The sequence below is a fragment of the Pyrgilauda ruficollis genome, unplaced genomic scaffold (assembly GCF_017590135.1).
Source record: "Pyrgilauda ruficollis isolate IOZ18807 unplaced genomic scaffold, ASM1759013v1 scaffold25, whole genome shotgun sequence".
Classification (NCBI taxonomy): Eukaryota; Metazoa; Chordata; class Aves; order Passeriformes; family Passeridae; genus Pyrgilauda; species Pyrgilauda ruficollis.
The window spans coordinates 16,416,878-16,536,332 of record NW_024523822.1 but is presented as its reverse complement, the minus strand read 5'-3'; the positions used below and the strand labels follow the sequence as shown (position 1 = coordinate 16,536,332).

At 40.8% G+C, this 119,455-nt stretch overlaps 1 protein-coding gene across 1 annotated transcript; it reads left to right on the top strand.

The window, feature by feature from the left end:
* The first annotated feature begins 21,754 nt into the window (after nt 1-21,754).
* On the top strand, nt 21,755-93,983 carry ENPP2 (ectonucleotide pyrophosphatase/phosphodiesterase 2). The gene is given in 26 exon segments (XM_041470860.1): nt 21,755-21,886; nt 21,889-21,972; nt 37,710-37,812; nt 43,564-43,719; nt 45,739-45,864; nt 47,895-47,955; nt 49,186-49,283; nt 50,306-50,385; nt 51,596-51,715; nt 60,158-60,213; nt 62,391-62,456; nt 63,212-63,284; nt 71,348-71,459; nt 72,808-72,933; nt 76,498-76,529; nt 77,329-77,456; nt 79,408-79,495; nt 79,605-79,692; nt 80,616-80,788; nt 81,060-81,111; nt 83,513-83,649; nt 84,144-84,279; nt 85,040-85,117; nt 87,701-87,833; nt 88,434-88,590; nt 93,370-93,983. Coding segments are annotated over 26 exon segments (2,766 nt in total). The 3' UTR covers nt 93,541-93,983.
* Nucleotides 93,984-119,455: the final 25,472 nt, after the last annotated feature.

The window sequence follows — 119,455 nt, the reverse complement described above, 5'->3', positions numbered from 1 at the left end:
GCAAACAAATTCAGAAGGAATGAATGTGAAATACTGAGCTCCAGGGAAAAGGAGGTGCATGAAAGCAAGCCATCCTCGGCATCTAGTATGGTGCAGTGAAAAAAAAAGTATCTGCTTGCACAGAGGTGAGCAGTTTGATACTATTGCAAAGTAAAAGCCACTTAAGGATTAACAGGAATTTTTCAATATAAGTTGTGAAAGTAATTATTCTATGACAGTGATTTGGGGCAAAATATTTTTTAAGAAATAAGTGGGCAGATGGAAACGAGGTAACATTGCATATGAGAAAATACATAAATGGAACTGAGTCTTCCTGGTCTAGAATAAATGAAGTCTGAGGGAGGAACTTGCCCTTCACATACCTAAAATATTGCTACAACAGAAAATGTTTATCAGTTGTTATATTTCCTTTGGGAATGGAGGCATTAGCTTTATTCACAAGAAAAAATATTTTTGTTAAATATTAAGATTAAAAGCATTCCAACAGGCACACAATGATGATGTGAAAACTCATTTCTTGTAGGCTTTTAAGCAGCAGATTGGCTCACATCTGGAGGGGATGTTTATGGGCTGCTCCACCCCCCCACAGTGCAGGGACCTCACTGCTGTGGCTGCTTTCGTGGTTTCTTTAATCTTCCGTTTTTGTCAGTGAAGTTCTTGTGGTGCCTCCCTGGATGTGACCAGCACTTGCAGAAGGTTTAGGAAACTGAGGTCTTTGCCTGCCAGAGATCTCACCAATTGTGGTTTAGCTTGAGTTTTTCTTCTGCTGAAAAACTGGTGACTATTTCAAAGTTATAAACTGACATTGATTCAAGTTAAAATTTGATATTTGGATGGTGGATTAATCTCTCTGTTCTCTCCACCTTCAGACCTCATAGGTTGCCTGTAACCTGTGCAGTTGCTTTTGATCTGGGTTCTCAGTTTTGGTTAAAACTCCTGCTTTATAGTGCACTCTTCTTAAAACAAAAAAAAATATTTTGAGTGGGGTGTTAACCAAACACTGCAAGAATGCACATTACACGTATAAGTAGAAATTAATGTGTTGTTGAAAATAAGCAAAGCAGTCAAAGTCTGGAGAATTTATTTCAGTATATCAGCTTTTAGCATGAATTCTTTTATTTTGTTCAGTATAAACATTAGAATGCACGTAAGTGTAGGACAAATATGTAATTCTAAAATACCTGTATGTGTTTCTAATGCAGACTTTTCATGAGTTTTTTTCTTTATCTCTCAGTATAATTATAGAATAAAATGTCCAAAAGTAAATACTGCATCTTTTAAATTTGTAGGCATGCTGAAGCATGTAATGAGGACATAGCTCCTGTCCTTAGGTGTCCAAGTAAACAGGAGTTTCAGGAGTGTCCCAGTGCTGTGGAGGGAGGGACAGCAGGATGCACCTTCACGGAGTCCTTGGGTGAGCCTGTAGCATCTCTGTATCAATAAGCTCTGCTGTCCACAAAGTGCTCAGGCTGACACGGGGGCTCCTGTCAATGAAAATTAGTGTCTTACACTGTTCACCTTTTGGGAATATAAGAGCTTCTTAGTTTTAGTTGATTTCATATTCATAAAAATAAAATTTTTACAAATTCTAATACAAGAAATTTTGAGTCCTTATTTTCAGGTCTTTATGATTATTCTCAGAACTTAAGAACCCAGATTTTAATGGAGCATTGTTATTAAACAACAGCCCTTAAAATAGACAAGGCATGTAAAAATGTTTTAGATGAGATTTAAATACTTTTGCGTTTCAGTTTTTATATATTCATTAAAATATATATTCTAAAATATATATTTACTTTCTGATGTTATAATTTTAAGTGACAATAATATATGAGTGTCTGCATATGAATTAAGTCACAGCAGCTAATATTTAAAGTCTGCATTATTCCTTAGTCATCTGATACCATAAATACAGATATTCTAAACACATTTCTAAGGCTTTATTTTACTATTATTTTTGTTGTGATAAATCTACAATGTAGATGTTGAAGAGTCAGGATTTCATTTGAAAGACTTTGCATTTTACTGAAAAATCCTTCAGTTAGTGTGGTGCTTAAGTCATGGTAACCACCATAAAGTGGTGGACAGAGCAAATGAAAGCATATTTAGCTGGATTTCCTTAATCTCTGAATGAAAGTGAATCTCTGTGGGCATGCTTTGGGCTGGTTTAACAGCCTGTCCCTCCTGCAGCAAGCAGCTCTCTTTCCCCCACAGCTCCTGACCCCACAGTTGCATGTAGGATTTTTTTGCTAACTGGGCTCTTCTGTGGCCTGATACAACTCTCTAACCCATGAATAAAATTGGGGTTATTCTTGCACTGTTAGTGAGCTGAAACTTTTGGGCACAGGCTGAGTAGGCAGCAAGGCTCATGCCTGGCTTGTGAAGTCAAGGGTGGAGTGGGAAGAGGGAGGGAGGGAGGGAGGGAGGCGTGAGCAGGAACAAAACCCTCTTTGGCAGCAGCAGCCAGTTCATTTGGCTCCACTGCTTCTTGGGACTTTGCTCCGAGAAAATCATACAATAGGGAGAATTCAAGTTTTCACATCTGCGCCTCTTTGGGAGTCTTAATTTTGTTGTGAATTGGTTGAGTGATTGTTTTGAATCAGATTCATTTTGGAGATTTTGGAATGTTGGAGTGAGATGAGCTTCCTTCAAAAATTTCAGTTACTTTTTTTCAGTTACTTTTTTTTATTTGCTGTGTTAAAAAAAAAAAAATTGGTCTCAATTATAGAGTGGAAAAGAAACTCACTTCAGAAATTACTCCAAAAGTCATTTCAGGTCAAATAGAGTTTTATTAATTACTTTTGTTGTTATTATTATTATTAGTAGTAGTAGTAGTAGTAGTAGTAATAATAATAATAATAATAATGTATTTTTCTTTTATCCACAGAATTGAATTTCACAAGAGTTAATCTGAAGCAATTCGCTCTGAAAATGCACTTTTCATTTTCTAAATATTCCTATATTTTGTAAATAAAGCACACTGTGAATTGTAAGTAACTGGTTAAATCTCTAAATTTAAAAATTCCCTTAAAAAAGGCAGAGTTTGAAAGCAGAGTACAAATGAAAGTATATTACAAGACCTGATGGATTCTTCCCCTTTTCAAAACCATATTTCTAGAGAAAAGAAGTCTCTTTTGAAACTTGCATGTTTTGTAGCTCATTCCCCACCCAGGAGCTGAATCAAAGCATATGGGGAAAGAATATTTCTTAGAAGTTTTGAAACTATTTAACTACAACTTTTCAAGCTGATGCAGAGGTCATGGAAGTTTTTCACAATGCATTATCTCTTGCTAGTTTTAGTCGCTTAATTCCTAGTTTTTCTGTACAGTGAAAGACTTGAGATAGGGAGGAAGAGAAGGGTCTGGGATGGTCGGTTGCCTCAGGGAAGAGAGACTTGGAGAGATTAAAGGTCTCCCATCAGCTCTGTCACTCATTCTCCTAAGGCAGCTGCTGCTGCTTTTAGGTATCACAGAGCTGCTGCTGTCATCACTTGTTCTCCTCTACTGTTTCTTTGCCTTCAAGTCTTCTTCCAGTTTATAGATGTAATAGATGTCAGAGGGATGTCCAGGCTTCCAGAAAGACAAATCACTCAAAGACATCCGCTAAAGCAGAGGGTTTAAGCTGCTTAGGAGCAGGCTGATACCCTACACTTGGGGATTTGAGTCTCGTCGTGGCTTTTCATGGTCTGTTCCCAGCTCTGTGGCCAGCAGGTTGCTACAGCTTATTTCTCCTCTCTGAGAGGCAAACACAGACATTCCTTGTCCCTCGTGGACATTTTACAGTTCCAGAGTCTGTGCAACCATCTTGCTTGTGTTTGGAGCAGTATGTATAAAAATGCTTTTCCATCTCAAATGTCATTTTATAATGCTGGAATTCTTACATTTGTTACTGAGTAGTTGACTAATTTCAAAATTCTGAACACTTTCTCTTGCTTTTGTTTTGAGAGTCAGATTTTTACAGAGACATATTTTTTATAGGACTGAAAATCTTCCAGGTGCTCTATGAAACACTCAGCACTTAATATGTAGGATTAAGACACAAAGGAGGAGAGAGAACAAAAGCTTTTTGTACATCTCTTCATAGAAGAGAAATACAGTTACACTGTAGAAGAACTGATAAAGGACTTCAAGGAATTGGTTGTTAACTACTGCTATGATGAGGAGATCTGAAAATCTCAGAGTAAAATACTGTGGAGAGGGCAGCTGATAACAGTACTCTTCTTGCAAAAAAAGTTTTAAAATTTAATTGGAGATAAAATCATTTGTGAAATGAAAACAAGAAAGTGGTAATGTATGTAATGTACAACAGCTGCTTAATTTTTGACCATTGTCCTTGAGTGCTGTATTCCTTAACTGAGAACCTAGCAAGAGCCCCATTTCTTTTTCAGAGTCAAGCAGTGTATCATGACTGAATATCTGTCATCCAACAGAAACAAACAGCTTGGATGTTCACTTTTCATTTTCCTTTAGTGATTTGTGCTATCAGGAATAGAGAAAGCTTCTAAATATGTAATTTACAACTGTTTTACAAAAATCAAATATACTTTGAACCTGATTTATCTGTTCTGTAATAATGTATGTAATGTATACTTGGGCTGCACAGAAGCACAGCTGGGAATTAGCCTTTGAGCTGTATTTTTATCAGTATGTATTTCTGATTGTGGCTGTGAGTTGAGGCAATGACTTGTATCTTTCCCTAGAGTCTGAGATGATTTTGGGTAATCGGTGCCACCATTTGAAGCAGATATTACAATGCCATTGAGAGCCCCTTCCAGCTTCTTCAGTTTGAGTGCCAGTTTTTCTCATTCATCTACCTTTCTTGTACTTAAATATGATGGAGGCTTCACCCAAGGATGATGGGAGGACTCAGTCTGGGCAGATTTTCAGGCTGAGGTGATCTTGCTCCATGTGCTGGGTTCCTGAAGCAACTCCTGGCAGTTACTTCTGTGCTACAGAAAAGAGGGAAGCTGTAAATCCTAGAGGTTTTTTTGGTAACTGATATTTAATGTAAAGATGAATTAGTATAAGGCAACCACAATCCTATTACTGTTACAAGAAGGTCCAGGTGGTGTGTGAAATACTCAATATTCTCAGGCCTTTGACATTCATTGGAGGGACATGACCATCCCAGCTTTTTGGATCCTGGTATAATTCAGAATTTTTTTGTTTCTTTTTGTATCTGCAGAGTTCATCTCTGTGAAGGCAGCATCTCCCTCTCCCTTCAAATTACTGCTCAAGTCCTCTATTTACATACTAATTAATTCTCTGCCCTTTCAGGGGGGCAAAAAAGCATTTGCAGGCCCCCGAGCTGCAGTCACAAGTGCCAGGACTTTTTCTCCAGCCCACCTTCTGCATTGTGACTGAAATGTTCATCAGCCACACAAATGAGCTGTTTTGGACATTTCATGTGGCAGCAGGTGCTGTACCAGTACCTTGCCAGGCAGAGGAGGGGATGGGCTGGAAGGTGAGTGTACCTCTCTGTGTATCTGTCTACCTCTCACGAGCTGAATACACTGCACAGACAAGGCCACCTCGCACCCCATCAGCTCTCAAGCTCCTCTTCTCCCCAGCTCCATGCCCTTGCTCTTCTGTCTCCCATCTTCCTTCTCTCAATTTTCTTTTCTTCTACTATTATTTCACAATTCCCCAGCTCAGACATGATTTCAAACCTCATTGAGATGAAAAGCTGAACCAGAAGATGGAAGTATGTTTATGCATAGGCCATCAGTACATGCCACCAAATAGTCCCCATGGCCTTGAGACCCTTACGGAGGTGGTGAAAGCTGCATATGCAGTGTGCAGGTGAGGGCACCCTGCTCATTTGCTGCTGTCTACTCCCCAGACTTGTTGTTTTGCTTTTACAGAAGTTTTGACTGTCTCTAGTGTTTTCTACGGCCCAGATGGATGCAGTGCTCTGCCCTTGGCACGGCTCTGGGGTGCTGGAGTGCCTGGGGATGGGGAGCAGCACCAGTGCCTGGCATGTCTCTGCTTTCTGGACTGGGGGTCATGCTGGTGCTCCAGCAGCAATCAGAGATCTGTTTGATCAAAATACAGGCAGCAATTCACCTCCACACATTGCTCATGTCCAGCACTTTTTACAGGCTGGCCTGGGAACAGGTGACTGAGCAGCATTTTCAGCCTAGAGGAAAATAGGTAGTTTTGTTTAGGATTGGGTATTTTTTCCTTTTTGGAAGGCTACTCTGTTAAACATCTTAAGCATATGAAAATGACCTAATCATGTACTATGTCCTTTCCATTCAGAGACTGTAGATTTCCTTCTATATATGTAAATAAATACAATTTATTCTGAATAATTGCAGGATTTCTATATAAATTGACTTTATATGGCACCAATCATGCCCCTCTGGGTTAATAATGCTCATACTAAAGTTTGGTTCTGAAATATAGCCAAACCTTAGAAAGGCATAGGGAAATGAGAGGCCCCATTGTGAGCTAATGACCTCTGTGAAGGAACCAACATGTCAGCACTGTAAAATGAGATACACTTAATAGCTTTTCACAATGGATGCTTGTATACGGTACACATCAGCGTACTGTGAAGTGGCTTGTTATGATAAGACCATAATATAGAACTTTTCTGTTGAAATGGTTCTCTCTCCCTACTTCTTGGGAAATATTTGTTCAAATAAATATGTGGGTTAGTGAGGCAACAGATAGTTATTTGTCTCTCAAGTGTGAGTAATGTAATATGAACAAGCATTAATGACCTAACTTTTAATTCAACAGGAGATCCTTATTTTTCTTACACGCTAGCTTATTTCTTAATATTTTGGAATCCATTGCTCAGTGTGTGTTGTGTGTTCCCAGGGGAGCTGAGAGCAAGTTACAAGCTTTGGATTAACTCTCAGTTTTGGTCAACTTTATAATCTCTTGACTCTCTCTGGGGCTTCTTCAACTCAGTGGCTGGCAACCATGTGTATCTGCTCCCTGAATCATCCACTAACATCTGCGTGAAATACTGAAAGACTCACATTTTTCAGTGGACGTGAGAGGTAAAACTGGTCAAACCATTCACGTGATTTAGAAGTCCTTGCCTGATTTCCAGAAGAGACTCCAGCATGGTGAAACCAAAGCCCTGTGAATTTCTGTGAGTTAGCACCTTGATACAAGGCTGGAGCAGTTCATATAACCACTACCACAAGGGCAGAGGCAGAAGAAGTGAGGGAGCTAAGTGAATGGATCAAAAACTGTGAAAGGGAACCAGTGACAGGCCATAAAGTCAAAGGAAAATCTGAGAGACAATAGCAACAAGGAAGAAAAGCTGGGCATCAAGGAACAATGGGAAAAGATGACTAGACAGAATAATTTAGAGCCACGATCCACTGGGCTGTAGCCAGAGGTTCAGAAGTCTCACTGCTCCTGGCCAGCAAGTTTCATATCCATTTTCTTAAAATACGTGTTTTATTCCTCTGTAGGTACGAGTTACCAAAGGGATGACAGCCTCCAAGAGCAGTGGTTGCCAATCTCTTAGCTCATGCGAGCCAGACATGTTCCAGTACTGCTCTTGAACCATGAAGGAGGCAGCGCATCATCAGCACATTAGGAATTGCTCTTCTTTGAATTCAGTCTTTTAAAATAATTTTTAAAAAAAAACAAGCCACAAAGCACTCTCTTTGGAGATATGAATAAGGTCCATTTGGGCAACTTTACACAGTACCTTGTACCTCATTCAAGTACGATGAGACAATCTCAACACAGTGTCTGGAGTGGGGAATGGGGCTGCAGGAGAAATCTGGTCATGCTCAAATCAGCTTAATCTTTTTCTGGAGAGCTGGATCCTATTTGTGTGTCCTCAGACACAATTGTTATGAGATGCTGCTAGGTCTTTTCAGCTATAATTTTTAGAAAAAGTTGGTTTTTAACTTCTCTGTTCAGCATGCAGCAGAGCCCAGCTCTGACTGGGAAAACTGCTGAGTCTTGATGGGTTTGTGTGAAAGTAACAAGTCTGTGCTGCACACATCCACTATGGCCAGTCTCTGGTAGTGCCTATTCCAGACTGTGGTAGTAGTGCTTTATAAAGCTGTGCATTCTTGAAATTGGCATTCTTGAAGTCTTAAGATAGGCTCTTAAATGTAGCCTATGTAGAAATAGTTTCTTAATGTCCCTGTCTCTCATCTGCAAGTGATGCTGCCTTTACCTCAAAGGAATGCTGTCAAGATATTTTGGTAGCTGCTTGGACACCACTGCAAGGACATTTCTTGATCATCTTATCTATAGAGAAGCTTTGAATGGTGCTCCACTGTTGAGGACTCCCTGTGTGTGGAGACACGAGGTTTGACTCCATTTCAGAAGACTGGTTTATTATATTATGAGATATATTATATTAAAATACTACGTGAAAACTGTACTAAAAGAACAGAGAGAAAAGATGATCAGAAGGCTACAAAGAACAAGAATAGAACAGAATGAATAACAAAAATCTCGTGACTGCTCACAGCCTCGACACAGGTGGCTGTGATTGGTCATCAATTGAAAACAATATACATAAACTAACAGAAGATGCACTTGTTGCATTCCACAGCAGCAGATAGTTATTGTTTACATTTCTTTCTTGAGGCCCTCAGCTCCTTCAGGAGGGAAAAATCCTAGCAAAGGATTTTTCATAAAATATCATAGCTACACTCCACAATAAAGAAGCCAGGAATTTGTATGCAGTGACTGTGCTGAGCTGCTGTGCTGCTGTCAGTATCACTGGCAGCACTGGGAAGATTCAGCTGGTCCTACAGCCCTGATGTCCAGCTCTGCAGCATTTGAACAGCAAGAGTGTGTTCCGTGCCTCTTTCTTCTCTGCAGCATTGAGCATTGCTAAATGGATGTGTCTGAGAGCAAGCTGGTTCAACATTTGTGATCTGGAACAGGTCTCTGCCTGGGTTTGCTGAGCGGTGTTCATATGGGAAGCAGATGAAGCAAGGGTGTAAGAACATCTGTTTGTTGCTGTGGTTGATGTTGCCTTAAGCAAGGGTCTATAGCACCAAGACCTGTACAGAAAGCACCTGAACAGGACATATATGAGCCAGAGCAACAGTCATGGATTCAGTGTCTGACCATAGGCCAGACTGAGTGGCAGTGGAAATCTGTCCTAGTCTGAGTGACCTGGAGTACAGTTTGGGTGACATATTTCAAATCTAGGTAATAATGCTGATACCCTAAGAGCATGTTAAAGCTGGTTGTTGCAGAGATATAAATATACTAAAAAGTGCAGGAGAATTTTTGGCCTACATTGGATGTCTTCTACAACACAGAATTGGCTGCCATCTTGATCAGGTCCTTGGAAGCAGAGAAGCACAAAACCAGCTGGGAGCTCCTTCTGCATTAGGCAGGAGGTTTTCCCTCAGCCACACTTCAAGTTCCCTTCAGCCTCGTGCTGCTTGTTGAACACCGTGTGGCTTCTCAGTACTTTATCACTGTTTGTATTTGCCAGATGACTTTCGAGCCAAGTCAGTGGCTAGTTGCCATCCCTTGTTAAACCTGCCCATTTTAGGGTCATTGTAAAACATTAGATGGACTTTTAGTGAATATAATTGGTTTTCTTTTTGGACAACATTCCAAATTTAGCACATCTTCTCCAAAGCTTAGCATAGCACTTTCCTGGAGCTGCATCAAACCCCACCACTCAGTGTTTAAAACTCAGTGTTAATGCCTATTGGAGATGATGTTGTAATAGCCTCTGTCACACTTTGAGTGATGGTCTTGTTTTCTTTAAATCCCTCTTACCATCTTGGAGATATCAAAATTTGGAATCAAACACTGATTTTAATGCAGGAATGTTCCCCCGGACCCTGATGTTTTATCCAAGAGTCCCAAACTTTGTATACAATTGCTGCTGTTCATTTCCAGTCTAGGGGACTGTCTCAAATTCCCTCCTAAGTTTGGGGTCAACAAAAAAGCTCACATCTCTTTGCAGGTAATCAGAAAGAAGGGCTGGGCATTAGGAGATCATCTGAGTTTGTAGACACTGAAAGAACCCTTGATTAGTAGCTCTTGAGCTGAAGATTTATTAAGTGATTTTATATATTATATTCCTTTTCGAGTGACTCAATGCATCTCTTGACAAAATGAGACATCCCTCTTTTGCTTCTCTCCATTCTGCACAGTTCATGCTCCCTAGGGATGGGAGGAGTTCCTTCGATGAAATGCAAACAAAAAAGTCAAGATTCAGTTGCTACATGGGAATAGCAATTAGTATTTCCAATGTTTTAAACTTTTAATATGCTTTAACCCTCTCATTCTTGTTTTCTAGGCGAGGAAATTGTTTTGGCTTAAAATTCCTCAGAAAGGCCTGGGTAATCCTGTTGCTGAAATATACAATTTCTTTGTGTAATGGAAAGTGCATGAGCTGGGGAGACAGAAAGTGCCAGCTCACGGATTTTTTTCTCAAACATTTGCAATGGATATGGATTAATTCAGGGAACCTCTTGTTTCTGTCATGAAGGGTGAGTTGGCAATCATGTTGTTCCACCTCCAGCTCAGAAGTATTTTGATGGAAGTGAATTTTTGATATAAAGTTCATATCCAAGCTGCTTTATGGGCCCATGTGGAGGGTAGGGTTTAGTTTCAGGTAAAGGAAGGAATCTCCCTCTGAATGAACACAGCCCAGCTGTGTGTTACTGTTGGGCCTGTTGCTAATGTTATTTCTGATGAGGCATGTTTACTTACTTTCACCACGACTGTCTGGAAATCCCATGGCAAGAAATGTCAGAACATTTGCCAAATCACTACTTCACCCATCAAGCTGATTGTTGCGTGTTACTCGGTCTGGTTCACATTAAGGGTTTGCTCCATCCCTGCCTTTGCTCTTTTGGGGTATATTGATTACTTGTGGTGGGTTTTATAACAAACAGCCCTTTTTGAGGGATTACTCCCCCCTTTTCTTCCTGAGCCTGTGGCATGTTAGTAAATACAGGACTTATCTTTTCTACTTCAGACACAGTCTATCTAAGGCAGTTCATCCAAAGCAATCAAAAGCAAAATCCTTCCAGTGGTTGATTATTATATTTTAATGTCTTTTGCAAAGCAAACAAAAAAGAAAAAGCCTAACTATAAAGTAGAAGGAATGCAATAAAACTGAAAGAGGCTTAATTTCTCCTCCTGACAAGTATCTTATTTTTCTGTATATCAAAAACTTTTTCAAGAATCAGAAGTCCTGCAAGCAGAAGTAGGCTGGTGCTGCTTGAGAGCTGGCCTGTGTAAAGGGAAAGTTTGGCAGCCTGGGGTCTGGTTGGCTGGGGGTGCACACAGCCAAGCCCCCTTGCACCAGCACAACCTGGGGGCTGAAGTCTCTCCAGGGGTTCCTCCAGAGCACAAGAGCAGATTTGACTGATAAAGAGAGGCCTGAAAGGCTGTCTTAGATCTGCTTGCTGTCTGCAGTCCGTGTGAAACTCTGCAATGGACAGAGGGGGCCTTTCACAGCCTGGGTTTGGAAGTCTGGCATCCTCCCCAGCCTCTGATTTAACAATTTCATCTTACATCCAACCTGAGATGAATGGCAAAAGCATAAGGGATCAGACAGAGCAAACTGTTGCTTTGCAAGAGAGAGGCAGCACTCTTGGAACCCTCTTGATGTTGTATTATTGCTGTTATTTATTTGCATAGTTCCACATTCATCCCGCTGGTTTTTACCTACTGGTAAAGTATGAGCTGAATTAATAGATGGGTGAAACTCTGCTGGAGAGTACGTGCTCCAATAATTAAATGTTTAAAATTATTACTTGTTTTATTTCTACTATGTATGTATTGCATTTGTACCTAAATTGGATTTTTGTTGTGCATCAAGAATTCCTGCATGTCTTGCAGGTAACTTGGGAAGGAAACAAGATGGGATTGTGCTCTACAAATCCTTTAAAATGGAGGAAGACACCTTAAAAAGTCATCTCTTAAAGTATACTTGGGCTTAATTTTACTTTTGAAATTCTTATTGGTCCCCTGGAAGATGTGTGAAGACTGACAGTTCAAACAGCAAAATTCCATTTCAGTAGTAATTATGTGTTTTCTGGAGGTGCTACCTTGTAAAAGGTAAAATATGTTTTTTTGCAGAAAGACATTTATACGCTAAAAATTATGCCGAAATTACTGTCAATGAGGCAAGAAGAGAAAGTGGAAGAAGGACAGGTGCTGTCACCTGTTAATTTTTGCCAGTCTCCTCTAGGCTTGTTCTATTAAATGTCTTTCTCTGAGGCAATGGATGTAGGGGTAGGATGATAACAAGAGGCATAGCAGGTGATTCTGGAGGTGTTTTCACCTTTCGAGCCAAAAGTGGTGATAAGAATCAGCAATGGTACTGAGAATAATGGATCTGGGACTTTGAGATGAAGCAAAAAAAGTCTGAAACCTGAAATTAGGCTGTGATGAAGAGCTTTTTGGAGTTTTTTAAGCTCAACAGCTCTTCATTAATGAAGTCTGACATATGTTTATTTCAATACTGTGATCCATAACAGCTAACTCCAAATGGAAGCAAGAAACTCAGCTGAACACAACTTGGCAAGTTGCTGAGGTGTCTGAGTTTTATATGCTCTTCTGGCTGCATGGAAGAGGTTGCAACAACTTAAACTGGAAATGCTCAAAGCCCTAATGAAAAGTTTCATATTTGAAATGTGGAGCAAGATTATGCTCTGGGCATGAGCCAGAAAATGAGAGGGAGTTGCTGACATCACCTTAGCTAGATTTGAGCTTTTGTTGGCTGAAAAAAGGTCTGAGGAAAAAGTACATCTCTATAACAGCAAATTGTGTTGCTTAGGCCACCTACAGGGACTCCTTGCTGTGCTGTTCATTCCCTGGCATCCATGTCATGAAAGCAGCTGAGAGCTGTCAAGAAATACAGTGCTAGGAGATGTAAAGAAAATAGAGGTGTTCATCTCTCACCTACCCCCGGCCTCTTCCTTGGCATCCCCTCACAAGTGCATTGCCTCTCTCTGTTCCAGTCTCACAGACCCCTGCCCCATGCATGTGCACTGCCAAAATCAAAAAAGGAACCAAAATCAAAACAAAACAAATCAACCCTGGAGAAATGGCTTTTAAATTCTTTGTTTAGGGAAAGGTGGCTAAGCAAGTGATCACCACCTTAAATCTACTGTATGGGTCCTTGTCTCTGCTGGGATGTTTGGGAGTCCAGTTGGAAACAAATTAGTAGCGTTCATGGTAAGAGATCCTGCAAGAACTAAAGCAAAACCTCAGGACATGCGAATAAATATCCTTTTCTTGGTATTCCTATACCCTAACTTGCTGCTGCTTGTGAGCAGCATGGTGCAGCTAAAAAATCTGATCTCATTATTCAGGTCCTGCTTACCCTTTGCAGGGATGGGAAGGGATACAGTGCCATTGACTAGCTTCCTTCATCTAGGCCACTTTTCTCTAGTATTTAATCTCATCATACAGCTAATTAAATATGCAAACACTTCTTATAAATTGTAATAGCTATCGCTGGGGATATTCAGCAAAGATGAGTCTCCAAATTTTCTGCTGTAAATCTTGATGCATTGGCTCGCTGACACATGGTTAAAACACAGCTGTAAATCTCTTTGTGAGACATACTGTGAGGAACGAAACACACAGAGTTTTTCAGCACAGTAGTTACAAGGAAAAAGCTCGGAGCTCCTTGCTGCTGCCAATACAATGCCACCGGTGTCCGAAGTAATTAATGAATTCCTGGCTTTTTACCAAGGCTGGAAAGTGATAAAAAGAAACAATAAAGTTGCTTTTACCTTGATTCCTGTCACTGAAAATTTCAAACACCCACAAAAGCCTTCAGATGTTTTCACTTGAGTTCAAGTCAAACATTGTGAAGTTTGTGGTTCCCACTCCCCACTTTTTGACCTGGAGAACAATATAATCAAACTGTTGGAATCTTTACCTTAAAAGTAGGTGTATAGCTAACATGCCATCTTTGAAATGCATTTAGGTACTGCTAAAAATCTGTCCAGGTCCAAAAACTGCCATTGTTCTCAGGAAATCTGCACTAAAATATTTTCTTACACTTTTGTATTGTAAAATGCAGAAAAAAAGGAGAAGGTGTCTGGAGATATGCAGCCAGAAGGATAGATAGAGCTGTGTCTTTCTCTTCCCTAATTCATGTATGATTCTACAATTAGTTAATACAGGACTTCTGAATGTGGTGGTCCTCTCCTCCTCCCATTCCACTACTGGGAATTCCTGAGAATCAGCCCAGAGGCTCAGCTGGATCTGGTGAGTCAGTTTGCTAAACAGCCAGAAACCAGATCCAACCAAAATCAGGGGGAAAGAAGAATCTTGTGCTTTTTTTAAAAACTAAATTAAATCCCCTGGGAGCCAAGTGGGAGCCATAGATGGTACAAGAAGGAGGTAGTGGTGCCAGCCGGGGGCTGCCAGCTTCCAGACCTGCAGGGCTGCAGGTGAGACCCTGCTCTTGGGCACTAGAAGGGAACAAACCCAAGGGGAGTTGAAGCACTTGGTGTGGAGCGCTGGCAGAACTCAGCAAAAAGCAATTCCATTGTGTAAAGTACATGGGCATGAGCTGCAAGCTGGAGGCAGCCATGACGCAGTGGATTTTGTGAGCAGATTTGGAAGAGAAAGGCAGCACGTTTGGCCACTACAAGTGGGAGGCTGTTCCCCGTGTGCAGTGTGGGGACACAGCTCTATGAATGGAGGCATTAACTGGGAGCACGGCTGCAGCACCAGCTCAGGAAAGCTGCTTGGTTCTTGCTTGTGTCCCTTCCATTCCATCAAAGCTCGAGTACTTCATGGAATAAAGGCATATGGGACCAATAAAGCAGATTTAAGGAGATGGAGTCCAGGTGGCAAAAGTGTATAATGGGAAGTGACTTATGGGAAAATGTTGCATTCAAAACTCCTCTGTTGGTTTAGGTGACCCTGTAAATCCAGGCCCGGCTTTTAGTCAATGGGACTACTCATGAGAGCTAAATTACTTATGTTGCAGGATTGAACATACTGAAAGGAAGACTTTTCAAGGAGGTCCAAATAAATGTTCTAACTCATGCTTACAGTGTTCTTAGCTTTTAGCATGAGCCCAGTTGTGAACACAGACAACCAATTTGCTGTAATTTGTATATTTGGTTGGCATGTGTTTACAGAGGGGAGATCTGGATTTATTTAAAGAACTACTTTGCCCCTGGTTTCCGTATACTTCCCTTAATCTCTCTCCACAAAAGAAGCTCAAACAAAACCCCCATACCCTCCTTCCCCCCACTTAATGGAAAACTTGAAAGCAAACCCTGCACAGTGTACCTTTCATATGCACATAGGTACCTTGCAGTGAAATGAGAAACAGCAGAAGAGCTCTGCAATAACCATGACTGAATGTGCAAGGAAAAAATCAAGCCTTCAGCAGAATACTCCTTCGTTAGATCTTAAAAGCAGAAAAAAGTCCCCTACAAATAAATCCTCAACATGATTCTCATATGAAAGAGAATCTTTCCACGTTGAAACCAAATGTTCAAAAGCTCTGTGCTTTGTTGTATTAATGCCCATAATTTATTCTTCTTAGAAACTATCCCTCACAGGCTGTTATAGCACTCAGTGTGGTACATCATAATAAAAACAACTTAGAAGGCAAAAACATTAGAACAAAAACAAAACTCTGAAAGCTTTAGTGAATAAAGACTTGCAGGGGGGTCTGGAAAAAGGACACAAACGTTGTGAGAAATCAAAAACAGAAGTATAACTTGTAAGCAGAAATATAAACTAAGCTTTGTGAACAAACAAGTCCTTTTAGAATTCTCAAGCAGTTGTATGTAAAATTGATTTGTGCAGCACAAAAACCTTCACTGCACAGTCATTCCTCTCTGCAGCATCCAAAGCTAAATAAGCCAGTTCACTCTTGGGGTTTTTTTTTCCCAGAATCAAGTACATTTCAGTGCAGGAGCAGCTGTCACTGTGATTGATACCTGCTCAGTCTAGCACTTGTAATGCCCTAATCCATGTTGCAGTTGGGCTTGTAGCTTCACACAACAAGGATGAGTTGTTCAATCATTTGAAACAGCTTTTACACCCCAACTGGAGATGATAAGAAATAAGAAAACTTTATTTTTATTATTATTTTTTCTTCTTAAAAATTTATCCAATTTCCCCTGCCCTAAAAAGACCGTTGTTTATGTTTATGTTCTCTGGAGATTCAACTTTCTTTTTAGGAAGATGAAAATCCAAGCACCATAGTAACGGTGGCCAACCCACTGATCTTGAATTACAAATGCTGCATCTACAACCCAGGTCATGTCACAGCTTGGACCAACAGCTTCTTGCTGGCACAGTAGATGGTGCATGGTCAAAATTCCTGACTGTGCTTCAAAGGCTGCTCTTGGTGTATCACCTGCAAATCCATGTGTGTTTTCTACCCCTGCCCTGTAGTGGGACCCTTGGAAGTCATCAGTCCTTCCTCTGTAAGCCTTGTCTGGAGCTTCTTTACTTCTCTGTTCTTTAGGGCATGTTGACTGTATTTGTTGCTTATGTTTATTGGCTACTGTCACCTATGGATTGGTGTTAGCATCTGGGAGTGTGTAATCAACATATTATTTTTTATTTAACCTTCATGATCCTCATTCCTAATGAAGCATCTCTTGTCAGGCCTTAATAGGTTTCAACACTGGATTTTCTGTAGCAGGTAAGAGCAGCCTTGTGAAATTTGTTGCGTTCCCTTCTTTAAGGATTTTACTAACTTGGTCCCTAGTTACAATTTGTGAGTTACTGTTTGATTTAAGAAATTTGTACATCTTGTTCAGGATGTAGACTTTGACTTCACTTGTACATACGGTGCAAGACTAGGAATTCAAAATTAGGTGGAGCTGTAATTGTGTTAGATTAAAGAGATATTGTTTGGGATAGGGCATAAGGTATTGTCTTTGGGACAAGAAAACCAGTAGAAGAGAAGGATTGAAGGTGTAGAGAGCAATGTCTTAGTGATAAGACAGGTAGATAAGGAGCCATGGTATCAGCCCTCAAGCTACGGAACAGGATCTTGGCTGGTGCTGGTAATGTTCTGTTCTTCCCTGTGGCTCTTTGCTGGCCTTATCCAGGGCTTGGAGTGCCCTGCATGATGGCCAAAGTGTTAAAGCTGTGAGCTATCTCAGCTAATTCTAGCTCGCTCTCTCAGAGGAAAACTGCAGCCCATGCAGAGTCTTCTCATGTTGGTCAGGGAGAACTAAGCCTTAGTTTACAATCTTTATGATTCTTCACCCATACAAACTTCATCTCCTCAGACACATTTACCCCTGGCTACAGTTTATGGCCATTTCTTTTCCATCCTAAACTCCCCATGGCAGACACCCTCACAGAGGTGGATCCCGCTGGTGCACGTTTGTAAAGCTGTGATATTTAATAACTGCTTGTAGCCTGGTATACTATGGTTAACAGAGCCCAGGAAAAGAGGATTAATATTTTGTCAGATGATTTTTAGAAGCTCTGAGTATGATGACTTTTCAGAGGGAAGACATGTTTTTGTTTTAACTGAGGATAAAGGATACTGTAACATCCCCACTGGTGGGCAAAGTCTAGTGGAAATAAAAATTTAATAGAAAAACATTGTTTAACAGAAGTGGTAAACCTTTGGAGTTTGAACAAAGCTTTTACGTAGGTGTAATACTGCCAATGAAGGGTTAAGAACAAGAAAATATGCCAAAGCAGAGTCAGAGACACAAGACCACATAATCCATTCAGATTGCAGACGAAGTAACTCCAGCCATGCCTAGAAGGTAACTGGACAAAGTATGTTTTTTCCATTAGCTCAGCTCGCAAAATTATGCTGGTACAGAATTACATATTTCTGCACAGTTCTGGCCACAGAAGCTATTTCTTCATGCTCAGACCTGTTTGCTGGAGGTGAAACTGAGCTGGGTCATTGGAGCTGCAGAGAAACTCATAATGAAACTAAATCGCATGAGGTTGTGCTTTGCAGGGGGTGGATGGCTGGATTAGGCAGCACACTAAGTAGTCCCCCAGGATATTTTTCAATTGCAAGCTCAGTGATCAAATATGGAACAGATTAACAGGAGGAGGGGTTGTATATTTCTTGTAAATCACAATCTTCTTTTATTCATGACTATCTGCAGCACAATTTTTTTGAAGCACTGGTTTTTATGGTTTAGCGCTGTAATACCCATGGCATATCAAGCTACCAGTATAATTTTCTCATGAATTTATTTGCATCAATACTATTTAAATGAGTGCAGTAAGTGTAGGGATTAAAATAAGTTATGTTTAAAAGGTCTTTATTTCTAACCGTCTGGCTTATCTGTAAACACAGCTTTTAAAAACAGGATCTTAATGTTAGCTCCAGAAATCCATATATAGTTGCTCAATGTGTGGTCTGATTTAATTATATAGCTACTCCCTCTGATTGCACGAGATCAAGAGATGTTCAGATTTCTGATTCTGATGAGAACAACTGCTTTAAAGCTGAGCTTGTACAATCTTTTCTCCTATGTGTTCTGAATATTGAAAAAGAAGTAATATTTTTTATCCTTTTCATTAAGCCTTAGCTACACATGAAAGCATGAGCCTATGCCCCTTACAGTGAGTACTCTCCTCAGTGCATTTGTTGTAAAATCAAATTCCTGAATACTGATATCCGAACCCAGTGTACCAGGGAAGTTACCACTTTTGTTTTCATTACTTTGGATGTTTTGCATGATCAAAATAGGACCTTGGTGTCTGAAACGTCTTACTTGCAGCTATAACTGTGTAAGTGCAGCCCTGCCCTGATCTGAGCTACTTGTGCCTTGCTGCTGCCTAAAGCCAAGTCCAGAAAACAGATCCAACATCTCTGATCACAGCTCACTGAGGATATGCTGCAGGGTGAGGCTCTTTGATATTTTCACAAGGGCATGTAGTGATAGGGCAAGGAGAAATGGTTTCAAACTGAAAGAGGTCAGGTGCAGATTGGATATTAGGAAGAAATTTCTCACTAGATGAGTTTTAAAGTCCCTTCTGACCTAAACCATTCTATGATTCTGTAAAAAAGCAGTGATGGCCACAGCCTGTAAAAGAGTGGTTGTGGCACTGCACAGATCACCTTTTAAGTATCCTAAATAACTTCTTATACATACACATTTCAAAACTATGTGGGTTTGGGTAGAAATCCATTCCCAAAGTCCTTCAGGAGTGGCACTGGCTTCCACTTACAACACTGTGTATCCTTCTGCCCCAGGGCACTGCTCCTGCTTGAACTGAGGCAGTTAATTCTGAGCAAGCATTACCTAAAGCAATACCCACTGCTCCCCATGACACCTAGGGACAGCAGCATCTGTTTTGCTAAATAGCCTGAATGTGTTTATACAGAGTGAGAGTTGCCTAAGATTTATTTTAATTGAGTATGACTCAAAAGTGAGTAGCTGAATGACCGAGAATGTTGTGGTGTTAAACTGATGTAAAGATTGACCAAAATATTTTTAGAGTGCAATGAATATATTGGGAAATGCTAAATCTTGCCAGTTCCTGCAAACCATGCTGAAGTGAGACTAAGTAGGGAAACTTGTGCTTGTCTGCAAATACAGGTATATATTAACTCTGTAAATGTGGAGAAATCATTTAACTTATAATGTAGACATGTCCTTATTCAGCAGAGCACTTGTAACAGTAAGTTTAAACCCCTCTGCTGTAGAATAGATTCTTTTTCATGGTGTAACAAATAATTAAAAGTGATAAGATAAAATCAAAGGAGAAAAAAAGAGGAAAATTATATTTAAGTGAGACGGGACTAAAAGGTTGTCAATAGCATGGCAGGGTGCACACTATCTTCTAAGGCAAGTGAGATGCATCTTTTTTCACATGGAATTCAAGCAAGTATTAGGGAGCACGGTGTTGGGAACAGCCTGCTATGAGGTAGAGATCTGTATGTTTGCTAGTTTGTTTCTTCTTCTCTGGTACTTTTTTGCTCCTTTTGCTCAGATATTTTGTGTTTAGATATTGCAGAATATATGTATATTTTAATTTCTTTGCATTCATTACTTGTAGTACTCTAACTGGATTTGTATCAAAAATTCTTTGAAATTTTAATATTCCTCAAACACTTGAAATCTGTCTGCTTCTGTGTTCTCTAAGAATTATCAGGTGCTCTGTGCTGTCTTTCCAACAGAAGCCCTGTTTCATTTATGACAGGACCTATGCAATACTCCTCAAAGCTTTGATTTTATCCTCCTTTTCAATGTTCCCTCTCTTGAAAGACTGATGTTGAAAGAAGGGGCTGTAGGGAACAGGGAGGATGGCTGGGGAGATTTCACAGTGGGGTTTGGGTTTTTTTGGGGGGGTGGGCTGAGATTTATTTCAGCACAAGAAATTTGCTTTCCCAGCACGCTCAACACCACACTTTTTATGGGAGAGATGCAGGCTGTGTGCGCAACTGCGCTGAGGGACTGGGGTACGACAGACAGCCATGACCACACTCCTGGACCTGGCTAGGACTGTGAGCACCTTTTAAAACTCCTTTCCTTTGAAATAAACCTGCAGATTGACCCATGGTCAGTGAGGGCCTCAAAGACACCCAGAGAAGACGATCTCCAGAGAGCTCAGGCGTTAAGTGTGAGCAAGTTGCTCACACACAGTGCTCAGCATACACATAGATCTCTTAAAGATTTATAACTTGAGAAAATTTGTATGGAATTTGGTAGCAATGAATGAATGTATTCATTTGACACAGACCATTCTTCTCTGGTCCCCAAAATCTGGTGCGTTGCTCCAGGGTATGTAAGCCTGAGATCTATTTATGGAAAGGACAGATAATTTTGGTTAACATTTGTATAGAAAGGAACACATTCTTTGTTTTAATCTCAAAAATGTTCAGTGTATTTTGCTGCAAACTAAAAATAGATTAAAAACTCCCAACTCTTTTCAGCACAAAAAAGTCAGTGCAAATATAAGTTTGTCAGAGCAATAAACAGCAAAAATCAAGGTCTTATAAAGGAAAATTTGGCTAACCTGAGAGTCACACTGCTATTAACTTTCCCTGTAACCTAATAAATAATCATTCTGAGGGCCCATCACTTCACCTGCAGCATTCATTGCCATGTCCCAAGGTAAAGGTGACAAATTCTGTCTTCACCCCTCGACCTCCAGCCCAACTAGCAAGATATCTGCACATCATGCATGCTGTGTATTGACAGCCACTATTTTACCCATTCAAGTAAGAAGCTTTCAAAATACTTAAAAATCACAGCTAAAATAATAAATTTAAAAATAAATTTGTTTATAATAAATTTATTTAATACATTTAATTTAATAAAAGCCACTCCGATACATTAAAAATCCAAAGGCCCTGCTGTTGTTATCTAGATGCACAAATTTAAAACTATATGCACTCTAGCAAAGGTGGCCCGAGCTTGGATGTGTTTGGAAGTGCTAGTCAGTGGAGACTGGCTTAAGGCATGGGATTGGAAATCGGGGTGCTCTGATTTTGGGGTACTCAGTAGTTAAATTCCTAAAAGCTGAAAAAGCACTCCAGATAGCAGACCCTGGTGAATGATCTTTGCTTTGCAAAGTGAAGAAAGTAATCTTATCCATTACTGAATAGCTCTATTAAATGATGAGAAAACGCTCAGCACCACCTTGTTTTCTGCACACGACCTCTCCTGAGGCATCTGTGGCACAAAATAAAATAGGAAAAAAGGACAGATTAAACAAGCGCCCGAGAGTTCTGCATTTGAAAGCAGAGCTTCGGGACAGGGACACTTTCCAAAGAACCATTTCAGGCAAAGGTCACATGTATGCATATAAAATCATTCCTGAAAGCAGCGCCTTTGTCCCGCAGCTATCTCCCAATGGAGCCATTGTCCTGCCGGGGCAGCTGGCACCCTGACTTCAGCCGCGCCGCAGCGGGGCCGGGGCGCGGGGCAGCCCCCGAGCCGGCCCGGGGCCGGGGCAGCCCGCGACCTCCCCGGGACATCCCGGCCCTGCGCATCTGCCCGCGCCGCTCCAGCGCCAGCGCCAAGCGCAGCTTCCACGCCGAGCTTCAGACATGGAGAAAAAAGACCCGCTGGTACGGTAGGAGCATCTGCACTCCCCTTCTGCCCTTCTTGCCAAAGTAGCCTTAAATAAATATCATTACAAGCAAAGTCAGCTAATGGAGTAGCATGAATGTGGTTTTGCAGAATGCAACTCGGATTGGGATTTGGCAAGTAGGAAGTCCTTCCAAAATGCATTCAGGGGTGATGTTGAAAGTCCCTTGATTAATAATAAAAGAGAAAATATTATTTAATGCACAGAGAAGAAAATGTATTTTAGAAACCATAGTAGTTCTTGTACAGCTTGTTTTGCCTCCTGAAGAGATCTCCTCTCTTAACCTAGTTAATATAAACTGCTTTTCATATATATTCTTACCTTATAGCAATATCAAAATTGGCATCCAGCACAGACATGAGCAAAGTATCTTGTGTTTTGTTTATATTTACCTCCTACAGTATTAATATTATGCAAGTACATAAATATGAGTTTAGAACTCCTACATCACTTGGCTTTTGATTTATATTAAAATTTCCAGTGTCTGGAGCTTCACTGGTAAAGTTCTGGGCTTGAAGGCAATCTGTGCCCATAAAGTTCCTGCTACAGATACCTCTCCCTAAGCCTTTTTCTCCAGGGGAACTACATGGATCTCTTTAATCAGGGTAGCAGCACTTCAAGTATCTGTATTTTTCCCCATAACTCTCTATGCCACAACTGTAAAGTGCTGATTAGAGAGACAAGTTGTATAAGGAGCAATGAAACACTGCGTGCCTCATAGTTCCTCTACTCATAATGGACTCATCATGATTTTGATTATTCTGATTTTGAAGTATTAGTCTTGAGTCCTTCTTTCAAGTTTCTTTGGCTTCTGATTTGCTTAGATTTTGATTGTGATTTGCTTCTAATTTCTGTTGATCTATGCAAGCTTCCTGACAGCATGTGTCAGTGCTGTGCACACTGTTCCTTATTGCCACCACATCTGTGATGGAAACTCTGAGCTCTGCAAGTGGAATTGGGACACTGACTTGTCCATGAAAAACAGAACAGGGATTAGGGCATTTCAGGGTGTCGGTTCTGCCTGAGGTTTACACGAGTGCTCCAGCCCTCCCCACTGGACCTGTGGAGAGGTGGGCGCGGGCTGCCAGAGAGCAGTGGCTGTGCCTGGTGGATAGGGAGAGACACTGGGGGGTTGCCTGTACCTAAAAAAAGCAAAGGTGACTGTGCCCCTAAGATTGGCTGCCCACAGAGGACCTGCTGTACTTGTTCAGGGTCAGATAGAGACACTTGTAGATTAAGAGCTTCTCATGAAGTGCAAGGCTGGGGAAATGTTTCCTCCTGGCATGTTAAGAAAACAAAATAGTGCTCCATTTGTGTAGTAATATTTATTCTACAAAATCTTATTTCAGAGGTTGTAATATGAAGGTTAAACTATAAGTTTAATGTCACTGCAGCAAGGAGGTTTCCAATTATTCATCAAAGATGCCAGCTGAGTTTGAATGCCAGAAAGCTAAAGATATGTTAGCATCATTCTTGAAAGCTGGAGCTGTTCATAGCAGTGCCTGCACTGCAACCTTTACCAAAGGATGCCAAATGAATCCTTTGACATTAGCTGAACTGGAAGTGGAGGTAATGAATATTTGTGAGAGATGAATATTTGTGAGAGAGCATGAGACTGCTCCTGGCAGTGCTAAGGCTAGCAGCAGCTTGCCCAAATGCCCGTGTGCTATTGGAAGTGCTCATTTATGGCACTTCTCCAGATTAATGGACCACTTATGGAAACACATCAAACCTCATATTGCTGACACCAGCAACACAAACTGATTTTCAGGTGCTCACAAATCTGACAGTGTGCCTGACCCATGCCACACCTTGCTGGATGAGGGGTTTTGAGCCTCCCAGCACAGGTCTCCCCATGCCACCCACACCAGCCCAGCTGGGATGCACCCTCCCCTGTGCTCATCACCGGGTGAGATGACAACTGTGTTTGTAGGGAGCCAGACCAAATGATCTCACAGGCTTTCTTTGTCTCAAAACCCAGGAAACTGTGTGCTCCACGCAGTTAGAATAAAAGAGAACAGGGTCACTGTTGCTTTGGTACACAAAAAACACCATCAATATAGAAATAAATACATATTGGCTCTCTCACTTTTGGGGAACTATTTTCCTATTGTGTACAGTTGTTTAAATGCCATGAGATTCATGGTAAATGGTCTTTTGTCCTAGGAGGCTTCATGTTTCAAAACACTGACATAATTAATTGTTTAGAAGTGCTAGTTGATAGTGTTGTATGTGAAAAATTGGATAAAAAGAGATTAAAAATACAAGACAATAGCAGGTATGCTCAGCTCCTGTCCTCTTGCCCTAAGCCAGACAGAACTGTTCTCCTATTGCAGCTGGATTACATCCATGGCTGGGGGATTGTGTCCTCAGATACCTGCTCTTCTAATCCAGTTCTCAGCCAGCCATTTTCTTTTCATTTCTTTGTGGGGCTTAATGCCCTCCTTCCATGCTGATTTTCTTGTGAAGTAATTCAGAAGTCTTGTCCCAAAGCTTTTCCCTTTGTTTTTCTAACTTCATATTTTCTTGTAGAGTTTTTTACTAGGAAGCTGTGTTGGGCTGGCTTTGTCTGGCCTCCAGATGCCTTCTCTCATTCCCCCTCCTCAAGAGGGCAGGGGGAGAAAATAGGATGGAAAGGCTCATGGACTGAGATAAAGACAGGGAGATCACTTACCAAATTAGTGTCATGGGCAAAACAGACTCAACTTGGTAAAAATTATTTCAATTTGTTGCCATATAAAATAGATTTAGGTAGTGGGACGCAAATTAAAAAATTGAAACAGGACCTTTCTTTCCCCTTTTCCCAGTTCTTCATTCCCGGTTCCTCCACCTCTCTCCACTATCCCAGGCAGCACTGAGGGGATGACCAGTCCATAGGAGCCCCTCTCTGCTGCTCCCTCCTGCGCACACATCTCCCTGCCCCGCTCTGGGGCCTTTCGTGGGCCAGGGTCTTTCAGGACAAACCAGCTTCTCTAAGGTATTTTCTGGTGGCTGCAGGGGAATCCCTGCTCTGGTGCCTGGAGCACCTCCTCCCCTCCTTCCTCAGTGACCTTGGTGCCCGCAGAGCTGTTTCTCTTACTTTCCCCCTCACTCACCACAACCTGCGCAGAGCTTTTTAACCTCTTCCGTTTCTTTCTACCAGAGGCGCCGCCATCTTGGCCTCGTGAGGGGCTCGTGAGGGCCTGAGCCCGGCCTGTGTGGGACAGGCTGGGTGTGGTCCATGGCAGCCCCGGCCTCTCCACATAATGCACATGTTTCTGCATTCTCACCCTCTGTTCTTCTCTTTCCATGTATTTTTTTGGTTAGTTAAAGATTTTAACCTGAAAGCCTTCTAGTTTTGAAGACCTCTCTGGTTTTGCTGTTACTTGGCTCTTCACCAGTTTTATCTTCCTTTTTTTATTTTGAACAGTTCTTGGAAACCCATCCTTGTCCATAACCTAATTGTTTTCTTTCCATGTCATCTGATGTAGAAACCTGCAGAAACACCACTGCTGGGACATGGCCAGGGCTGTTCCTGAAGTCCTCCCTCCTGCAGCATCCACCTCTCATCCCCCTCACTGAAATGTCACATTTTATTCCCTTCACAGATTTCTGTTCCCTGCTGTAAATGGCATGTTCAGCTGAGGTCCTGCCTCTCATACCTGTGGTGCTCAAAGAACTTGGGATATATGGATTGTCCTGGGTAATAATGCTTTGTTTCATGCAGGCTTCTTGCTCTACACCAAGTTTCAAGCTTCTGGCTCTACACTGGCACATGTGGCAGTGGAGGTGGCTGCCAGGACATGGCAGGATGAGCTGCTGAGGCTGCCATGCTACTCATGCACTCAGCCAGCACTAACCCACTAGTTCCCAGACACATCCATCCAGGCAATCACTCCAGGTTTTATAGAGAGCCCTGTGCAAACCTGGGACAGGACTGGAACACTTCCCTCAGCTGTTTTGTAAACAGCATAACAAAGCAGAGGGGAGGAATACAGCCCAGGGACACCTCATCCCACACCCTGAATTTTCAATTAGTTGACTACAGCAACTGGGCTCTGCAGAATTGTCCAGACTGCCTAATTTAGTCCTTGAGGCAGGAGATTTTGGTGCAGCAGGATGCACCAGCACTCATGATAAATAGCAGTAAAAAGGGCAAAGACACTGAAGTGAATTCTAAGGTAGGACTTACTACCCACAGGACATTTGTGGATTTGAACCTATTGCTGTGTATCTCACCCTGCTGAAAAATATTTTACGTAGCATTAGCTGTATGTTCCTGGTGCTGTTGATGCATGTGACAGCTTGAAAACCTTTTCTGTGACAGGAGAAAGGGGGAATGGGACAAGGGTTTTTGGAGCTGCAACAGGATGGTGGTAAGGAACCTGTGTTGTGGCAGCAGCAAAGGGGGACCAGCCCTGCACCAAATTCAGTGCTGGAGCTACCAAAGGAGACAGGGAAACTGAGACTGCAACTGCAAGGACTGTAACAAATCAGTGCCCCTCCAGCTGCACCAGCCCATGGTTTGGTGTGTCAACACTGGCCTCAGATGTGAGTAGGATGGTGGGAACTGCCACTCATCTGTATTAAGACCAGTGAAGGATGGTCAGTGCAATACTTAAAGACTTCACAGGCTGTATAAAGGGAAAATACGGCTTGGTTCAGCTATCTTTGGAGAAAGAAGAGTATGAGTTTGTGGCTGCAATCTGGTACCTGCACCAGGTGACACTATAAGAGAGGAACGGCTTCCTCAGTCATTTCAGGCATTCCTCAAAGGCTCTTTGCACACCCACAATGAATTTTGGCAGGGACAACCACAAACATCCATAAACATGAACATGAACATAAACTTGTCCATAAACTGGATATCCAGTGGATGAAAATATGGTCATTATGAGGGTGGAGAAAATGTACTGATGAAACAATATTTTGTAAATAATTAAGTTGCCACCACCCATAAATGCCTGGTTTTATTTCTTTCCATGCTGAGGCTGAGCAGCTAAAATGGCAGTGAAGACAATAGGCAAACCCCAGAAAAGGTCACCCCTCCAGCTTGGACAGAGTGAATGCTGTAAGATGGGGTGAAATTCCCTTTGAGCTGATGACCCTTCATCTGGGAGAAATGTAAGAAGCCCTTAAGTGCCTTTGGGATATCCAGAATAATAGGATCCCTTTCCCCCCTCAGGAGAACAGCATTTCTTTGTATATTGCTTGTAAATGACAGGATTGTACCAGAGAATCTGAGTCCTTGCTTACAGGAAACAACCTGAAGGGTCCCAGTCTCAGCTGGCTGCCAAGTCCAAAAGCACTGACCCAGGTCATTTGTGGGTGATTACAGAAATTCAGTGCACCTAAAGATGCTCCACTGTTTGGACATTCTCTAACATATAATTGTGCAGTAGAGTACAACTGAAAGAGCATTAGCAATAGGGCAGAGATCACAAGCATGTTTTTCTCCTTCCAGTCCCCACAACAGCAGGAAGAAGGAGATTCCCTTTTGGAGTCTCCAAAGCGCTCTTCTCCTAATATATTTTGTCTCTTTTCACCCTCAACATTAAGATGTCTTTTTCTGCCCTCCCATTGCTCTACCAAGCCAGCCCAGCATGCCCCAAAGACGGCAGGAGATGGCTGTGACAGCCATGGGATATTGGGTACCCTTCATTTACTGTGCTGTCCTGGCAGTTGCTGTTGGCAGCATTGAGCCTGGTTTGTTTGTTGAATCTGCCACTTCTCCAAAAGTTTCTCTCCTGTGCCTTCTGTCCTGCAGTCTGACTCTACTTCTACCTGCACTTATACAATGGGCTTTGGAGTTTGGCTTATTTGTTTTATTCATAATGTATCAGAGTAGGAAGCAACAAAAGTTTTCTTAGTGGGTTTTTTTTTTTTTTTTTACTTCACTACCTTCCAAAACCATGCTGGAATTATCTGCAGAATCAAGCAGATTTTTCAGCAGGCTTAGACTCCCAGCAAGCAGGGGTATGAACGTGAGATTATGGTCCCATACCCATTTTCAAACCAGTTTTCACAGCTTAAGCTACTACAGAGGCAGTTTGTGCTCCTGCTCTGTCTGTGTGCAAAGGGAACTCAGTTCGCAAAGGGGTAGGGGTGTTCTTTCTCTGATGACTTCAGCTGTCACCTGAACATATTGCTGCTGCTTGCCTCTTTCCATCATCCATCCTGGCTTCTTTGCCCAGAGTGTGTTGGGGTTTTTTTTGTTGTTGTTGTTGTTTTAAAGGTTATTTAATCATAGTGTTCCTCCTCTCCCAAAAGACTGAAATGTTGAGTTTGCACACCTGAGCAGGGACAGCAGGCACTGGAGGCCTTCCCTGCAGCTGGCAAAGGAGATGTTTCTGCTCTCTTCACCAGAGTAGTAGTTTACTCAAGTCTTTTTTACATGGGTTAGATCATGTGTTGCCATCAAAGTTGTTTGGTTTCAGTGTCTTGGAAAAGGGTTAGCCATGGACAGTGAAAAGATAATAAATTAAATCGTTTTGCAGGCTGTGCCCAGGAACATCTGTCTCTGCCATGGAAATCTTTGACAAGTATAATTTTAGGCTGTTTTCAGCCTTGTCTGCTGTGAAAAGGACATTCACCGGGGTGCGGAGCCTTCTCTGAAGGCTGAGCAGAGCTCAGAACTGCTGTTGGTCTACAGCAGTCAGCAATCACTAAACCAATGAATTGTTTCTTTCTGAAAGTCTTGTTTTGCTAAACAGAAAAACAAAATATGAGTTAAACAAAGCATAACTCAGTAAGATTATTTGCTTTAAAATAATGAAGCAATCTATTAATATTTAAGTGACCTGAGTTTCCCTGCAGTTCACTTGTTTAATCCATTAGAAAAAAATAGTTTATTCCTTTCCAAAGTTTTATGCTGAGAAAGTGAAAAAAGTATTTGCCTAAAACCCCCTGATAATCCTTATGCAAACCAATGCAGAGTTGCATATTTTTGATTACTAGCATTTTTCTTCATTATTTTTATATTGCATTCCTCCAGACTTTGAAATTTATTCAGTTACACATTATGATATGGGTTTTTAAAACAATCATTCAGCAATGGATCGCATTATTTAGTTGTTGAAATGTTGCCTATACTTTTTTCACCCATGGAAAACAGGGAGTACTGTTCCAACAGGATGTTTTTCCCTTTGTACTTACATTTGTCATCTTTGCACTGGGCTGAAATCAGAAAAAAAAAGTGCCCTTCAACTGAACTCGTGGTGACATGTTTCAACTCAAGAAAATTTGTGATGCTTGGAAAGTGGCCCATCTGTCCGAAATGACCCAAAAAGCAAGATGTGATTGTTTTACGCTTTTGTGCTTTGCCATTACGACAGGCAGCAGCAGATGCCTATTAAGAAATGCAGGGTGTTTAGTGAATGCTGAGGTGACAGCACTCCCCTGGGAGCAGGAGTGGGGAGACAGCAGGGCTTGTCCCTGCCCCCTCCCTCAGCAGATGCCTATTAAGAAATGCAGGGTGTTTAGTGAATGCTGAGGTGACAGCACTCCCCTGGGAGCAGAAGGAGTGGGGAGACAGCAGAGCTTGTCCCTGCCCCCTCCCCGCTCCCCTGCCCACGGATGCTTCTCAGTTACCAGGCGGCTTGGGGCTCAGAAGCAGCAGCAGTTTGAAGCTCACTGTGTCTCACTGCTGAGGGCTGAGGACTTGGGCAGGAATCTCATCCAACTGTAAAACCTGCCAAAGGAAGGGAAGTTTTTAACCTGTTTTGATTTGCAGTGTATCTCTAGAAATGGTTGGGGTGAGAGGATGGAAGAGACAGCAAGGATTTGCCAGTCTGCTAGGACTGGAGGTAGACATTAGGTATCTGGATTCTACTTTCTGGGTTTATTTCTGTTCTGAAGGAAAAGGCCACAAAAGCCAGTTATTTCTAAGGTATTGAAATATCTCACCCCTCTCAACAGCTAGGGATAACTTAAAAAGATGTGTCTTTCAACTATGAGATAAATCTGTACACCCAGAAAAGGGATGCAGATGGGATTAAGTTTATTAACATGTTATCTGTGTCCCCATTTTATGTAATTGTCTATGAACAAAAGCCTGGACAGTTCCTGTTGTATCTTCTGCCACATAAATGGTCATGTGGCCAGTGAATCAGATCAGGCAGTTTAGGCAGCATTTAATAATTGTTGTTTTTCTCTTTAAGAGGACATCTCTTCTTCATCAGCTGTCCTAATTTCTTCAGGATTTCCTTTCTCTTTGTGTTGGACTGATTGCATTTAGTGGTGTAGACCTGTAGTCTTATGCAAATAAAATAGATTTGCTTGAGTCGGGCTCATGCTCATGTGAAGTAGGTTCAAGCCCCAGAAGGCCTTCAGCGTTTTTTTGGGTTTTTTTTGTTTTTTTTTTTTTTTAATTGTCTTAACTGCAACACTACCAAGGTCTGTTCTATGTTCATGCATTTATTGACCATGCCAAAAAAAAAAAAAAAAAGCTTTAGGTGGAAAAACACATCATCACAACAGCAGCCAATTCTTCAGCCTTAGATGCCTCTTATACATAGAACCAGGAGGAAAATGTGCCCACCAGAAGGCATGTCCCTACTTCTGTGGGAATCCTCTGTTTCCAGCCTGACCCTACTTTGATCTTTCTGCAGAAGTACTGATGCTGCAAAAAAAGCCTCAGCTGCAGGCAAGTTAAGAACAATATTCCGAGTGACATATCTCTTTAAACTGGAATCAAACAGGATTTTGCTGTTTTGAAAATACCAGTAGGTTTTTGTTTTGTTTTGTTTTGTTTTGTTTTTTAGATTAGCTAGCAGAAAGAAACATATTAATTAAAATATTTCTTTTTTGATCCAAGTGCTGAAAACATAAAAAAAAAAGTATTTCAAACAAACAGAAACTCTTGTTTGCAAAGAAAACAAAGTAAACAGTATTAATTATATCCACATTTTACTTGTAGGGGAGAGACTAGCACTTGGAAATTTTTTAATCATATCCAAACCTTGACCTTGAAAATGTGCCAAAATAGAGTTTGAGCTGAGAGTAAATGTAATCAAGTCAGAGAGATATGTTACAGGGTTATTGTAGAAGTCCCCACAAGAAGTTTTATGTACCCAGGAGATTCAAAGCTAATATTATACTGAGAAAGGTTTGAACATGGGAAAGGATGTACATAGAAATTAGAAAAAGAAACTGGAAAGATTATTTGAAGTCTAGAAAACCTGCTTTTTACATCTTTAAGTAGCTTTCCCATCCTTGTGGGTTTTTTTGGGTTTTTTTTTTAGCTTTTTTCACAGTTGTTTGTTAGTTTTTGTTTTTGTTGGATTTTTTTCTCATTTAGCTTTAATTAATTATTTTAAAGAGGCTATGGTTTTTGTGGGATGTAATAGGTTATATCACTTGTAAAATTAAAATAAATTAACAGTGATTGTGTGTGGCATATACAAGGTACTATGCAAGGCCCTTGAAACCTCCAGATTGCTGTCTGGGGGGTAGACGGGTGGATTTCACACCACTGAAATCTACAGCTCTTTGAAAAAGACCGATGTAAAGCTGTTAATGGGCACCTGTGACACTCATATAAAGCACTGGAAAATAAGAGTGAGGACTTGAATACACAGCTTTTATGGGCTGTGCTAAAAACACATATGGGCCCTGTGGCTCCGTGTTTCACTCCATATTCTCCCTGAAGATTTTTCATCACAGAACAGTTTATATTCTGCAGTTGCTAGAATTTTTATATATGACTATCTCAAGAAATAGAATTCTCAGTGCATTTTAGTGAAGTGCTTCAGCTGCTTCACAATAGCAATATTGTCCAGAAACTGAATTGGGTATATGTTAGTTTCTTTGAAGATGAGGAAGGCATAGATATGGAACTGCTGTTAACGCTTCTGCTGTGGTGTATGGCTCACAGTGAGAGGTGAAATACCCTGCCTTGGAGTGGGTGGTGTATTAGCTGTGAGAGAAAAGCATTCAGGCACCCACAGCTTTCTCCAGGTCACTGAAAACTCCTCTTTCCAGCTGACCTAGCTCTCGTGCTAAAAGTCATAACCTCACTTATAAACCTTGTTCTGCTTGTACCACCACAAATGGTGATTGTGTGTGGAGGGTGCACTTGGGCTAAGACTCCCCCACAGGCATCACAGGCAGCTTCTGGAGCTGCAGTGCTATCACCAAATCCACAGCCCTCACTGAACTGCTCAAGCTGTTGTATCTGATGTGGGGTGTGAGAAAATTTATTTCTCTACTGCATTATGTCCTCCTTTTTCTCACCAGGCTGCTCACCAGCGTTTCAGTCACCCCAGTGAGTATACAAACGTTTTACATAAGTAAAGCAGGGACAGGGACTTGGGTTCCCCGCTGGCCAGTGGTTCCTCTTCTGTCTCTGGGTAGGCAGAACTCAGGTTCAGCCAGGTGTGAACCCACTGTCCCTGTGTTTTGAGCAGGACACGTACATGAGGGTGAGGTCAGGTGAGGTGAGGAGGGGTGCAACGTGCTGTGCTGGTGGTACTCAGTGAATTTTGGCTGTATCTGGGTGCTCTCCCCCCAGCCCTGTGAACCCTGCAAGCATTATATAGGATGCTCAGAAATGTTGATGGGCCTATATGTGCTTAAGGCACTTGGTGCTTCAGGGGCTGGGCTGCAGCAAACTGCAATTTTGAAGACTTTAATTTGTCCATGATTGTCCCTGAGGGTCTGGCACTGCTTTATGGGTCTTTTTGGCCAAGAAAGTCATCCTCAGCACAGCCCTCCAGGGCACCAGGCACTATGATTTGCATACCATTCCCCTCAGGGCAATGATGAGCAGACAGATAATTGAAGACTGGTGGTGTTTTGAGAAATTGCGGTGAGGAGGGTGTACTTTCATGTGAGCACAGCCTGGTTTGTGGGTCTCCCCAGGCTCATGGGGTAGCAGAGGGCATAGCTCCTCAGCAGTCAGTCCTGTGCCTTCTGAAGTTCCACCTGAATGTGAGGAAGAACTTACTGTGGGAGTGACTGGAGCAAGCTGGAACAAGCTGCCCAGAGAGGCTGTGGAGTCTCCTTCTCTGGATATATACACCCTACTGTGGGAGTGACTGGAGCAAGCTGGAACAAGCTGCCCAGAGAGGCTGTGGAGGCTCCTTCTCTGGATATATACACCATCCTTAGAAATGTGCTCTAGGGAATTCTGTTTGATATGGGATGTTGGACTAGATGACCTCCAGTGGTCCCTTCCAACTTTGACCAGTCTGAGTCTGTAATAAAAGAGTGGTTTAAAGTCCTTTGTAAACAGGGATCAGCTCTACTTGATATGTTGTGCCTCTTTGACTTTGTTAAGACTCAGGGTGTCTTCAGTAAGGTACTCAACTCTTCCCGTGCTCACTCTGGCTATTGGAAGTTGATTTGGTTTCTCAGTGCTTGTACCTGAGAACAATTGATGTGGATACAACTTGAATTTCTATGGTTTGTCCAAAGGTTTTGTTCCTTGGAATTTTGTACACTCAACTGACTGTTTTTCTTGGCCACAACTATACATGGATACTGCGTTTGGGAGGATGAGAGCTCTGAGGCACTATAGAGAAGTCCTTCACCTTTCTGTCTTTCATGTTGCTGTCAAGCCTACTGTAGGCTTTCACCCTGGTTCCCCAGTCACCCCATGCATCCAGCATCCAGTGCAAAGTTGACAGGAGTAGCTAAAAACGTTTGTTTTATTGGAGTCCACTCCATCCCCAACTCAGGCAGTATACTTGATTTCTCTGCATTCCTTTTCTCATTAGAAAAACTGCTCAAGAAAAACGAGTTTATGTAAGACTGTAAGTACTGCCTTGCTTATACTGACTCTATGGAATAACCTTTGATACCACTTCCCATAGCATTCTTCTGGAGAAATTGGTTATTCATGAGCTGGATGGGTGCCCTCTTCACTGGATTAAAAAACTGGCTGGATGCCTGAGCCCAGAGAGTGGTGATAGAGTTAAATCCAGCTGATATCCAGTCTCCAAGGCTCAGTAGTGGGGGCAGTTATGTTTAATACCTTTAATGATGATCTGGACAAGGGGGTTGAGGGCACCCTCAGTCAGTTTGTTGCCCAGCAGGAAAGGACCTGGGAGAGCTGATCAGCAGTGACCGAACGGTGACTAAGCCAGTGTGTGCCCAGGTAGCCAAGGCAGCCAGTGGCATCCTGGCCTGGATCAGAAACAGTGTGGCCAGCAGGACCAGGGCAGTGACCTGGCACTGGGGAGGCTGCACCTTGAATCCTGAGTTCACTTCTGAGCCCCTCACTTCAAAAAGGATGTTGAGGAGCTGCAGCATGTCCAGAGGAGGGAAACAGAGATGGAGGAGGGTCTGGAGCACAGATGAGGAGAAACTGAAGGAGCTGGGACAGTTTAGCCTGGAGAAAAGGAGGCTCAGGGAAGACCTTATCACTATTTACAACTGGCTGAAAGGAGGCTGCAGCCAGGTGGAGTTTGTTCTCTTCTTCTAGTAGCATGTAACAGGATGAGACAGAATGGCCTCAGGTTGTACCAAGGGAGGTTTAGACTGGATATTAGGAAAAATTTCTTCACAGAAAGTGTTGTCAAACTGCCCAGGGAAGCTGGTGGAGTCACTATCCCTGGAGGTATTTAAAAGACGTTTAGGTGTGGCAGTTAGGGACGTGGTTTAGGGGTGGACATGGGTTTGGACTCAGTGATCTTAATGCTTTTTTCCAACCTAAACGATTCTGCGACTCAGTGAATGTTTGGAACTGGCAATGGCACAGCACGAGCGTCTCCTCTGAGGCGCCATCTGGTGCCTCATTGTAAGCTTTGCATCCCGTGTTAAACAATCACTGTAATCATAAAAGCCTGAAAAGTCAAAGGACAATTTTTATTCACAAAAACTGAGAAAGAGGCATTTCATATTCTGATGATCTAGTTAAATTCCTTTTTAACGTGTTTCATTTAAGCCTTAAAACTTCCACTGAATTGCTGAATTCGTGGGCCAGGAATACATTATTTCAGCTTTAGTCTTTTCTTTTCTGATTAGTAAAATGGCAATTAGTTGCTGAAAAATTAGTTGCCAGTGATCCAACAGTGAAATTTTTCCTGAACAAAATCATTAGGCTTTGTTTATGCTAATAAGTTCCTTTTGAATCTGTGGGATAGCTTCAGGCACAATCCATGTGACAAAAAGAACATTGTGCATCTGACTGTGTTCAGTTCAGAGCTACTAGAAAATGTCTTACATAACACAGATGAAAAAGATTAGCTATTTCAGAGTCATCATCTATAGTTCTAAAGGACATTACAAATGAGCTTAATTAATTTAATATACTTGTAACATGGACTAGGAAACATAAGCTCTTCCATTTATGTGAAATTGTGAAGTTTACAAGCTCCAGAGATATTAAATGAATGGAAGAATGAAACATGTATGTTTAAATCAGTAGAAGTCTTTCATAATGCTGCAATTTTTTTGTTTTCTTTGTTAAGGTTTTTTTTCCTGAATGGCCATTTTTAACATTTGTAGGAACTTTCAAAAAAACTGAGGACCTGTGTGTTAGGAAGATATGCAGGAACATCAAAGGCTCTGAAATTGAGAGCATCTCAGAGACTTCATGTATTGGTTTGACTACACAAAATTGGCTACCTGATTTGAAAAGTCTGGTGTGTTTTGCCTAAGTCCCTTGGTGATCCGAAGGTCCTAGCCTGGAGGAGAGCTTGGAACTGCTGGTTCCCATATTTTGCTCTGAAACCATGAGCTCCATTAGTTAAGATACATAGGCAGCACCGCTGAGCAGTTTCATTTGCGACACTTTAGGTTTCCCTTCTGCTGTGGTCACACGCTGCTGTACTTAACTAGTGTTTGGGGATGAAGTTGTTTAACCACAGGATATACCAGAGGCTAAGGGCAAAGAATTTTATAGGAAGAGCTGGTAAAACCTTTGATGATTACTTTTCTTTAGACCTTTACACACAGCCTTTTGCTAGAAAAATAGAGCCTCATGCAACCTTTTTTTTTTTTTTTTTTTTTTTTTCAGCCCAGCTAGTGATAAAGCGAACGTTAGAAGATGAGTCTTGAGTACATAGTTTCAGTTTGTGCAAGGAAAATGAATACAATGTCCTCATGTAGGAATTTTCAAGCTAATTACATTGCCTTGAGCCTTGCAATGCAAAGTTGCAGCTGCACAATGGAGCCACTTTCGGTTAAGAACCTGCATAAAAAAGGATCAGGTCCTAGCAAAGGCTGGCAGGCTGACACTTGGGCTGCAAAGAGAAGGGATTTTTAGACTCTGTCCTATAAAGCTACACGGTGGGGGAGTTATTTCAGCAGGTAAAAGTTACCTGTAAACAAAGTTCAAAATTGTATGTGTTTAATACTGCAAAATATTTTAAAGAAAACTGTACTGTGTCTTTCAATGCCAGTATAGAATATGGGACAGGTCCCAAGGGAAGCTCAGTCCACCCGAGGGCTTACAAACCTTGACTCTGTCCCTTTAAATGTAATTGTTAGTAAACACTTTCATGAAAGAAGCTTTCATCAGAGAAAAAAAAAGTGGCAAACTACAGTGGTAAATAATTTGCCTTGGCAAAAAATATTTAAGCCACTGATTTGAACCGTAATTCTGTTCAGCATTATCATGTGCTTTGTAAATAAAAGTGCTTATCCAAACAGCCAAGTTTTCTGTTGTTGATGAAAATAGGGAAATGTGGGGCAGAGGGGACGTGTAATTTCCCTTCCTTTCTGGAAGTCTGGGGTTTCCAGCTATTCAGATGAAACTGCTTGTGTTTCCATCGATACGAGCCTTGCCCTGCCACAGCAGCACGGGAGAACACGGTTGAAAAACGTCCCCCTGCCCCCCGCTCTGAAGGGGTCTCCAGTTTCGAGAGGCCTCTGCTCGGCAGCCCAGCAGAGGAGCTTGGGGAGCCCGCGGAGAAGGAGCCGGGCGCTCCCCAGACCCGCCCGGCCGTGCGGGGGCAGCGGCGGCGGCGCGCCCCGGGCCGAGCCCCTCGGGCCGCCACACCTGACACCGGCCGCGCCGCTTTTGGGGGTGGCAGCGGGAGATCTGCACTGCGCAGCCCCCAGCGAGCTTCCCCCCGCTTCTTCTCTGAGCCAGATGGAGCCGCATTTGGTTTCTCTTTTAAGCATGTTACTTTTGTGAGGAGAATAAAACGAGCAGGAACAGCTCTTGGCCGCAGCGGCACAAGCGAGCCCGGCTCTGCCAGAGGAAACCACATAAAAGCGCGCGGGTGTGCGTCTGGGGGGAGGGCGCAGCGAGCGATGATGCCTGGAGCTTCTTGCACTCGGAGCTGCGATTTGTGAGTGAAACATGATGAAATCACCCCCTGGACAAATCACACGAGCCTGTCAACCTCACCAGGTGGGATTACTCGTAGCTAATAGCCTGAACTCCCCGAGCAAACAGAGCTCTGCGCTCACTATAAAAAAAGGCGACAGTGCGGCGCAGGCTTTTTAAGAATTCCCTGGTATGGCTAAGCAGGGCTGCGTCCACTCGCACCAGGTAGGAGAGGAGAGGAGTGTGTTTGCTTTTAGAGGAGGAGTAGCCCGTCTCTCCTGAATAAGTTCCTACAAAAAGGAGCGTTTCAGCTCCAGAAAGAGATGTTTTATTCATAAACCCCTTCTGGTTTGTGTTACTCTCCAACGGTGACGCTGTCAGCTGCTGCTTCAGTGATGGGAACTGCAGTGCTAGGCAGCTCCAATGTACTGAGGACCATCTCTGCCCTTTATGTATTATGCTCTTAGTGCAAAGTCCTGCTTCTTGCACAGTTTGCTTACTTTGCTGTTTTACTTTTGCAGGTTATATCCTTATTTGCTTTTGCCTTTGGAGTAAATGTCTGCATGGGATTTACAACAAATCGGTTTAGGAGATCTGAAGAATGGGATGAGGGCCCGGTCTCAGGTACAGTAACAGACATAAATTGTACATCACCATATACCCTTATGTTATAGACTGCGGTTAGAAACCATTCCTGCTCTGTAACAGTACTTTGCTTGTTCCTTTTCCCTCTAGGATATAGAAAAGAATAAATAACTCGCTGAGCTTGAGTCAGTTGACCTTTGGGACTCACCTATAGGTCTCCTATTTACTTAAACTTTTGCTCTTTGTGCATGTGACTGTGGAAAATTTAGCTTATTTTAGGACTGAGCACTGCCAGTCTCACAGAGACTGGTCTCCTCAGCTCTTGAAGTGTTTGCTGTATTTTGTACTCTGCACGGCTTCCTTCTAGCACTAAGGGAAACTCCCTGATGGCTTTAAGGGTGGTGGATTTATTTTGGTAGCATTGAAGCGGTTTCTAGAAACTTGATTAATGCTTTCAAGAGGCACTGGTGAGAAAAGCTTTTGGGATTTCTGTGGCTCCTGAGGTCATGCTGGTTTGTGAACAGTAGACGGCAGACATCTGACGGCAGAGAGGGCTGGGAGAGGAGAGCAGGTGTTTGTGCAGATGTGCTGTCACCGAGTCCTCTGCTTTTCTTATGCCTACTACTTTTATTCTTTGGAAGACAGCAAGAATATGCCACAGGAGGAACTGTTATTTGTGTTGTGGGGCAGTATAGGGGTTCTGTGAGCTCAAGCATAGTCCAAATGGAAAAATGTATAAACCAGACTAGTCTTTTTTTATTCAAGAAAAGGCAGGCTTGAGTTGTGTCTCTGTTCCTTTGGCAGGAGAAAGGAAACTTGTGGTCATTGACTTAGAGCTGGTTAACATAACTGAAGTGAAAGGGTTTCATTTGCAGTGCCTGTCTGTAATGATAGCCTGTGAGGTTTAATTATAAAATTGTTTGCCATGGCCAGAGTTTCTTGTGTTCCTGGTAATGTATCTGTGTTCTTCTGTCCTCGCTCTTTGAGGAATTGGTGTCTAATCACAGCCACTACCTGGGCTGCTGGTCACTGAGTAGAGGCATTTTAGGTAATGAGGAAGATAATGGCTGTTGCTTTTGATCTTTATAGCAGTAGAAGAAAAATTGCTTGAAAAATAATTTCTAAAAATCTTCTAAGATGCTAACTGTAGAACAGATGTGTATGTAGTGTGTGTAATAGGGATGGGAAGGATTTGCATTTCAAATGTTCAACACCTGAGTGCCAGTTGCTTTGCTTTCACTGGTGACTGTCTAGGGCAGGGCTCAGCTGGTTTTTAGTGAAGACCCAGAGGTCTGATATTGGGGGTTCCATGGCAGCTGATCGGTGCCAACTCTGCTGAGCCAGCTAGCACTGTTCAACACCTCCAGGGCTGAGAGCAGTACCTGTGTGCTCCTTCCAATAGCAGGAGGATTAGCTCAGCATTCCTACTACAAAAGTAGGAAGAAACGCAGGATCTCTTGAAAAGGGCAGGAGATGGGGTACTTTTGGAAATCTATTGAAAATTTGTTTACAGGTGGGACTGACCCAGCACCTGGCATTGAAATAATCCAGTCAAGGGTGCAATAATGAGAGACAAAATAAAGGAGAATTTTGTCCATTCTGTGTTTATGTAGCTTGGTTACTTTTATTGCAGGAGAAAAAAAAAAGATAGCAAAACAAAGGAGTATAGTCACAGTCAAGTATAGACAGCAAAAAGTTACACTGGAGATGTATGGGGTTTTAGCAAACTGAAAGCACTGTGATCAAAGAACCTTAGTCACTCTTAATTGTATGACTTCCAATTATACTACATTAGAAGAGAAGAAGTCCAATGAAATATCCACAAAAAAAGATTGGTATAAATTGTTTTTCAACTTCTCTGTTCTTTAGCTTCTTTGCTCTCAAGCACTTTGATGTTGAGAATTAATTATTTTATAATGGCAAAACACTTTCTTTACCAAGCATTATTATAGAAGCCAGTTGGTTATTTCTCCAGAAGTATGCTATGACTGTAAGCAAATTTTCATTTTCATCTAGCATGGAACTCTGCTGTAAGCCAAAAACATAATGTTTTTTTCCTAGTCCCTTGCAAATGCACTCCAAAGTACCACCACAGTGGCTAAAACACCCCTTCTTGTTCTCTTTTTGCAGTGTACAGATGTATGTCTTTATACACTTAAGATGTTGAATATTTGTACCCAACAAATTATTTAATTGAAATAAATTTTTACTCAAAATTTTAAGATGCAGTAGAGAATCAAAGCTTACATTTTTCCTTAACGTTGCCTTTGTAAGTTACTTGCTTTATGAATTTTCATAGCTATCTTTTAAAGCACTTTCAGGGGAAAATGGCCTTAGTAATTTCTTGAAGCATGGTTCTTGATCACAGTAGGATAATGTAATGCTTTGGAAGGAGAAATATTGTAGTTTTTCTCTCTTCTCACTGTAGTTTTAAGCGCGCAATTAAAAATGGAGTAATGCTTTTCTTCTGTTGGAACACTTGTATTTTTCCCTTCTCTGACTTTCCATTTGGATTTATCTCATTGCAAAAATGAAAAGCAAGTTCATAATAGAAGTATCATCTAGCAGAACTAGTACTCCACATGTTTTCTTTAAGTATTTGGTTGTTCCATATGGGAGCCAAAATGGCAAATTTTTACTAGGTAATCTCCTTCTTATAGTGACTCTGTAAGCATGTCTATATTGTGTAGTCCTGTTTTAAACACTACTGTAAATAAATGGATTTAATTATCTTTAAACCTTTTAATCAGACAGAATCAAAAGAAATAGTTCGATATGGCACTTTCTAAGATAAATAAAATACCTTTAAAATGGAAATGTAACAGCTTCCTTGAACTGAATCACAAAGGCACTATTGCCCTATTTAGCTTTGCTCTCTAACCTATGACACAGAAGACAATTAGATGGCTGTTTTGAACTCAGTGGCAATAAAAGGAATGTATGGAATACAGTGTGAAAAGCTTTATGTATGAAATACTGAAGGAAGGATCTTCAGGCTGAGGTCCTTGTGCCTGCTGCACCATCTGACTGCAGGAGCTGTGGAGGGATGCAGGAATTTTGAAAAGCATTTTAAACTGTCTATGTTTGCTCTGTACAGGGCTTTCTGTTAATTTGAAAGTGCTCACCAGAGAGAGAGCTCCTGATGACATATTTTCAAACTATTTTGCATGCACAGTACCTGTGCCATGCCATTGTGCATGACCTGAAAATCATGGTCTGGCTGCAAAGGCAAGGTCAAGCATGAGAAACAAAGGAGTGATCTTAATGTAATTGGAGAAATTCAGCAAGTTCTCTTTTGTGCTGCGTTATGGAAAGTGTCCTGCATTGACTCAGGATGCGTGACTTGAATTTGCTAAGTGATTTGGGATAATTTGCTACATCACTAATGAGGTTGTCAAGAGATGTGAAAAAATTAGACAAGGTAGGTGGGCTAAACCTTTCTTATGTGAAATGGAAACCCTACTTGCAGTTGTAGAAGATGGAGCTAGAAGGGATTTTGAACAGCCATGTAGACCTTCATATCCCACAACCTGGTCAGTTGTTACAGAAGTACTTCTGACAGATCTTCTAAATCCCTAGCCATTCTTCAAAATCTTCAAGCTCTGAGATTGCACAGCTTCTGTGTGGGTGGTTTCCTGGTACAAATGAGCTGCTCTTTACAACAGGTAAAGCTCTAGGCATTCCTAGAGCTGCAGTTAACATCTCTTACGTAATCTCCAGTCAGATTTACACCTTCTCTTTCCTAAACACATGTTGATGTGTTGGTTTTGGGTTTTTTTGGGCCTTCTGAAAAGGTCTCCCTCTCAGCCCTTTGAAATGAAAAGGGTGATGTCCAGGGTAGGGTTTATATGCTGGTATGTAATACCTTCAAGTTTCTAATACCTTTGATTTGCAGTTTACTGGATCTGTGATTATGTATTACCTACCTTACAAAAAAGAAAGTAGTGGAAGAGATTCAATAACATGAAAATATTTTTTGGTAGTAGACTTTCAGAAGCATTTGATAGGAAAGAGCTGTCATCAAAAATAAAGACCACAGCTTCATAGCTCTGAAAATTTGAGTGTTAACATGATTTGAAATAATTCTCATGTGGTTGATTTCTAGCATAGCTTTGTGACTACTCATGTAAACAAATACTAATCTGTGTATTGCCAGCATAAATGCACACTCTATCTCCTTGGAATTTCAGGTGGCCAAAATACTAATGGCTCACTAAGAGCATGCTTGCAGGGTACATACCTATAGAGTGAAACTTCACTGTGTGTATGATGTTACTCACCCTGAGCACTGCTGACCTGATCGAAATAAAACCCCCCAAAGGCAGAAGGATGGAGTTGTCTGCTACTACCTTTTCCAGCAGTTATAGGAGTGTGCCTTGAACCTGCTATGAGCCACAACGGCAACCATGGTACATTTGGGTTTCAAACCTATGATCTTGCTGTAGCACTGCTTTTCTGACAGGTTTACTCGCTGAAGTGGTTTGTGCTGGTGTCCAGTCAGTGCCACTCCAAGGGAAGTGGTGGAGCCAGTAGTGCATGGGATGAGAGGTGGTGAGACATCAGCTGCTACAAACTCCCCTTTCATCATCTTTTCCATCCATTCTCACAGTGTTCAGTTAATGCCATCTTATTTGGGAAGAGATTTCCCTTCAGTTTATGTGGAAACTAAACTCTCAGCTATGTAAAAGTGTAGGGGGAAAAATACATAAGAAAATATCAGAGCAACTATTTCCCAAAAGTGCCATTGCGTCAGTCCTCTAAAAGTCATACTGGTAATTGTGTTGAGGTTTGCCAAACCCAAACCAAACCATGGCCTAAAAGGAAACAAAACATAAGACAATTTCAGATACTTAATTTTAATAGGTCTCTCAAGGAACAAAAGGCATTGTGAAATTTTCCTTGGAACACCTCTATATTTACAGGATAACATACATTCCTTAGTTTATTTCATAAAATACAATTAAGCCTAGAAAACAGCACACAATTTTCCTGCTTCATATAAGCTGTTATGTAGGATTCTCCTACAAGAAAAACTTTTAAAATATATAAAGTGTATAAAATAGTAAGTTTTGAGAAAAGAGCAGACATATATCAGCTTTGATATTAAGGGCCCTTACTAATAAATAGATTATTGAAGTCTAATACATTCATGGTTTGCAGACTGACAGCCTTTCATTTACTTATATACATAATAATTATTGATTTATTAACTACTTCTGTATTTTTAAAATTTTTTATAATTTAGTGCTTTGCAGAAGCCATTCAAAAAGCCTTGCTTTATTTCTCCATTAATTTATAGGGCATTTTAAAGTTTTCTTTCACACTTCACATTGATTTGACACCTTCCAGTGTAGCAGACCAAGTCCTGCTGTCTGCATGTAGATTAATTGGAGTCCTTTCCTATGTAAACTGTCCAGCCAGCCATGAAAATGTCACTTGGTTTCTGAAAACAAAGGCCTGCTTCTGTGGAATAGCTACAGCTCCTGGAATGGGGCCTTGGAGACTTCATTTCTGCTAATGATCTCTTGATTGTTACAGAGGTAAAGCCAAGGCTGTTTCTTTGCAGGATGTTATCACAGCATGCTGCTTCCTCTTATTTTCCCCGAAAGAACAATTTTTTTTGAATTTGTTCTTTTTTTGTTTCGTTTCTTGAAGCAGTTCTTCTGCTCTCCCTTCCCTTTCCCAGAGCTAGCATCCAAGGTCTTGCTCATTCGAGTGGCTCAGGGCTGAGCTGCCTGTCCCATCACTTGCCAGTCTGACAGATGTTGCCCTGTTTCTTGTTCCTCACAGTCCTGTCAGATTCCCCTTGGATCAATACCTCTGGCTCCTGCAAAAACAGATGCTTTGAACTTCAAGAGGCAGAGCCTCCTGGCTGCCGCTGTGACAACCTGTGCAAGAGCTACAACAGCTGCTGCTTCGACTTTGATGAGCTGTGCTTAAAGACAGGTATGATGGGTCTCCTGTCCTGCACTGCCAGGCCCTGCTGACGCCAGGGTTCTGCCAGTGGTCAGGACCTGCTTGATAAACCAGCACTCCTTGGCATAACCTGCATCTCTTCCTCACCTTGCCTTGGCTGGGCAGGCTCAGCTCAGCCCAAAATGCAGCCCATGTTTCCTTCCAAGGAGCAGCAGGAATGTGCACCTATTGCTCCTTACTGTGGGGAGCAGAAAAAGCAGGGTACTCTTCATACCACACTGAAAAGCAGATCTTCTGACACTAAATTAAAAGCAATAATCAATGTTCAGGCACCCATCTGACCTCTAGTCTACAATCAAAAGCTGTGGTAAAAACCGGACATTAGTCATTTTGTGTCAGCCATCCTTTTTCATCACAGCTGCTAACTTAATATTGGAACAGTTCAAGCTCACTTGAGAGGGTGCCTTGGAAGCTGGGATCACTGAAGGGGTATGGGTCCTCTTGGAGCAGAGGACAGCCAGGGCTTGCTACCCATGCCCCAGACCCCAATTTCCAGGTTTTAGGATGCATATTACTGCACTGGTAGAAACATTTGACTTCAATTCGTTGGACCCTGGGGGATGGAAATATAGCAATAGGTTCACTTTCTGGTTTTGGCTTTTTTTTTCCATGAGTCATAGGCAAGGAAAACTTCAAAGAGGGACATGAGTTATGTTTTACTTCTTAGCATAGTGCATTTAAATTATTAGTTGTACTCATCTGCTTCAGTGTTTGCACAGTGGTCAGAGTTGACACAGGTGCCTTTTATTTTTGCCATTGAACTTGTTCTTGCTTTATTGAAGTGTTATACTTAATAAGCAGCCAGAAGAAAAGTGTAATGATGAAAAATATCAGTGCCCATGGATATGCCATGCTTGAAAGTCCCGACTTCCTCAGTTCTGTTTATGATTATATAACTTTCATAGATTTCTTTCACCAAGAAAGAGTGAACTAATCTATATGAAAAACAAGTCTGGTCCCAGGCCAAAAATTTCTGAATTCTGAATCTGCCCCTGCTGTAAATGGCTGCAGAATGAGAGGCTCTTTTTGAGGACTTTCAGTGCGATGTCTGCTACCAAAGGGCAGAATTTCAGTTCCTCACCCTCCTGTCCACAGCAGACACATATGTTCACATATGCATACGGATACCTGTATAGCCCCTGGGGCTGTTGTGCGAGTGGTCATATACTCCCACAGGCATTTATTCAGGCAATTATCACATGTGTGATCTGTAAATATTACACACTTATAGAAAAAAGCCCCAAATGAAGCAGAAAGGGGATAAAAGACATTGCTCTGATGTGTGGTTTTTTACTGGGTGCATGTTGTCTGAAGTGATTTTTAGTTTCTTGTGTGGGCCTTATTGTGGAAAACCATATGTTTAAAACCATTGGCCCTGTTCCAAAGCAATGTACTACCCTTGAGCGAGCCCCTAATTTAGACAGGCCAGGTCTTAAATTTACTTGCAAGATGAGAGGAGATGGAGTTCTCACAGCGACCATGCCATGCTTTTTTCTGAAGAACAGCTCTTGTATTTTCCTATCTTTGAGGATGGTGATGGATCTCCCTATGGGTGAGGAACTGATGGTGGGGAGTAAGGCATCACTTTGCATCGGTGTATTCTCTTTTCTACTTTCATACTTTGAACAGAGGACTGTAGTAATTGTGAGGAAAAGCAAAGATTACCCAAGAAACACCAGAATTCGTAGTTTGTGTTTTAGGTTCCACCGTTTATCCGTGAAAATCCATTTTTGTCTTTTCCTTTCCACACTTTTTCTGGCATTGAGATTGTACAAAGCCTGGAATACAACATCTGAGGGTATCAGAAATACTGACACACCTGTTTGTGGAGGAGCCCTCATGCACTCGCAAGTGACAAGGGTCCTTTTTTTTTTTTCTGGTTGACATACCTACTTTAACGACTAGAGTGTATTCAATTCATTAGCGTGAATGAATAGTTTTTGTTTTGATTGCAATCTCTCATTCTTGCTTACATTGTGAATATTTTAGCTCGGGGCTGGGAGTGTACCAAAGATCGCTGTGGAGAAACTAGGAATGATGACAATGCTTGTCACTGCTCTGAAGACTGCTTAAGTAGAGGAGATTGTTGTACTAATTATCAAGTCGTTTGCAAAGGTAGGTCTTTGGTCTTTCTACCTCTTATCTTTCCAAACCCAATAAAAGGCATGGTTAAAAGTTTTCATCTAAAAGAGGACCTCTTCTTGTTGTGCTTTGATTTTTTTTTCTTTTTTTTTCTTTTTTTTTTTTTTTAGGAGGTGGGGGAAGTGGGTAATTGCATTTGTAAATTTCTGGGCAGAGGTAAATAATATGTTGAAGGATGTTATCTTTGCCTGTAGAGGTAACGGTAGGAAGAGAAGAGGTGGAAGTGGATGAAAAGAGTTTAAAGCAAAGCTATGAAGTGTTCAGATGCGTTTTTCTGCATCACAGTGAGTGCAGGGTTATCTAATGATCCCAGAAGGAAAGGAGCATTCCTAGATATGTTATCTCTGTCCCAAAGACCTCTCTCCACCCCCACCACAAAAGATCCTGCTCAAACTACTTGGTCTAATATCTGTAGGCTTTGTTTCTTGTGGAAGAGGAGTTGCAAGAATGCGAGAGCTATTACTCGCAGGTGGGTGGCCATGGGCTTCAGATGACCGTGACACACCAGGGCTGCAGAACAGCCCGTACTGCCTGGTGGATGGATGGCCTTTGAGGACTTTATTTTCATTCACTGCTCTGCTCTTTCAGAGCGTGGATGCCTGTCTAGTGTGTCTGCCATTGACAGTTGGTCTTCTGGTCCTTGGTAATGAGCTCTACAGGTTTTTGCTTTTGTATCTCACCTAGTTCTTAGGGTTTTTTTCATTCATTAACTTTGCGGGGGGCAATGGTTACAGCTTGAAATTGTTTCACCATTTTGGACACATGCATGTGTTCACAAAATTACAATAGTCTAGACCCATCCATACACTGAAAATGGGCCTTTTTGTTTACTTGGGTTTTGCTGTTGGGAATCCAAATGGAGTGTGTATTTTTCAACAAATCACTGTAGATTGTCCTTCCCCTTTCCAAAGAAACCAGAAGCAGAGACCACTTAAATAATGGTATAGTTTCCAGTTCCTGCCTTTTTTGTGAGCTTCCTCTCACAAGGGTCAAGACAGAGGAATTCATACATCTCTAGCTTCATTATACATAATCTTAATTTAATTGGATAATAACAAACTATCTCAACAACCCTGGAACTCTGACATGACCAAGCTTTATGTGAGAACAGTGTTTCCTTCTTATTCGTGCCTTTGCCCATCTGAGGATAATGCGTTGGGTTTTTTTTTCCCTTGGAAATTGTCCATCCACCTCCTGTCATGGTCAGTTGGAATTGCTGCAGCACACTTTTCCTGCAGGTCTTTTCTATGATGTTTTTTTTGTTTTGTTCTTTTAATTGAATTGCAGTTCCTTTAATAGTGCCAGGTTCAGAAAGGAGGGTTGTTAGTTAATAATTTGGTTTATTCAATTGATCTGTAAAAATGCAAGTCATGAGCCACTCTACAGACAGCATTCAGCAGTGAAAACCTTAAGAAAGTAGTTGATTACACAAAGTAATTTTAACTAATGTAGCTCTGAAAGAGTATTTAATGCTTTTTTTAGCTTGAGTCTCACCTGATCCATGAGCTGATCACCTCTCTAAGCCAGCTGGAAACTATTTAGAGTTGTTTTTCTTCCCCAGAATGAATTTTGTTTTGTACCTTTAGCCAGCTGAATCAGCTCATGGAGCCATCAGCACTGATGGTAGGAGGGTGGGAATTCACAGCCAGAAGCAGCACTACCTGTTTTTGACAGATCAAAAATAAAAAAAATTAAAATAGATGACCACTGTGTCTAAAGTGTTACCACTGTCTCCTGCGGTCAAAAGGACACTTTTAACTCCAGTTTTAAGAGCTGCTTGTAGAAGTGCTAGTTTGGCTATTTTTGTTGAATAGAATATAACCAGATCACTTGTTCAGCTTTGTGAAAAGACATTCTCATTATTCATGGGAAGTATGACTATTCAGTCCATTAACTGGAACTAGACTTTATTTTTTTATGTATATTTTCTGTGAAACCTGTAGCTGTATCCACAGATTTTGTATTTTTTGTTTTTTTAAACTCCAATGTGACTTTTCTGGTAGGAGAAACCCACTGGGTGGATGATGACTGTGAGGAGATAAAGGCTCCTGAATGTCCAGCAGGGTAAGTGCTTTGGTTGCATCTGGAAAGGCAAATACAGCAAGCCAGTGGTCCCCAGCTCTGCCTCGGACCTCTGCCCATCACATTTCTGCACTGGCTCTGTCATGCAGGCTGAATAACTGTGGGTTGGATTCTTTCCTGGGTTTCATAATTTCTAAAGTTAGGCTCATAATATTGTAATGCATTTGCCTTTGTGCTGCTGGATGAGTAGTGGTGGATGATATTTGGGTTTGAACTCTTGGTCTTCAGTCACCTGCTGGTGGGTTTGCCTGCTTCACTTACATGCACAGGGAAGATAGCCAGACTCCTCTGAAGTCAGTGGGAAGGCCTAGGTTGTTCTGCTTTCAATAAAATTCAGAATAAGCCATACATGAACACAGTCTGGGCCATTTTTTGGTTGGTTTTTTTTAAGTGGAGTTTTGTACTTTTAGCATTACGATCTTAAATGAAAGGATTTCTAAACTGCAGTGGGGTACAGACTTAGTGAGGAATTTGAGCACATGAGTAACATGGAGAAAGTAAGTAAATTTTGAAAGCATTTATCTCACTATTATCCCTAAAGGAAAGCATCTGCTCAGGTGCTGTGTTGGGTTGCAGCTCAGCCTGTGCTGTTAGTAGGATAGCTTGGAGATGCTTCTCCCGGTGACAGTGACAGCTGCTAACCACTGCAGCAGATGACATTAAAAGCCCAGGTCTGTCCATCCATGGGGCGTATCTGCCTGCTTGGACTTGACTTTCAGTAGCAGTACTAAATTCAAAAAGTAGTAAAGTAACAAGAAATCCTGTCATCTTTAGTATGTTAGAATGAACTGTGCCTCACAGAGCATGCTCCAAATATGCTCCATGCACTTCTGTTTGAGAAAGACCAATGGTCGTGAGACATGTGGTTTTCAACTAGAGATTGTGTGCTGGACTGGGTACTTGTGCATGGTAAATCTCCTTCTCCGTCGCCTTCTACAAGCATTTGCCTTTATGGGTTATATCTTTTTAGCTCAGGGAAGATGTCTTTTATGTTGGATATCAGCCCTTTCACTGACTGTGAGTGAGCACTGGGTTACTAAGTGTGAGGATTATCAGTTTCTCATGGTCTGTTAAGTATGTAAAAGACTATAGGTATATAGTTTATACAGTAACTGAACTTCTGGATTTCCTAGAGGCTCAGTGAGCAAGTGGAAATCAAAAAACCTAAAATTTTGAAGTGCTGCTTTATATTCCTGCTGCTTTTGCCTTCAGCTTTGTTCGTCCTCCTTTGATCATCTTTTCTGTTGATGGTTTCCGTGCATCATATATGAAGAAAGGGAACAAGGTCATGCCCAATATTGAAAAACTGAGTGAGTACATCTATTTTCTGTCAGTAAATGAAAGTCAGTCTCCTGCAGCCCAATTGCTTTCATTGTTTGTTGAGCAACAGAAGGGTCAGCATGGAGATGAAATGGCAGGAGTCCCCTTTAAATTAGGTGATATCAAAGCACCCTGGTGACTTGAAAGCACCCTGAATAATGCATTACACAGCTGCTGCTTTGGGAAATGCTGCTCAGAATCAGTGACCTTCTTGTCTTTTTGTCAGCAAAGAAATTCATCTTTAGTACATTATATGTATCATGCATGCTTACAGGCTAGTTGGTAGGTGCCACAAAACTTTCCACTTGGCTCAGAAATGTTAGAGGTGTGGATAAGTGGCTGCAGAAGCTGTACTTGGATGCCTGGTAACTGGCTGAAAACATGCTCTGCACTCACCCTCCTGGGAATGGGCATCCCCTTGGGTTTGTGGAGGACTGGGTGCACTGAATACTTGAGCCTCTCTGTATTGCGTGGTAGTCTGTGTCTGCCTGTACCCTTGAAATGTGTTGGGGTTTTTTCCCCTGTGTGTGATGGCCCTCATATTTGTGTAGCCAACTATGGTTGGGTTCAATGATCTTAAAAGTCTTTTCCAGCCTGAATGATTCTATGATGGGGGGCTGAGGCCACAAAGCCCAGTGTGAAACTGCAACTTTGGTGTATTTATTACTTAAAATAAACCTGTGTTTTCTCATGTTGTTTTACTTAACAAGACACTTCCAATGACTCCAGATGGAGACTAGCTCAGGAAACAAAAACAGTCTATGGGAATATAGCTGGTTCTGTAGTCATCTGGAGGGATTATTTCAGTTGTAAATTGTGAAATACAAAGAATAGATTAGTAGATTTACTACTGCCCTTACTGCTGACTGCTGGTAAGCAGCAGAAAGTTCATTTAAATTAGTTAAAATTTACCTAGTTTCTGCATCATTTTGATTCACAAAAATTACTTTCTCTGATTTTGTTTTCCATGTCTAAGAGCTTTGCTTCCTCACATTTGCATTTGATTTTTCAGGATCTTGTGGAACACATTCTCCTTACATGCGACCTGTTTACCCTACAAAAACATTTCCCAACTTGTACACCCTTGCTACTGTAAGTCCCTGGGAATGATTTTTTAATGATAAAATGTTGCACTGGAGTAGAAGTGTGTGTTATGGGAAGCAAGGTTTAAAACAAAACAACATATATATGTATAACTGGTTCATTGTCCATCCTTTTTGGTATTTATTTATGCTAAGTATTTTCTTCATTTTGAAGAAAAAATATTTAAGTATTTTCTGTTATTTTGAAATGGATTGTATCTCACCATTACACACTGTCACAGCTTTCCTATGCTTTCTTATGCCTGCTTTTGCAGTTATTTGTACTCCTGCATAATTACAGGTCAAAGTTTTCCTAGGGGAAAAAAACCCCCCCCTGAAATGCTGCCCTGAATACAACCAGCAGTTGTTTCTCTGCTGGAGCAGCCCGAGTCAGTGGGGCAGTGAGCAGCTGCTGAGTGTGTCTGGACGCTGTGCTGGCCCTGCACAGAGAGGAGCCGTCGCTGTGCTGCGGCAGCAGGGCTGGCAGCCAGGCTGTCCCCACACCTGTGTGACACTGCTAGTGCTCCCAAAGCTGCCAGAAGGGACTCTCCACCTGCAGCTGCAATTTTTTCCCCTTCTTTTTCTTTTGTGGAGCCACTGCACAAGTGTTTAAATGGATGAGACTGGAGCATATGGAGAAAGAATAGGATGGGAGGGGAGAGGGCCCAGAGAAAGGAATTTTCCCTGGTCTTCTCCCTGAATTGCTTTTACTGCAGGACAAACTGTGGTATAAAGCCATGGCTTTGAGTGACCTGCCTCAATTTTTTTTTCCTTGGAAATAATTTATCTAACAGAAGCAGTCATGGCAATAAAAATAGTATAAAATGGAAATGAGAAGTGTTACTCTTGCAACCAGAGAATGAATTACTGTGTCCAGAAAGAGCATTCATAAATAAGAACTGAAAGTACAAACAGATCTTGTTTTTATACATTTATACTTTTTCTTTGATGACCTCAAACTAACTTTTAAACAGTGTGAAAAACTTGAAAGTATTGAGTAACAGGAGTTTTTTATTCTTTTTAGCACAATTCAATAATCTCTTACTGCTTTCATTACTACAGCCAGATTTAAATGTGCTTATCTGAAAGTAAAAATCTTTTCTGGTATGTAGTTACAAAGACACTTATTTTAAAATAATTCAGTGGTACTTTCAGATGGCTAGGAAGCACTGCATTTGTGTGCATTAGGGTTTTACTAATTAATCTACTTTTGCACAAAGGGACTCTATCCTGAATCACATGGGATTGTTGGCAATTCGATGTATGACCCAGTGTTTGATGCCAGCTTCAGTCTTCGAGGGCGAGAGAAATTCAATCACAGATGGTGGGGAGGTCAACCAGTAAGTTTCAAATTCCCTCCTACTTTTTTCTTCCTCCCTCTTCTCCCCTCCCCCTGTGCTGTGGAACATAGCCAATAATAATAATTAAAAAAACCATATGTGAACAATTTGTACCTAATCCCTACCCCCTTCTCCCCCTGGCTGCCCCTCTGTCTATCAGTTTAATGTAATGTTTTGAGTTGGCTTTTGCTTTTCAGAATAATAAATCCATTGACTATGGAAAGGTGTTTGCACTGATAAGTATAAATTAGACACAGCTAGGATAAAACCCTCACTTGAGGCAGCAGTGTAACACTGTGATTTTGTTACTGTGGCATAATGTTTCCTTTTCTTTATGGGTTTCTTAGGTTTTTGTCCTAGTAATGTTCTTGAGAAGTTTTAGTATAAATATTTTGTCAGCATAGCACAGCATAATTTCATAATTATTATTAAAGTCCACAAGTAATCACTGTTACCTGATTTACTGCAGAGGCTGTGGAAACTTGAGAATTAATTTCTGCCTTGAGCACAGCAGCAGAGGCTGGTCCAGTCTCTTGGATTAGCGTTGGACTAGGTCTGAACCCTTATTCTAGGCAAGGAGATGGAGTCCTTCCAAGTATTCTGTACTACTACAGCAAAGACAGTCCCTTTGCTTCTGCTGCACTTTCCCCATTGGTGCATGCTGTAGTGGCTTTCTTTGACAACAAAAGTAAAACCAGCAAGGTTTAAGGAAGCCAAGGTGCATGCACATTTCATTGCACTGAATGCTTAGGGAACTATGGTTTAAATGCTCTGTGATGAATTAACCTCACAAAAGAGTGAGATGGTAGAGGTGAGAAAATCAGAAGGGGTTTGGAACACTATAATCTGTCATTTGTTTGATAAATTGAGCCGTATCATCCCCCAAATCTCTTAAGACAGAAATATCCCAAGAGGCTAAAGGAGTTGCTCTGACAGTTGTAGGCTTAGCAAGTGTGTGTGTTGTCTGCAAGTCATTTAGTCCACAACAAATGTGAGACAAGACAATTTAGAGCTGCAGGCAGATGTGTCTGGCTGAAGCTGAGCCAGAATGAGGTATTTGTGCTTTTGAAAAGTTTGTCAGTGAGTGTAGGCACTCCCTTGGCTAGCTGTGACCTGGGTTAGCTTTTGGCATGGGTGGTGAGGAGAAGACAGAGTGAGGAACGTAGCTATTTACCTTTCCAGATGGAATTAGGATCAAAACTAGGAGCAGCAAAAGAGCAGCAGTGTGTAATCTCTTTATCTCAGCTACAGCCAGAGCCACACAGCTAAAACCTGCTCCAGTCTGGAATCGAGTTTATAGATAATCCTGTGGCTCAACTGCTGTGTGACAACTCATTAAGCAGCTGGAATTTAATTATACATTGCAAATTGAATTCTGCATCTTAATTATGGTTAGGTAGGAGTTAGTGGAGAACTAATTGTTGGGGCTTGTACAAATGTCTCTACTTTTAAACTATGACATTTTAAAAGTATGATATAAGTCTATGAATACTTCATCACCTGTTGTGTTTTGTGGGGAACATTAATTCCTGCACCTACTCCAGGGAATAAAAGATTTTCTGGATGAAAAATGTCATCTGAGAAGAGTTTGAGAAAGTTATGCAATAGTGGGTGACCTTATGCCGGATAAAATCATCAGAGGATGGGGGGTGTGTATGTGGGGGGGGGTGTTGCATACCCAAGTAGGGATGATAAAATAAACCAGTTGTTCTGAAGAGTTGTTAAAAAGGAAACACACAAATCATGTAATAAACTGGACGTGTCTTTGGAAAATTGGAAGCAAATGCACAGAGGAAGGACTATAATTCAATCCCCATACACTATAATATGAGGGAAACACACGAACTGGGCAAACCTGATAGAGTGGCCTGATAGAGTAGCTGGATAAGGAGGTGATAGATCTCTTGCAGAAATATGATATAAATTATACTCTCTGTGCATGTGCAAGAATTGCACATCTGATAAGAGAGTTGCAGTTTTTTAGAAGAGAGGTTACTTCTGTCTGTGTATTGGTTAGATACAGTCCATTTCTAATGCTTTTTTATAATTTTCTTTAAATATGACATTGACATAGACTGCCCAAAATACCTGAGTTTTGAAAGATGAGACTGTTCAATTAAGGGGGTAGAAAGGGATACCTGGTCTGTGTATCACAGGAATCCTTCTGTCATATCACATATTCAGCTGGCTCTTTTTAGGTCCTGGGTCTCAAACTGAAGAACTCAAAACCTGCAGAGTGGGATATGGTTTGCACAGGATTGGAAATTACTGTTTTTCTGTGCAAGAAGGCAGAAAGTATTTGAGACTCCCAGCTTTGTATTATGGCTAAAATGCCTAGAAGAGAATGTAATTTAATGTTGATAATTTCTGAAATACTTTCTGGTCCTGGAAGCTGGCCTACTGTATATGGTTCTATGAAAATGTAGGGGGGTTTGGTGGTCTTTCCTTCTTTCTTTCTTTCTTTCTTTTTTCAGTTGTTCTAATACTCAGTCTTTTGCTGAAAACCTGCCAGATTACCCCAGACATCAGTGAGATTTGGCAGATGAATATCTGAATGCTTTTACTCCACAAATTATGAGAAATTAATAGCATTAGGAAAGGGAGAAGGGGGGAGAAAGTAGCTTGGAAGTGTTTCAGGGTGCTGTAACTGGTTCTGGGACTTCCTGATTTAGTGTACAATGTTGATTTATTATATAAGCTTAAACAGCCTTGTTTTCAAAACAAAAGTGTTTCATAGGAAACAGCCATAAAACCACTCCTCATACTGCAACAGCATCTCACAGAAGTGGTGAGCATCAGGGCCCATGGGGGAAACTAAGTTTACTGCTCATTTTTCATGACACTGACATTCATGTTTTCATCCCAAGTAACTTTAGGCACTAAATTTAGGCCCCAGCTGTCTTTCTTTGGCTTCTGTTAAGCATAGTTTTCCATGTCTTGGTTTGATGTAGTGAGTTTAAGCTTACACTACATATATTGGGCTTTTTTTAAGTGATCTTTCATGATCTCTAGAAATAACCCATTAGCCTCTCCAAGGTCAGAAGAGGCAAGGTGTACAACTGCTGGTTAATGGGGACAGAGAGGCTCCTTCACAAGGTAACCTGGCTTGCATCTGAGTTTGGGACCAAAGATGTCTTTCACTTTAGAAATATCATAATTATAAAAGTATTGATGGATGTTTAGGGTGCCTTATATGTAGCTTTAAATTCACTATCAACCTTTTAAAGACTACAACCCTCAAAAAAGGACTATCCTGAGATGTTAATCCTTAAACATGGCCATGACATTCCTAGGTATCAGACAGCATGTTGTGAAACTGTCTTTGTAGTTTTCAAGGTATGCCTGTGGACATTAGCTATCATCACCCTGCATCTTAACATGATATTCCTGATTCATCCAAATTTATATATCAGTATTTAGATTAAAACCATTATTGGAATTTTGTTGATTTTTTCTGTCTAATAATTACAGAAGCTTCAGAACACTGTCATCTGCCTTTCCATCCTGAACAGGTCTTGCAATCACTTTGTGGATTGGTAGGGGAAGCAGAAGGAGAGATGTATGTGATTCTGTTTTATAAGTACTTCTTTTTATCCAGCTTGAGCCATGAACAAGCAATAGGACTCTGTCTATTTATTTAATAGACTTCTTGTACCACAAATCTTCTGTCTGGGCAAGAAGGCAATGTTTAGTTTCCAAGTCTGGGAGAACATTTCTGTTTTGTAAGAAGTGTGGACAGGGCTATTCCACATTTTACCTTGTTGGCAGAACAAATTGCAAATGGTGCAGGAGTGGTATTAATTCTACATGCTTGCACCAGTCTTGCACCTTTCTTTACTAGGAAATGCTGTGATTTCTTCCTTCCCACCTTTACCTACATGTGGAAGGGATTTCTCATTGCTACATCAGCCTTTGATGCAGCCTTTGATTCATCTGACATGTTAAATATGTGTCAGCCTTTGTGAAGTTGTGGGCTCTTGTTTATTCATGGAAGATTAAAACCAGGGAGGTGTCCCACTTTCTGTGCAGGTTTTCAAAGAAAATTCCACAGCTATCTTGAATAACTCTGGATTAAGTACTTGCACACCTGTCTAGCAGTAGGAAGGGAGAACCTGGGACTTCCATGTTCCATGTGGCATTGACACCTAACTTATTGTTTAGCCTTGTCTACTTTCATCTATAAGTAATGGAGAATTGTAGTCATTCAACACAGAGGATATAAAAATAAAAGTAATTCAATTTACAGATATGTTTAATATATATCTGGGAAAGCATGAATACTATTTTCATACTATTTTTCGGGACACATGCCAGTGTACTAGGTTTGAATCTGTGATTGCATAATTTAATAGGTCTTTCTGTATAGGAAAAGCTAGATATTGTTGGTTTCCTGTGGCATAGTAGGAAGATAGAGTGGTTGATCTCTCATTATTTTTCAAATATTTATTCCCCTTCTCTCTGCTTAAGCAAATTAATTCAGAAATATGTCCTTTATATAGTTTGCAATACAATTAGGCTTGTCCCCTATGCAAGCTAGGAGTGGACATTTGACATGGTTAAACAGCTGACTATAAAATTCTAACATATTAACAGTTAAACCCAACAAAATTATGTACGGCAAATAAATTGCATAAGCTCACAAATGGTACTGACTTTGCAGAACAATAACCTTTATTTGCTTCTTAATTTCAGCTGGTTTGATTGGACAAGGTTGGGAGGGCATCTGGTAACTTTTTTCTGTCCCACCCTCCTGCACAACTTGTAGACTGCCTTGAAAGACAATGAATTTAACTTAGACAGTGAGAGGCAGTCACTGGTGATAAGACCACAGTAAGAGTTTGCTGCCAATATTTCTACTGAAGTTATTACCCTATAGCCAAAGTACTAAATAAACTTGTGTGCTGCCATCAGTTGCTCCAGTCTGTTGTCTAATTTTGCCTATCCACTAAGGGGTCTGGGTAACAAGGATATCTCAAGTAGAAACAGCTACCGCTAGATTTATCAGCAGTGTCTCAACTCTAAAACATTACGAGTATTTTATTTAGAGCTTGATCAATGCAAATAGAAATTCTTCCACCTCAATATGGCTGCTTCTCTGCACGCTGAAAGACACCCACACATGTGTTGCTGAGTAGCAGTTTTAGGTACCATGGTGATAGTGTTGAATTTTCTTAATTTGGATTTAAATAAATCAAAGGGCTGGCTGCTTTTTTTTTTTTTTTTTTTTTTGTATTTTTTTTTTCTTCCTCCTAAAAAAGGAGAGCAGAGGTCCAGTAGAGATCTGTTGTAAGCTTGAGTTGCGTTAGGCTCTGCCTGCCAAAGTCAGGATGGAGTCATTGAGACTCACTCAGATGTTGTAGACAGATAGGGGCCCTTTGATTTGCTGATTTTTGACTTCAACAGATCCTTGTCTTAGCTATTCATCTTATTTCAAGTGCAGCAGACACATGTACTCATCTAAACTGCTAATGCCAATGTAAATGGCTGCATTCCTGAGGTGAAATACTGGCAGGTGCAGCTTTTCCCTCTCTGAAGCCTTTAGGCTGAATGCCTTTAGGCTGCGCTTCCTGCTCTTAGGACTGCACAACTGGGGGTGATCTCCACTTATGTGCATTACCCCAGTGCTTGCTGTTTTCAGGTGACATTCATGAAGCACACTCTATGCTCAACAAGAATGAAAATATAGCAACCACTTTCTTACAGATGTGCTGGCTACTTGGCAATATACCAATGATCCAGTTATTCATCTGTCAGGATGACAAGTGTTTTACTTGCCTGGCTGGAGGGAGAGTGTCTTTTGGCACGTGTTTAAAATCACCACCTAAAATGCACAGGGTCAGAGGTGAATTCAGCTGTGTAAGGAGAAGCACGGGATGTCTTCTGCTGAGGGTAGAAATTGGCTGGTCTCATTTAGACAGCCAGGCAGACTGGACAGTTTGGGCCTGTGGACCAAAGTACTAGGAAGTCAAACTAGAGTCTGCAGATGGTAAAATCCAAACACAGAATTCTCTGGACTTAGTTTGTTGGTACCTTCCCAAAGATATCTGCAAAATTATTTAGAATTTGCAGGAACACAAGTATTTTCAAAGAAAAACTCCTGTGGGGAAAATGGTTCTCCAAGTAGAACAAGACAGAGCACAACAACAGTGGGAGCTGACACACATTTCATGCTGAATGTGTCTTTGACCACCTTTCTCTGCCAGAACTGGGCTTTTCTCTATGAATAAATCTGCAATGCAAAGGAAATTGCTTTAAGTGTGGGCCCTTTTTCACCTGTGAATACCATGATGCACTAATGAATATGTAATGAATAACTGCCTTAATTAGACAGTATCTAGGCTGGTTACATACCCTGACTGTGCTGATTTGTATGGCGCAAACAAGCATCCTTGCATTGCGATCATACTTAGACTGCAGTGTGACATGGGCTGAGTGACGTGGTCACTGGGTTGTAGGTGCACTTCCTTTCCTGTCCACTTGCATCCTTCTGTCCCATCCCGTCAGAGCTAGTATCGTGTGATATTCAAATTTCAGTACCCTGATACTGAAAACAATATTGCTGTTATTCACTATAACCCCCAAATTCCAATATAAATTCAAAGCAATTTTTTTTTCTCTTTTTTTGGCAGTTACTGTGCAGCCACATCATTTTGTGATCATTGTCACCATGCAACATGTGGTGCTGGTGAGAGGCTGGGGGAGATGTTTGGGGGACTCCCTGTTTGGTAGCAGCTTGAGTGTTTGTAAATGTAAACCAAACCTGAAATCAAATTTTTCAGGGGAAGCACCTGAAAACAAAGAGTGGGCTCCAAACCCATGGCCATTCTGCTCCTGATCTTGCTGCACATATTTAGTAAAACTTCCTTTCTATAGCATTATTCTGGATGTAGCTTTCACTGGAAAAGAGGTTTCTAGCATTATTACAAAGTTAGAGTAAAATGAGAACAAATTACCTTTTATAGCTGTAATTTTAATTTAATTGGACCGAGTCCAGTCAAATTTGATGGAATAGAAGACGAGAGGTAAAGGTTGTGTCCAGGGCAATGGAAATACAAATATGACCAATTTTCCCATAAATAACATTACAATATTCAAATCTAATTGCTGTTAACTATAACTTCATTGTGTAAACGATCTTTCATTACTGTGCCAAATCAATTTCAGTTAAGACTGATGTGTGAATAATTCAGGCAAGACATTTGAATGATGCATATCCAGCTGGCAGTTTATAAGTGCCTGTTTGAGCAAGGTACTGGGACTTTGTATTTTTAAAGAGTTGATTTAAAGTAAACAAAAACCTGCAATTATTACGTAAGTGAGCTACATTTTGTCCTAATATTTCATTAAGTGTATACATTGCAGTATGCATGAATAATGGGAGGAAATAATCTAGCTCTATACACAGTGCCACTTTTGAAGAGTTCCTTGCAAGAGAAATTTAGTTCTGTAGAGCTGCAAACATTGTTTACTTTCCTTGATTGTGAACCTTTCTGATTTTCTAATATTCTCATTTCCCTGCCTTGTGTAGTCATAGGATAGAAGAGAGAAAGAGGATGGCAAGGATAACCAGGAGTATGGTGTAGCTTTCATTAGAGAAAGATCAAACCTGTGCTTGAAAAGGAATGAATAGAGGAGAATATCATGAATGTTGTATAGAATTGGGAGGAGAAAGGATTGATAGCCTGTTTTGAAGTATGACAATGGTACCCTAACCCCACTGAAAACCAGCAGGTTTTAAACCAGGCAGTATTAAAAATACACTCGCGGAGTGTGTGACTACATTGCAGAACTTTCTGCTGCAAACTGATTTATAGCTAGAAAAATACAAGGGACTTGAAGGATTGAGAAAAGGGTTTGAAAATTTCGTGGAGATTTTTCGGTCATTCCCATCAATCACCCCATCGGGTGAGCTCAAGAAGTTCTTAAACATCTGTTTAGGAAGGTGTCCCTCCCTGCAGTCTTAACACCTCTGTGTCACTCTGTGGCCTTTTTGTGTGCTCTCTTCTAACACATCTTCTGCTGATAGCTACTGATTCCAAGAAGAGGGACATTCATGCAGACACTGATTAGTGTTGAGGTATGTTCCTTTCTAACTGAGTAGCCTCCAAAACCTGAACTCTAAAAGGGTCAGGTGAGTAGTGGCTGGGTTTTGAAAATGAAATTAAATACTGGAAGAATTCCTGGCCATGAAACTTAGTGCTTTTAATTAAAGCAACGTAGAGATTTAGGGGTGAAAGTCTACAGCACAGCAGCTGACCCACTGCTACAGAGTTTACATAGGTTTGTCACTCCTCATTTTCAAATTAGGGCTGAGGCTGAAAACTGCAATTTTCACTTCTAGGCTCAGGGTAGAAGAATGTGTCCTGAAAACATTTTCTTTTGATATCAGAGAGTCATTAGAGATCTGAACACATTCTAATCCTCTTATATTTTCCTCATTAGATTTGGATTACTGCAGCTAAGCAAGGGGTGAAAGCTGGCACGTTCTTCTGGTCTATGTAAGTACCTTCTGTTTTCTGGAGACTTTTAATTAATAATTCAGAATTAATTCAATATAAGTGTTTATTAAGTTGTTTTCCTTTCTCGAATCATTCAGTAGGTTGGAAACTACCTGTAACCCTCTATTGTTTCATCTGTGCAATGTTTCTGATAACTAAAGCTCATGCTACAGTTTCCTGCTTTAGATTCATGCACTGACTTTTTTATCTTCAGTTACCTGAAGATAAGATGCATGCCAATGTGAAAAATTACTGTCATTTCAAAGTGTGGTTTTTTGCTTCCTTAGTATTGCTAGCAATGTTTCTTAGTCCTCTGAGTGTGGAAGACTCTTATTGTCCTCTTATGTTAATTAACATCACCAGTCTAATTTACTTAACGGTCTGATTCATTCATTTTACCATACAGTCTGTCCTTTGAGCAAGATACCCAATTTCTCTTTCCTAAGAGACAGCCTTGAGGATATCCGCTGTTTGTTCTCTTGTTTAATGATTCCAACTTATTTTCCCTTGTTCCCACTAAAATGTATCTTTACAACCAAAAATGAATGAATTTTGATAATTTTTGAGGAATTCGTGTAGATCAGTCTTTCTATTACAGCTTCTGGCAAGATTGCAGGAGCAAAGAAAATGTTTAAGCTACAAGACTGAAGTAATAAGGGGATTTGACTATTTTTCCTTTAGAAATAATATGGTTTACTGTTCTAAACATAAAGCACATAGAGGGAATAATAAAACACACCACGAGCTGATGATAGGTTTAGGATTGCAAGATGAAATCTGACAGAGCTCCACTCTGCTGCTCTACAAACTAAACTACAGCTACATAGTCTACATAAACACCCTGGCCAATGCATGCTTGGGGATACAAAATGTAAAAAAGGTAGCTAAGGACAGGTTGTATGAATGGCACTAGTAAGGGAATGGGGCAGCCAGTTTAGCTATGAATTAAATGTATATGTCTTACAACTGTATTATTTCATTTGGTACACAGGATATTTTTGGGAGAATTTTCAGGCAGACTTTATCAGGAAAACAGGATTTGCAAAATATTTTAGTCAGAAATGAGTTAATTGAACTAGTGGATTTTCTTTTTTTCATATAGCATAAGTAAGTTTTATTGCGATAAAAACATAAAAGTTGGACAGTATCCAAAATTATTATTCCAGTTTAAAATATTATCTTATTTGAAAATTTTAGTATAAATTCTCATTTTTATGGTTTTTTACAAAGTTCTCTGTGTAGCTGGAGACTGAGTACTACTGTTTGTCTACAAGGCATTAAAAACAAAAGTAATTGCAAATGGCTGCTGCCACTTCTATTTCTGTGCCAGAGCTCTCCAAAGAGTGCTGAATTCAGTTCATTATGGTGACTGATGGTGGTGTCTGATTCCTGCCTTGGGATTCTGCTATTGAGCTAGTGGATTCTGGACTGACTGTGCCATTGTATTAAAATGACTGTGTGGTCACTGGCCTGCAGAGCTTTCCTAAGATGAGATATTTGGAACTTTAACAGTTTCTAGGGTTAGTCATTCTCATAGCATGAACTTGGCCTCAGCAGCCAAGTAAGAATGGCAAGCGCTGTACAAGCAGTAAAGTCAGATGGGTCTGGTCTGCAGGGTGAGAAGCTGTCAGGGTTCAAGTCCCTGTGCTGCTGGCCTGGTGTTTCAGAAGGCTCTGTTCTGATTCACACCAGCCTAGCCCTCAGTGGCTATGTTAAGGCAATGAAATTTTTCCAGCATCTGGAAACAGGGAAAAGGACTATTACCAGAGCAGGGCGGTTTTTTAAACTTGTACTGATGTGAGCAATACAGTGGATTTTACCCATGCCATTATCCAATGGCAGCATACAAAAAGGTTCGTCTGGGTTAAAGCCACCAGAATGGATCTTTTATTCACTCCTCCTTAGAAGAGGTAGATTTATTGCTTTGAGTTCTGACTACATTTGTGAACTTTTAATCATCTTTCTTGTGGAGTATGCAGACATTCAGGAGGTCTGATGTGATTCTGTTTGCGAATTAAGAATCAGTATTAAGCAACAAAGAAGATACAGCATGCTAAAAGCAAATTATGCTATTATGATACATTAGATTAATATAAAATTCAGGTCATAGCAAGCATTTTGTTGATGCTTTTTACATTCTATGATAACATGGTATATCTTTGTATTTTGTGGTCCAGTGTCATCCCCCATGAACGCAGAATATTAACAATACTTCAGTGGTTAACCCTTCCAGACAATGAAAGGTAATTCACTTGCTATCTGCTGATGGATAACTGCTAGTTTGTCTTCTCTTTATAAGTAGCTGGAAGAGAAAGCAAAAATTAATTTCTTAAATTTATTTTTGTCTGCTACAAGCCATCACTGAATTAAGGATTTGTTTGGCTTTTGTGTTTAGTGTGAGTTCTTTGGGAGTTGGGCTTTTTTTGGTTTGTTGGTTTGGGTTTTTGGGGGTTTTTTCATATCAGCTTTTAACCATCAGCATCAGATTCTTCCAAATAAATGTATTATATGAATTTATTTCCTATCAAGAAGCATGTAATTATGTGGATTAACTTGCATTGTTCTTATCCTACTGAGCCTAATATGGTTTAAAAATCTTACAGGCAATGGCAGTTGTAGAGCTGGACACCAAGCTCTAGGAAAATGTTCAGATTTTAATTATGAGTGGGTTTTACTACACAAGTCCCCACATGCTGCTGCAAGGCTCAGGCAAGCTCCTGTTGGGATTTCTCCTACAAGATTTAGAATGAGCATGTGTCCTCAGATGGTACCCCATGTGCCTTCTTGCATGTGTTCTTGGGTTTAATAAACAACTAATCATGCCATGGAAACAGAGAACTGCTAAATAATTGCAGGATTCTATGACTGAGATAGTTCTTTTTCCATAGAGCTAAGTCTCATTGGAAAGCTGACTGGATTTGACTTGACCTGGCTAGCCTGTGTTTTTGTGGTGTTGTCAAAGGAAAGCTAACCTGAACAAGACCTTTCTTTCTTTTAGGCCATATGTTTATGCCTTCTACTCTGAGCAACCAGATGCTGCTGGCCACAGATATGGTCCTTTCAACTCAGAGGTTAGCACAGATTTTTTTTTTCTACAGAAAAAGCAGGTGTCTCTAATACTTGGTTTTTTTCTCCAAAATATTGATGCTGCTCAGGAGTACCATTTTTAGGAACTTTGTTTTCACCTGTTTCTGCAGTATGCTTCCCCTCTGCTAGAGAAAACAAAGTTGTCTTCTAAAGGATTTATCATGTAAAATTCACTTCTGGGAGAAGAAACTTCCTGTGCCTTTCAGGAGGATATTTCTTGGTGTGATACGATAATGCAAATGGAAATAGTTATTTGGTGAAGACAGGAGTATATTTGTGTGCAACAACATAATTTAACTTTCCTCTAACAGTTTATGCTTCTGAAAAGTAATTGAAGTATAATACAGAAAATATTGAGATAAAATGTAGAGAAGAAAAAAGCTTTATTTAAAGCTGAGAGCCAGCAGTAGCCAAAGTAATAATTCCAGTTTGTCAGGAAATGTAAAAAGCTGCTAGTTCCAGTTTCATATAGGCCCCACAGGGGTTCAGAAAGATTTTCCAATAATGTTCCCTCAGGACCATACTGTTGAGCTTGGAAAAACTTTTAAAGCACTATAAGGCATTTTAATGAAAAATTATATGCAACATGCTTATAAACAGTAGTTTAACCCCTTGTTTGACTTTGTGTAGCTGGCTGGAACTGATGGGTAATGTTTCCCCTGACAACACTATCCAGGTGACAAGAACTTAGAGGTAATGCACTTGTCTGGGATATGTGAAGAAAGTAAATGTGCTGCCCAAATATCCTGCTTTGAGTGGCTGGGATCTGGCATTTCCAATGATGTCTGACATCTTGCACAGGTCCCCTAGTTTCAGTGCAAATGCATGCCTGCAGATTCCCATCACAAGACTGGAGGAGTTTATATGTAAGATTTTCAAAGGGTAAACAAATGTGTGCAGTGTTCAAAAAGTGAGGAGTGTATCAGATGCCTACCCCCTGGAAGGCAATGCCAATCTCCTAGAGCAGCCACGTACCCAGCAGTAGTTTCTTATTTGTTTGGTGTACAGCTGGTGGCTGTTCTTGACAGTAGAGAGAAGCAGCATTAGTATTTTGTAGTATAGTTGAGTTATTTGGGCTGCGTAAACAGTTTGCAGAGGTTATGAAGTTGCTGTGAGTAGCAGCCCTGTTGGAGCAGTTTAAGCTGTGGTCCTAGAGCAGTGGGTGTGAGGAATTATTCCAAATCAGCACTGAAGCACCATGTTGGATGGAGAGAAGCAGTCCATTTTCTGGATGAGCAGGGGTTAAGATCTGCCAACACTTGCTAAATTGACAGATGTGGATACATGTCCATGTTGTCATTTGGCTCGGGAGTTGTCTAATTCAGTCAGGCAAGGTACTGGTAATGAGAGGTCTCTGATTTGATGATGTTGTTCTTAATAGTGCTTTGTAGTTCCTCTTAGTGAAATGTTACAATTACTATATGTGCCTTATGATTGAAAACTTTAATTTTATTTATCTGGATACCTGAACAGAATTATGGAGCTTTTTCCATGGACTTCAATGGGGAATATTAAGATGATGGCAGTGAAAATGTTCTTTCAATTGTGGTGTTTAACAAATCTGCTTAGCATCCAATGTGGCAATCTAGTTTCAGGTTAATTACAAGAGTGTAAAAAGTGAAGTGTAGCAAAGTGTTCATAAGAGGAAATATAAAAGCAAAAAGCTGCCAAAGGCTCTTCCTGTAGGGGGATTCTTGTGGGTCATTATCTTAAGGTTGATCTCTAATTGCAAAGCAAACCTTTGGCTCTTAGTAAGTGTGAATTAATAGCTTATGAGAGTTTTGCAAATAGATAGTTTCATGTCATTTGTATTAAACACAAGATGACCATGAAATTGATTTTCAGCAAATTGAGAACAGATGAGTTAGCAGAAGAGCATGTATGGGTTTGCAGTTCAAACAGTGAACCAAACTTTGTGAATGGAAACTTAAGTAAATGAGTACAGCTGTGTAAGTACACAGATGCTGAGGTTTGCTAGGGGCCTGGTTTCGGGATAGAAGAGCTAGAGGAAGTATTTTATATTGTTTCTCATAACACTGGTTTCAGTATTTAGAAGCTATGAAATTTACATCATCTGGAAGAAAGTCCTCAAAAGGATCCCCTCTAGCTAATTCCTTGATACCAAGAGCATGACTTCCCTGTGAAATATTTTTTTTTCTTATATACTGCTGGCAGCAGTTAGACATTTGGAGTATTACTGACCATTTTTCTTCATGCAAAGGCAGATCAACCAAACAATAAATTTTGAAAACAAACTTGTAACTTCTGTCTTATATTTGCAATGGGCTTCTTATTTCTTCTTTTGAAGAATGAATATTTCATGCTGATTTTTCTTACTGCAGTTAGTAGTTTGAGGAATAGTTATTTACCTTGAAAACCTTCAAATCTTTATTAGAATGAAGGGAATTTTTATTTAAGCTTATTATACCAAATAATGTTCTAAATTTATTTTAAATGTATAATCTTAGAGGTTTAATGGCATCTAGATGGCTCTTAGATCTTCTCAGGACATGCACAGCAGCCTATGTGCAGATTGTCTTAAAGCAAGAAGCAAAGGGACTTAGATACACTTAAAATTTATTGGTGAATTGCCAGTGTTTTTTATATTGTAGCTAGTCTCCACAAGTAACTTTGCATATCCACTAACATGAATTTCAGTGTAAATGGGTTGGTTGTCTAGGTTTTGGTGTTTGGTGGGGTTTTTTTGTTTTGTTTGGGTTTTTTTGCTTTGAGGTGGGGGTGTTTTATGGTTTGGGTTTTGTTTTTTTTTAAACATTTTAGGAGGTATTTCAGTGGGTTCTATTATGTTTCCAGGAGCAGTTGTGGGAGTTATAAAATAATATGCTCGCTTTTGATTTACTTCTGCCTTTTTTTTTTTCTTTCCCTCTGTGCTTCTGCAGTTGAACTCTGGTAGGTTGGTCCATCCAGGTCAAGAAGCAAAGCTTTGGCTGGCTGGTTACCCTTGTGATGTTACAGTTTCCTTCTGTAAGCGGGGAGGGATTCAGTTCCCTCCTCCATAACTCTGTTCTGACTCTTCTCAAGCAAGACTAAGAATTGGCTGGTTAATAAGAACTTGGCTTTTTTAATTTTTTTCCTACCTAACTTTATTTTTTTTTTTTACATAAAATATTCTAGAAATATACTACCATAAGAGCTCTGAAATACATCAAAATCTGGCAGTGCTAAGCCATTTCTGCTGCTCCTCTAACACGCTGTCTTGAGACAGTCACTTCAGTGTTCAGACCGCAGTCTCCCGCGCTCGCCTGTTTCTGGCATTGTGGAGCTCTGTCTGAGCGATTCACAGACAGTGAAATGAGAGTCCTTCCTTTCCCTGCCGCCCCTCTCATCAGGACTGCACAAAGCTTGAAACGTTTTAGAAACAGAAAACTCTGGTGCTGCTTTATTAAAATGCCTTTCTGGAGAAAGACGAATGAGACTGGACTAGAATCTCCTTTCCAGCTGCTTGCGTTGGAAGCAATGAAACAGCATGGCAGATGGTAACATCCCCTTCTTCCCCTTCCCTGTTTATGGAGCTCTGTAACTCAACAACTGGGAGAAGCTGCCTAAGTACATAGAACTTAATTACCATCATAAATCTCCAACTCTCCCCCAGCCCACTCAGCGTGCTCCATTGCAGATTGTGGTTTATCTCCTGGTAGGTGTCACCTGTCAGCTCTTCTCATGCCATCTCGAACAGTGCCAAGAGCTTGTGAGTTGTGTGACAGTCAGCAGGAGTGGGACAGTTTAAAATTACAAGCAAGTTGATTAATGGGAGAGTAGTTTATTTTAGCTAGATCTTAGGGTTTTTTCCTTCTACATTTTTTATTTTTCCTTCCATAAGTCTATCCTAGGTCATTGTGCATTTGGGAACAATACCATTACCCAATGAGATGCCACTCTGAAGCTGCTAGGAAGTTGAATTCTCAAAATGCCCGTAAAGGTGATAATAAGGCAGGTAGCAGCACAGATTTCTCATGCACGGCCACTAATGTCCCCCACCCAGCTAATTTGAAGCTCTGTGTTAACTGAGTCTCACATAACTGATCTGCAGACCCCAAATAGTGGCAAATGGGGTTCTGGTGATTTCAGCGAGGTGCAGGGTGTGACACACAATAGTGGTACCTGCTAGTGCTATGGATAAGGGTACTTTATTTCACTAATTCAGCCAAAACATTGATGTGGGAAACCTTGCAGAAGTCATTGAGACTGGACAGCCTTTAATACTCACACCTGAACTGTTGTTCAAGTGAGATGTTGCATTTCCACCAGTACTCTACCCTGAACACTCATTAAGTTGTATGAGTGAATTTTGCTGTAATTGAAATTAACTTAAATCTCAGTAATATTAATGGATTAATATTTGATAACTAATACCCCCTATATAACTGTGTCTCTTCAAACACAGAAGCCCCACCTATCTTTAGAAGCACCAGTTTAATTTGCTTTTATGCTGTCTGCTCTTGTAACTGCTGTTCTGCTTTCAGTACAATTTGGTGAATTCCTCCTTAAAAAGGGGTAGATCCTAAATTGTCCAAAAGCCTAAATATTTTATAAGGCCATAGCATTTATGCTTCAGGATTATCTGGCATAGGTAGCTTTACTATCTGATGTGAGTTGAGACAGGCTTTTTTTCTGAGTCCAGACATCTCTCCCTGCCAGTACAGGAGAGTAGTTATGGCTCCCCTCTTACTCCGCCTAAGAGACCTAAGAGAAAGCTTCCTCCTAAGAGGAGACAGGAAAGACCAGTTGCAGCTCCAAAGAAAAGAAGAAAAGTACATAGAGTGGATCAATATTCTACGGAAACTCGTCGGAAGAAAGTAAGTTCCAAAAATTTATGATGGAAGTGCCACTTTTTAGGCACTACGCTGTCTTTATTTTTTTCAATTTGGGAGTTCACTCCATGCTTCAGGTTGGGATTTTGCAGCCAAAACTTTTATAAATTTTGGTGAAGGACCCAAAGGAGAGCAGCCAAACCAGACCAAGCCTTCTGGGGGCTGAGTTTTTCTTGTTTCAGACTGTTTGCATTAGGGAAAGTTATCTTTATAATCTCTGTTTTTTAAAATCCAGCCATCAGCTGGAGGTAATGTCAGAAAAATCTGTGGGAAGACTCTACCACTGCTAGTAAACCTTCTGAACTATTACAAGTTCTGCAATATGTTGCAGCCTCTGTAACTCCCAGCTAATGGGAACATGGTGATTATTTGAGGTTTTGTGTCTAGTCATCATGGTTGTGGAAATATCCTGAAAATGTGACTAATCTAAAAGGAAAATAACACTTGTTTTTAAAATACATATTTAAAAGTCATTTTGTGACTTTGGAGGATAAGGAATTTTTCTAGCAGGATTTCTGAACGGTGTATTTGCAAGAGGTGGTGTGTAAATCTGTTTTCACAAGAAAACCATCAAATAGAAATTGCTTTATTAGGAAAAAGTGCAAGTGGATGAGAGGAGTATTCCTCAGTGTACTGTCTTTGTCCTCCTGGCATTAACAGTCTGTGTATTTCTCCTTTAAGCTAGAAACAAAAGCCTTTACACTCCACAGTGTCATACAAGAGGATGTAAACATTCTTCTCAAGAAATTTTTTGTGGGAATGTTTTTTGACTTGTTGCACAATTCAGCTTTAAAGAGTTATTTTGCGACACGCAATTTCAGCGTGAAAACATGGCAGACAGGGACATGCAACAAAAATAATGTATAGAACCCCAGGGATTTTCTAGAGAACTTTTAACATTTTAAGATTTATTTGAGAGGAGAAATAATAACTACTATGGATGATATTACTATTACTCACTAATTTGCTATTCCAAGCGATACCCTTCCGACATGAAATAGAGTAGAAATAATATTCCTAGTGATGTGAACATATGCTGCTCTTTTTTTTACCTTTCTTTCTCTGAATGAAAAGGTCATCCAAACTTACCCCTAAAGAACTTTTTCTTATAAGTCAGCTGTGAAAATTTGACACCATTATTTCAGAAAAAAACCCCTACTATTACTATTACTGTTACTATTATGTCATAGTTGCCATCATATCTGCAAGTTAATCTTTTGATGCTGTTTGACAGCAATGAAACATGGTACAGGATGGATTCTACCAATTATTATTAAAAATTAAAAGTAAGATTCTTTCTTTCTCCCTTCTAATCAGACTTCCTCTATGGGAAAACTTGTGAGAGAATCCAGCTGGTTTTTTGTTTCAGGTACCACACCCAACACTTTCACAATGCTACAAAACTCTTTATTGTAGCACCATCCTAGAAATCCATGTATCTTGAAAGATAAAATGCTTCTGTACAGTCTTTCAAAGTCTTGATAATAGCCTAAGAAATGTTTATGCAACAGATTTATTTGTTTGTCAATAAATTTTTGAAAGTTACATCTGGGAGGAACTGTAAGAGGAGGTCAGATTGCTGAAGAGGGTAGCTAAACAGAACTGTCACTTGAAATTCTTGAATTATTGCTGTTTATCATCACTATTATTTTTTAAAAGAAGGCTCAAGCTTGCTGACAAAAGTAAACATTAAAAGGAAATTTGTCTGTATTTCCAGCTTCCTTGAATAAGTTTTGGATTCTGAGTAAAAGCTGTATTTCCTTATATGATTGACATATATATAATATGGACTTATATGGACAACATAAGTGGACTTTCATAAAAATGGAATTCCCATTTGTAGAAGAAACTCTTTATATTGGAAAGTGAAAGAATGCTGAAATGGACAATTTTCTTTTTTTCTGAACTTGAAGGTTTCAAAGTTTTAACTTAAATGACTGCTTAGGATTTCCTTAATTAAATTATTTCAAAATTTCACCCTTTGTCTGAACCACTTCCATATGTTGCAGATATTGTTCCTCCTGTTCCCCCCCATGATTCCTTCTCCTGTAAGTCCCTTCTCTCTGTATTTATGGTGCCACATGGGAGTAGACATTTCCTGTCTCATAACCTAGCAGACTCATTTAACATCTATCTCTTAATGGTTCAGGCAGAGGGAGAATTTCTGAACCATCTCTTTCTGGGTCACACTAACATGGAGTTTTTTTTAGAAAATTCTGGTGAAATCTAGTTTTTTCTCATCCAGAATTTGTTATCATTCTTTTTGTCATTGGAAGGATATTTTATTGTGGCTACTTGAATCAGCCAATCAAACAGACAAGTGAGGAAGAAGTTGCCATATAGTGACAACAAATGTTTTCTTCTCAAAATCAAAACAAAATGAGTCTTCTGCCTAAAATCTTACTTTTCTTCTCTCTGTGCCATCTGGTAAGATGTGTTTCATTTTCTTAAGGCTGAAAACATAGTCCTGTGTCTTGCTTTTTTCAGTTTTTTTGGGGGGTTGGGTTTTTTTTTGTTTGTTTGTTTGTATTTTTGTTTGTTTGTTTTGTTTTGTTTTTTAATGAAAAATAAACTAATGAAGAAATCACAGTACAGTATCTGTATCCTCTGGGGCTTGCTGACAATTTTGCCAGAACTGTCATTTGAGCTGTTGGAAACTCTTGGCTTTGAAGCTGAAGAACACTCTCTCTGAGCCCCATGTGCTACTCAAGTGACGTGCATCTTGTCATCCTGGAGTCAGGTGTCCTTTGAAGTGAACTTCATTAAGTGCTTTGGCATGTGAATCCCAAGTCTAAAGCTTCATTTCACACTCATTTTTTCACTAAACCATTCACATGAAATACTGTTTTCTTTTAAAAGCACTGCTTTCCATCTATAAGAAACAAACTGAACCTCAAAGTCACTTGTCTTTTTCTACTATCTACGCATTGTTTTACCAACTGTACACATGTTCATGGGAGGTCTAGGATCAGCCATAAAGACCTTTTGCTGTCTTGTGTCAGCATCTCAGCAAGGCTTTCTCACAATGAAATCATGGTGTGGATATACAAAAGGAAATGGTGCAATAACTGTAGGAGTAACAGCTCAGCCAAGGCTTTGCCTCTTGACCTGGATGATTTTCCCATCAAAGTTTTGCTAAAGGACCCCCATTTGTAGAAGAAGAAACATTGCAATGACAGAATTAACTTTTTTTTTTCTTCTGAATATTTATACAGATGATGGTGAATCCCCTGAGAGAGATTGACAAGACAGTAGGACAACTAATGGATGGACTGAAACAGTTGAAACTACATCGATGTGTCAATGTTATATTTGTTGGTGATCATGGTAAATTTTAAACCATAATATTTATCAGAAGATAAATGCTTAAGCAATGTAGCTGTAAATATAATAGGTAACCTAAATCAAAGTTCCATTTAAGATATTTTTGTGCTGATATTTTTTTCTGGTAGTTTTACTCTCCTAAAAAAAGCCAGTTGGTGTGGACTTGCCACTCAGCTCACCTGTTAATTGTCATGGAGGGACACTTCTCTTTCATAACTCTTTCATAGTGATCTGATGTTTACTTCTTTACTCAGAGCTTTTTCAAATCTTGGTGTTTCTGATGCCACATCCAATGTAGCTCTTCTTGCCCGTATTGGAGGGCTATAACTTGCCTAGAATAACCTACTTGTCAGTTTTCATGGAATAAAAAATTTAATAGCCTTGTTCTCCTGTGCATGAGAAGAATAGGACTTTAGATTGAGGCATTTCCATGGCAATTAGTAGGTCAAGTTATCCTATTAGAAGAAAGACTGGAATATCTTTCTTATATCTATGGAATATAAGACTGTGCCCCACTTAGATGGAAAAGTAATCAAAATAATGGAGGAAGGAGGTAAAAGATATTTCGTGGTCAGATGTAGTCACCTAAAAGCACAGATATTATTTGGTAGGTCTTATTCCTCCAAACATTCAAATAAACTTTCCAATATAGGAAATAGTAAATATTAGCAAAGATAAAAAGAAAGTTTAAATGAAAATCTGGGTTTGCATAACTTTTTTAGCGATGCCAGCAAAGGTCCTCTTCTTTTTAGGTCTTTATTCCTGACAATCTCACATAAACTGCTACCTTAAAAATAAAATGGCATATGCCTTGTTTCTGGATGTGGGTAGAGGAGGGTAAGGGTCAGGAACGATTTCCAGGGGTGGCAGTTTTGTGCTGAGAACCTCCTGTGGCTGGCAGTGCATTCCTCCCCACCACAAATATCTGCAAGAGAAAATTGTTTATCTGCGGCTGCCTTAGTACAGACCACCAACAGACAATACCTTTTGTGTGCTATTCCTCTTAAAATCATTTGTTTGAAAAGAAGTAATCCCCAAAGTAGTACATGAAGCTAGAAACAGACTTTGATTTTTCTATGAGTTTAGTTTGGAGTTGAGTCAGTGCACATATGTTATATGTCACACAGTGGTGACTGTTCCTACGATGCCTAGACTGCTCTTGCCTAGACTCTTGCATAGGCACTCAGTTTGAATCCTACCAGTGTATTATGTTGGAATTAGGTGGCTGTAAAGAGCAAAATGAGTAAGCCAAAAGAAATAATACATAGGGTGTTTGGGATCTCCTTTTTTTGCTGTTCTGGAAAATGTGTTTATTTTCAGGGTGGGTTAATTTTGCATTTTCTTTCTGCAGGGATGGAAGACACGACTTGTGAAAGAACTGAATTTTTAAGCAACTATCTGACTAATGTGGATGATATAATTTTGCTGCCTGGATCTTTAGGGCGAATTCGCCCTAGGTCTAGCAATAACCTAAAGTGTAAGTTAATTTAATTGTACCTTTTATATCCAGAGAACTAGACTCTATTCCTTCCTTGAAATGATGCTGTCCAAAGAGTGTAATTTTGCAGGGTGTTGGCAGGAATTTCAGAGGGAATCCCACTGAAGACAGCTGCTTGCTCCCTTTCCAGTTCGTGCTTCACAGACCCCATAGTGGTAAAACTGTTTAGGGGAGGGCTTAAATGTTCTGGGTTAAACACCACTTTTTTATATCATGGAGGAATGGGAGCTCCAAGCCAGTTTCACATGCCAGCTTACGTTTCATTGTAAGTTTATTCATGCACTTTTCTCCTCTGTCAACAAAAACTGTATTTGGGCAGTCTCAGGACTGCACAGCTTGGGTGTAAAAAAACCCCATGTGGTGCATTTTATGAGCTATTATGAAACCAGTGACTTGTTAACTTTGAATTCAGTAGTTTTATCGTACTTTTGGCACAGATGAGAAGTCATGTGGGTTGCTAAATGACAACAGACTGGAGATGTTGAAGGATATAAGGAAGATCAGCGTATGCGTCCAGGGCCAGTGTTGTCAGTAAAACTTGTTGCTATTTTCAACCATGCTTTTAGAAGTTTACCCTGACTTAGTGTTTGAGATTAACTGATTTTTGACAGCAGGTCTCAGGGCTCAGGCAGGAGTCCTCTGGTGAAACTAACTCTGTAATTTCAGACCAGCTGCCCTCCTTTTGCCTCCAGGGCAGCAGTACCAGGAGAGGGCTTTGTGCCAGCACCTTGACTGCTCTGGTTCAGAGTGCAAGGGCAAACCTGGCTTTGCCAGCAATTTAAGCTACCATGCAAACTGTCTAACTCATAAGTAACCCATAGGTACCTGTGTTTTTTGCACCATATGCTTCCAAGGGTGACAACTTTTGATAGAGGGGAAGATCTGACAGCTGGGATAGCCAAGTATTCCCTCACAACACTTCAAATATGCTCTGGGTGAGGACAAATTTCATAGAAAGATCCATCTTTGAAGATTAAATACTTCCAGAATAATAGCAAAAATCTTAAGAATGTAATAAAACATCCTTAATGCTGATTTGTGTATGCATTTTTTTACTATAAACTTTTTTTGCCTGGTAAAAAAAGTTTGTAGTAAAATAAATGCATACACAAATCAGTTTTTGGGTATTTATGCTCAAGGAATATATGATGAGTGTGTAAAGATTTGTTGAAAATAGTGCACATGTTAGTCAAATTTTGTAGACTAGCATGAGACTGAATTCTTACACTAGACAGTCTACTGAGAACAAATTTCAGTTCTGAGAAGTTTTTTGTTTGGGTTTTTTTTTAAAGATCTTTCAATCTTTGTCTTTCCAAATTGCTGAGAAAAATAAGTTTTTCTTAGAGAATGAATGGCAATATATTTCAAAAAGATCAGCTTGTCTGTATGACCTCTGAGTCATACCACTGGTTTCCCACAATAATGTTTTCCTCTTTTGGCCTCTGTGTGCAGCTTCCTAGTTTGAATATTTACAATTGCTTATAAATCAGCAGTCTGAATGTAGAACTTGAAAGAAACATGTTTGTAACCTTTAGAACTGGGGTTTACCTCCTTAAATGGCAAATTACCAAATTCTTTAGTGTTCCACAATACTGTCTCAATACTGCAAACATACCCTTGCAATGCAAAGGCCTGCAGCTTGTGTTTTGAGATGCAGTAGAGCCCATTTCAAGCTCAGCAAGATCATACCTTAAACAACCAAAACAATAGTATTTGAACAAGAGATTTTCACTTCCCAAAATGTTCTTTTAGCCTATTTTTCCTCTCATGACTGAAAAATGTTTCCCCCACCCCCCAGAAAAACACAGTTAGTATGGACTGTTACTGGGTTTAGGCTTTCTGCATCTTGCATGTCCCTTTAATAGCTCAAAAACAAATTCAGAATATTTTAGTGTGGCTTTTCACTTATTCACCAGTAGCCTAGGGAACCAGTCAAATGTTAGAAGTGACCAAAAAGTGCTGCATATTTATCTATTTATTTAGCAACAAAAAGTGCTACTCCTTCTAACAGAGTGCATTGTTGCATTCAGGTATGCTTTCAAAATTTTTTGAAGGAAAGTCATTGTGTTTGGGGATAATTTTTTATTTTAGAGTAAAACAGACAAAACTTTTGAAAGTGTTTGCAGAAAACAAAATAAGCTAAGGCCCAGATTATAAAACAGTGAGAACACTGTCTAAGCAACTACATGTCACCAAGCTATCACATGGCACGTGCAGGACAGCCAGGGGATCAGGCCCATACAGCATGGGTTTAGGAAAGTCAATTCCTGCTTGACCAACATGGTCTCCTATGGCAAAGTGACCTGCTTCTGTGGATGATGTTTACCTGGACTTTTGTAAAGTCTTTGATATTGTCTCCTACGTCATTCTCTTGGAGAACAGGAAGCCTGTGGCTTGGACAGGTCCACCCTTCAGTGGGTAAAAAACTGTCTGGATGGCTGGGTCCAGAGTGTTCCTCAGGCTCAGTATCAGGGCCAGTTCTGTTTAATATCTTTATGATGATCTGAATGAGAGGATCAAGGACACCCTGAATGACTTCGCACACAACACCAAGCTGGGCATGAGTGTTGATCTGCTCGAGGGTAGGAGAGCTCTGCAGAGGGATCTGGACAGGCTGGATCAGTGGCCCAAGGCCAGTGGTGTGAGGTTCAACAAGGCCAAGTGCTGGGTCCTGCACTTGGGTCACAACAGCCCCAGGCAGTCCTACAGGCTGGGCAACAGTGGCTGGAAAGCTGCCCTTGGGAAAGGACCTGGGGGTGCTGGTCAACAGGGACTGAACAAGAGCCAGTGTGTGCCCAGGTGGCCAAGAAGGCCAATGGCATCCTGGCCTGGATCAGATACAGTGTGGCCAGCAGGACCAGGACGGGGATTGTCATGGTCCTGTAGTTGTCTGTATTTGGCACTGGTGAGGCTGCACCTCAAATCTTGGGTTCATGTTTGGGCCCCTCACTCAAAAAAGGATATTGAGGGGCTGGAGTGTGTCCAGAGAAGGGCCACAGAGCTGGGGAAGGGTCTGGAGCACGAGTCTGATGAGCAGCAGCAGAGGGAGCTGGGGATGTTTATTCTGGAGAAAAGGAGGCTCAGGGGAGACCTTGTCACTCTCTCCAACTCCCTGAAAGGAGGCTGTAGCCAGGTGGGGGTCAGTCTCTTCTCCTGGGTAACAAAAGACAAGACAAGAGGAAAAGTCCTCCAGTTGCACCAGGGCAGGTTCAGATTGGATATTAAGAAAAATTTCTTCATAAAAAAGGTGGTCAAGCACTGAAATAGGCCACCCAGGGAAGTGGTGGAGTCACCATCCCTGGAGGTATTTAAAAGATGGGGCACTTGTGGACATGGCTTAGTGATAGACTTGGCAGTGTGGATTAAGGATTGGACTTGATCTTAAAAGTCTCTTCCAACCTAAATGATTCTGTGATTCTATGATAAATACAAAGCACTTTTAGTAAAGGTCAGGGAAGTATTAGGAAGTATGCTTATGTAAACCTTGTGTTTTCTGTCAAAAATTTTTAATATTTTCTATTTTTTTTTACCTTTGTTTAACAGATGACCCTAAAATGATTGTTGCCAACCTTACAGTAAGTATTTAGGACTGAGAGGTATCTATCTATACTTCACTGTTCACTTCTTAATTTGTGGTATTATTCATTTTCTTTTCTCACTCTTTAGACAGGAAAATCAACCAACCATTATTATAAATAAAGAATGTTAAATGCTGCCCTTCATGAGCACAGATTAATGTTAGTCATGTTTTCCACTGTTTGCTGCTCTAGTAGCTTTTATAACCTTTTTGGGCAGTACAGAGACAGAATCTCCTGGACTTTACTGCCTGAATTGAGTCTATTTATTCATTGCTTCAGAATTGGAAAGTAATCTTTTAGGGTAAACATTTTACTAGCACTTTGAAGATGCTGAAAAAGTGCTTTTGATAGCCTTCAACTCTAGCCTTGCCATTAATGGAAGAAAAGTGTTTAAAATTAAAACAAAACCCCCCAAGTTTTGTAACCAGATGGCTTTAAATATATCTGCAGATAATTTGTATTTTTGAGCATTCAGGTTTCCACTGGAACTTAAACTTTGGTCCAGTTAGAATAAAATTATTCATCTGTGAGTTACGTACGTGTAATATTTTGTTTGGTGGTTTCATAAAGACTGTCATGAGAATGAAACTTTCCAAATATATCTTTGAATGGCTCCTTGGGCCTTGGCTGCATGTAAATACTGCACAGAAATGACTGGACTAAATACTCTAGGTGTACACTTTGTTTTCCAGACATCATCAGTGATCATCTTAACAGCTTGATGTTTGTAGTCAAAGGTTTTGTGTGCATCTTAAGCTAACTGACAGCATGCTATTTGTAACCATTTATTTTTCAGTGTAGAAAGCCTGACCAGCACTTCAAGCCTTACCTGAAACAGCACCTGCCTAAACGCTTGCACTATGCTAACAACCGAAGAATTGAGGATGTCCATTTACTGGTGGATCGCAAATGGCACGTGGCAAGGTAAACCCTTGTGTTTGCTTCCATCCTGATTTCCAGACTTTTCTTCTGAGGAAATGGGATGCTTAGGATTGTCCTGTCTGATAACATCCTGCTCCTCTATCCTGTGAGAAAGAGCAGTTTTGAGAACACAAAATATTTTCAAGTGTGGGAAAATCAGTTGATAGATAAAAGGTAGAATGATTTGCTCAAGCAGCTTGGTGGCTTTGACTGATTAGCTTAAATGTAGATAAATTTTTCTAATGAGGTGCAAGCTCAGTCCAACAGGGGAGCAGGGAATATGGGAGGATGGGGGCAGGCTTATGTGGTGAGGGTATGTTGGGAAACAAGTGTTTGAGTGGATGCAGTGGGTGAATGGAAATAAAATGGAGATATTGGCAGAGTGGGTGAATGTCTGAGAAGATGTGGAAGGCTGTCACAGGGTGGCCATCAAAGTGCTGTGCTGGCAATCTATTGCATTTCAAAACAAATCCACAGAAAACCAGGATGGGTTAGCTCTGGCAAAATCTCTGGTTTTGGTGGCTCTTAGCCATATGACTCTGAATTTTTGGTAATAGAATATGGGCAGTGTTTATTAGTTAGCTAAAAATTGAGTGAGGAAAAGCCAGTTGGCACATACACGTATAGAGTGAACAGGAGAGGAGTAGCCTTTGTTTATGGATGGTGCACAGCTTTCTATTTGAATATACTTTGCCATGTGTTGTGTGTTACAGTATGAGAGTGGTGGGCTCTTTTTGCATGAATCTGACTCAGTGCTTCTTGGAAGATGACACAGCTTTTGGCTCATGGTAGACTGTTATGAGCTTTAAATTATGATAGGATTTTTTGCCCATATAGCTGCCAGGCAAACACAGTGTGTTGTAAGTGCCTTTTGACATCTGTGCTTATCTTTCCATGAATTATGCAAGCATCACTCTGCCGAAGCAGTGAATGAGAAACCCCGTTTGCTTTCTTGCATAACTCCACTGGCTGCTGGCAGGCTGCCCCGTGGCTGGGGTTATGTATACTTCAAAGAATCACACTCTGAATTTTAGGTCTATAAAAGCTTTAGTGTTAAGAATTGTACTGAAATGGATGGGGTTGCCCAGGTTGATTTACATTTAGTAATTTCTTACTAATTACATCAGTCTTTCTTTGGCTTATTTATTAATTTTCAGAGATCTTATTCACCACTAATTCATTCATTAAATGTAATGTAAATGTAATTGGTAGTTACAGGAAAACGGTAGCTACAGCTCTAGTTGCTGTAACTCTAGTAATTTATAAGACCAAAATCAAACTTTGAGCATTATTTTATTGCAGATGAAGAAATTAATTTGTAAGATAATGTGGTCCTCTGCGTGTATTCCCTGCATATGGCCATATAAAACTGTATAGAAGTACTCTGAAATAAGCTGGTGATTATAATTCCTATTACACAATACTTATTTTTCCACTTATTTTGTAAAAAACCTCATCTCAATGACAAGCTGATAATTAACATTGCTATGGTACAACATTTATTTTCCTAGCTATTTGTCTTCATGAAGATCTTTCTTTTTTCAGCTTTTTTTCTGCTATCCATTTTTGTTTATTGGGCTGAAGGCAAACAGGTGAAAGCATTTTATAGCATTGTATGACATTTGCAGCATTGTAACATCACAAAAGTGCTTCCTGAGCAGCCTCTGTTTGACTGGAGGTCCAACACCTCCAGTCTGCAGGAGATTATGTGGTATGAGAAAATCTGAGAAAATAATAGATATTGAAGTTTTATCAATAATAAGAGTTGTTTCTAGAGTGGGAGTAGAGGGAGAAAACTTAGGGATGCTGTATAAGCCTGCAAGTCCCTACTACTGCTACTCATGAAAGATAAATGATTACAATGCATTGCCCTGTAACCTTATCCTCCCTGCCCAGAAGGATATTGTCAGGTCAGCTACCTTTGAGGAGAATTTCTAATACTTTTTCAATTTAGGAAAGCCATGGATGTTTACAAGAAACCAACAGGAAAATGTTTCTTTCATGGAGATCATGGCTATGACAACAAGATAAACAGCATGCAGGTATGAGCAGTGTCTGGGAGGGTCATTGAAGGTCTCTGAAATGTAAATATTCAATGAAAACCTCCTAAATTTTAATGCTCTTCTTTCATATTCTTTTTTTTTTTTTAAGACTGTCTTTATAGGTTATGGCCCTACATTCAAGTACAAGACCAAAGTGCCTCCTTTTGAAAACATTGAACTTTACAACGTCATGTGTGGTAAGCTGCCTGCTTGAGAAATTGCAAAAGCAGCAACTTATTTTAACAGGGCTTCATTTAGACACCCATGAGCTTATGCCCTGACTTCCTCTCAGGTTTTTTTTTGTTTTTTTTTTCCAAGTCCCCCTTTCCCAAGCACTTGCCAGGAGGGCTGAAGGCACTTCTCAGGGGTCTCAGCTTGCTCTGGAGCTGGCCAGTGAAGGGGGTTACTATAGTTTTGGTGTTTGCAGCTTGACAGAGATCAAATGGACACCTCTACAATGTGTGGTGTCCACATCTCAGCTGTCTAGGAAGGAGATTTCTGTTCAGAGACTGCTTCTGCATCTGCAGGTCTCATGCAGTAGTTCAGGTTGATCACTTAGTTTTCTATGGCATTTCCTTACTTGCTTATGTTTCCTGAATTTGTACTGAAGCTGTGAAGAAGAATCTGATGATGTATACAGATATTCATTAGGGTCTTTTCTTTAGTACTGATTTTCTAGAACAGTGAAACTTTCAAGGTGTAATTCACAATAAAACTTTTAGGTGTTTCAAAGGTGTAATTGACTTTTTTTCCCCAAACATGTAATACCTAAGGAGTAGTTAGCCCTTATTTAGAAATCACTGTGTTGCAGATGCTTGGTGTGAGGTCAGCACATGAACCATAGGTTTGCACTGGAAGCTGAAGGAGTAGTTATAATAAAACTTTGTCCAGTTTTAAACTTTTCCAGTGTCTTGATGCAAATTAACATTTTGTCATAAAGCCAAAGATACTATTCATGCAACATTTACAATTTTATGATTTGGGCAAAAAACCTCAGCGTTTTTATTACATTAAAAGCTTTTACTAACATACTGTGGGTGTTATGTTGGCTCAATAGAGTTGCGCTTGTATACATGTTTGGAGGGTAACAACCATTCATTTTTCCTTGGTGCTTTCGTAGATCTGCTTGGATTAAAGCCTGCTCCCAATAATGGCACCCATGGAAGTTTAAATCACCTGCTGAGAGCCAATGTTTATAAACCAACTGTGCCAGATGAAGTTGCTAAGCCACTGTATCCTGTAGCTCTACCTTCTGCATCAGATTTTGATATAGGATGTACATGTGATGATAAGGTAGGTGTGTAGGATCTGTGGAAGCCTCCACTATTAGTGGTAGTTTTGGTAAAGTTGTAGCCATTTTATTTGTTTCGAGAGGGTTTGATCTGTAAGAATTCCCCAGGTCCCTCCTGTGAAGTCTTTGTGCCCCCTTGGAAAAATTATGGATTTTGTAAAAGAGGAGACAGGGAAATCCACACTGTCTTATAGTACTAGTTTTGTTTTGTTAAATGTTAGTAAAACAAGATCCAGTGGTCCTAATCCCATTCCTTTTTTTTCTGTTCTTGAGAAGAACAAGCTGGATGAACTCAACAAGCGCTTTCATGTCAAGGGAACAGAAGGTAAGAGCCTGGTGCCTCAGATAATGAAAGCTGATTTTATTTTCTTTTGTAAGTTACTTTGCATCATTAATACCAGAGCAACTCATGGTGTGGTTTAGTTAATGTGTAGTAAACTGTCTTTTTGAGTACCTGTCAAGGTAGCCCACAGACACATGTGAGATTCGTGGGCAAGGTGAAGTGCTGCTCACTTGAGAAAGTACACAGTACATTTTGCTGAACCAGAACTAACCAGTATTGTTCAAAGTAATTCGAGTTTTAGCTCTTCCATTCCATCACATCTAGAAGTTTTAAGCCCAGATGTGAAGGCAGAGACAAGAGGAAAGGATAGGGTGCATGAGGCAGTACTCTGTTGAGCTACAGGCTGTAAATGGGGAAGAAACCAGACTGCATTTGGAGGCTGGGTTTTACCATAGTTATCCAGGCTTAGGTTTCACCTAGAAAGGATGCTACAGCTGCTTTAACAATCCCTGAGTGAGTCTTAATGTTTGGCTCTTGGGGTGCAGGTTACACAGTGAAACAATTGCTCTGCTAGTTCAGGCTGCTCAGTGCAATTCTGTTCCTCTCCCAGGAGAAAGCGTTCCCAGCTCTCCTGGCCACTAGTTCCTGCTGTGTGCCAGCACTGACTTCTGTGTGGCTGCACTCTCAGCTGCATCAGGGCCGTGGTCCAAGTTTAAGTGGAGCAATAAGAACAGAGGAGAAGGGATGGGAGCCACTTTTCTGAGCAGCACTACTGACTGAAAGGCTCACCAAAGCAGTTTTCCTTCTCACAGTGGTCATCGAGTTCAGCATAACAATTCACAGCATTTCCCTTACCATAACAATCGTCCAAATTAGAAATTCTGAAGCTTTCAGTTTAGGCATAGATTTTTTGAGGTGCCTCAAATTGCATTGTTCAGATGATTAAGGAGATTTGTTTTAATTCCCTTATGAAAGTATTTTCAGTTTCTCTGTTGTGAACAGGCAATGCAGCCTATCCTTTAGTTTCTAAAGGTGACCACAATCCTCTTCTTTGTGAGTTAAATTGCCTTTCTGCAGCTTTCATCTTGTTATACTGATTTTCCCAATTAAAGAAAAGCTACTCCTCACTGTGGCAATTTATGGCATCAGGAAAAAACACCCTCAGTGTTGTAGTTCGAATCTCAGCATATTTCTTTTGGTTTCTGGTTTTCATTCTTCTTCACTGCAGTAATATAAAAATAGTAATTTTGGTGTCTTTTAAGATGTAAGCATTTAAACCAGTTGCATTTGCTCATTTATCGGTTCTAAATGGCATGATGTATCCTTATTTAAACAAGCAGTTCTGCTTCATGTGAGTTTTGTTTTCCTTCATGGTGCACTTTACAACATGGTGCGCCATGTTGATATTCACAGGGAGAAGAAAAAGATGACTTCATCTTCTCTTGAATAAGCAAGTTTATCATCTTTGTCCTTAGACTAGGCATTTCCTACTTTTTTCCTTGTGCCCTATAAAAACATCCTCTGTTTGTACCCGAGCACTAATAAAACATGCCCTTTTCTTTCAGGTTAAATGCCGGTCTGGGAACTGTGTTAGGCCACTTTCCTTGTTTCTATGTTTTAATTTCCAAAAGCAAGCCAAGTGTGTTTGCCAAAAGGTTATCAAATTCAATGGACTGTACGCGACAATGCAAGATTATCCAGGAAATTTATTTTTCCTCTATCCCTTTCAATGTTTTTGTCTTTTTGTAAGCAAGCTTGTCAGAGTTATCTAAGGACATTTAGCCATAACATATCACCAAGACAGAAGGGCTGTTTTTACAGAGCTGGAGGTGTCATTTTGTAGCCAAAGTTAGGAAAAGGTTTTTTTATTAGTTTGTTTCTTTGATATTACAGACAAAAAATAGCACATCAATCTTCAGAACAGATCTGTATCAGCTAAGTGGGAAAAAACTACTCTTTGAGTGAGTGATCACTTTTGACTCCCTTCTGAGACAGTCTTTACAGAAAACACAGGAAGGAGAGAAAGTCCACTGCAGAGTGACAGGAATGATAGACTGGGGACTGATTTAAAGCTATGAAAAGAAAGTGCTTATCACCTCTTGTGTGACTGACACGTGGACACAAAGGTCGTTGAAGAGTCTGCCGTTTTTGGAAAAAACACCCTCTCTCCACCCTGTGACACAAACAAGCTTTCAAGTGTAGAAGGGACTTTTAATCCCTAAGGGTGTTTGTGAATCTGGAATCACAGGGGAATCACAGCCAGAACAGTTGAAGATTTCTTTTTCTCTCTCTGTCCAAATATTTCCTTAGTAGTTATTCGGGGTCAGTATCCATTAATTATCACTGAAAAAATCAACATGTGATGGAAATCCAACCTCCCTTTTTTTTTATCCTTAAGATTTTCAATAATAAATGTAAATGTAATGTTTCTTTTGATTTTTAGACAAGCATCTCTTATATGGACGCCCTGCGGTACTGTACCGCACAAAATACAATATCTTGCATCACCACGACTTTGAAAGTGGCTACAGTGAAACATTCCTGATGCCTCTATGGACATCCTACACTATTTCCAAACAGGTTAGTGTTCTCTCTACTCTTGAAATACACTTCCGAAGTCTTGTGAAAATTTCTTTGGTATCTGTGTTCTCGAAGTCCTAAAATTTCCCTTCCCCAGGGACTTTTTCTGGTGGGAAATCTTCCCACCAGAAATTATGTCAAAGTACCATTGTAAACCATGCCCAAAATCTTTCATTTCCTTCATGAGAGAACAATTTTAAGGGGAAGGGTTGTGTATTTCTTCTCCTGTTTTAATTTTATTTTTAAGATTTTTTTTCAACGGGCGTTTGTTTTATTATGAGAAATTTCGTTTGAATTTTCTCCCCTGGGGATTTCTGCTCCCTGAAGAAGGAGCTGTGCAGCAATGCAGGGGCAGGATTTGGTGGTACAGCCAAGTGGTTTATTTTGCTGCATGCAAGGCTTTCTGTGTAGTCTGTCAGCAGTGTGACCTACTTTCCTTTTATCTGTAAAAGCTGAAAGTACATTTTTTGTTGTGTCCATGTTCCTCAATGCAGGCAGAGGTATCAGGTGTCCCGGAGCACCTGGCCAGCTGTGTGCGGCCCGACCTCCGCATTTCTCCAGGAAACAGCCAGAGCTGTGCTGCCTACAGAGGCGACAAACAGCTCTCCTATGGATTCCTCTTTCCTCCTCGTAAGTTTAGATAGCTTTTTGTACCTAGGGATTTTGTGATTTTCTTGTTTTGTTAGGGAAAACCTTTGGTGTGAACTTACTTCAGGCAAACCCCATCAGATATAAACAGACTAATTTTGATTTCAAACACCAGTAAGGTAAACATATTTTTAATTTATAAATCCAAATTAGACTCTTGCATACTGTAAAAGTTTCTACCATCCTATAGAAATAGTGATAGTAGAAAACCTGTGTAAAACAAGCATCCTTAATTCTCCTGATGCACTTGCTTTGCTTCAGTATTGGATCTATGATCTTCTGAGATTAGTAAATGTTGAAGGGGCACAACTGACTTACAGTTTTGAACTTCATTGCTCTGTCTTCCTCACTCAGTGGCTGAAATATTTTATGGTGGATTTCTGAAATGGAATTACTGGTGCAGAGGCTCACTCAGAACTAGAAGATAATCCCAAGAATTCTCTCCCGAGAAATTGTTGGCGTCTTTTGTAAAAACCTGACGAGATCTCTGCTTTTTAAGACAGCAAAAATAGATGAGCTATATGAAAATATTTTGAACTGATTGAAGACGAAGAGATGATAAAATTCTTCCTTTCCATGTTCAGCTGTCACATTAAAGACAAATTTTGTGTATGTAGTGTGATTGCTGCTTAGATTATGGTATTCCCTTTGGTTAATCTCTGAAGCCATTTTCAAAACATTTCTATATTCTCTGAAATTCTTTTGTTTAATCTTAATTTTTTTTCTGTTTCCCTGTTTTCAGAATTAAGTTCCTCTGCAGAAGCAAAATACGATGCTTTCCTAATAACAAATATCATTCCAATGTATCCTGCCTTCAAAAGTAAGTGCTCTTTCCATGACTATGCTTCTCTTTACCAGCAAGTTCTTTTTTCTTAACTTTGTGTTGGATTATGGAATGAATTGATAGGAGAAGTTTAGAACATTAAATTCAGTTACCTGTAGCTGGCAGCTAGTACCTGTGGGCACCTGTATAGTGCTTGGTATGGGCAAGCAAAATAGCACAAGAAAGGTTTAAGTTTTAATAAAGGTTTACTTTCCTTGGTGCTGGGTTGATGTAAGGGCACAGCCATGCTGTAGGTCTGCAGTTGTGCTTTATGCCACAGTAATTCACTTTCTGTAAGACCATTCGATTCTCTTCTCTGTAGCCCAAGCTAGTGCAGAACATACGTAGTCAACAGCTGGAGCCTGAGAGTGTGCACAGGCTGGGAATGTGCCCTTGGTATTTTGTAGTTCGGGGACAAGTGATTATACTTTATTTTTCTATCCATGCCCTTAGAGGGAGACTGAGCATATTTATTACCTATTAAAAAAGAAAAAAGACAAGAAAACCAATTTATGGAAAATGAGGGATGATTTAAACCTGACTGAAACTTTCAGTGCTGCAGGGTTACATTACTAACATTTCTTTTGTCTGCACATCCCTTTTCTCTCTAGTCTTGCCAAGAGGTAGGAAAACCATCAGGCTATTCTGGTGGCATTTTTGGCTTGGCAGGGATTGACAAGACTTGGAAGAATCTCAAGAGCCTGTTGTGAGATTTCCAATTCAGATTTTAGGCCAGAGAGGTTTGGATAAACATCAAAGCCTATGGGAGCCTTTTCCTTTTTAACCAGAAAAGAGTGTTTTTAACTGAAAAACCTCTGTGTAGGACCAAGTGGTGATGTTTGCTGGAAATTTGAGCAAAAGCACTTGACTGATTAAAGAGTGAAAAATTATTGGGGATTTCCCACTCCTGAATCACTTCATAAAAATGCTCTTAATGTTAATATTAATCAAAGTATTTGGCTGAAATGCTAATCACAAGAGAACAACCCACCTCTAGCAGCTCATTTTGTCTAGTGGCCTTCTTCATCACATGTGGGTGAAGGATTCCTTACAAAAAAATTCTGGTACTAATGTCATTCCTGGGGAATTACAAACCACTCCATGTGTACAGGTTGCAGTGCTGAGAGCCAAGTATAAGCTCATTATATGGATCTTTTTCCATGACAGGTAAAATAGGAGGTGGCAGTGCTATGCTGTGCTGGCTTTGGTGGCAATGCTGGCTGCAGAGGCCCCCTCCTCTGCTTTGTGTTTATAATTCACTGTCCCATCCCATCCTCACTGGCAGTAATTCTGTGTCCACTTTTTCTGTAGTGAGACTGGCTTAAGCAGCTCCTGCTTTGCTGGAGTTCCAAAAATTGTACCCCTGGGCTGGCCCCTCATTGCCCTGGGGTTGCTCTGTAGGTGGTTGCAGTGGGAGCTGCAATCTGATTTAGATACAAAACTCGAGGCAGTGGGACAGGAGGGTGTTTTTCTTTTTTGGACTGTTTTTATTGATAAAGCACATGCAAAGGAGGGATGAGCAGCTGGAGGAGTGGGATTGCCAAGTGGTTAGGCTGAGGTTCTTGTTAAACCACTGCTGGTGGGACTCTGGGCATCAGCCCCAGCTGGGATTGCATGTGGCACTGAGCAGTGTTAGAACAAGGTGTTCAAGGGGGCTTTCTAAGGCTGTCGCTGCCACCAGCTGCAGGGAGCCATGGACTCAATGGTCTGAGCTGGCAAGACAAGAGTTAAACCCTTACATGTCTGAGAAGCCTTGTTTACCCACACTTCTGTTAGTTAAAATAAAAAGGAAAAGAAGAAAAGAATGATATCACTGGAGGTTCCAGTGTGTTTCCCATCTCTTCGAGAATCTTAACTTTTTGAGGAGGACATGGTGGGAGAAAGTCTACCATGATCTTCCTAAAGGTTGCTGCAATGACATGACTGTTGTCATCCTTGATGGCACCTAGTTTGAAAGTTAAACATTTTGTATCAAAGGAGAATTTAAGTGTTTTTAAAATGTTTGGGTTTAGCCTTTTAAAATGTTTGGGTTTAGCCTTTAATTACTGTACTGTATCCTTTTTAAGATTAATAAAAACCCCCTAAACACACCACCTCAGCAGAGTTCCCTGTAAGATAACAAAGGCGGTGTTTAAAGAGATATCAAAAACCTGTGAATATCTATTTCTACAGCTTGATGAAGGAGCAGCAGAATCTCTGTGCAAGGCCTATGGCAATGCTGTCCTGGGAGTAGTAGCATGTATTTCCTTTATCACTGGTTGGAGGAAAAAATCAACAGAGAACAAAGTCTGAATAGGCTTTATTGACAAAACTGAATGAAGCTGCAGTAACTCTGTCATGCTTAGTCTTTCATTTCCCCTACTGTCATATGAATGATATCCTCTGGATTTTTATCTTGAGGAAGAAAAAACTTTATAATCTTGACATATTCTGACTTATTCAAATGTTGGTGTATTGTGGGGGTTTTGTTTGGTTGGGTGTTTTCTGTTTGTTTCGGTTTTTGGGGGTTTTTTTATTACTTTTGGTTGATTGGTTGGTTTGTTGTTTTTTTTTGGTTTTGTTTTTTTTTTTCCCCCACAGAGGTATGGAACTATTTCCAAAGGGTTTTGGTGAAGAGATATGCCACTGAACGAAATGGAGTCAATGTTATAAGTGGGCCAATCTTTGACTACGACTATGATGGTTTACATGACACACCTGACAAAATAAAACAGTAAGAGTTTGTCTTTAAATTGTTTTGCCGTTGCGTCTGTTAATGATGACTTTATCTTAAACAATTCATTACCTGCACATTATTTAATTTTTTGTGAGGAGACATAATTTTCTAGCTCTTTCTAAAGTTATTGGGACTGAATGCCCATGTAGGTAGGACAGTGGTTAAAATAAGGAAATGACAATTCAGCAGTTAACTGCTCACCTTGACTTTGAAATTGTTTTCATCCTCGGGACAAAGTTGAATTTGGTTCTACATAGTCTATTGTCCCTAAAGTTCTCCTTACTTATGGAGAATTTAAGCGGGAGGAGAAGCTTAAGAGCTGTGCTATTGAGTTACATGCTCAGGTCTTTTGTTAATTCAGTAATGCATTCTCTCTATGTCTCTGACCTGAAGAAGCCTTTCAGCACTGCATGAGGTATTTCAGTAGCACAGTGTGGGCTAATTGGATGTTCACTTCCACTAGTGTTCAGGAATCAAACACATTTCAACAATGTATGTGCATCCTTACACGTAGGAGAGGAAAGACCATGTTGTTTGTGTAACCTTCTTCCAAACAAGTTCATCCCTTGTGGATAAATATTTGCTTTATTTCCCCAGGTTTGTGGAAGGCAGTGCAATCCCTGTTCCAACGCATTACTATGCCATCATAACCAGCTGCTTAGATTTCACTCAGCCAGCTGACAAGTGTGATGGACCACTCTCTGTTCTCTCATACATCCTTCCCCACCGGCCTGACAACGATGAAAGCTGCAATGTAAGTTCAGTTGCACTGCTGCAGCCCTGTGGTAAACATGTCCCTGAGACACGTGAAAGCCCATTACAATTAGAAGCAAGCATTCACTAATGTGTTGAATGGGAAGCACAGGGTTGTGCCTCTGTTGAAGTGTCAGTAGCTCATTAGACAAAAGCAGTCCTCCATGATAGCAGCAAAAGTATGGAACTATTACTGCACCTAAAATTGTCTGGAAGAACTGACATACAGTAGGTTGGCAGTATTGTTTTTTGCCTGTAGGATTCTACATTTTGTCAGTGTAACTTCAGAGCAGACTGGAGGGAGACTGAATGTATAAACATACTGGGCTGGCACCCAGCCTGATGTTTTTATGGAGGTCAGTTTCCATTTGCAGATACAATGCAATCTGTCTGCTACAGCAGTCTGGGTGCATCAGTCAGCATGATTACATCCAATCCACACAGTATTGAAAGTATATGCTATAACCTGCCAAGGGTAGGGTGCCAATTCTTGCTGCTTCCAGAACACCTTGATTCAAGGGAAAAGTTTGGCTTCTCATTACGCAGATGGCCAAATACCCTCCTGGTGTCTTTTCTATATTCCATTAGGGTGCAAAATCCTCTACTGTAGGAATCTTAATGAAGACTTTGGTCTGGCCAGCACTGCAGAAAGTGCACACTTGGCAGTTGATTGTGCGGCAGGAGGGTGTTGGGTCCCCTGTGGGCTCTGGCACTCTGCAAGGACAGCAGAGCTCCCAGGCAGCTGTATTTAGACTTGTCCTTCCGCCTGAACTTGTTCTCCCATTATACAGCTGTGTGGATTCCTGCACACAGACACTTCACTATGGGCTGCCAGGAGACTGTTTCCTGAATGAACGCATTAATGTTATGAATTTTGTATTGGCAAAAAAGTTAAGACTCCTATTCCAGCTACAGGCAGAAATAGTCATTTCAACTCTGTACACAATTCACCTGGAACACTGTTTCTTTCTCACTCACCAAATAACCGTTTCCTGAATGAATGCATTAATGTTATAAATTTTGTATTTGCAAAAAAAGTTAAAACTCCTGTTCCAGCAACAAGCAGAAGTAGTTATTCCAACTCTATTGACCAGCACAATTGACCTTGAACACTGATTCTTTTTCATTCACCAAACATTGCTTGCTTTCAGGGCCCATGCTTTAGGAGAAGTATCCCTCTCTCTTGAGCAGGTCTGGCCCTGTTTGGATCTCAACTGTTTTGGGCAGAGACATCTTTCACCAGAAGTTCTACATATATTGCATTGTGGCTTTTTCCTGGACTGCTTTTCTGTGAACCAAAATCCAGTTAGTGATCTGGAAATTACTATTTTGGTAGTTATTAGTGTCTCTGTGCTGCAACTCTGCCCATATGTAATTTTATGACAAAGTAATTTATTTTTTCCTCCTTATATTGTGTGTCATAGTTCTCTTAAAAAGCTGCAATCTTTTTTATGAGCTCTTTACAATAATGGTCTCTTTTAGTCTTTGATTTCTTATATTTCAAACCAGGCATTTGATTTCTTACATTTCAAATCACCTTTCTCTGTAAGTCATGCTACTTGTAAATACATATAGTGTATGTATTTACAGTTTGAGAGAATCTTCAGTGCTTCTGCAAGGTCATTAGCAGATATTGGTCCATGCCTTTTATATAGCAAAGAACCACTCCAAAATATTTAAATGTTGCTCTTGAGTGAAAATACAGTTAGGCAAATTTCTGCCATTGAAATCCATCTTCAGCCTTGCTTTTGCACATGGTGTTCCATCTTATTTGTTCAAAGAAGCGATTGTGTAAAACCTCGCCATACTTCATGGATGAAATGCGTGGGATAATATAGGAATTTTACCTTACCCTTTCCACCGTTTTCTTTTAAGATTTGAAGAAATATTAGCTTTCCCTGTGCTCTGCTCTAGCTGTACACACATTCTCTTCACACAGCTGTTGAAGAACACCACCACTCTTCTCATCTGAATTTGTTCCTTTTCTAAACTGTGTTTATTCATGGTAAGGTTATGCCCATTTATTCTTATGTCAACATTTTTCTGTGTCTTAAATAGCCCTTCTCTGGGATTTAACCTAGAGATGATTTATGATGAATCTCAAGGCAAATAACTTCTCTCTGTTCGTGGAAGACCCAGGATCTTTTTTGCTCTTTTAAGAGAGGATGAGACTGTTGGTAGAATAGACTTCCTACGCATCTCATCCAGTCCAATCTTTTTTTTCACCTGGATCATGAATGATAAGTACTGCAGCTTAGATCTCAAAATGAAAATAGTTTTTTCCCCACTGGACACAACTCCTCTGATATTACCTATAATTTGCTTTTTCCATAGCTGTGTTATAATAGTGGCTCACATTCATGCACAGCTGGTACACTCAGGTCCTTCTCTTCTGCCTGTCAATTTGGATAACCCAATTCCATTCTGTCCTGAGAGCTCGTGCATCTGCACCTTCCACTGTGCTATTCCAGTCTTCCTCTGCACTGACAAGAAGTTCCCAGCTGTTGGGGGTTTTGCTGGCAACTAATGACCTTGGTACAAGAATCAAGTGTGAAAACATTACAAAAAAATCCTTTCTAAGACCAAAGTTGAAGGAACCTTAGAAACTACCAGAAAATTCCTCCAGGCCACTGTTTTGTCTTTCAGCAAAACATTTAAATTTCTTTTCATAAGTCAGTTCCTTACCCACCTGTCTACATGCGTCATGTTCAGCTTTCCAATTGATATTCAGAGAGATTCTTGTGCAGAATGTCTGGTATTTTTTCCACTGGATTTTGTGTTAGCCTCCTAATTGATCACCTCTTCCTATTTATCTCCATGTTTTTAATTGTTACTTTTTCCTTCTAAAACTCTCCTTATTTTTGAGGTGAGACTAAGCACTAAAGTTGGAGAAAACTGTCATTTTAAATGTATACACTTCATTCATTGTTATGTGGTAATATAACAATGTTCAACTTGTGATCAACTATGTTAGTTGATCACTATATTTAAAATCCTTGTTGCTGGGCATGAGGTTTCATGGGCAGGTTGTGGATTGGAAAAAATAAAACAGATCAGTTGGTTGATTTTCTGGAGTCATGCAAGTGCTGTCTTGCTGGACTAGGTTAAGCAAGCCTCCCCATCCTGTGATTTATTTATTTTGCAGATCTTTTGCCAACTGCTTGTATTCAAGAAAAGTGAGCTTTGTAGCGCGCTCATAACTTTCTTTTGAGCTCTGCAGATTTCCTGCTCAGAAGAAAGGCTTGAAGAAAGCAGAAATGTCACAGTGGCTGCATTTGCACTGGCAGCCCTGCTGAGGCCTGTTTGCAGACTCCTGGTTGCCAGGCTGGAGGCTGAGCAGGGGCTTCCTGTGGCTGCAGGCTGCCAGGTGGCATCCCCAGAGCATGGCACTGCAGGCAAAAGGGAGTGAGCGGGACACATTCCCTCCTCTTCCCTCTTAATTTGCATCTCTCTTTTCTTGTTCCAGACCTGGTTTTGGTCCTCAGGCTGTTAGTGGTAGGATAGGAAAGCTGGTTTGGGGCTGAGAGCTTTGAACCAAACAGGTTCTGACTAGGTCATGGACGTTTGCTTTAGAGCAGCCAGCTGTGATCTGTCTGGGACTTTGTGTCCTCTCTGCACAAATGATCACCTCACCCCCTGCCTTTTGTCGCTGACCCACTTCCTAGTCTGTGGCTCAACTACTGCCCTGGATAGGTTCTGGCATTGCTGGAGTTTAGTCTTGATCCATGAGAGGATCATTCGGTAGGGGGACATTGCTGAGCCAGTCAGGAAAAGGGTTCATTTCCAGGAATAGTCACACACATGAAGTCTAAATACCCAAGACACAGCCCACCGTTCCTTTCTTCCCCAGCAGTGGTGTACAGGTACCAGCCAGAGAGGCCAAAGGGGGAAAAGTCCTGTTTGCTTTGTCCTTTTCCCATGTCTGGGCCCCGTTGTGCCGTCCCCAGGCCTGGGTGCAATGCTCGTGGCCCATGCTGGTTAAGGCACACAAACAGCCAGTCACTGCAGTGTTTTGCAGGGCTGATTTTCTGATGTGTTTGCAAGTTGCCTTAGTTTGTGGATGACTCCAACATGTGCTGGTGCTGGCACAAGGCATAAGGCAGCAGCTATCCCCTAAGAGAACACAACCTGACCCCAAACACTCTGGCAGCATGACCTTCCTGATTTTTTTTTTTTATTTGTATCAGGAAATGCTTGGTGAAATTCTTTTTTCTAACAGTGAATAATATGTATGTTCCAATCACAAGAGTTTCTAGGTACCTACATAAACCATTGTCTCACCTGTGTAATGAATTGTAAAGGTCCCCTAAAAGTAAAATGGAAATATTAAAATATTATTGTGTTAGGTGATTGATGGTCAATTGAGAACAATGTGTAGGCATAGAATTCAAAGTCAAACAGCCTCCAGTTTGGGCTTTGGTAAATCAAAAGTGATTAATATGGAGTTCCTTCTGTGAGATAGAAAAACATGGAATGACCAGTGGATCTTCTAAAAACCTATAGCTGTTCTTCTTAAACACCTGCAGTTGAGGCTAGCTTTTTCCGGATGATTATGGTCTTTGTGTCAACCCCATCACAAAATGGGTACTGAAATAAAACTGCAGGATTCATCTTAGATGTTAAATGTCAAATTTATTTTCTTGGAATTCATTTACCTTATTCATTCTTGAATAAGGCACAGAGATTCTTCAGATCTGGAACAAATGTGTAGACAAGTTGCATTTGCTTTTGGAGATGATTTTTGACAGGACTTGTGATAATTTTTTTTTTCCCTTCCCAGAGCTCAGAGGATGAGTCAAAGTGGGTTGAAGATCTCCTTAAGATGCACACTGCGCGTGTCCGTGACATCGAACAGCTCACTAGCTTGGACTTCTTCCGAAAGACCAGTCGCAGCTACACAGAAATCCTCTCCCTAAAGACATACCTGCATACGTTTGAAAGTGAAATTTAGCTTTCTAACCTTACTCAGTGCATCCTTTTATCAACTGGTGTATATTTTTATATTGTTTTTATATTTATTAATTTGAAGCCAGGACATTAAAAATATTAGTATTTTAATCCTGTATCAAATCTTAAACTTTAAAAACCTTTGTGTCATTTGTTTTGTTTCTCTAATGTTTAATATAGGTAGGTCTCTTGGTTGATTTAGTAGTGCTTGTAATACTGCATTTTGAGTCCTTACTCTGAGCTTTTAAGTGGTGCTGCAAGGTTTGATGCGTGCATCAAGGAAATATTAATTTCTCATGCTCCTTTACCACACTTGTAGTCCTGTACTGTGTATCAAAATACTGAACATGTAAAATTACACTCATTTACTGATAACTGTGTGACAGAGATATTTAAACACTATAGGCAAATAGCATCTTAAATATAATAAACCACACATTCAGTTTTTTTAATGTGTTTTGATTTCCTTTCACAGGGATGTTCAGAGGGGCTTGCGGGCATCTGAGTGCTGACAGATCTCTTACTGGGTAGAGCCCTTCTCAAGAGCTTAGGTTTGCTGGTAAGAGGAGTGCCAGGGGCCCAGGTGCCCTACCCTGGTACTCAGCAATGAGACCAAAAAATAGTCACCCGCAGCAGTCATTGCTGGTTAGGTTTTGCTCTAGGAGGAGAGCTGGAATGGGAGGATGCTTGCTGTCATGAGCTAGCAGGGGTACCCCATGCCTGATGCCACTTGGCCCTGCTCCAGAACTGTGGAAAGGATTTTTTATAGAAGACATATGTTATATGGAGCATTAGTGTTAGTGTACCTAGATGATGTAAAGGAGAAATTATTGTTCAGAATGCCTTTGAGGCTGAACCCACTAATGATATTATTGTAAAGCCTTCATTTGGGCTTACACATTTCTCTCTCTCTACGAGTTGTGTCTATTTTCTCCTTGAGGATTGCAGTTGCTGAAGGGAAGAGGAAAGGGCGGGAAAGCATCTCAGCCATGTACACAGATGAGTACCCTGGGTCTCCTAGGTAAAATTAGTCTAGCACAACAGCAACTTGCATCCCAGTAGCATCCATCTAAGAGAAAGTAGTAAACTGGAATTAATCATGTCAACATAGATAATAAAGTCCTTGTAACCAGACAAAAATTTATTATTCTGTCTGCCTAATTCTGTTTAATGTAGTAAAGTGCAAAACTTGAATACTTTATAATACCTCCAAAATATTAGAATGGAAATTCTAATAACTGCACAAAGCTACGGGAAACATCCTATTCTTGCAACTTAAAAATTGTCTCTTGTGGTTGTCTGGTAGCACAGAAATATTTTCCTGTAAGCTTTCAGCAGGGCTTCTTGCCATGATAAACTTTATGTTCTTACATGTACTACAAAGGGTATTTCCTTTGGATTTAAAAGAACTTTCTCTTAAGACCTAATTCCTTCAACATGAACTTTAGTGATGATTTAATGTGGTAGTTCATAAACTAAACTAAAGACCAGCACTGCTGTTTTGGTTTGACATTAATCTGTTGCTCTGTTTGGGTTTTTAATCAAATTGATCAAATTATGTAATTATTATATTTTCTTCCAAAATAACATTAAATTTATACCAAAAGAACATTTAAGCTCTGAAAAATAATATTGTGTTCAGAGAAGTTTGCTTCTGAAATGTAATTAGTGATTGAAAATGGCTGGGAGAGACAATTTAACTCTTGGTTTCACTACACAGTGGTGATTAGTGTATAGGGAAACATCAGTTTTTTGACTGAGTTTCTTACTGTGACAGTAAATACTAGTAATTTACTTCTGTCCTACCTACTTCAGCCTTTGGTTCCTTGTTCTTGCATTGTGTTGCTGTTTTATTTTACTCCATTACCAGAAATAACTGTGCTGAGAAATATTTGTGATGACTTCTGTGCATGGCATGGGTTCTTTTCCCATTGAAAGATGCTTTATCAACACAAAAGCTAAAGGCTTGTAAATCCCTCTGAGCAACATGAGCTCTGCAGGAACAACAGGTATTTTAAAGGAAACTTGTAATGTACTTGTAAATACTACTCTGGTAGTCTTCAGGGTGAATGTTAGCTTAGGCCAGAGGGAAGGAAGTCTTCTGCCTTCCAGTCCTGTTAGACCATTTTGAAAAGATTAAATACCACTTGTTTCTGTTACATGTTGCCTTTTCTTGATATTTCTCTGGCTTCAGCAAGAGGTACATTGAGGAGAACAAGCGCTGAATTTTTCTGTCGAGCAAACACTGTTTATGAGGATTTGGGTAATTACTGTTTGCACTTGGTGATGTAAATTTGAGACATGTTCAGTGGATTAGAGGCAGTTCAGTTGAGCAACTGCCACAACGACAAAAGCCATGGTGTCCTGCGCACCTGGCAAAGTCCTTTTGCTCTGGGAAAAATCCTTCAGATGTAGTTATGCAACTAGAATAACCCTGCTACAGGAAACTGTTACTTTTTTTAACCCCTTTTCCACAGTCGCATATCCTTAACAGATAAGCACTGAAAGCAGGTCAAGTAACCTGACCAACATCAATGGTCATGATGGTGAATTTATAGCAAAAGTCCCCATCCTGTTCTGACAGTAACAGAGTACTTAATGACTTATGGTTATATTCTGTCCTGGTCAGCTAACAGCTTGGTTAGAGACTTTCTACTTGCTGTTTCCCTCTTTTCTGTGTTCAGCCTTTAGCCTCTTTATGGAGTTAGGTACAATATTCAACAGTTTCTGCACTTTTTTGAATGTTGGTTCTGGTTTGGTAACAGCAGATCAGTTTGTGTTGTGTTATAAAGCAATTTCATCTCTAGATGAACTAGAAAATGAAAATGTTTAATTGTCAGGACTGTGCCATCTTGTGAAGGTTTCTCCAGAATTCACATAGATTTGGTGTGAGTAATAACCATGTGTAATTAGGCCAATCTTGCTGTGTCCCTGGAGGCTGCTCCATAGCAGTCCTGCCATGATCCCTTATCTCTCAGTGCTTTATATGCAAACAGTTGATCTGCTGAACGTGTGAAGATTTTTAGACTTTACAAATGAAAATACACACGCATGGCAGGTTTATGAAGTCCCTGTTTCTCTTGCATTTGGTTTCTTCCTATACATCAGTCTGTCAGGTACAACAGGTGAAATAGCTCTCTAGTTCCTGCACACAGCCAGAAAGTAAAAACCTTGTCAGGAAAGCTGAAGGAGCTTCCCTCTGAAGGTGTTGCTAGCTGCAGGAGACAGCAGGAACTTGGGCAGTGTCCATCTTGGACAGTGAGGACAGAGTGCAGGACCTGACTGAAAGAAAAAAGATTTGTAGTGGCAGGAACTGATGTTGCAGCAATCCTTCCCTTCAGTCTCACATCCCCATCAAACATCTTTAACTACCTCTAAATTTGTATGACACTTCTGTGCAGATTACCTTGGCTCCTTTCTGCAGGAGACAGAGGAGATACTGCTTGCAGTGCAATTGAGAAAATTCTCTCTTTATACATTTTTTTTTAGAAAACATGCAAGCCCCTACCAACAGAGGGGCAAATTCACTTGTTCTGCCTTGTGAGAGAGGGATACAATTGGGCTCTCCCAGAGCAGGGGAGGATGTGGGTGTTACAGAGCTGCACTTCCTCTCTGTTCCAGCACGGTGCTCTTCCAAAGAGTTTGGCACTTAGGGCAGCCGGGTTTATGCTGCTGGTTTGGCACAGAGAGACAAATCAAACTTCACAACACATCTGGGAGGCTGCTGTTAGCACAAGCATGGATGAAACTGGAGAGGTTGGATATTCTGTTTAAGGGCATGGCCTGTAAAGCTGGTCGTGGCGCTCCTGTGCCAGGCTTAGTATGTGACATTTTGAAATAATTTCTGGTAGTGCTATCACTGACAGGAGTGCACAAGGTAAGTTCTGTAAAGCAAAAGCTTCAGAATCATGTGGCTGAAATAAAATTTGAATAGAGGGCGAGAGAAGCAAAACTCCCTTTGAGGGCAGTAAATAATGCCAAAATGGTTTTTTATCAATCCCATGCATGAAAATGCTTTTGGAGTCCTGGCTCCTTACCAGAGTCCTTCTGTATCCCAGAGAGATGCCACAGTACTTGTCTGTCCATCCTGTATGTGGTCCTAGTCAAGGTTGGTTTTTGACTAGTTTCAATTTCCCTTACTGCAGTCTCAGACCACTGTTGCACTTGACCTAAGACACACGGTATAGTCATGAAAATATAAGTATAACCTGACCAGGATAGACCTGCCAGTAAATGATTAATACCACGTTAACTGTACGTCTTCCAAATGAGGGAAATGTGTTTGAAATGTTTAAAGTTCAGCCCTTGTTCAAGAGAGGAGAAAAAAGGTTTTTTTAAACATTGTGGAAAAATACCTAATCTCGTTTCTTTGCACTTGTTGTGTAAATACAAGATAAGAGCAGTATTCCCAAGGTTACTGCAAACAGCCTGTCACTACAGAGTACAAACTAACATTTACTAAAATGTGTGTTGACATAAAAAGCAGCATTGCTTTAACAGTCAGCTGCAGTAAAAAATCCCACAGGTTTCTTTCCCTTTACAAAAGTTTGAGACGTAACTTATCCAGACCTGCCCTCACAAAGGAAAATCCCTGCCCTACTTACAGCATCCATGGTATGTGTGCAGTTGTTTGGAGCCTTACCTTACTGCCTTACCTCATCTGGTGTTTTCTAAACACAGTAGGGAAAGGCAGAGGGAGGTCACCCGGGTTTCATCTGCAGGTTTCGCCATGGAGACATCATCAAGTTAGTAACTGTGGATTAACACAGCTGTAACTGATTGACCCTAAAACTGGAATTTACTAGAAAAGAGGTGGGATTATTTGACATCATAAGCCATCAACAGAAAAGGATTAAATCCTTTTCAGAAGATATTTTCATTTTTTTTTTTTTTTCTTGGCTGTGTGCAGCAAGTAGGGAATTATTTCTTCTTATCTACAAGGGAGGACTGATATATCAGAAGAGGCTGGATGAAGAGGGAACAGGAACTTTGCACACCCCCCAGATAAATCTCCAGCTCCAGTCCCTTTCTGGCAGCATCTCCTGGACCTTCAACCTGTTCAACCTCTTCTGTCTCCTGAAATGGGAAACTTCTCTTATCTTCTTACACAGCAATTTTTTTTCTGCTGACCTCCCTGTTTTATTTCAGCTTCGATCTGTTAATCATCTGCAAATAGCTTTAGTGTTAGCCTACCAGCTCTTAGCTCTGTCAAGTCTTACACACTTAATCTGAAGAGGATGTGGAAGATCCCGATATATTCCCATTTTCTTTTCCAGTGCAGTTAAAACCCAGGGCCAGTTTGCAGACAAAAAAGCCTCTTCAGAGTATTTAATCTGGTGGCCTTTACCCAGGTACATGTCTTTGTCTAAAGAATTTAATGTCCCTGAGGGTAGAATGCCAAAGCTCTGATGAATCAACCAGAACTTCTCCACACATGCCATGACCAGCTAGACCATTGCTAACAACAGAGAAAATTAGCTATCCCTAATGTCATATTTCATTTCTGGGACTAGAAAGTTCAGAGCCAATCCAGATGAGCCAGAGTTCATGTTCTATCTCAGCACTGACTGTGACAGATCACCTCTGCTCATTGGCCAATTTTCACCCAGCACCATCTCCAGGACACTGCTGGTGGCTGTAGTTTTACCTACTCTCTGCTGGATGCACATTGTCATTTGTACTTGTAGTCTTTTCCATGTTTCTAGTTGGCTTTTGGGATGTGTTTTGGGTGCATGGACATGGTCTTCTGGGTTGACTGACAGTAACTACATCCTCCTCTTCCTTCTCCATTGTAGTGCCACATGAACAGTTGTCCCTGCTTCCCCATGGCCACAGGCCCCTTGCTGTACTCAGGATGTGTAGTACACTTACTGAACACCTCTGCAAGGTCTAGAGAAAAAGACAGTAGGAAACAGGTGACCGATGATGTGTTATCTTCTCCTGGGATGTATCTCACCTGTGATGGGCTGCAGCTGGGGCAGAGGTGATCAGTCTTTTCCCATGTGATCAACATTGAATCCCAAACAGTCTTTGTTAGGAAAAAAAGAAAAATTTTCTAAGATTCTCCTTACTGGTAACACCAGAATAAACACTGATGTTTGATGACATAACTACTGATCTTTTTAAGATGATCTTTTTAAGGCAGTAGAGAAAAAAGAAGTTTGCAGAAAAATTGTTCTTTTTTTTTGTTCTCTTCTTTGTTTAAGAAAAAAGCCATTATATGCAGCATGCTCAGCTGGGCTTGTAGATCTCCACATTGAACTAAGAGTGCACCTCCATGGCTTTCACTTTCTGTGCCTCATCATCTAATTCTAGCCTTTCTCAAAAGGTTTCCATATGCATTCATGAAACCGTGGAGCCCTCCTGTGGTCAAAATCTGAGCTATTCTTCCAGTTGTAACCCAAAATCTGATGCAGTCAATTCCATTTTAAACTCTGTCTTTGGAATCTTCATTAAGAAAGCTTCAATCAATTAAGGAAGAAAAAAAGTTTAGATAGTTTCCTGAGCTTTTTCGTCAATCTCATTACATCTCACTCCCCTTGGCCATTATCTGATGCTGTCCACACCTCTTTTCCAAGGCTGGGATATTGCCTGACAATCTGCCCATTACTTCATCTTTCTTGCCTCCATATTCCTTCTCCCTGTTTGCTGTCCTTTGTGAGCTTCTCTCTTTCTGCTCTGACCTAGTCAGGCTCTCATCATCAGTCTGTCTCAGAACCCTCCAGCTGTGCATTAAATAATGTCATCAACACGAATTTCAAGTTTACTGTCTTCCTTGCTGGAGGAGAATGTGATTCTGAGGGCTTTGGTGTGCTCACTTTTAACGTTGTGCTGAAGCTGTAGAAAAGGTTTCACATCTTCTTCATTTTGTGGCCTTTATAGAGCCCCTCAGGAAAATTCTGTTTCCACAAGGGCAATTGTTTCTTTTTCAACAAGTTTCATTGTGCATGAGAAGCAGCGGTGTCAGCAATCTTGAGCAGGTTTATGAGGGAGTAGGAAAGGGTGAGGAAAGAATGAGGAAGGGAAGGAGGACTAGCCCCTTTGCTTTTGCCTGTAGTGGGGCAAACGCTGAGCTGAGTGTTTCTTTCCTGCTGTATAACTAAAGGGGAGAGCACCCCCAGCTGTGCTATCTCACCCTCATTCACCACGGCTGCTCCTGGGCTGCATTGAAGATCCCAGCGTGCTCCATTGGAGATGCTGGATTTGCTCCCCAGAGTGACTGACAGAGAAGGGCTGAGAGCCCCAGCTCTTCCCTCTCTGGCCAGGAATTTGTAAAGGCACTTGGATATTCATGAGGGTAAATACTTCAAGGCTTGTCATTTGTAAGATAACACAGCGCATACCACAAGGGCTTGAAAAGGATTTGGAGTTTCTAGGCTGCACTACTGTTACAACATTTGAAGATACAGAGGTTCATGGAAAATCCCACCCCAAATTTCAGCATCAAGTATGCGCTGTGTAATTCTCCCAAAGGATGGGGCTTTTTGAGCTTTCTTTATAAAGCATTATAATAAGCATTATCTGACAGAAAGAGAAGTATCCCAAACTCCATAGTCCTAGAGGAGTTTCTGAATTTCACTCAAAAGAGCGTACAAATACTTTCAGTAGTGAGATTTTCAGATCACAGCAGGTCTGGGAAACCTCTAGTAAGAATTGCAGCAAGCGGTTGGGGTTAAGCTGTTGGCCTCTCTGCTCTAAGTGAAAGCTAAATCCAAAACTGCAATGATAAAAAATGGCAAGTCTTAATGCATTCATGGTCAGATTATATCTTCTTATCCTTCTTATCCCTTTTGTGTCAACATCATTCTTATCCTAACAAGCTCGCCTTCCTCACTGACATTTAAATAATCCACCCACTCCTTTCCAAAATATTTTTTTAGTTGGTTGGAGGCTTTTTTTTTATTTTTGGATTGGTTTTTTCCTTTAACCTGCAAGCACATCTCTTCTGAATAAGAAAAGAGACTGTTGCAATTGATTACTGAGAAAGAGGCTCAATTAATATTTGTATTTATCTTACAGATTTAGATTTATGTGAGAACATGCCTACATTTATGTCCTGGGTACCCTTAATTCTAGTTTCATAACTTGGATGCCATAGAAAGGACTGTATTTTCAACTCTCATAATTAAATGCACACTAGTGAATAAAGTGTGCACAAAGAGAATAATTCTTCAGCAGTTACTCAGTCCATCCCCATGTAATTTAGTGTTAGTTTTTCCCTAAGGATATAGTCTTGTGGGACTTCCTAGGGTGGTTTAACAAGCCACCACCGCCAGCCCAAGGTTAAATTTCTTGGTGTGGCAGAGGCAGATGATGTGATATTCCTGGGCTTTGGACACAGACTCTCAGCTGCTCTGAACTGGCTGAAGAAGACATCTCCACTCCTGGCAAAGATTATTGTTTCCTCAGTGCCTGCAGAATTGCTTCCCTCTAATCCACTCCAGGAAGAGGAGGAACAGTTTATTTCATTAAAGGGTTAAAAAGCTAGAGTTCTACTCCTGTGGCTCATTTTACTTGGAAATGGGTTAGGAAGTAACACAGAATATGCCTAGTTAGAAAACAAAAAAGAGTGGCAATTAATGATAGAGTGACTGAGATGATCTAGTGGGGACTAAAGATATTTTCATTTAAGACAGCTGGAATTAGCTGAGGTGATCCTTCACAGCCCTTATCTGTTTAAGTCACAAAGAAGCCAGATTGGTTTAGATCACCTTTACTAATGCTTCAAAGTTACCCGTATTGGTGCAGGCTTGCCCTGTGGTGCTGTGAGGCACCTGGGTCTGTTAAACAATGCATTGTCACCCAAAAGTACATCTTTACCACTTAGGCACGTGTGTCTTCTCAGCTCAGCCCATCCCCTGGCACTTCATCCTGGGGCTGCTCCCAGGAGCGGTGACTGGGGGCTCAGCTGAGGTGTTAACAAAGTGAACCTCTACTGATGAGCATGAAAAGTAGAAACGAGGGTGTCCGTAGAGGATTTCTTTACAGATGGGTTACCAGTTGCAGTGGGCCAGAGCTAAGAAACTTTCTGTTTTGCTGTGCTTTCTTCTAACTAGCTCTGTTCCTGCTCATTGCTGGGGGATGATCTGGAAAGTTCCCTTCCAACCGAAACCATTCTATGATTCCATGATTCTAACTCTCTCTTGCTTAAGAGAGCTTCAGTCCAAAGCATGAGGGCTTTGCATGTGTTGAAATAATCATTTTAAGGCAGTGGCCTAAATACCTAATTGCTTAATTAGCCACATGATTTGATTTTAATGGTGCTGACTGTTTCTCTGGACTCCAATGAGATTCCTTACTTGCTCGTAGGCCTGAAAATAACATCCTGATACGGCACAGCTCTGCTCAGCAAAGCATTTCAGCAGCTCCTTAAATCCAGATATTTGTTTAATGCAACTGCTGGGAATGCTCTGTGTGTGAAAAATACACTCTTCTCAGGAATGACACATATCTCTGACCCAATGATGTGATTGCATCATTTGTGCTATCTCCTACCTTCAACAACCTTTGTCTCCATGGACTTATTTCAACTCGTATAATCATTGGGTAAAAATCTGGGCCCAACAGGTGCAATAGATAGAAGTGAGGTCTGCCCAGTGTTCTCTTTTGGAGTAACCTGCAGAGATGCATCAATAGAGCTGCCAGTCAGGAGAAAGCAGAAGATGCAAATGGTGGATGTATATTTTGACATCTCTACACTTTTGTAAGTCCTGTATATGCCACTTTTGTGGAAGGAAACAACCAGCCTTGAGGAGATGTGGGCTTGATAGAAATGCAGTTTCTGCATCTTCCATCACACCACACACTATTTATGGAAAATCCTTGTTAGATAATCTTATTCTTGCCTCTGCAAATGTCCCCTGTTCTCACTTCACTTTAAGTGAGCCAAGACCTGGTTTGACCACTTCACTGGCAGTTTGTTCCCCTTTCCCAAAGGCCTCCTTCTTGGAACTTTTGGTTCTGCATCAAACATTTTCTTTGCTGCTTCACACCTCACTTCCAACTGAAGAGCCTCTCGCTGAATCCTCATAAGCCCATTTTAGTCAATGCCATTTTTTTCTGCTCACTTTTTTTGCTTTTTCAGTGGGTATATTTTCAAGGCTGAAAGAACAGAAGCCACTTTTGCAGCACTTCACTGCCAGTGTCAGTGTATGTAGGATATCTTCTTCAAAATGTTTTCAACATTTGAATGAAAAAGCTCTTGGTATTATCTGATTCATCTGTGTTTTCTTTGATGCCCTCGATTTGCAATGTAAAACACAGTATTTCCCTCTGAATGGTGCTTAATCTCTTCCTGCCTTTCATCCTGGTCCTATGCTGAATCATCTCTAGATCATGACTTTCCACTGTAAATTGTTTTTTGTCCTTCCTATCTAGGTAGAATATTATCAAGCCATCTATGAACAAATTTATTTAGGGGAAAAGATTAGTTTTACATTGTCCTGCTTGTGGTTTAAACTTGGCATTGTCCTGGTTACCCAAGCTGTACAAATTAGTACACTTATAAGTGTAAAACAGTCCCAATACCTTCCTTTCAAACCAAAAGGAATTTCAGTGCTCCAGACCTTTCTAAGAAAGATGAGTATTTAATGTCACACAGTATACTTTTTTTGCAAGGATAGATGATCTCTGACTGCGACAGCAAAACAAATTGAATCATATTAAATAACAGTTTGTTCTTTCTGGCCTGGCCAGTTATTCAAACTCTAAACCTCCAAGGCTGGTTGAGTCAAGAGGAAGAACCAGTAATGTTATTAATTTGATATTTCTAATTTCCAGGAAAATCTCCTGGAATTAGCCTGGCATTTGAGAAGATGGGTGCAGTAAGGGACTGACTGACTGTGGCACACCCAGTGATTCTCAGATGCTTGGAACATGCAGAGAACCAATGCAGAACCCGGTACATCCCAGGCCACGGGATGAGCATAGCTCCCGGTACATCCCAGGCCACGGATGAGCACAGCTCCCGGTACATCACGGATGAGCACAGCTCCCGGTACATCCCAGGCCACGGGATGAGCACAGCTCCGGTACATCCCAGGCCACGGGATGAGCACAGCTCCCGGTACATCCCAGGCCACGGGATGAACTCGGCACATCTGCCATCTGCTGGGACCTGAGCTGCCCCCAGAGCCTCTGAAAGCCAGAAGTGAGGGGCAGCAGAGAACAAGTCTGTAGTATGAAAACTGCCTGGACAAATTTCTCAGCTGAAAATAGAGGAGGAAACATGACCTTAAATAGCTCTAATTATAGTGAAATTAAAAATTGTTTTTCTAGATAAGGCCAGACACTAGAAGAGGAGAAAACAGTTCTCATCATCTCTGCTCTTTCCTAAATCTTTTTTCTAGACACGTATGCTCCTTGGCAAAATACTGGGGTATTGCACAATGGATATGTTGTACCAACACCCTTGGCTTTAAACATATTCCAGTAATTGGAATGTGGGTTCAATCAGTCATATCAAATTTGTGTGTGTGTGTAATGCAACAGGATACTTAAATATGTGTTTAGCTCACATCTCTATACTTAAATCCCTTCGATTTTTGAGGGCACTTGATCATGTGTTTAAAGCTGCAAAGTATTTTTCGGCATTGGGTTTTCCTTTGGGGAGAAGTACACTGGGGCATAGAAAAAAGTATTTACACACTGTGAATCCTTTCATATCTTTTGGTTTGCCTGCTGTGTCCTACTGCAGCCTTAGAGTAGGTCCCAGACCTGACTGAGGTCTAAGATAATTCCTGTTACTCTGGTAATAGGAGGCTTTGTATTAAAATCTGTTTGATCTCTTACACTATGGATTATAAGACTGAACTCTTCTGCAGAGCGACACCAGCTGTGACTATAAACTACGTGTTCCCTTTGGAAAGAAATCACTGTTTCCCATTTTCCAAGCCTGTCTAACTAACTATGTCCTTGGCAAATCACTTAATCATTACTCCAGCTCCTAACCTGTGCTAAAAATAATGTAGATTGATTTTCCAGGAATGGTAATGCATAGTTGAATCTTGATTTCTGTACTTTAGTGTTATGTCTGTCATCTATGAATTATATGTATAAAGGTACTTGCTCATTGCATTTCTGTACAACTTCTGCTTGCTGGAATAGTAATTCTTTGCTCCATTGACTTAAGTTTATTTCAAAATGCATGAGTTTAGGGGGTTTCTTGTTTGTTTATTTTGTCATTTACATATGCTCACCTGCAATAAATTCTTATATTCACTGATTATCCAAAACAGCATATAAAAGGAAATGAGAAAACAAAGCTAGATCTCGGGGGTGCCTGCAAAGCAGCAGTGATTAATGTTCAGTGAACTTAGTAGTTCATGACCTACTAGGTAGTGAGTCTTCAGTAAAAAACAAACAAAGCAAGCAATCTTTGTCTCTTAATGGGATCTTTGGTGTTACAAATTATTGAACAATATTAAAATTGACTTTTATTTTGGTTACATAAAGTACTTTGGTCTGAGGTCCCAGAGGTTGAAAAAAATGTTTCTGCAAAGTAAGGAGGGAGGGGGGGGGAAAGGGCAAAATAGATTTTGGCATTTTAATTCCTATCTTCATATGGGACATTGACTGCCCTGTAGTGTTTTTGCTGGTGCTGGTTTAACTCACCAGTTTCAAAGCTTGTTAGAGAACGCTTTTATCTCTTCTAAACTCACACACTTAACTGGCAAGTGCTTTACAAAATATGGTTTCACCCTGTATTTTAAGTGGCACCCTCATCTCAATGGATTTCTTAGTATAAATGAAACTTCACACGTTGAACCTTGGAAGATTTTTAAGCACTTAACACTTAAAACAGTTATTAAATAATCTTTAAATGTTGAATTAAAATCTCCCTTTTCAATGAGGTAAAAGTTAAAATACATGTGTAAGAGGTATTAAAGTTGTAAAATGCTAAGTAGCATCTAGGCCAAAGATATAAATAGTAAGCTGACATCTTGTCATGTACCTGTTTATCTGTTTTACATATACAGCTCAGCCTATTTTTGACCTGTTGTGTTCCAATGTACCAGTAAACATGTGTTGGGAAAACAAGATGACCTCAAAATATGAAAAATAAAGCAGCAGCTCATGGGATTTTTTTCTTAGTGCAGAGGCTCAAATGAAGTCCCTTTTGTTTCTCACTTTACAAAATTAATTGAGGACATTAAAATCTTTATTTTTTTTCTAAATTTTTAGTAGAAAAAGTCTTACAGCTAAAATTTTATTAAGCAATACGAGGTATATTTTAAAGTAATAAGTTTTCGTTAGTAATGTTCTTTGAAATAATTCTTAGAGTGAGAAATAACGGTAGGCCTAGATTGAATTTAAACCTGGAAGCATGTCTGAGCAGTTTCCAAAGAGGTGTCCAACTATTTTGCTCCCACATATCTTTGTCTTTCTCTGGAAAATGTTGTTGCAGCCACCTTGGCAGACTACGAGGCTGAGATGAGAGAGCTCACTGAAGAGACCAGGCATAAGAAGGGAAGAAAATCCCACTTGGCCAGGGAAGCCCCTGCTGTGGAAGCACCAAAAGCATCACTCCTTGAGCCACACAGTGGTTGCAAATAAAAGCTCGGTGAGCTTGCTCTCCAGTCTCCATTTCTGTATAGAAATTTATAAAAATAGGGCCATATACCCAGACCCTCTTGTTTGCAGGGCTTGCACAGCCCTCTGGCAAGTTTGCCCGAGTGCCTTCCAAGGGTGCCCCTGGGAGCTGCTGGGGTGGCAGCAGCAGGAGCAGCTCCTGGGCCAGGGGGGCAGAAAGGCAGGGAGGAGCTGGATCAAGCCAAGCTTGGGTACAAGTTTGCCAATTGTCTCTACAGGTGCTCTACCAAAATTTGGAAAACACAAAAGGAAAAACAGACCTTGCACCCAGCCTGTAGGAAATCCTCTATTGGCCGAGGGCAGTGAAGGAAGGGCTTCAGCCAGATACAGCCTCAACCACAGCCTCAGCTTTGCTTTGTGGGGTCGTACAGTCAGAGAATTATTTAGGTTGTGGGGTCATACAATCATAGAATTATTTAGCTTGGAAAAGACCTTTAAGATCAGTGTGTTGAACATAAATGGTCATTTCCCCTATTTCCCCTCTGGGCTGTCCTTTAAGTGTGGCAGGAACAGGCACCAAAACTCTGTTTTGCAGAAATGCTTCTGTGGTTGCATTTCTTCCTTTTCTAGCCAGCAATTATCTTAATGTCCTTTGGTTGTTAATTTTAGGGTTTTTTTTTGATCCTAAGGAGGATGTGCCAGGAAAATATTATTTTAAATCTTCTCACAGATGGAATTTCTTTTTTTCTTTATCTATGAGTAATATTCAATGCAAAAAAAAACTTGTCTGGAGAGGGTGGAATTGCAGCAATGAGTGAAAAGGCCTTGGTCTGGTTTTGAGCCTTGTCTTGAGGTGATGTTTGCTGTCAGAAAAGTGGGTGATATGCAGTTCTCTTGGAAGATCTGTGATTTTTTTCTGAAAATAAGTGCATCCAGATGCCAGAAGAGCTTGTGAACTCCATGGTCAAGCTTTACTGGAAGATAAATCATGACAACAATGTTTCAAGGAAATTTTGGATTAAATTTACAAAGTCTGTAAACGAATCTCACTCCTGCTCATTGTGTCCTTATGGTTAGGTCCTTTCCTTCAAGCCTAGGTTTAGTCCTGCCATGTTGTACCAGCTTCTTCAGGTGCATCCAGCCTTGCCAGTCCCCTCTTGGCATTTGGGAGAAGCACCTGGCTGCATCTTCCACCTTCTGCTCTGTTGAAGGGTTCCTGCTTTGCCAGAGGATGTTCCTTTTGCTCACCACATACCTGCCTAGAGTTTTTTCTCCTTCCCAGGATTTTCAGAGAAAACGTCACCTGCCATCTGCCTTCCCCACAAATGACTCTGCCTGATCCACAGCGCAGCAGAGATGTTTGGCAGGACAAGGTTAACTGGTAACATTTCTCTCTGTTGTTCAGCCAAATCCTTTCAAATGGATGTAACATATTCACATTGAATCAGCTGTGAACCAAGCTCATAGCATCTGTCACAGCAATTGAAAACCACTCTTCTCATGGCCTGACTTCTTGGAAATCATCACAAATGCCACTGATCAAGTTACCACAAGAGTCTGGGCTTCGAGTCATTTTAAAGATGCCTCTCGTAGGGCACCAGCACTGTTGGCAATAGTCTTTCAAAGGTGGGCTATCAGGCTGCACTAGAGGTGAAATGAGCTGTCAGAAAGCCTACAAAACCCAAGGGTGTCTGTGTAAGGTCCCAGGTCCTGCCAAGCTGGGGAGACAGACATGAAGGGTGAAAGCCACTTTGTGCTGGCCCCATGTATGCTGTCCATCTCTGCCTGATCCACTGCAGTCCAGAGGCCTGGGCTCATTGTTCAACACATATGGCCTTGGTTAGGTCATACTTGGGTTGATTTTTGGGCTCCTGAGGTGCCCAGAGGGGCTTTATAACTAATTCTGTGCTGCTGTGTGTATGGTGCATAGAGGCTGGCAAATCCTTGACATGGGAGAGGGATCTCCTACAGAGCATCTCCATCACCTTGCACAGCTGACAATGTGGCCTTTTCCTCCTCACATTCATGCTCTGAGACCCTGGGAGCTCTCTATCCCTGACTTGGAGTCTGTGGCAGCCAGGAAAGGTCCAGTTGAAAGTCTTCCCTGACCTGCACTGTCCCCTGGACTCTGCTGCCTGCCTCAGAGGCACTGCAGTGTTCCTTTGGGTCAGCATTTCTAAACATGCTTGACATACAACAAATTGAATTTCTGTTGCATTACTTTCCCCCCGTTCTCCAGTTCTAAATCAAAATCTCCTTATGGAGAACACAGTGAAAGTATTATGGCCTTTATCAAAACCAAAACTTCCTACAACTATGGTTCTATGATTCTTCCATTTTTACCATCTGACAGTGAATAATTACAATGCTCTTAAGAGGCATTTTTCTTCTGATATGCCTAGAAAAAAAAATGATCCTCCCTGCTATCATTTCAATGGCCAACACCCCCCCCCCCCCCCCCCCCCCACCTTTGTATTCCATTGTTTCCTTTCATCTGCCTTTGCTGGTATCTGATACACAGTTTTTATCAGCAGTTCCTTCCTTATTAATGATGATATAAGTGGGGTTTGTTTGTTTAATAATTTGTTGCTGGGCAAATTCTGAAGGGGGATTGTTTGTGAAATTTTTCACAAAAGCTGATTTAATTTCCTCTCAAAGCCAGCTTGTGCTTTTCTTTTGTTTTGTTTTGCTTTTGTTTTTAACTCCACTTGACCTCTTTTGTGCAATGTGAGAATGTTCCTTTTGGGGCACTTCGTAAATTGTGTTTAAATAGTTCCCAATTATCACTCACATTTTTCCTGTTTAAATTCTTTCCCTGCAATAATTTGGCTCATAATTGTTTTCAGCTTTGTGTAATTTGACTTCTTGAAAGCACTAAGTACATAGAATTTTTAGTGTGGATTTCATTCTGTCTGCATGCAATTAAAGCAAACCAGCTTCTCCAATGCCTTCCTTTGTAACTGTCAAGACAACCCCAGTGCTGGCTCTGCCTCCAGCTGGGTCTGCATTTCTTATGTAAGAGATTCTGCAGGTGTTGTTACATGTCTGTTCCTGTAGGAATTGTGTTCTCTCTATTTCTCCATGTTGTATTTTCCTTCTTGTCTGTGGGGAGTCCCTTTCTTGCTTCTCAAGCTGAAGGTGTTTCTTGATGCTCCCTACCATGATCAAGTGTCCTGCCTTTTTCCCATTACTAGTAAAGAGTACTGTGAGAAGAGTGGAAGATCTGTGTTGAAATTAATATGTGTCCTGGTTTAGGGAAAATTTGGGAGCAAACTTCCAAAGGGGTCCCTCCAGAAAGCAGATTCAAGTGGTTCCTCCCCCTACTGGTTTGGGAAAAGATTTCCTTGCAGAAAAGTGGAAACAAACTGTTTATTTAAGAAGCAAAATATTCACAAGCATAAAAAGAAAGAATAATATTAATCAATAAAACCTCTTGCTGTTTTGAAGAGATGGCAAACCCAGAAAGTCCTTTTCATGGGGTGTAGCTTGGCTCACTCAGTTTCTTACCAATCCCTCCTGTGTTGGAAATGCCTTGGCCCGGGCCCCAGTGGGCCACAGCTGTGAGATCCCGGCGGTTTTCTGGGTTTTCAGTCCAGAGCAGGGCCAATCAGCTCCAAGAAAAAGAAAAGCTACAGTCTGGGGAACTTCTCTGCCTCAGCTAGCTAAAAAACAAACTACCTAAAAAGCAAAGGAGAGCTGCTGTCTGTCCATGCTGCAGAAAACACAGTCTGGGAGGAGGATGCAGGGGAGTGAGCGCAGTTTCTGAAAACAAACTCCTCTTCTTCTTCCCACCTTGCTCTCAGAACCAGTCTTAAATGTGCAGAACTTAACATCCAGCATAAACAGAGCAGATACAAGCATCATAAAGTCAATGTTTCTCCTTGCCTAATTGCGGACAAGTAGAAGAAAAATTGTGAAACTCTGACCTGTGGCTTTTCATAAGAGAGCTCCAGCTTTGCACAGCCTTTTGGTGCAGAGAGCAGAGCCTGCCCTGAGACTCACCAAGGTGATCATTATCATTGTGTTTTAGTGCATTAACCTGGTTTGATTTTGATTTTCTTCCTACCCTTTTTTGATCATCTATCACAAAGAAGATGCGTGGTCTGGAAGGACAGACCCAACAGGAGGCAGGAAAGGGGTCAGTATGGGAGCTTTGTCCCTGTGAACTGGTGGTGGAGACAACTGTAGATGTTGAGAAGACCCACATTCAGTTCACTCTTCCATTTGGGGAGGTCTCTTACTCCTCTGTGCCTCTCTCCAGCCACATACAACAGCTCTCATGGTATGAGCAGACCAGTCTGGAATGTCTCCTGTACTCCTGATGGTGGTGGTACTCTCTGCAGAAATCCTCCAGGATTCCTGCAGTGAGAGGAAGCAATAAGCATTCCACAGCTTAGTAGTTGTGGCTACGTGTCTTGGGTTCCAGATGTAGTGAATGCTTCAGTAAAATAAATTGACATGTTTTTAAAGAAGGGACCCCAATCTAGAGCTCCATGTGGTTACCTCTGAGTTAGAAAAGAATTTAAATTTGCTCTCCTGTGTCTGTTGTGGGCTTATGCCCCTGATATTCCCGAAAGCTAGCACAACATAACATTTATCCAGCTACAAAGTATGTATTTGCTTATTCTTTTTGCCAAGGGACTTAATTGTTTCTTGTGTGCTTTCAGACTTCTTTCCTCAGCCATATTTCACTGCCAAGCATCCAAGATTTTAATTTAATAATCTTAATTTGGTCTATAAAAATCTGCATGTTTCATGGCAGAAAAATTTTATTCCAAGAGTTACTAATGAAAGTTCATAACAGCCTTGCACAATGAAAGGAGGCATGTCACAGGGTGAGCAAAAAGCCCCTTTACAACCTTATGAGGTTTTTTCCTTCTGTTTAGCTTAAGGCTCTACTAATTTGGAACAGTATGGTGCCCCTAGTTCTACACTCTCTAATTTTTCCTCCTCTGGGAAGGCATTGATCAGTATCCTTACCCGGGTCACAATTTCGGATCTCAAGCACTGCTGCTGTTTACTTCTTCCCTAGAATGCTCACTTAGGTTTATTTACACATTATTAGTAATCCCTGAGGTTTTTCTATTTTTTTTTCCAGTATCATGAAAGTAATTTTCAGTCTTCTTGCAGTAAGAAGTCTACAATATCTTCAAAAGCACAGCTTCTGAAACAATGTATCCTACATTTGTAAAGATTATTTTTTATGGTTTAAACATCATTGCACTGCAAGGACAATTGTTATAGTTGCAAGCTGATCTCTCTCGGAGTTTGTTCTTTGTTACAAATTTCTGGACATAGCTACTTATGACAAATTTAACAAAATCGTTTGTGCGTATGATAGAGAAACCTACAGTGCTTGCTAATAAGTGGCTGTAAGTGGCAGTAGCTTCTTAGAGAGTGGGGTAAAAAAACCAACTAAACAACTAAAATGAACCACAACAAACTGTGAAAAAAATCTGTGTGGTTTAAGAAATATCTTGGTTATGACTCTCTCTGTTTCAGGAAAAACCCTTGGTTCCCAGTCTCCAAATGTCCCCACATCCTGACAGGGCTGGTGCAGATAGGCAAAATTGGCTCTGAACTATGATTTTCTTTTGCCCATTTACTCGAGTTTCATCAGGGTGAACTGAGCCAATGAAAGCCATGATTCCATGCACATTTTCTTGTGTAATTAAGAAGATGGTTTAACCACAGCAGTTGCAGGGGTTGAATTGTGGCTCTTGAGTCCCTGACTGCTGAGCAAGCCACCTTGGCAGTATCAGGGGCTGCTGAACTTTTCTGCCTGGCATGGAGAGGCAGGCCACCATTGCTGCTTCTGGGAAAGACGTGGAATGCTGGGTCAGGATCCTCCCTGCTGCCTTGGACTGCCACACACTCGAAAGCGGGACAAGCACAAAGGGATGGGGGCGGCCTGGTGGCCTCAGTCCAAGAGATGTTGGCTCCCTGAGGTGATCCTTCAGCTGCAACACCTCTTGGGGTTCAATGTTATTTATGCAATTTAAGACACAGGAGTAGCTTAGTGTAAGCATGGCAACACGTCAGCAAAATTTTAACCTTCTAGTGTTAGGGACAGGAGAGGTACCTGAAGATCCTGCCTACATTGATGTGGACAGTAAGTCCCTCAGAGGGACTTTAAAATAAGAACTCCTTTTAAGTTCTGTGGTGGAGTGAAAACTAAATGGAGCTTGGGAGTTCGTTCTATTGCTTCTACTGTGAAAATTTGTGGCAGGCCTCAGAGGAACTGTTTGTGGGGGAGAAAGTGTGGGGAGATCCCACCATACACCAAATCAGCTGCTGGGACAAGTTGGAAGAAAGAAACATGCACCCAAAACCTGCCCTGCAAGAGCACAAAAACTAGATTGTAAGTCTGCTTATCTGAGGGGTCACGATGGGCATAGCCAGGGATGGAAGGGAGTTGGGAAGAGTAAATAAGGAAAAGAATGCAATGGGATAGAGGTGAACTAAATATGAGCCACTTATGGTCCTGGAGACTGATTTATGTAACTCGGTGAGTCATAAGATACCTGAGGAAATATCATCAGTAAACAGTGCTGTGCAGTTGACAAATGCATTTAGGGGCAACCCAAATAAAGCTGGATTTATTTGTTTCCAGATTTTTCTCATTTCTTTCTCTGCTTTTGGGTTTCCACAGGCTTTTTGAATTTCTCAAGGAGCTCCCAAGATGAAATAAAATGAGATTAGGTCTGGTCTTCTTTCTGCACTTCCTCCAAGCAGGACCTGAGGTATCATGAGTCAAACAGACTTTGTGTTATTTCAGACCCATAAGCTCCGAGATTCCAAAACCAATCTGTGAAAAAGATTTTTGAAAAATGTATAAATGCTTGCTCACACACACAGCCCTGTCGAGAGCATGAGAGCTGGCTCTCTCCTCTCAGAGAGCTGCAAGGCTGCAGAAGGACAGGGAGCCATTGCCTCCTGGAAGCTGAGCTGCCTTGCCTTCAGCAGCCCGGTGCCCGCTGGAGATGTGCCAGCCCTGCTGTGTGGTGAGGACACACTCCTGTGCCTGCCAGTGTAAGGAAGCTCAGTGTCTGCCCAGCTGCTGCCTGCAGGCTGGCCCCGAGCGTGGGGGCTGCTGTGAATGCCTCTGGGCATCGCTGGGCTCACACAAGCTTTGAAGCACTGGAAGCAAAAGAACTGAGTTTTTTCTTTTCCCCTGGAGGGATTTAGGACTGTTTAATCAGATGTCACATTGATTTCTCAGGCAGGAGACTGAGCAGTGTTGGAACAGCACATTGTGGGGGTGCCATGGGCAAGCATTAGCATCAGCTTAGTGTTTGTGTAAACCAAGTATATCTACATGATCCTCCTTGAATAAAACACATCCATGGATCTTCTATTTCATGAAGCCATGTGCTACTGATATATTTTTCTTACCAGAGCACAGCTTTGCTCAGCTCTATTTTTTTTTCCCAATAAAAGGTCAAAGATAAGAATAAGAAAAATTCAACACAGCAAATTTGCATTGGTTTATTGGCTCAAATCCATTCTTGAAATAACTTAGTCTTTTCCCTTCACTAATGTTGCACAAGAGATACATTTGTCTCCACAGGCTTGGCCTGGGAGTACTGCTGCTGCTTCCATGTGTCAGTTTTTAGGGGTGGTATGCAACATCTTCCTCTCTGCAATCTCTTTTCCAGAGTTTTTAATCTTACTCTTCCTTGCTTCCTCCCTCTCTACATTTGCCTTAGTGTGCTGCCTTTTGCAGCACTGGGATGAAGGCGTAGGGTCAAGAGAACAGAACATGTAATCATCACTCCTTGCCTTGGTTTTTGGCCCTGCCACTGATTTTCTGTGCAATTTAGAGCAACTGACCCAACCTTTCTGTATCCAAACAATCACATGCCGTTTGCTTCCCAAGCAGCTACAAACGCTGTCCAAAGGGCCTTGCCTAGTCCAAACTGGAAAGTGCCAAAGATTAATTTCACATGCAATTTCTTCTGAGCTTTTAAATGCATTTGCAAGGGTTTGCCTTAGGGATGGTCAAGAAGCCCCAAAGGAGCCCACTTACTCCTTCTGGCTGCTAGAATGCCGCTTTCTTGCCGCTTTGGTCTTTGCATGATCTAAGCCTGTTGCTGCCTTGGGGACTTTCCTGGCATTTATTTGCCTGTCCACTAGAGAGTAAGGACAGAATGAGAGTTTTCCTTTGCAAGGGCACCATGGAAACCTTGAGTGTGTTAGTACTAAAGAATATGTCCCTTACACTATGCCTACACTGCTTCATGGGGTCATGGCTACACTATTTGTACTAACTGAGTAAACTTGTTTAGAGACAACTTGGGCTTCTCTACCTTGTGGTATCCATCTACACCCTGAACAAAAATGTTAGCTTTTAAAGGCGCACTGGGATTCTGAGCATGGCTCTGTGCAGTGCTGTGTAGTCCTCAGCAAGGTCATCTATAGATAGTTAAGGCATTTCTGCACAGCACCTCACTGTCCTGTAGATAAACCCTCTGTGTATGTGAGTACGTGTGTGTACATGTATTACAGCAGGTTAAATAAGTATCTGCTATTCAGTGTGTAATTAGAGTTTGGATGAACCTGAAAACATAAACCAAGAATTCAAGGATGCCCAAAACATATAAGAAAACTGTATTTGGGCAAGACTTGGGGTAGTCATTTGTGGCTAGAGATCTCTGGTTTGCACTTCTCCACCTCCTGTAAGTGAGGAGGTGGAACCAGGACTTTAAATACAGACTCACAAGAGTCAGAGACTTTAAAAAACCAGCCTGGCCCATAACTAGTTAAATAATGAAGCAAACAAGAGGAGCAATTAAACTTTTTTATGAGTAGCAGGAGAGCCATTGATTGTGAAATTTACTGGTAGCCAAGTTCTCCTCCCTTCCCTACCACTTATAATTATTCCTTAATTGTAGCTACTGGCTGTGGCACAAAGCTCATACATATAAACAAATCCCAGGATATGCTGCAAAAAATACACTGTATGGGAGACATTAGCAAGAAGACAATCAGGAACTGGAATAGTGTTCCCACATGGAAAGCTGCGGGTGGTAAAAGAGCTCTGTATCCATATGGTTAGTTATGCATAATATCTTTGTAATGACATTAGTACCCCTTCATTGCTTTTTCTGGCACATGCCTGGTCTTGAGTCAGTTGGACTGATAATTACAAAATTGTGGTTTGCAGACCACTGGTGGTCCACAATCTTATGGTAAGTAGTCCACAGATGGGCTGCAGAACCAAGCTGAACAGCTTTCAGTTATGTTTTCAATTAAAAGTGTGATGATGCAGGGTACATGGTGGTCCACAAGAAGGTCTTAGCATTAATGGTGGTCCCATTACTCTAAAAGTTTGAAAACACTGGCTTAAACAATTATGAAGATCAACAGTCAATTTGTGTTATGTTGTTTGAAGTTAAATGTTACAGCATGTCCCTTCCTTTCATGTGCTGGGGGTTGTGTTGCCTGCTCTGCTTGTCAGTTGTAAAAATAAGAATTATGAAGTATTACAAATGTATTATGAAGTATTATGAAGTATTACAAATATTTCTTCGTGATCTTGTCTTCCCAGTTTATGATTTATTTAGCTCATCATTTCATATGCACTACTGTATTCACATATCAGAAGTATTTCTCCAAAACCCTGTAGTATTTTGGGAGGAAAGGAAGAGGGATGTTTTTCACGTTTTGTTGGGTGAAGTGGGAGTTGGGCAGATACTGGGTACAGGGCTGGCTGTCCTCCCATACCTTGGTGATTACAACAGCATCTGTCCTTCAAAACCATGGCTCCCCTCAAACTGCAGCTTTTTAGGGACCAGCTCTACACTGCTCTGGACCGTGCAAACTGCACTGTTCTTGGAAAAACTGCAGGAAACCTGCAGCATTCTTTGCAGGAGAGGAAAAACACAAATGTGACCTTTCAGCTCAGGGCAGAGGGCATCTAGCTGGCAAGGAGGTGGCCTGGACTCTCCTCTCTGCTTCCAGAGCTGTCCTCATTTTTTATCCAATGCCTGGTAACATGACAGAGCAGGGACAGGAGCAGGCCAGAGACTTCTGACCTTCTCTTGCTTTACTTATTCCCCACTGAACATGGAACAGGGTGAGTTCCCAACAGGTGCTGATGTTGTGCTCCCCAGAGAGATGTTTCATTGCTAAGGTAAAACACATGAGAGAGCAGCACCCCTGCCCTTGCCACCTGAAGGAAAGCAGAATTGTTACTGTGTGTGTAGAGGTGGCAGAATCAGCTGTCTGGTGGTCCCACACCAAAATTGGCACCTCTGAAATAGTTTAGGAGGTGCAAATCCGAATTTTGGCATCCTAGTTAATTTTAAGTGTCAGTGCAGTCTCCACCTGCTTCCTTTGATAAGGCTGTGCACAGCCAGGACTCTCCAAAGGCTAGGTCTGTAAAGTAACCCAACTTTAAATTCAAGTCCTTTGCTACTGCAGTAAAACAGAAGGTTCAGAGGTCTTTAACAAGCACTGTCCTAGAAATAAGTTTGGTTTGGCACTTTTCCCCTTCCTACTGGAATATACTGCTTTCTCCATTAGGAGCCCTTTTGTAAACTTTCAGCCTAAACTTCATTGCCAGCCTGTGCCCACATGCTCTTGAACGAGCTTTTCTACTTGGTGTTTATAGAGAGTAATCATAGCTTTTTCTCCATGAGTGTTTGCTCCAGGCTAAGACAGATGCTTCTAATATTGTCTTGTAAGGCAGGCATTCCTGTTGCCTGTTTCCTTCTTAGCTCCTCTAGCTGTAAAATCAACCTTAATGAAAGCGGATATGTAAGAAAAAATGCATATAAAATCCTGTTCCTCCAAACAAAAATCCTTTACCTGTACTGATTAAAACCTGGAATATCAGTTTTATTTTGTATCCAGAGAAATATTTATCCTTCTGTATGCCACGTGTATGCCTGGCTGGCTCACCATAGCAGCTGTAATAACACATGTCAATCATTCTCCTCTTCTGTTGTTCTCAAATCACAATATCATGTTTCTGCCACATACTCTTAATCCCCAAGATGTATAGCTTTGCATAATATACCATAAAGTTTCAGCCTGTCTCTGCTCCTCCAGTCCCCAGGCAACCCAAGTGTCCCTTGGCACTGCTGTGCTCTCCCTGTAGGCTGACACGAGATCTATGATCTATGTCTGAGGCTCCCCCTGTGCTATCTGAGCCAGGGCCAGGCTCACTGAGCATCTGCACCTTCCTGCAAGAAAACCAGTGTCATGTCCTAGCATTTAGAGACAGTAAAGCAAGGCTGTATGAAAACCACTTTGTATGGACTCCCCATGTAGACCAAGATCTTGTTGTAATTTGCCCCAAAACAGAATGCTCTTTGGTTGGCCCAAACACAGTGTTTCTCCTGCTGGATCTGAATGGCTTTGCAACTTTCAAACTCCCAGACACTGGACAGTCTCAGCTGCTGTTTGCTAGGCATGAATGCTATTCCAGTTACAAGAGAGCTAGGTGTTTGTGTGGAGGCTAATTCCATGTTGGATCTATCATTATTATATTTCATCATGATCTATATTGTACCAGAGCTGTAAGTACAAGCACCATCATGCTAAGCACATGTAATTAGGTTGCTTTCCAAGTGGTGATATAAGTATTTTATAAACACCTGGAAAAAAATTATGCTGAGATTTTAACCTTTCTCTTAGTCAGAAACAATTTACTCTAAGTCTTGCAATTTCTGTTTTAGGTAAGCACCTGCTTTGTGTGTGCCATCTGATACTTCTTAACACTCTATCTGAAACAGTAAAATTCAGAACTGAAACAGAAGAACTCAGAGCCAAAATTGTTCAAACTTCAGAAGTGTCTGCAACATGGTCTTGTTAGGGGCAATTTTCTTCTGGTGGCAATGCCATTGCAGCTGTGAGATGCTGTGCAACTTTTTTAGCTATGTATTACAGGTATAATTTAAGAGAACATAGATTTTTTTTTTTTTTTCCACGTTGTTGTCTTTATCTTTACCACAATTAAAATACTGACTGAGATGCTGTGCAACTTTTTTAGCTATGTATTACAGGTATAATTTAAGAGAAAATAGATTTTTTTTTTTCCATGCTGTTGTCTTTACCACAATTAAAATACTGAGATTTTCACACTAATTTTTTCTTAAATTGGCTTTTATTCAGAGCTTTCAAGACCTAGAGGAAACAAATCAAAAGCAGTACCACTCTGCAGAGAGAGTGTAAGATGCACAGAGATGTAAGATTGTAAGCACAGGATTGTGCTCAGACTGGCCCACTGCCACGGCACAGTGAGGGCATCAGGAATCAGGTTTTACATTTCCTTCTGATGTAGGTCAGGCTGAACAACACAGGCTTTTGAGCCTTGGCCTGGGCTGCATCACAGTGGAGGTGATTTCACAATCCTGTTTCCTATTTGTGTATTCAGTACAATT